Genomic DNA, 121,896 nt, shown 5'->3' with positions numbered 1-121,896 from the left:
GGTTCTCCTTTAGGATCTCCCGGGGTAGAAATACAGGCATCAGCTGGGCTGAGGGCCTCCTCTCAAGTTCGGGGGTTGTTGGCAGAATTCATTTCCTCCTCCAGCTGTCCACGCAGCCCCTCCCATCTTCAGGTCAGTAATGCCACCAGGTCGAGTCCTTCTCACGCTTCCAGTGTCTCCATCTTCTGTGCTGCCTCTGTCCTGCTTCCTCTTCTGCCCTCAGCCCACAGACAGTTCTGCTGCTGAGGGCTCCTGCGGTTACACTGGGTGCACCCGGACCATCCAGGACACTCTCCCCGTTTTAAAGTCAAACTTATGAATAACCTTCATTACATCCACAAAGGCCTTTATGCCATGTAAGGTAAGTCAGTCACCGATGTGACAACAGGGGCAAAGGTCTTGGGGACCAAAATTCTGCCAACCACACCTGATGTAAGGATACTAATTAGAAAGTTATTCTAACGGTTCCAGCAGGAGAGGTTGGTGACCTGGACTAGAGTGGGGCTGGTAGAGACGGAGAGAAGTGTGTTCATTAGAGGAATCTTGGGGAATGAGGGAAAGAACACTCATAAAGGGACACTGAGGTCTCTTGCTTGCACAGTTGGATGAATGTGAAGCTCACTATCTCATAATGCAACTTCTTCCGTTTTTGGACAGTTTTCATCGTGTGTTATTTTTCCCTGCACCTCCAGTATTGCCACCCCATTTCCAGCCTCTCTCTCCTGCATTCAAACTGTCTCTGCATTTCCTCATTTCCACATGGAATCGCATCCCTGAAGATGCTCCCGGCCTCCGACCATTATTGCAAACACACACCAGAGCAGATCTGTGCTATAGTCATATCCTTCTGATTATAAATACTATATATGTACGGACTATAGAAATCCACACAAAACCAATATCTAAATCTAAGAGAGCAAAAGTTCCAACCCTGGAACTAACCACTGTTTATAAGTTAGAGTTTACTCATTTTGAATTTTTAGATGTATGTAAGTATTTTTTACAAAAAAAGGATAAAAATATACACTTCTACAACAGGCGTATTTTCCTTAGTAATGTATCTGGGCAATCCTTACAGGTCCCATATCTGGAGTTTTCTGGTTCTTTTGGACAGTGGCATAGTATTCTTTAAGTGGATGCACCACAGTTGATTGACCCCGTTTCTCCTTAGTGGCTGTGTTTTCACTTTTTGCTATTCTAAGTGAGCCTTTAGTCAATATCCAGGTACAGATGTCTTTGGCTGCTTATGTGGTGTATCTCTGGGGTAGTTTTCTATAACTGGAATTGCTGCCTCGAAAATTATATATATCTGAAATTTTACTTGTTATTATGAAAGTGTCCTTCAAAAGAAACATAGCAGTATGTTTTTTCAACTAATCTGGGAGTGCCAGGGGGAGGGAGAGTATGACTTTGTTTAGGGCCAAAGGAACCCTCTCAGTGAAAAATCAGAGAGGAGATCAAGGTTATGTCTTCAAGGAGTCTAGAGAATATAAGATTTAACAAAGGTAACGTGTCCCAGTGTTGCTGGCGCTGTGTTATGTACTGAGAATAGTGTAACAGAATGGGGCATAATTCAAAGAAGAGGAATTGAGTCCTATCCTCAAAGATCCTCTGGCCTGGTTGGTAAGCGTGAGGCTGGTGCAAAGCATTCAGGGAGCATGGGGGAAAGAAGGCCGTGAGGAGTTGGGGAAAAGTTTCTCATTTGAGCTGAGTTGTTTTGAGGAGCAGGATTTTGGAGGGAAAGAGTTTGTGTGTCTTTCACTAAATAGCTCAGTGAGTTGGCAGAATGTGCATAGATTTTGTAACTTGAGGAAGAAGGTATAGGAAATGAGGCTGGAAAAGCAGGTGATTTCAGTCTGTTTAAGTTGGGAATGCCTTTCGCTGTAAGTGACAAGAAGGGAATAACAAGGCCTAAACAAATAGGTTTGTTTTTTCTCAAATAAAGTCTAAATGCAGGAGGCCGAGGGAATCGGTTCAGTGGCTAAATGGTGTGGGGGCCAGTGTCTCTGTGGTTCCCTCAGCCTTTCTCTCACGGTGGCAAGATGGCCGCTTCAGTTTCTGATCTCGCATCTGCATTCAAGCCACGAGGAAGGAGAAACGGGTGGTACCAACGCATCTGTTCCCTGCCTCAGGAAAGCAAAAGCTTGCCCAGAAACCCCCACCACAGATTTCTGTTCCTATTTGCCTGGCTATCACTCGCTGCAAGAGAAGCTGAAAGCGTGGAGAACAGAAGGTCCTAACTGGTTTAGTCCAACTATGACCATTGCTGGGAAATGGGCACACAGGTTCCCAAACAAAACCAAGGCTCTTGTAGCCAGGAAGAAGAGGGCACAGACATTAGGAGATGTCTAAAGCTTTCCTCGGGGCTTAGATTTCGAAGGGCCTGTGCACTCTACAGGAGCGTGTGTTTCTTCCTATGCCAAAGGCTGCCGACCCCTCGGGGTTTCATGTGGTTTATAAAGGTTGCTCGTACTGACTGTTCTTTCTCCAATAATTCCAAGATTCCAGACTTGGTGGAAAATTGTTTCAGAGTGACAGCCACTGATCAAATGAACAAGTCCCCTTATTTACTTTACAGCATGAAAGGACAAGATTGTGCCGTCGCTTTCATCTGCAGCACTTTCCTCGACTTCAAAAAGAATATTATAAACAAAGGCGCTTCACAGGATGTGGAGATGAAAATCAGTCATGAAACCAGTTTACATGGCACAGTTTGGGAAGAATCATAAGGGATAAACAAACCTCTTTTAAAAAAAATCCATATTTAGACATAAATGTATAATTACTCTCGAGTTATTATGGATTTTGAAACATCTGTAACTGGGTGATCATACAGTCAGCTCAAATGTGCCATAGTTTTAATGGTTCCACATGGTTTTTCTTAAATATAAAATAATTTATTTTCATCAAATCAAAATACCTGAAAACTGTTGCTAAACATCCCGTATTTAGTTTATCTATAAATTCATATTATTTCACTCTGATTGCTCATGTGTTTATATTTAGTAGAGAAACAAATGGCAGCTTAGGAGATCAGAATAGGAAGTCTGCTATGAATCCTTCATAAGTTAAATATTAAAGTAACCTGTTAAAAACTTAAAGAGAGTGTTTGGAAATTATTCAACTGGCCTTATATGTTATAATCACTATTCTCTTGTTAAACATTAAACATATTTTGGGATAGAGAGGAGGATCATTTTCTTAAACTATTGTTTTGTTTTTTTTTTTAACTAAACACTTCTATAAAGCTATGATTTCTTATGTGAAAATATTAGTAGAAAGATTGCCAGTCTAACTGTATTCTCTACAAACGCTCTTTAGGGTTTTGCTCCACAGCATGTGAATAAGCGGTTTTAGTACTTTTTACCTAGAAAATGTTGATCACATGAAATGTTATTTCATGTCATTATTGGTTTCAATAAAAGGGCATAAGTGTTTCGAACTTTCAATAACGAACACTTACTTGACCTGAGTTACTAGGTCCATCCCACACTAAATTGCTGTAAAACACAACTGCAGGGACACAAAAGGAAAAAAAAAAACCATAGGCAAAGACTTGGCAGTGACAAACCCACCAATATTTATCCATCTGCACCATAGATGAAAAATACACTGAGGATTGAGTGATTTCAGAGTAACAAGCATAAGCCCCCTCCCACAAGGATATTGCAGATGATCAAGCAAAACCCATTCTTTTTTTGTCATAAAAAGTGTTCCCTTCCCTTTCATTTCCCTTAAGACTCCCTCTTCTAGCCCGTTGGTACTGACCAGTCTGCTCTGGATATTACCCCTAAAATGGGCTGGGGTGGCTCATCCTTCTTCCTTCACTAGCTGTGTCAGTCTGAGTCCTCTGGGAAGCTGAGGGCAAGAGTGCAAGATGTTTATTCAGGGCATTGCCTGTGGAGAATCTAAGAAGAGGGAACAGGAATAGACAGAGGAGACCTCAGACTGCCCTACAGACCTGACGCCTATGAAAGGAGAAAGAGAAGGAAGGACTGGGTACACAGAGCCTCAGATCACAGGGCAATGTTGAGACAGTCTCAGCCAGACGGATAGGAAACACCCAAGAGAAAGTGCCCATTGAAGAGTTTCCCTCTTGGTCAGCAAGGGTGGCTTTACCATTGGCGTGAACCCAAAGGAGTGACTGCTAGAGAATGTCAATCACCTCTGCTCCTTAAGAGATTCTCTTGAAGGGAGAGCTGAGCGGGGCATTCCTGTGGCCACGACACCAGCATTAGCTTCCATATTCTAGATCAGCTTGTGATGCTCCCCTATGTGAGAGGCTGCAGTAGCTCCCTATTGGCTACAGAATAATGTCCAACAGGCACTGAAAGTTTCTGAAACCTTGACACTGGATTCATTTACACCGTCTCCTTTGAGTGTATCTCCTCCTGACTCCTATTCTCCAGCCAGCCAACTTCATGCCATCCCCCAGAGGTCCAGTGTCGTGGGGTGCCTCTGAGCTCTTGCTCCAGCTGGTCTTGCACCTTCATACTCTCCTTCTCAACCTCTCAAAATACTTCTCACCTTTCCATATCCATGCAGACTCCTTCTCCTCTGAGACATCTTTCTTGAACCATCTATTCAGGTGCATCACCTTTCCTTTGTGCTCAAACATCCTATTGTGCAGAGGTCAACTTGGCATGGATTGCATTTTACTTTGTTTTATGTCTTTTCTTCAAAGATCTAGAGGACAGGGACCATATCTCTAGGACCCTTCTGGGGTCTTGTACATAGCAGTCCTAATCTGATAAATATTTATTGAAGAGAAATTAACCCAAATGCTGGAAAGGATGTTTGTTTGTCAGGAGAGAGGATGCGGGAAAAAAGATGGAATTATCCAAGCAACCCCCAAAACATTTCTGCACACATCTCCCCGAATCCTCTTGGCCTCTCATGGAGAGATTCAAGATTCCCTCTCCTGGAACTTGAGCACACAGTGTCTAGAGAAGTTGAGAGATAAGGGACAAGGGAGCAAATGGAGCTTCCTTTTTCTGCAGCCCTTAGAGAGCTCAGCACTAAAGGAGAGAATCAAATCTGTGTTATCCTGTGTAATGCTTCCCTTTCTTTCTTACATGTATCTCCACGTGGTCCAGGCTTCTCCCACCTGGTTCTTATGTGAAGCCTAGACGACATTGCTCATGCCTCCTGATGTTTATCTTTGGGTCCCTATCACCCAGCAGAGGGCCTGGCAGAGAAATGGTGGCAGGGAGCTGCGTGAGTGTGGTGTGCAGTGAGCAAGGAAGTGGGCACGCTTACAGAAGCAGAGATCCTATCAGCACAGGGTGGTTGCCAAGAAATCACAGAGAGAACTACAGAGACCAAAAAAATCACACGAGGTGAAGGGACACACGGCAGCATGCAGAAAAACAAACGAACAGGAGAGACACTCTGCTTGGCAATGGTCAGTTGGATTAGACTATTTTTCACCCCGCAATAGAAGTAAAACTATTAACTGGATTCAAGTTAACTAGTCTTTATTGTGTGCTCATTTTTGCACAGGGTCATTCTTGTCTCTGTGGTTGAGACAAGAAAGAGTAGGATATAACCAATTTCTGGTTGCAAAGTACTTATAATCCAGGTGGGAACACATGTACAAGCACACATTAAAGAGTTTAAAAACAGCACCGTAGAACATGCATTTGAGTTTCTTTTCCCTCTTACATTTAGTTTACCTATAAGTCCTGATGGCTTAACCTGCAAAATATGTCCCAAATCAGTCAACTTTGTCCATCTTCACCATGCAACCTGGGTCCAAACCCCGCTCGTTTGCCCCTGGACCTGCAACACCACCGAACCGGTCTCCTTCGCTCTGATTTTGTACCCTCATGGTCCATTCTTTGCCCAGTAGCCAGAGAGCTCTTTCAAAAAACACAAATCATATCTCATGATTTCCTGCCTAAAACCCTCCCATGGCTTGCCGATGTAGTCGGAGTAAAGGCTGAAGCCCTTACGTGATCCAGCACTAGCCTGCCTCTCAGATCCATCTCCTCCAGGCTTCCCCTTGCTCACTATCCCAGCCATACCACGCTTCTTTCTGTTGCTGGAAACTGCCATGCTTGGTCCCTCCTTAGGACCTTTGTAGATGTTGTCCATTCTGCCTGGGACACTTTGCACCCCGTCTTTGCAGGACTGGTTCCTTTGATTCATTCATGCCTCAGCTCAGATGTCATTTCCTCAGTGGAGCTCTCCTTGACCCCCCAATCTAAGCTACCAATCTCCCCTTTAGCCATTTTCTCATAGCACCCCTTTATAGACCTTCACAGCACTTAGCAGCACCTAAAATAATCTTTTATTGTCTATGTGTTTATTGGCTGCCCTTCCCCCGGAGAATGTAATCTCCTTGAGAACAGAGATCTTGTTTTTCTTTGTCAGTACTGTATTTCTAGTGCCTAGCATCATGCCTTGTGTATAGTCGAGTCTCATTAAATGTTGAGTAAATGAATGAAAAATATGAACTATCAGAAAACAAAGAAAGGAGATTGTAGCTCAGAGTAGTTGGGGAAAGTTCTTGGAGGAAGAAACATGATTTTAGATGTGAAGAATGGTGTGGGGAGCAAAGACTTAGAGGCAGGGATGTGCACCTTTTTGTGAAAGGGAGGAGCCTGGCCTGGCTGCAGTAGAAGGTACACACAGGTAAAGATGGAGCAGGTGTTATGTTAGTGAGTGGAATGTGGACAGAATCAGAAGGCAAAGGAAAGTCATTATACCACCAACTGGTGTGTATGCGTTTTGCCCCAGGTGTCAAAGCTTTGAAATTCCACAGGGGACCTGAGAGCTAGGATGCCTGTTTATCATCTTTTTTCCAATTTCAACAAATATGGAACAAATTACAGTCCCTGAATCATGAACAGAATAAAAAAAATTTAGTAAGCCCCAGCTATTTCCTATTTATACTACTGATGGTGATTTGATTTGATTTTTTGGCCCCTCTGTTTCTCATGAAGCGGTTGACCATTTTGACAGAGCAGCTCCCTGAATTATTCAGTCTAGGAATAGTTTTCATTTCCTTGACATTTTATTTTCTCTCAGGAATGGCCCTTGTAGAATATGCATTTCTTTTCCTTGAATGAAATAATGTATGTGGAAGTACTTTGCAAACCATCAGTCACTACCAAATGGAAGGAGAGATGATTATTACCTCTAAAGGTCTTCAGGGACACACGCTACTGAAAGTATACAGTCTCACTGCTCCGGTTTTCTTGCTTTTTATTGCAATAAGATGGACTATTTTATTATATCTGCAGATTATTTTCTGCTACTGTCAGGAGGCAGACATGTCTGTCTGTACATTGCCTGGTTAAAATTAATGAAACCCACATATTTCCGAGAGAAATCTTGGATGAACAGTCCATCACATAGCGTATTGTTTGTTTAGAAGAAAGAAGAATTGAGATTCTGCCTATTTGAAAGACTTATTCCTCCCAGTCTCCACTTGGCTCTTTTCTCTTTAGCACAGGATGTCTACATGCAGAGTTAGGATGAACAGCATCTTCGGTGAGCGCCCCGGGTTGCAATGGTGGGCTGCAGAGGTGGTGAGACTTAGGTTTTGTGTTCTACTTAACAGTGAAACTGTTCTGGTAGAGAGTCTAAGGAACATACTCAAAATATGAAAATATTTTCCAAAATGGGATCCATCTATCTTAGTCCTGCCTAAATAGCTCAGTCATGGTTCCTGAGCATAATATTTATGGGGTCATGTGGATGCTTCCTGTGCAACTTTTTTTCAAAGTGATCATTCTTCCATTTTATAGATATCATAGGAGAAACAAATTCTAGGAGATACCAGGGCTCCTGGGTCCATCTCCAGTAAAAGGCAAGACTCAACATTCAGTTAGGAGGCAAAGGGCAGACAGAGATAACAAAGAGTGGGATGGTTTTGAGTTCTGGCTTGAATAGAATTCCAATGAAATGAGCTGCAGTGGAAGAGCAGAGGGTGGTTCAGGCAGCTCTATCTGAATAAATGTAAGAGACTAGGAACCCACAAGAGGTTTTCATCAAGGCAAAGGAAAACTCAGTGTTTCCGGCGGAGAAGTAAGTGGAATGTAAGAGCAAACACAAACTTCTAAGAGAACAAGGGAGACAAAGATGCTACCTGGTTTAAGAATGGACTGGGGTTAAAACTTGTCTCATATGCCAGATAAACCTGGACTTGGACTGCAATAATAATAATAACAATAATAATAATATCTGTTGAGCTTTCTATGCAAGAGTTGCCACACTAAGCATTTTCCTGAATTACCCTGCAGAATCTCATTAATCCTTACAACTTCACGACCTAAGAACTAAGCTGACCCTTATGTTATGGTTGAGGGAACGAAACTTCAAGAAATCTAAGATATTCAAGTGTTGGAGCCAGGACCCAAACAATGTCTGTCTGACTCCAACACACATAATATAACTATTTCTCAAGGACATCATATGGTTTTGGATTTGTATTCAATTGGAAAAAGAGAGAAGCAGCTACAAAGAAGCTAAAATTAACCTTAATTTTTTGCCTTCTGAAAATAATATACATAATTCTTTAGATAACCTCCACTCCTAAAGGTAACTGCTGTGAACGCTTCAGTTCCGCTATATATGCAGCTGTTTGTTTACTGTACATCTTTCTTTTCTTAGTGGAGATCATCTTATAAACAGTATTCTGCAACTTTTTGTATTAAAAATATAGCAATCCTTTAAGAAAGTGATACCTTTCCATATTTGTGCACCTTTTCCCCCTGAGAAAAACAGTGCTACAAAATGTCTATGTTTGTATGTGTACATATAAGCACATATGTGTATATACATATGACGTGTATATGTGTACACACACGCACACGCACAGTATATACATATACTTTAACAGATGCTGCCAATGGGGGTTCTACCAATTCGTATTTTCACCAGAGTATGATATAAGATCCTCCCTTTATTCACATCTTTGCAAAAACTAGTTGTTATTAACTTAAAAAATTTTTGTGATTCTGATAGTGGGGAAATATCTCATTTGTTTGCATTTTTTTGGTTATTAAAGATGAAGTTTTTCACATATTTAATGATCTTAACATAAATGTGTTTCTGAAATATGTTCATATAAATATATCTTTTTTCTCTTAACCACTATACTATTTCCTGTGTATCTGTAGTTTTAGACATGTGCATAACAGATGAAATGGGAAGTAGGGATGGGTAGCTTTAGGGAAAGAATGACTGTGGTGGAGGTAAGGGTTGGTACCGTGGGAAGGGGACATTGGGACAGTCCTTGACTGTTTTACATAGCTGTCCCAGAAATATTTCATGACCAAGGCCATTGGAAGGAAATGCTAATGTTTGAATGATAACAAAAGAATGTTTCAAAGCACTGTTTCTGGTCTTTGATCACTTATATTCTCTTATTATGAAGTTTTTTTCACATCTAGATATCTGATTTCTTCCAGTTTGTAAAGTGGGGTCAAATTTTTCTTTCTTTTTAAAAGGATATCTTGAATACAAGGAAAAAAAAAAGACTTGAAAACGCTTTGAAAACATCATTACTCCATAGCATGATAATTACTTTTATTTTCTTTTATCAGTGACATCCTCTTGGATCTGATCTAACCCATTTCAAATCCACCCACACACTCTTTTCCCATCTCTCTTCTAAAAACACTTACTTTTTTGAATAGTGAAAACAACAGTACATCTTTGCCATTCTCTTGGATTGCCTTTCATTCGTCTTTCAGGCTTGAGGAAAGACGCCTTCTTCTAAAGTCAAGATGGAGAGTTATCTGAGTTGTCTCTTCCTTAAGGACTGAAAGTGAGAGAGCTTTATAAAGAAATACAAGGTTCTGGAATTTTGCTTTCTTTGGATTAAGAAAAATCTTAACCTGTTGTCCTTCAGGGCTACACAAAACACATGTGTTAAATCAGGATTTTCCTGATAAAGGTGGACATGGGCTCTCTTGACAATTTGACCTATTTGAATTCCGTTGGGCTGCTATACGTATGCCTGGAAGGTCCATCAAAGAGTGGATATCATAAATCAAAACAAAAAAAATTCCACTAGGCTGTATTAGAACAATTATCCATGATCCATTAGAATTGATGCCCCAAATCTTCATCTAATCAAATGCAGTTTTATTAACCACTGTACATTTTTAATAGGCAGCTGGCTCTATTCATTGTAATTCAAGGTTGTGCTTCTGCCACCATCGTAAATCACTTGTTATGCTCTCCTGCTTTATAATACCGGCATAACCTTTTGCTGTATTGTGCTGTCAAAACATTCCAATCCAATTTGATGCAATTTGATCCTACGTGTGTGCATCCCTCTCTAACCTACAGAAGAGCAGAGATAATTGACCACATCTGAGAATTTTTTCTCCAAACACGTCTGATCATTAAAACTCTAAATAAATGAAAAATTCTTGACAATAGTGTTCATCATTAAGAACTTCTTTTCATAGGCTTAGCAAACAAGATGTGGACTGTGCGCAATGGCTAGTCAAAGATGGATGAATAATGGAAGCTTTATTTGCTGAGCATTCCAAAGGCTCCTATTTATGAGCAGCTAAAACATGATTCATTGGATCCATTAGTGGTTCCCACACCCGTGGCAGACTGGCAAGAAAGACCCACATTTCCAGGACTCGTGAAATGGTAGCCCTTATATTGCCTGAAACAAAAATGATTCCACACTATTTTCCATATAGATTGCATACTTGTATTGATTTTTCCCTGACTGTTTTGCAAGTCATAGATCTTCTCCAGATGCTCGGGTCACAGTTGCCAAACAGATGCTCAGTCCAAAGGATCTGTGGTCGTCCACCTCGACAGCTGTTAGGGAGAAACTCTGCCGGCCACAAAAACTGAACGTGGAGTAGAGAGTTGAACAAGGATGTAGTCGTTTTTTTCTCTTATCTGACACTTGAAACACAATATGATGTATTTTGGCTTAGAAGCGTTTTCTTCCCGCTTTCTATTTTTGTATACGTACTATCAGAGAGGAACACAGGAAACCTATGACAGCCCAACCTAGACTGTTCTGAGACGAGACTAGAAATTAAGTTTCTGGCAGGAAACCACATGTATTTTGAAATCCGGTACAATGTGCAACAAAATCATCTCTTCCTCTTCTCTATCCTGTAACAATAGTCATTATCTTCTCTTACTAGAGAAATAGGCCCTTTGTTTTCTCTCTTGTTCATGGGGCACAAGAGGTGTCTTTACAGTGAAATGAACTGCTCGGCTGGACCTGAAGTATTTGCTCTCTTGATGTGCTTTCCCTCTATTGACATTCTTTGAGAAAAACTTAATTTTCCTTTTCATATCCGTCACATGGATATAGAATCAGATTTCATTATGTTTTTTCTATCTGTGGTTTCCCTAGCCATATCCAAGATGCAACTTGGGAAGCAATTCTTTAAAAATAAAAAAGAGCTTACAGCCTTTTCTTGCTTCTGATATTGAAATACACCAGAAGCACTGAGAAAGAAAGACGTGTGCCTTCCCTTATCTAGAAAAGCAGTGAAATGTCACTGCAGAGAAGGACCTCAAATGTGTCACAGCATTTCTGGAGGAAAATTGGATTTATCCCTGATGCGTGGCTGGGGGCCAAGGACCCAGATTAGAAGTACGAAATACACAATTTCTGCTCTGTAACTGTTTTCTGTGTAACAAAGGAATCCAATTAGTGCATAGTATGTATTGTGTATCTCCTTTATGTACACAAATGTGTGTGTGCCATCTAAAGGGTAAATGAGCAGAACCCCCAGCCCTGTGGCCTGAAGGAAAGAGGGCAGACATCCCTCCCACCAGGTGCACAGAATGCTTTAACAAATTAAAAACACACAGCAGTTACGAGGTGTTCCTTCCTCATATTGATGCAGAGAGACAACAAGGGCGGCGCTGACTGGGTATTTGAAGGGTTAAGTGATAAATATCTTCTCTAGGTCTCCTAAGAATGCTCTTTCATGAAGTTTTACACAGAAGACATTCCAAAAGGTAAGAATAGAAAATATAAACGTTAATTAATTTATTCTCTTACTTAATTGCATTTATTGCGTCTTCCTATATGCCAGCCACAAAGAATGATACGCATAGCACCATCACTAACGTAGAACTCAGAGTCAAATGAGTTCACACGAAGAAAGTCATGTGAACACAGGACTATGATACATGAGATCAATGTGGGGAAAAAAAGCATATTTAAAGTGCTCTGGAAACAAGGGCAGGAGTAATTCACCCTGTTTATTTTTTTAGGGAGGGATGTCCCTGCTGACACCTCCTATTCCCCTTTCCTGCTTTATTATTTTTTAAGAGCACGTATTATCACTTGATATAGTATATATTTACTTGTTTATTAACAAGTTTTTTTGTTTTTTTTTTTTACAGTGTGCACCAGCCCTACCCCAAATGTAAAATAGACCCCCTGAGAACAGGAACTTTTCAGTTGTGTTCACAGCTATATCCTAGTGCCCGGGACAGAGGTTGACATGGAGTAGTTGCTAAATACGTATTTGTTGAATGAATGAAAGGAGTGCCAGCTGGGTGCGAGATTCTGTATCAGATGCTGGAGATGTGGTGGTGAGTAATTCTCATGGTGAGCTGGACCACAGGCAGCTTACATTCTAAGGGAGGAGAGAGAAACAATACACAAATAAGGGTGATGATTTCACACGCAAATGAGCACTAATGACGTAACAAAAGTGGATGCCCCTGCAGAGTGAATAGGGCTGTTGCTTCACTTGAGAGGCCTGGCCTCTCTGAGGTGACTTTTGGGTCGATCCCGAGACGGTGAGAAGCAGGGAGCCAGGTGAAGATACGGAGAAAGAAGACTTCAAGGGGAAGAAAGAGCAAGTCCAGGTCCTGAGAAGGGAGTGAGCTTGGTGTTTCTCGAGAGCGACACAGGCAGGTGCACCCAGAAAGAACCGACAGACAGAGCGAGAGGTGAAGGGGCGGAGGTGTCAGGTCACACAGGACCTTGTGGGCCAACGCAGGAAGTTTGAATTTTATCCTGGTCTCAAAAGGAAGCCACCAGAACGGTTTAAGTAGGGGAGTGACGGGATTTGATTTATGTTTTAGAAAGTACATTTGCAGAGCTGTTCACAGTCACTGTGCAGAGGTGGTCTAGGAGGAGGCTTGGGGAGGCCTCGCCGGGGAGTCTGGTAGGAAGTTCAGGAAAGACGTGACTAAGCTTGGACTAAGGGTGTAGCAGTGAGGTTGGCAAGAAGCGCTCGGAGCTGGGATGTATCATGGAGGTGGAAGGGACAGGAGTTGAAGGAGGTCTTAATGAGGAGATTGAACAACTGAGTTAGTGAGTGGATGACAGAGGGTGACAAACAGGTTGGTTTTCGTTAAGTGGAAAATATAACTAGAAGAATATAGGCGATGTGGACGGACGGTGAGGCTCCTAAAGTCTGTTCTTTGGAAGTTTGAGTCAATGAGCTCATGAAGAGCACGGATCTGGAGGTTACCTGTACATAAAGGATACTGGAATTTGACCCTTGTAGCTGAAATGGGCAGGGCAGAAAGGAGGAGGAGAAACTGGCGTCAGAAGGCAGTTTGAGGGAGGGTGATAAAAAACAGTGCTGGAAACAGTAGAGCTGAGAAATGTTACAGAAAATTGATAGCCCGTCCATTGTGCCAAGACACTGCCAGATAGTGTCCACTGTCTGATAAGTGCTCCACTTATCTAATGCAGAGAAAAATCAGTTAAACCAGTGGAGCATCATATAGACAAAACCGCCAACAGCTTGACTGCTTTTCCCACATTTTAGCTACTTGCTTTTGTACTACAGACAAAAAACTTTTTTCAAGGATTGGAGGTAATGGATGAAGCATGGAAAAAAAATCTGGATTTGATTTCAAACTTGGTTTCAAATTAGTGGGGACAGAAATGCAGTGCTGCCATATATGGCCCTGAGAAACCAGGGGGAGAGAAAGGAAAAGAGGCCAACATCATTATCTGAACCAGTGAAAGGATGTCATTTCACGTGATAAAACCTAATTGAAAACCTTTACCTTTGGCTAAGAACATGTTTTCGTGTTTACATTTAAATACAAGAGGGTGTGGTTTTCAGGAAGTTCGTTTAAATATAATGAATTAATAGAGTGCAAATCGGACTTACAGATGCTGGGAACCTACTTCATTTCCCAGCATCAATTCTGTACCCGGAATAGATCACTCTCAATTCTTCTGGAAAGATGCTCTCACTTGAGCATTCCCAGGAAGATTGTGGGAAGAAGCTACGTGTTTGTGTTTAATGTCATGAAAAATAAGGAGATGAGAGGTCCACAAAGCTATAATTAAGCTCATTCATTTATTCATCTGACACATATGAATTACACTCAAATCCAAAAGTATGTGATAAATATTCAAACCTCTCTGAGGTCAGGAACCATCCCCGTTGCGTCTTTCTATCCCTTAGAGCACTCAGCACCAGTTTGTGAATTAAATGAATGAGTCTGGCAAAGAGAAAGGAGCTGGACCGTTTAGAGAAGCCACAGGGACAAAGTAGAATTTTAGCTTGTCCTTTAGCAGAAGGATAGTTTATCTAGAAATTAAAAGAGGCAAGGAGTTACAGCTATTAATAAATTTGGAAGTAAGATTTGCCTCCTAATCCAAATGTGGACAAACTGACTTAAGATCATTCATTCATTCAACAATTCATTTAGTTCCTACTATGTTCTAGGCATTGTGCTGTATCCTAAGCATGCATTATAAAATAAAATATTCAGTCTCTGCCCTAAGGAATCTTGAAATCTAGTGGGGAAGATAGACAAGAAACAAATAAATAGACAAGTTACTGAATTGAAAAACAAAAACAAGCAAGCAAACAAACAAAATCCAATTTTTTTTCCTGTGATAAGAACTTTTAAGATCTACTCTCTCAGCAACTTTCAAATATACAGTTCAGTTTTCTTAACTATCATCACCACGCTGTACGTCATGTCTCTAGGACTTATTTATTTTGTAGCTGGAAGTTTGTACCTTTTGTTACAAAAACATTTGTAACTATGTGGGGTGATGGATGTTAACTAGATTTATGGTGAGTTCATTTCACAATATATACATATACTGAATCATTATGTTGCACACCTGAAACTAATACAATGTTATATGAACAAAGAACAAACAATCCAGACTATTCTGATAGAAACTAGCGGAAGATCGGTTGGTCACGGTGCGGTGATCGGGGAAGTCTTCTCTAAGGAATGATGTTGAATTTGGATGGGAAGCAGCCAGCCCTCCTGCCAGCAGAGAATCTGGTGGGGGAGGAGGGAGTTGAGGTGGCTGATGGTCCACACAGAGGGAACAACATACGAAGCCGTGAGATGGAAATGTCTTGGTTCTTTTGGGAGCTGAAAGGAGGATTGGTAGCTCAATTTTTGAAGCTTGGTTTGGAATAAAAATGGGATATCTGAGTGGAGAGTTTCTAGAATAAGGAGGAAATTAACAGCCCAAAAGGAAATGAGTTGTCACTGGTGACATTCACTCATCATAAACCTGATCTGAGTCATTCTGGGCGTCGGGGAAGTAGCAGTAAGAAGCTTGCACTCTAGAAATAGAAAAGAAATAACTCAATAAACAATTTGATTTCAGATCATGATAAGGTCCTATTAAGATGACACAATATCCTGGGAATGATAATGACTGCTTTAAATAGGGAAGTCAGAGAAGGCTCTTGAGGAGGAGACACCAGCTGCAGAGGCTGCAGTGAGGGCATTTCAACAGAGCATGTGCAAAAGTCCTGAGATCTGCTGGTTCTACTTTTTCTATTGTCGCAAATGCTCAGAGTATTCTCGTGGTCCCTCTGTCCCACAGCACACAAGGACACCTCACTTCATCGTGTCCAGAGGCAGCATATCATCTCTGGGAAGCCAGAGTCGCCCGTGCATGCTCCATCTCCTCTCTCTCTGTGACTTCTGCCTCTCTTTCTGTCACGCTGTGCAGCTTATCTTCCCACCCCAGCTACACTGCCAGCAACCCCTTCTCCCTCCTGAGGGAGGCACAGTGAAGTGCTCTGTGGACTACAACCTGGGAGGAGCCTCAAACAGCGGAGGAAGTTTCTGTGGCCCAGGAGGCTGGGTCAGGAAATGGGTGGCTGTAACTGTAGGGATGGGCACAGTTCACTGACGAGCCTGAGACTCAGTTCAACAAGCTGGCACTGAGCTCCTGCTGTGGGGGTTCTGGGCCACTCGCTTGCATCTTCCTAACACACGTCTGGGTGTTTGAGAATGTGAGCTCTGAATGTGGATGCAAATGCATGGCTATCTACGTCCAAAAGAAGAATGGAGTAGAGAATCATGCTCTCAAAGGCAAACTGAGACAAACTTCGCAAATTGCAATTAAAGACGAACTGAGATGTTACCAAGTTGCTACTTAGAAACTATACAAAATATGCAAATATATTTTCTTTATAGAATTAAGCTACCCAAGAACCAGACTCAAAAACATTAATTGAGCACCTATTATATGCCAAGTCCTCTGCTTGGAAAACGGATTTAATTCTTACAGTGGTCCTTTGCAGTATGTCTAATTTTCCCCATTTTACGGGTAACGGGCAAGAGAGCAGCCTGATGCACTGGTCACGTCCTACAGACCGGCAGAGCAGGGGCGGGCACGCAGGTCTTCTGACCATGGATCCTGGGTCATCTCCTGAGACACCAACCACCTGCTCAGCATCATGACAGCACATTGGGAGGCAGCCTGGGGAGAGTCGAGAGCAGCGATGGCTACGCCCGATTGAGTGTGAGTGAGAATCTCAGCGTTACTCTTTCTAGCTGGGTGAGCTTGGGCCAGTAACTTGACTTTCATAAGCCTCAGTCTTCTGATCTCTACAATTGGAATAATAAAACCCATGTTGCAGGGTTGTTTAAGGACTGAATGAGCTTCTTCCAACAAGCATCCCTCATCATGCCTGGTACACGGCACTCAATAGATGGGAGTTACGTATCCTGTCAAAGGAGAGAAGTTAGCCCTCAGGGTGCTCTTTTTAAGCTTGTTCACATCCACCAGCTCCTTGTATTCTCTAGCAAATGGAGCTAGCTGGTGGAGGGCAGGGCTCCAACCTAACGCTGTCTCCAAGATGGTGCTCCTCGCTCCCCAGCCCTCTCCACCCAGAGTGAGCAACCCAATCATCCTCATTAAAGCAGGGGCTTCCCACTGCCCAGCCTCACGTCTGCAGCCGGGAGCAGAAGAGTCAGAGGGACATGAGTGGCCATCAGCAGTTAACATTCAATGTCTCAGGACATATCCACCACCCGAAGTCTCTTGTCACATTCTCTCCCTGAGGTTTCCAACAACTGAAGAGACTCACATTGGAATCAAAATGCTGCCTTTTTAACATAATGACTGCCCCCTTGTACCTTCAGATGCCTGAGCGGGATGATTTACATAAATGCCCTGCGCACTGTGTCAGAACATTTAGATATGAGCGTCTGAATCGGGCTCTTATTAAGAAGAAATTCGTTCCTAATGTAATTTAATTTTTTTGTATACTTACCCCATCAAATACCCTGCCTAATAAATTATGTAAAAAAAGTTAAAAATAAGTGAGTCACATGACCCTTGAAGTTAGAAAATAAATCAGGAAAGAAAAAAAGGGAAGTGAATTGTTCTAAGTATACCAGAAAGGCCTTATGTATTCAGAGACTCATTTACTTTTCTCCAAATCAATATGCAGTGCTCAACACAGAGAATATCAAATATAAAGCCCAGAAGATAACAGCAGCAATTGCAACATGCAATTGTGCAGCTGTGGTATCATCCCGCACTGCCCCCTACCCCCCAGCCCAGGCCCCTCCATCAGATGCGTTGCTATGTTAATATTTTAGGCTTAAAAGACCAGAATTAATGCATTCAATTTTGTCTCTGATGTGTTGGTTTTCTGTCAAAAATTCCTGACAGAATTAACAGCCGATGAATCAGGATAATTAGAGATGCAGAGATGCGCCCGATCACATGGTCCTTGGGCACACCATCATCTCTTGCTTGGATGCAGGGCTTTGGCACGAGATGACCCGCCTCGCCATTCTTCTCCAGGACAATTTTCAGCTATAAATAGGCCACCAATGATTTTTCTCTCTGAATAATGAATATGGAGGGTGATCTTCCTCTGTTTTGATGAACAAGAATGATTACCAAAATCAGACGAAATCTAGGGAGGCAACTGGAGGAGGTGTTACAAAGCCCCTGAAAGGGACAAAGTTTAAATTAAGAAGAGTTTATAGCCTTATCATTTTACTGATTCTTTTTTTTTTCAAATCATGAAATGGTTTTCTGTTAATAGAGAGATCCTGCGAAATAGGCAAAGATCCTCTGGGGAATGTTCCAGTTCATTCAACCCTACAGTGAAAATAGGGAAGTGTTTAGAGGAGGACAACAGAAACACAGGAAGTGGACAGCTGAAAATGAGAATGTGAAATTTTAGCGTTTTCACACTCAGTGCCAGCCTCTGCCCCTTCCCTAGGCCAACGCCTCCTTTTCCGACAATGTCTTCACTCTGGAACAGGAACATGGCAGAAGGGAGAGAGGAAGGGAGGATACAAGTGTCTGGCTGCCGGTGAAGTAAGTACCTGCTTTATGGTCAGAAACGATGAAGCTTTATCACCTTTCTTTCCACCAGTTACTCAAGAACAGTGGAGAATTCAGGGTCCTGCTGCTGTCAGCCGCCAAAACCTTCCTAATCCGGGCCTGCTTCTGGCTTCTAGTCCCTGGTTGGTTACTCCCATCTGGATTTCTCTACCTGCCTCTGAGAAATTTACTTAAATCCCGAAAAGACTTTCAGAGGGAGAAAATGCTACCACATCTGGAAAGACGCTGCCACAGATCATCCTGGTATCTGACCTCAGGGGGGCGTTTTTGAAGCTCTGTAAGAGAAGGGCTCAGCGTGGGATGCCTCTGACCTGCCCCTCCAGGAGCCTGGGCTTTGCCACGGGCAGCTTTCTGTGGTCAGCTGAGGATGCCAGCAGTTAGATGTCAGCAACAAGTTGTCTTCAAAAAGGGGTGGAGGGGCCGGCCCTGTGGCCTAGTGGTTAAGTTCGGTGCACTCAACTTTGGCAGCCCAGTTCACAAGTTCGGATCTCAGGAGTGGACATACACTGCTCGTCAGCCATGCTGTGGCAGCAACCCATATGTAAAGTGGAGGGCGATTGGTATGGATGTTAGCTCAGGGCTAATCCTCCTCAAGCAAAAAAGGAGGAAGGTTGGCAATGGGTGTTAGCTCAGGGCCAGTCGTCCTCAGCAAAACAAAACAAAACAACCCCTCCACACACACACAAAAAGGGGGTGAGCTGGGGGCAGAGCAGGAAGGTGAGGAGCACGTGGGATGAAGAAGGGACATATCTTCCTTAATTATTTCTTCTTAAGTCAGCAGAGGTTGGTTAGCAACAAGGGAGGGAAATAGTTGGTATGTTAGGAACAAAGCTGGTGCAATAAATTATGAAACTGGCTGTAGCAAAAATCCTGTGAAATATACCACCCACCCTTAGAAAGATGGCTTCCCTTTGCCCTGGGAAAGCACAATAAAGATGTTGGGTAATACCTACGCTTTACAGTAACCCATTACAGATTTCCAAATGCCCCATCACTGTCACAGAGCACCAAGGCCTGTGGACTCTGATTTACAGCTCCAGGAGCAGTGACAGACATAAATAATTGAATAATTAAATATGCACATAAATCTTTTCTCCAATCCCTTGTCTAAAATTATCACTCTTCTAAAGAGTGGAGAAGATTAATTTTTAATGTTCCTAAATTAGTTGGAATAAAACCTAAGAATAGGCACACTTGAACATTTGATAGAATGCGCTTTCTTCCTCTCATGGTGAGAACAGCATCTCAGGCCCCCTCGTGATTCAGCTGTTACTAAAACTTGAAAGGAAAATAATCCATTAAATAAAAAGGGCTGAGCATTGGAAAGCATTGATTGAATTGTCCTCTAATATAACCAATTAAACTTAAATCAGAAATACGGTCAAAAATAGAAGACATCTCCACTCTTGGTTATCCTCAGAAAGGAAAGCGATGTGAGATGTGGATCACATTGTAATGAGTACATGATTCTAAAAGTTGTTTTTATTTGATTTTTAAAGACATTGTATACATTTTCACTGCAGGAAGAAAGAGAATGTTTTTGGACCATGTTTGGGGTTAAATCAGATGTGAATGGAAGATCTCATTCCAATCCTTTGCACATAACCAAGATAATTCTTAATTGTAGGACCACCAGCCTACTACAGGCTTTTAGGCTCTGGAAAAAAGTCATAGGCGTGTGTGCATGTGTGAGTGTGTATGAGATCATTCAGAATAATTTTGAAAATATAACCTTCCCATACTGTTTCCTATTGTGACGTATAACATCTAAATATTTAAACATTTTTGAGTGAACTTATTTATTTATTTATTTTTGGTAAGGAAGATTGGCCCTGAGCTAACATCTGTGCCAATCTTCATTTTGTATGTGGGATGCCCCCATAGCATGGCTTGATGAGCAGTGCGTAGGTCTGTGCCTGGGATCTGAACCTGTGAACCCTGGGCCACCAAAGTAGAGAGTGCAAACTTAACTACTATGCCACCGGGCCGGCCCCTGAGTGAACTTATTTTTTAAGCATGCTTTAAAGAGCAACAACAAAATAGATAATAGGTTTGCATGTGGATCCTCCTTAACCCTCATCTTAAAGAATATTTTGGGAACCACAGCACTAGTATCAATACAATGGTGAGTCCTCCGATCTTCTTGTTTATTTAGAAAATCTAAAAAAAAATCAAACTGGTATGAATGAAAATAGACATTCCCAAGTATCCTTACTAGAGCAATATTGTGACCCAAATTTCTGAATAAAGAAATTTAAGTGTGTCGTAATAAGCTGCTCATTTCATAAAATACTGAAGGCCACAAGATTTCAGTCAAGAGAATTTGATTAACCCACTAAATTTCATTCAAACTGAATTTGACTAGGTCCTAGGTGGAAAAACTGGTCTCTACTGAGACACAATGACCGCAAACTGCAGCAAACTGCAGCGTAATGTGTTCAAAGCACGAGGATCTCCCAAATGGGACTCAGGGTAGCAACCTAGCCATCAAGAAGCAATTTAAGGAGCAATGAAAGCCGAAGGGCACAGGAAGGGAAAAGAGAACAAGAAACAAGGTAAGGGCTGAGGAGTGTGTGCTGTTCTTAAGTGCATCAAAGGTAATTATAACAAATATCCTAGATAGGGGGTCATTTTCTCTTCTCGGGATGAACTACTTTTATCAAAACATCTGTAAAATATCTACTTCTATAAATGTTTCAATCTAGATCTAGTGGGGACACGCTCAAACTCTTTTTTGTTTTTAACTGATGAGAGAATTAAAAAGTTCAGACACTAATTTTTCTAAAGAATTTAATGTTAAAATTATTTCATCCAATGAGACAGCCAAAAGCGTGCCTTTTCTTTGCCCAGAGCAGCCAACTTTGAAGGAAAAAAAAAATTTCCTAAACAATGAAAAAGAAACTTAAAGCAAAGAAGAGCATTGACAATTTGGTTTACAATGTCGTTCACGGCAGTCTTATTGATATGACTCCTGGGGCTTAGTTTTTAAATGCATAAGCACTTATGTAATGTATTTTAAAATTTATATCAGCTTTCAAATCATTTTTACACTGTGAGGTCTGGAAAAAAAATTAAGTTTGCGGGGGAAAAAAATTATTTTGCAAGTTATTTAGGTTAACATAGCAGTCATTTCATTTTTTCACCCCAAACCTGACTGTAAGTCTGTGATTTCAAGGCCCAGGAATAGGATCCCAAGTGACCGGGTAGAACCTTAGCTGTAATTTTACCCACCTGTGTTCAAGAGTTTACACTGATTTTGATTTGCTTCCTTCTCACTCATTTTTTTCCTGTTCTGTGGTTTCCATGGTGAATTCCTTTCAGGCAGGTGGACTAACCCCATCCTCCCTGGACTCAACAGTTCCAGGCGATGCATCTCAGTGGTCTCTGAAACCCAATCACAGCAGGCCCAGGTCTAGTTTCAGAAAAGAAATCTACTAGCAGAAAATAGATAAGCTTGCCACAATCAAAAAGGAAAATCAGGTTGAAAGACTTAATGAGGTTTTATCCTTGTAATTAGCCACATCGTTTTGTTAAAATTAAAAAAAAAAAAGGACTCCAATGAGCCTTCTGTGCTGTAATAACTCAGATTTGCATGGTGTGCTGCAGTGTACAAAGCTTTCTCACAGATAATTTCATTTTAATTTATATGATGCCTGCTTATTTTTCTGGCAGATTTTAGAACTCTGCTGTGATCGCTCATGATCTCAAGTTCGTGGCTGGCTATAAACAAGACCAGGGCAATGGGGGGCGGTGTGGGGGGGTTGTCTAGGATGAAATGTAACAGAGACCCATAATGGAAGCCCCGGAAGGCACTTGTTCATACGCTATTCCATTTCTAGCACGATCTCAGAGCCAGGATGTCAGAGATAACGTCAGTACGCGACTATTGTATTCAATTTGATTTTTTGTTATTCAAAATCGTTTCCTGGGAGACAGTATTCTTATTTAAACTTAGTTTTTAAAACCATTTCATCTTCACCACTGTTTCTTTTAAGCTTTCCAGATTAAATTCTTACAGAAAAGCCTCTTTGAAGGCATCATCCACAGAAATGAAATAGGAACAATTGAGCTACATGGATTTGCTTTTGAAATATTGACAGATTAAGGTAAAATCAAATGCCTCACCCTGTAAAAATAGCTCACATTCTTATTTGTAAAATTCAAATCAGCATTTCCTAGATCCAGTTTCGCTTCGTAATTTCCAGACTGCCACCTGGATGCATTCAGGCTGTTCTGTGAGTGACACAGTTGAGCTAATTTTGAAGGTTCCTCCTTTGTCTCTGGGCTCCTTCTTTTTCATCGCCCCAGGACTCTCTACCTCAAATTATCTGAAGCTATGTCTGAACATGAATAGACAAATGGAGAGCTGAGGCAATTATACTCTTAATTCAAGCAGAAAAAAAAAAAATACACTTTGCCTGAGTTATCTGGAAATCTCTGGCAAACATCTTTTTCTGTTTCGATGGTGTGGAAGTTTGCCTCACCTCTTTTCTTTGGGGTATAGAGCTGGTCTGTGTCACGTGGCTCTGAATGCTCGGTATCTACACATGGTTGCCTCATTTCCTGTGCCTCAGACGGTATCTATTCTAGGAAGGCTCTGCCATGAAAGGAAGGTTCAGTGGTTCTGAAGCAATCCCTGTGAACTCTCAGATTGATATTTTAAGTTCTTAACTGATCTTGGGGCCTGTTACACCAGTCATGGTGCGCTGGACCAACTGACATTTTTATTCATTCGTTTACTTGTTCATCATTTATTCAGTGCTCTGTGCCAGGTCCTGAGGATATGAAAATGAAGATGTCTTGGCACCGTCACTTGAAGAGTTCAAAGACACATGAGAAAGTAGTTACAATACAATGCAATAACTTTGAACAATGAGTCCACTGTGGGCAAAAGCACACCCCCTCTAAAAGTTTCAAAGAGACAGAAGCAGAAGCAGCAAAAGCAATTTCCCACGAGGATACGTTTTATGCTTATCTTGTTTTATTTTTCTTCTACAATCCCTTTAGAATGAGGGATTTGTTCTCACTGGAGATTCATTTGCTCCCTCTCAAAGATATTCCATCTCTGTGAGTTCTGGGGTAGACATTTCCAACACAGGAGGGTTTGGCAGAGGTTGGTCAAGCATCTTTGCCAAGGGCTCTCCCTGGCAGATGGCAACAGCTGTTTGTGATGGAGCCTAAGAAAGTACAGGAGGAGCCTCTCAAAACATCCTTTTTATTACACTAATGACTTTTTCCCTGAGAGTGGTTTTTCATTGTATCAGTGCATAATTGTTTTTGCTAATACATTTGCTCTGATCACACAAAAATCTAATTACGCTATGTAATGAATCATTAACAATTTCCTTAAATTCATTTCAGTGTTTGCATGCTGGTAGGTATTCAGTTTATGCTAATAAACCTAAAATATTTATGCGTTTAAGTCTGAGATTGCAGACTCCGTTCAAAAAATTTGTTTTAGTAAATGTACATTTTAAATCCACATTTTGTAGAACACTGAAATGTAAACTCTACAAATCATTCTTGAATGCAATATTCTAATTTTCTATTCCCTTTTTGAGCAGAGGTTTTAAATTTCCTTCACACACCACGTTCACTTAGCTACAACAAGATGACACACAGTCATGTTTAACTCGAGAGCGTTAATTGGTGTTTGGTAATGGGAGAAGATCAAAAGTGATTGATGCCGACCTTTTTCACTTTGATTTATCCACATTGAGATTCAGCCTCTGATCCATTTGCTGAAACAGATATCAGCAATAAGTACCTTATTATTACTATTTTTAATCAAAGAAGGGAAGAATAAGCCTTGAATTCTAGCCATAAAAAACACCACTATAAAGTACAGAGATTTCCTACATTATTATTATTATTATCATTATTATTAAAGATATACTATGTGCCATGTACTCTGCTCGGGGCTTGCTGTTCACCGTCTCGTTTAATCCTCCCCGAAGCTCATGAGGTCGGTGCTATGTTATCCTCGTTTTACAGATAAGAAACTGAGATTTCGAGAGTGAAGCAACTTGCCCAAGTTTACACAGTGTTGCATAGTGGTTCTCAAGTGAAGATGATTTGGCCTCCCTCGGGGCATTCAGCAGCGTCTGCAATGAAAGGGGACATTCACTGTCACAATTGGGCAGGGGGCAACTGGCATCTAGTGAGCAAAGGCCAAGGATGCTGCTAAACATCCTGCAACACACAGGGCAGCCCCCATAACAAAGAATTCTCTGGTCCAAAATGTCAGTATTGCTATGGTTGAGAAACCCTGGTGTGACAGCTGTGCGATGCGCTTGTCGTGGCTCCTTGGGTGACCGATTTCAGAGCAGCTGTGGTGGACAGCTGTGGTGGACAGTGGGCTGCAATTGCAAGCATCTCACCATCACACGAGGTGGTGGCTGCCTGCTTTACTGTCTCAGGTCTTTCTCCGAAACATCTGTGCAGGTGCAGCCTGGGCTTGTGTGGGTGTTGACACCTGGAGGCAACCCTCCACCAGTGTGCAACCTCCCTGGTCACTGGTGGGACCATTCTGAGGGCCTTCAACACAATTCCTCTGCATGTACAGTGGTAACCAACGGCAGGCACTTACTGACCCAGTGCCATCTCCCACTGGTCGAGGGTCCCCCAGGGTTGTCACCACCTCTGCAATACCAGGCTGTGTCTGTTGCTGGGCTTCAGAGAAAGCTGTGGGGCAGAAAAACAGAGATGCCACCACCTGAGCTTGGGGTGGGATGCTGGTAACTACATTGAACTGTTTGTTGTTAGTCATTGAGTCCATCCTGACTCCTAGCGACCCTGTGCATAGCACAGTGGAACCCTGCCTGGTCTTTTTGTGCCACCGCTCACCTTCCAGTGCTGTACCAGGCAATGCTCCACCGCTATTCATAGGGTTTTCATGGCTAATTTTTATTTTATTTTATTTTTTTTGCAGAAGTGGGTGGCTAGGTCCTTCTTCCTAGTCCGGAAGTTCCGCTGAAACCTGTCCACCATGGGTGACTCTGCTGGTTTTGAAATACTGGTGGCATAGCTTTCAGCAACAAACAACTCGCAGCCACCATAGTATGACACCGGCAGACGGTGGTGTGGTTCCCTGACTGGGAAAGGAACCTGGGCCGTGGCATCGAATCTTAGCCACTCGACCACCAGGGCTGGTGCCACGTTGAACTATAGCTGGCTGCAATCAGTAATATACACTTTATGGGTTTTTATCACTTCCCTGTCTTACTTCCCTATACTCTCTCTTCTTCCTAGACTTCCCTCCCAAGTAAACCGCTTTACTTTACTTTAAGCTCTGCTTTCAAAGGAACTTGAACTAAGACACAAAGCTAGCAAGGCTGCTGTGTTATACTGCAAATCGAATTAAACAGAACCAAAAGCCGGCTGTGTCATCTATAAGGAGGACAATCAGTCTGTTAGCTCCCTTTGCCTTACGATTCCTTCTCCACTTTAAATTCCATAGTCAGCTGTTTAACATTGCTTTATCAGGTCTCTCAATTCTCTGCCTACTTTATCTTTTCCCAAACCGGTAACACATCCCCAGTGACGGAATCATTGTTTTTGCGTTGTTGTTGTTGTGTGTATGGAAGTCATATTGGCTTGTGAGAGGAACCCAGTGGACCTGATCTACTGCAGGTTTATGCTGATAACCTGAACTTGACCTTTGCTACTGTTTGGAAATCACTTTCGTAAATCTTTTAGTGACTTCTTCACATACTTCTCATTTCTTTTTAGCCCCAAACCTGGCTTTGTCAGCCCTCTTCCACACGATCTCTTTGTACCATTTGACACCTTCTTCCTAAAATTTTTTGTCTTTCAACTTCCATGATTATCCTACGTTTACTACTCCTTTGATCTCTCTGACAGCTCTTTTTTTTTAATCCACTAGCATCTCTTTTTCCTCCTTCCTCTGATCTGAGGACAAGACTTATCATCTGTCCTTTTTCTATACTCAGTCTTTGGATGAGCTCATTCACCTCTCTATGGATGACATGTAAATTTCTGTTTCCACCTCTAGCGTTTCCCCTAGGTCCCGCGGCCATTGCTCACTGTCCACTTGACTAACCTATCAGCTAATCTTCTCCTAGGCGGCCCATATGGCTCAAAAGAAGCCAAATCCCCTCCTAAGTCTAGGAATGCACCAGAATGGTGTAAGGAGAATTTTCTCCTCTTGCCCAATTGATTCAGCAACCGTCATACAAACCAGTTCAATTCCCTGAGATTCAAGGAAAGATTTGTTGAGGACTCTGGGGAACTTCTTCCTTACTCTTCTGGGGGAGATTTCAGAAGGAATTCTCTTTTTTTCTTGCCTTTTCTCAGGATTTATTCACGTGCAAATGTGACTTCTGGAAGGGAGGTCATTATGTTAATACCACCTTGTGGATAAAGGCAACAAATGGAGGAGTGTTGAGTCAAATGAATCTCAAGGAAATGGAGCTAGGGAAACTGAATTAAGTCTGTCCTAACAGGGGCACTACTTTTGGCCATGTCAAAGTGTTCACAGGACCCAAGGCAGAAAGGCCCGAGTAAGGACCTTGGTTTTAACTCTAATGGGAAGATAAGTCCTTAGAGTGCTTTGAGGAGGAAGTGATGTAATTTGATTTACATTGTCACTGGGTTCACTGTCACTACTGTGCTGAGAATGGACTGAACAAGGCAAAGGGGAAATCTAGCATTTGAAAGACAGGGGCCAGGGACGTAAACCGTCCTGCAATGCATGGGACAGTCCTGCACAACTAAAGAACTGTCCTGTTACAGATTCCAACACTGCTGTTAAGAACACTGGTGGAGTTGCTTTTATGTGCTTATTTCCTTTTTTAATCTGTTATTGCACTTGGAAGCAACAGAAAACAGACGATTTTACTGCCGATTATTTCGGGTCCGCTCCTCCCCCTCCCCTACTCAGCTAAGTTGTCCATGCCTTGAGGGCAAATGTCATCTCATCTATTTCTTTCATATCCTCCTAGAGAGAATAGCATAAAATGCCTCTATTTTGGTCTCTCTTTCTCTCCTCTCTCTCTCTCCGTATATGGCATGTACTCTCATTTTATCCCTTTCTTACTGGAGTGCAAGGAATGATATATGTCAAGGTGATGCTAACCATGGTTAAGGACTGATTTTTGCTTAAAGGATGTAGCACACAGAACATGATAAATAAATATTAGCTCTTATTAATGATAATAACAGGAGGCATATGAAATGTCTTGGCTGAGGCAAATGCCTGCCTTACTTAAAAGGTCTTCTTGCCCTCACTTTGCCCCTTCTCTTAAATGCCTATCTTAATAATACAATTTAAAAATTATTGTCAAATCAACGAAAAGTTTGCTTTCTTAATCTCAACATAATCCCAACTCTCTGATATTCATTTCTTCGTGTTCTCTTGCAAATTTTGTCTGCATCTAGTTGTTTTTTATTAGAAATAATACTAAATGTGTAGCCATTGTCATGTATTTTATTCACTTAGAATCATTTTGTAGATACATTTCAATGTTTCTACCTAATGATCAGAGTTATCATTTTAATGGCTACATAATAGCCCATCAAATTTACTGAAAGTTCCTTCCTTTTTTTGGGACAATTTGTTTCTCATCTTTCATGAATAATATATGATGTTTCTGCCTAGTCTTTCTGTCACTGATTTTTCTCATCCTTCTATTAAATACTGCCCCTCTCCCCTGGATTAGTGTCTGTTTGCTCGGTTGCTGACCATGTTGATTTCTCTATGTATGCTAGCATCAATTCACCTATCTGCCTTAGTTCTGATCAATGATAGCTGCTTGATCTTTCCAGCGTTTCTCCGATATTTACATTCCCAGCTCCCAGTAGCTTGTGCTTCTGAGCCCTGCTGCGCAAGAAGGATTTGGGGCAGCTTAAGGCACGTGTGGAAATCAGTAGGATGTTTCACAGTAAAGGAGAAGACATATCCCAAAATAATTGAAGGTTTTTAAAGATAAAAGCCACCTATATCCTCTTTTGATAAAGTTCTAAATTATAGTAAATATACTCGTGGGATACCTATGGATTACCTAATGATTATAAAAAATAACAGCTGAATAGTGTTTTCAATATTGAAGAAAAGCGAACAAACCAACAGCAATCACACTTCGTATGCCTCAATAGGGTGGAATCATGCTTTCAGAGAAGATGTGATCAGGGTTCAAAGATCATCATTTGTCAAACACAAAAGATTACTGTAGTCTTGACTTCAAGGCACTTTAAATCTATCAAAGTTAAGATTCAATGTAGACACGGGTCAGATTCCATGGCAAAAATTCGAAGAGACCAACCAAAACAAGATAACTTAGTGAGGTTGTGGGTGAACAGTCTTCAGAAATCAATTTTATGTATTTGATAAAAGAGAAGAAAAAACTCTATTCAACAAGAAAAATAAAATGTCTAGGAATAAGTATGAGAGCAATATAAAGATCTTTATAAAGAACATTTTAAAATACTACTGAAACACAAAAGAAGATGAATATATGGAAATATTCAGATATAGTCATCTATACAGAACATTAAGGAATCAAGCTTGCGTATCATTCTAGCTTGAATTTTTCTTGTGATCCAGTATCACGGGTCCTTGTTTCTCCCCAGCTTGGGGAAATAGGCAGGTATGGTATTTTTCGCAATGGGAGGTCTTGCTTTTCTTCCAAAGAAAATGGACTGCTTCCTGCAAATGTGGCTAGTGTGTGTGTTATTCCCATCTAATCTCACCTTCTCCGCCTCTTGGATCCACGGCAGGTCCCGGAACCTCGTGCTGCTATTTGGTTGCCGCTATTCTCATTACAGCAAAAGGTTTGGGTTTAGTGTCTCATGTGTTCCCCTCACCTTCAAGAAGTTTATTTTGCTGATTCCTTGTGAGACCTGCTACCACTGAATTCTTTCTGCACGGTATTCTAAATCTGCTTCTTCCTCTAATCTCTCCGGCTTTTGGTGGTGGTCTTCCCACCTCTATGGAGTCTGGAGTTTTAGCTTTCTCCTAGTTTCACTAAAAATGGCACCAAAAGTAGAGTTTGAGGTGTTTTGCTTTCCTTCCCATCATACTCCTTGTTGCTTTTTGCTTTTTGGAACAATTTCAAAAAGAGAAGAGGTAAATGCTGACAATGTCATTATATTTCAAAAGGAAATCCTAAGTTTCTCTATAAGCAGTGATGAATTCTCTCATTAATGCCATCAATAAATATTTGATTCTCCCAAACAGAAATAGGCTTTGTTCCAGTACCAAGAGAGCTTCCTTATCAAGATTCCTCTCTTTCATGCCCACATTCTTAGTACATGAGTACTGTGTGCGTGGATGGTATGACCCACTCGTGGCACACTAACGCAATTGATCCACTTGTGCACCACAACCTACCATCTTTCCTGCTCTTTCACCTCGCTCCTGGCTTAGTTTTCCTCTGTAATCAGCCTAGGCCCATGCATGATGTTTATTTTAACAACCTCTTGGTAGGACAAAATTTTCATAACCATCCACTCTATTTCCCCATAAAAGCTCGATCCCAGATCACTCCAAATGTCTATCTTCTTTCCTCCTATACTGAATACCAGCAGGAAACCAATATCACACAGCCCGTGAGACTTGGTACCACTACAGATGAATGGTCTCAATCTCGGCTGAGCGGTCGTGATGGTAATAATACTAACAATCACTGACGTGGATTGATCAGTTTATTTAAAGCTTCCCTAGGGGGAGGAAGAGAAGCTTTAGAGTAATTTTGCTCATATTTGAAATCCAGCTCCAATACTAATTGGCTGTATGAATTTGGATAAGTTATTTAACCAACTGGTCTCAGTTTTCTTGTCTATAAAATTAGAAAAATAAGAGTACCTACCCCTTAGTGCTGCTGGGAGCGTAGAAGGAGATAATGCGCTTAAGAAGGGCTCCCCACACTTAGTTTACACTCTCTAGGTGTTAGCTACTCTCAGTATAATGCTATGTTTTTTAAAGACACTTTTTTTCAGACAATACAACTGAGACACAGAATAAGTAATTTCCAAGAACTATAAATTCCATAAAGGTAGTGTCTTAGTCTGTTCGGGCTGCTGTAACAAAATACCACAGACTGGTGGCTCGTAAACAACAGAAACTTGTTTCTTACAGTTCTGGAAGCTGGAAGCCAAAGATTAGGGTGCCGGCATGGTTGAGTTCTGGTGAAGGCCCTCTTCTGGGTTGCAGACTGTGGACTTCTCTCTGTGTCCTCACGTGGTGGAAAGGGCTAGAGGGCTCTGTGGGGTCTCTTTCATAAGAGCACTAATCTCATTCATGGGGGCTCCACTCTCACAACCTAAGCACCCTCCCAAAGGCCCCACCTCCTAAAACCATCCTGCTGGGCATTAGGATTTCAACACATGAATTTTGAGGAGACACAAATATTCAGACCATAGCAGATAGTGACTATATTGCTACTTTTTGGTTCACTGCTGTATATCTCATATTTGCACACTATCTGACACATATGAGAGTCTGCTATTCAACAAATAGGTGCTGAATGAATGAATGAATGAAGAACAAACATGCTTTGCATAGGTCACGTAGCTAATAATTGGCAGAGCCAGTATTTGAACTCAGATCTCTTAGACTTGCAAGTTGTATTTATTTCAGCCACATTCTATTGGTCAAAGCAAGTTGTGAGACCAGCTGGATTTCAAGAGTTGGGGAAACAGACTCCAGTTCTTGCTAAGAAGAACTGCAAAGAATTTGTGACCATATTTAAACTACCACGGACACTGTCTGCCATTCCCTATTCAAATCTCTGCCACTTTCCTTAGGTTTCCTAGGTCTTCATATATCCCCCCTTGTGGAAGATAAATGATCTCTAACTTTACAGAGAGAATGGAGGATCTCAGGCAGAAATTACTTCTTTCCTGCTCCCACCTGGCAGTTAATTTACTGTAGACTGTATTTGTCCCGCCCCCCAGACCTTGGCCCCATTCCCAGGAGTCAGCTGTTCTGGTACTTTCATTCCAGGGTCAGTAAATGTTCAGCTCTTCTTCCTGAAAACAGCTGGTCTCTACCCCTGTACCTACTCCCTTCCCCTACTTTTTCCTCAGGGAACTTACATTGTCTTTGAAATCTTTGAATAATTTAAAAATCATTTTTAAGTTTTCTGCCATTTTATAAACATGCTGATATCTTTTCTATCTTTTGAAAAAAGCCACTCCAACTTCTACCCTATCTTTTGCTTGTAGTCATATGAAAATATTTCCACAGAGATAGCTCAACTGAGTGTCTCTTTTTGTTTACTTTCTACTGGTGACTCAACCCATCACCATCTGGCTTTTATACCAACTCTCCAAAAAATGCAAATTGTTTCTACCAAGGTCACTCATGACATTTTATTTGTTTAATCTAGTGGATTTGCTTGAGTTATTACTGACTGCTTCTTTACAATTTCCTTTATTAATTTCTTTTCTCTACTCGTGTCTTGTGTTGCTTTGAATTATCACCTTTGCCCGTGACTGAAACAATATGACCTCACGCTGGATGATCTCATGTAGTCCTTGGCATTGACCACCATCATGAAGGTCATATTATCTCCCTCATGTGCTCTTAGACTCATATCCAATCCCAAATGGACATTTTCCCCTGATATTCTACTGGCAAAATATCAGTTCTCTATTGCTCTCTATATGCTCTATTGCTGTGTAATAAACCATCCCAAAATATAATATCTTAAAAACTAATAATTTATTTTCTCTTGATTCTATAATTCAGGGCTTAGCTAGGTGGTTCTTCTGTAGGTCTGGCTTGGGGTCACTTGGGTGGCTGCAGTCAGGTGATGGGTTGGCTGGAGATTGGCTTGTCCTGAATGGCCTCATTCACGTATCTGGAACTTCAGCTCAGAATGCTGGAATGGCTGGACTTCTCTTTCTCCTTGTAGTCTCTTGTCCTCAGGAGGCTAGCTTGGGCTTCTTCACAAGGTGATGACGACATTCCAAGAGGGTGAGAATAGAAAATGTGAGACTGATTATGGCTGAGATCTGCCAGTCACATGTTAGTTCTGCCATATTCTGTTGGTCAAAGCAAATCATACAACCGGGTATACTTCAAGGAGTGGGGAAATAGATTCCAGGTCTTGCTAAGAAAAACTGTAAAGCATTTACAGCCATATTTAAACTACTGTATACACCTTATACTTAATGTGCCCCTAATTGATATTTATCATTTTCCCTAAATTTGCTGACACTCCTAAATTTTCCATTTTAATTCACATGGTCCCCCAGGGCAGAAATCTAAGAGCAGTAACTGACAACCCTCTTATCAAGTCCAGTTGGTCTCCAGGTTTTGTCAAATTTATCACCTCACTTTCTCTCAGATCCATTGTTTTCTCCCTGTCCCATTAGCTTCATAATATTTTACACGCATCTTCAAATTGAAACTCCAACTTTGCCTCTGTAGTTTGTTCTCAACATTCCTGTTGGGGTGATCTTTCTAAAGTGCAAGATGATCATAACACATCATAGTGAATGTATATCCTTTCTTTGAAAAGTTATTTTTGTTGTCTGGCCTCTGATCCTCATTCCTGTGTTTGGCCTGTTTGGCCTGTTTCTATCCGAGCTGGAAACACTTGTCACTGTTTTCCCAGACTCTTTCTGCTGGGGAGTGTAACTATAACCCAGGCTAGCCCAATCAGACATGCCTACTACAGAATTTGAATCCAGAGCAAAAAGGGACAGCAACATCGGGTCTCCCCAGTAGCAGAGCCAGGAGCGGCCTCCAGAGTCCAGCTGGAGGTGGCGGTGGTGGTACTTCCAGTGCCCAGTCATCAGATACAGGGCATCAGTGTTCTTGCCCAATCAGTTTTACGTCATGGTCCTGCTGCCTCTTGTTCCCGATTATTTTCTGAGCCTGGCTCTCCAGGCTTCTACATGATTCTGTGTGCCACCCAATGGCTCTTCAATATATTGTTTTCCTTTTCTCCTTAAATTGGCCAGCGTTGATTTTTGTTGCTTGCCGCTCAGAAATCTGCCTGCTTCATATGTTTTTGCTCCACATCTTTCAATGAATCATTCATGAACTAATGTTGAAAAAACATTGATTGAATGAAGTATTGAACCTGGTTTCTGACTTCCAGGGGCAAGTAATCTATGGAGAGAGAAGAGACTCATAAACATGAAAAAGCTCCAGGATATCGTTGTCAGTGTCCTGGGATTGGCTAAATCATGAGTGACCTCGTGATGTGCTCTTTGGGCTTTGGTAGATGTTGTATGTGAATGCTGCTAGAGAAATACCAATATGTGGGTTTGGTCCTTAGAGCTAGCATTTAAGAGATTTCAGCGACATATAAAATTATTTTAATTTAAGAGAAGGATAGCAGTGCTCGCTCTCATTAATAAAGTGTTGTATAGAAAGTATAATTTAATCAATTAAGCATTACACTATTGAACTATGGCAAGAGAAACAATTACAGGCAGTGCCACCATCTTTCTACTTTAAATGATAACAAATTTACTCTGACCCAGTCGTCTTGGCACGATCCAGTTAGAACCAGTTTATTAATGACCAACATGCATTTGTAATTCCAGATGGAGTTGTGGAATGTCCAGAGGTTCAGCTGATTCCTGCTGAGCTAGACCGTCATTGGTCAGAAGCACAAGAATATATGTTATTTACTGCTAAATGAATGCAACAGGTGGCAAGTAATACTAGTTCAGAGAACTTTTATAGATAGTATCATTTCCTTTTAATTCCAGACTAATATTGCCTTTCTATTCATTATGCCTTTGAATATATACTCTGGCACCATTTTGTGAGCCAGAGATCAGGGAAAATCTATTAGAAATCTGAGACTTGGGCTGCGTTCTGACATATGACAAGGATTTAGATATTATGAATATTCAGACAGGCTAAGGAGGTCATTAATGCGTGGGGAGTGGACTGGGCAAGGTGTATGGAGGAAGAAGTGTATTTGGCATGTTAGAGTGATCAGAAAATTCCAGATCAGTTGAGGAGTATTAAAATAATACAGTAACTGGAGAAGGGGTTGGGGAAGGTAAAATTAAGGATAAGAAATTACCATAAACAATTTGTGAGTAGAAGAGGAATGGAGGTGGTGTCTAGAAAGATTAATTTGACAGTCACGTGCACGACGGATGGAAGTGAAGAAATGTCAGAGTCAAGAAGAGCAGGTAAGGCAGTTACTGCAGTTATCACCTCATGGGGTGGTTGTAATTCTCAGCTCCAAAGGATGTGGCGGTGAGTCAGGTAACAGCAATGAAAAGAAGCAGGGAACTTTTTAGATATTATGAAGCATAAATTTACAGTATTTAAAGATAGGACACAGATGTCAAGAGAAAAATGAATGAAGAGTTAGAGAATTAACAGTTTGATGATTTATCAGTTGAGAGAAGAATGGCCCCACTAATAGAAGTGAAGTCAGAAGAGGACAATCAATTTTAAAGACAAGAAGACAAATCCAGTTGCAGTCATGTTGACTTTGAACAGCTAAGTGGAAATATTCAAATGCCAATTGTATACTGTAGCCTAAAAGAGGCATTCAAGGCTGTAGAAAAGATTTGAAAACCATCCTTGTAGAGAAAATGTCTGATATGGGATAAATGAACTGATGAGAATGAAGAGTAGATCTCTGGGAAATGGCCATGCATAAGAGGTAGGATGAGAAAGAAGAAAGCAAAGGAGACGGAGAAGGAGCTATCCAGAAAAATGGTGGAAAAGTGAAAATGGAACTTGGATTTGAGGACTAAGCAAAAATATATAGACTAATAGTGTCAAGTGCTTTTCCAGTATTATTCAAATATCCTTGGGATTATTGCATTTATATCTGTATTCATTATCTATTTCTATATAACGAAATATTCTAAAACAAAAATTAACATATGCTGTATCACACAATTTCTGTGGGTTAGGAATTCAGGAGTAGCTTAGCTGCAATGTTCTGGTTTGGGGTCCCTCATGAGGTTGCAAACAAGATGGCAGCTGAGATTGCAGTTAGCTGAAAGCTTGACTGGGGATGGAGGTTTTGCTTCCAAGATGGCTTATTCTCATGAGTAGAGAGTTGGCACTGGCTTTTGGCAGGAGGCCTCAGTTCTTCTCCACGGGGGTCTTTCCTTGGACTACTTAAGTGTTCCTGCAGCATGGCAGCGGGCCTGCTCCAGAGTCAGTGATCCAGGAGAGAAAACACCACAATGTCTTATATAACCCAGCTTCAGATGTCCCACTTCATCATTTTTTTTGCAATATCCTACTGGTTAGACATGTTAGCCCTATTCAGTATTGGAGGGGTCTAGACAAAGGTTTGAATACCAGGAGGTGAGGATTATTGGGGGTATCTTAGAGATTGACCACCACAACATGCCTCTTCCTGTCACCCATAGGGAACTTGGAAATATTTAGCCTTTCTTATGACTTCTAAGAAATCAAATTGATGGAAAATTTTCTGAAATAATGAGAATGACGTATCTTTTCATAATTAATTCTTTTCTTCTTTCTGGTCCATTAGATTTCATTGTGAATACACGATCTGAACCTGTAAGTTGGATTGCAATATTATGAAATAATTGGTGAAATCCACAGGGTCAGTAACCACATGCCAAAACTATCCTCCTTAATGAGACATTTAATGTAAAGCAGATGGATTGATGATATTTTCAGGCTCATTTGTTGAGTATTAATGCTTGATTTCCTTGTCTTCCTAACAGTGGGCATCTAATCTGCTTTAAAGCTGCATTGATTTTTAAAATTTTATTATAATTTTAGGTTTATCCTTTTATCATTTCTAAAGACTCTTCCAGTAGATAAATAGGCAAGGCCTTCATTAATTAATTAATCGATTTAATTAATAGTAAAACCACAGGTGGCATTTGCAAAATAGACCATGTTTCTCAAATTTGAATGTGGAGAAGAATCACCCAAGAAGTTTGTTTACAAATGCAGTTTTCAGGGCCCTACCAACACAACTGACTCATTAGGTCTGGAATAGGGCCCTGGAAAGAGAATTTTAAATGAGTAGTCAAGGTGATTCTGAAACAGGCGATGCATAGCATCTGGACCTGCATTCTCATGAAAAACTGTCATGAACTTATAATGTTAGTATTCAACAATTTGCAGAATAAATTGGAGAGAATGAAAGCCTTTGAGAAAAGTAGCTACCAAACATTCGTTCTTAAAGGAATGTACTTTAGGCAAATACATAAGAGAAGACTAGAACTTTCTGTGGTTGCTAGTCAAGGCCTAAAGAAAGAAGAGGTACTGTGCAGAGCAGCCAGATGTAGAGATAAGAGTAGTGTTTCTCTCCTAGTGTAATTGTGAGGATTGAATGATTTAACCTGAAGCGCTCAGAAGGGTAACAGTCACAGAGTAAAACCTCAATAAAATGTTGTTGTTGTTGATGATGATACCATAAATTTTATCATTCAGACTGGAGCAGAATGGATATTATTTTCTTGGAAACACTAGTTAAAGATTAGCACCCATTAACCAGTGAGTGGGAACTAAATATTGATACCAGACCCTACCGTGTATATATTCTTAATAGTTTGTTATACATAAAGACAAAGAGTGACATGTACACAATTCTTATCTCAATGAATTCAGACAGCCACAGAAAATACCTGGCTTCTGCAAGTTAAAAAATACAACAAAAACACAGGCAAAACAAACTTCTTTCTTAGTTTCCAAGGCTACCACAAAAAGGGTGGTTTAAACAGCGGAAGCGTATTGTCTCTCAGTGCTCCAGGCTAGAAGTCTGCAATCAAGGTGTCAGCAGGGTTTGTTCTTTTTCAGGGCGGTGATGGAAGGATGTGTTCCAGGCCTCTCTCCTGGGCTTGTGGATGCCATCTTCTCCCTGTGGATTCGCATCGTCTTCCTTCTGTATGGGTCTGTGTCCAAATTTCCCCTTCTTATCTGGACTCCAGGCGTGTTGGATAAGGGCCCACCCTAATGACCTCATTTTAACTTGATCACCTCTGTAAAGACCCCATCTCTGAATAAAGTCTGAGGTACTGGCGGTTAGGACCTCAACCTGTGAATTTTGGGAGGGACACAATTTAACCCATAACAACCTCTTTCCACTCTCCTTGCAAGGTCTTGTTTTATTTACAGGCTCTGAGATTGGGGTTGAGGGTCTCTAATGAGTAGATTTAGAATAGGACACACACACACACACACACGAAAATGACAAAGCCGGGCAAAGTCTGCTCTACCCACAGATTGCTTTTTTTTTTTCTTTTTTGAGTAGATTGGATGGTAGAATTGGCATTGCGAGCAACATAAAAGAGCAAAATATCTTGTCGTTGCCCTTGAAGGGCTGACACTCACAAGGCACACAAGAAATAAATGTGTGGGAAGAAATGAAATAACAGAACACAAATGTCTACCAGTTGAATTGAATTCAGCTTAGAGTGTGACCAAATGTAGTGAGTGGCGTTTTGGGTGTAGCACAGAGGAATTGCTCAATAAACAATACCCATCACTACGTTACTGCTACTATCCTGGTGTTCTTCCGGAAAGACTTCAGATGAAATAAGTCAGAGTGGGCTACACGCAGAGAGAAATGGGCTAGTGAAGCAAAACCAGTAGAGCCTACTTGGAGTGGATTCTTTTGTTTCTAAACTTAAGTAATGGGGACTAAGGGGTCAATCCCCTTCACATTTTAAGTAAGTCACATTATAAAGTTTTCTCTCTTGTTATTCTGATTTTCTTTGGCTCTGACCTTTTCTCTCTTTTAATATTGTCATATTACTATACACGGTTTTGTAAGTTCTCTCAAATATCCTTTGGAACAAGATGAGATATAAATAGAACAAAGTGCCCTGGGGGATTCTCTTGCTTTGTTTTGTTTGCCGTAAGGAAAATACTTTCATAAGTCAAGCCAGCTTTCACAAGCTCGGAACCATAAACAAGTACGTAAAGGTCAAATAACAGATGAAAGTAAATCATGTAATTTGGATAGCATGGCTTTTTCTTTTTATGAGAGAGTGGAATTGTGTCAATTTAGTCGATTGTAGGTTTAATAGGAGGAAAGGTCTCAGATCCGTAGCTGCATGCATTTCATGTAATAAACTATAAAACAGAAGGGAATAATAGGGATTTATTGGATTCCTCTTGATCCTGACATTTCATTAATTTTATACAGAAATAGCATTTCTAGTGCATGCTTTTAGCATTATGTTTCCTCATCTTGTTCTGAAATAATATATATACTGCAAGGAACCATCTTATTTTGTAGTTTTCTGACTTCCATCAGGAAAATAGTTGTACCTTAAGCAAGGTTCTTGATCTGTTTTGAACTGTATTTCTCTACAAATCTTTCTGAAGGTGTGGAAAAGAATGGCATGGAAATGAAATCTAGGACTCAAAACTTACTTCCTATGAACTACATACGCACACACACAAACCATTCCACTAACTGGTATATGCAGTTTTAAAAGAAATAACAAAGTTAAAACGATAAGGCCTTATTCTTCCCTTTTAGCTGAATGTTTTGTGTAAAAAATTTAATTATATTTTTGAGCCAACACAATCATTTAAGAACTAGAGAACAGAGTTTCATTTGTAGCAAGACATTATTATAGTTCTCTTCCTTGCCTATTAGTTTTTTGTTTAATACAGAACTTTGTCATAAGTGATACAAGCCATGAATTTTAAGAAGGATTGAGAAAGAGTTTGTTGTGTGTGGCAAAAATCTCTGGCTTGTGTATTATGCTGATTTGGTACAAACTCATCATATGATCGTGACTCGGACCCCTAGGTCATGACCACTACTTTAGGGTAGTGCTGGTGTAGTCAGATTGAACCTGGACGCTTAAATCTCTGCTTTGACACTGAGTTGGAAGAGGTACTTTGTCTTTCTAATCTTCAGTTTCTCCATCTGTACAATGGAAATGATGATACCCATTTTATAAGTACTTGAAGGGGATTAAATGAGATAATATATGTAATAAATGTTAGGCATTACCTCTTGCAGCCCTTACTTTCCAAGAGTAGTTCAGAGGTTAATTGGATGAGATTAGACTGATTAAAAATAAGAATAATAGAGAACTAGATTTGGTGGGAACAGTGGAAATTAGATTGGCCAATGCCCGCTCCAAGTAAACATCCTTGACTTTTGAGCCTCTGCTTGAATATTGTTGGTGAAGAGGTGTTCACCAGCTGCCAATGCAGTTGGCTCTATGATTAACTGTTTTAATTACTACTATATTTTCTATGTCACTCTGTGCATAAAATATTGACATGCTGCCTTAACACTAACATTGGAGAAGGAAATAACCCTATTGTGATACAAGGCTTGAGGACTTTACACTTGTGATGACTGTGGTGAATGAACACGGCAAGAAAAATACAGCAACACCATGATGTCTAAATGAAATATCGCATGCCCGGGAGCGCAGCCTTTGAAAAGCAGATGGTTCTTTGTTGAAAACAAAATATGATTATAGTGTTTGCAGGCAAGAAATCTTATACTGTCTAATTATAAGAATCAGACTGGTTGTAGCTTTTTGGAGAGCAAAACTTCAGATCAATAGAGAAATTCCTTACTTTTGACTTTATACAATTGAGAAAAATGAGATAAAGGTAAAATACCACTTTAATGAATACCACTATGATGCCCAGATCTCCATAATAAGACTATGTGCAGGTTCAGACACATGATCCATTGTTACTGTATTCTGTTGATCTGGCTTCAGTATATATTATGGCACCAAAAAATTGGCATAACTGATGCCATGTTCACCGGGCCCTGTCTGTTTATGAGTTCATGTCCAACAAAGGTTGCTTTGGCATTTATCATTGCATTGTAACTGGACTTCAGTGCAGTGGAACATTTCTTTAAACTTTGACAGACATGGGGAAAGAATGACTACCCTTTCTTTTGGAGAAAGCACAGAGATCAGATAGATTAGGAAAGTCATTGGGGAGAAAAGGGAAAATGGAGAAGGTTGAGTTAGTTACCTTCAGTGGATAAATGAAAATAAATATCCTCTATCTCGGTGACTCTAAACCGCGGCAATTTTGCCCAGGGGCATTTGGAAATGTCTAGAGATATTTTTGGTTGACACAACTCAGGGAGAGGTGCCGTTGACATTTAGTAGGTAGAGGCCAGGAATGCTGCTAAACATCCTAGAAAGCTTGGGACAGCCTCTCACAACAACTAATTATCCGGTCCCAAACAATGATAGTGCTGAGGTTGAGAACCTGCAATTTGAAAGTTGAATTACTTCCCCTATGTACATTTTATCAATAGATATATCTATATAAGTTGGACCTGTAATGAAGCAATTTTAAATTCCGTCAGCTTTATTCATATGGGATTCTTCTCAGATTCTGTAGTTTAAAAAATAGTTATTTTCTGAATATTACATGAAAATAAGATTTTCATAGTGATAAACCTATCCTGAACAAATAATGATGTCAAAATTGCCTTTCTCTAAATATAGCAGAAGAGCAAAAATATACAGACACCAAGTCTGTAAATGCCTTAAGCCCATTTATATTCCTGGGGATTCTATGGATTGCTCTGGGCAGTAGCAGAAAAAGCCAATCAATGTGGGACACCAAGGGCATGGTAATTTCAGTTGTAAATATTGGAGCAGTAGTGAAGACAACTAAACTGAGTGCAAAATTAGAGAAATGGCTGGGAGCTGGAGCAAATCAGGCTAGCCTGGGGGAATCAAGTCTCGTGAGTTAAAAATAGGAAAGCCAGCTCAGGAAACAAAGCAAAAATGAAATCAACCATCCTCAGACCCTGGACTATTGACCACATAATACTCATGTTTAGTCAGTTATTACTGTGCAACCATAAGATCTCAGTGCCATTCAACAATAAGTGCTTATTTTTCATGGGTCAGCGTGGTGGTGGGAGTTGGCCAATTTAGACTCAGTTGGATGGCTCTGCTTTGAGCTGCAGGCTTGGCTCCGGTTGGCTCCACTTATCTTTATTCTGGGGCAGACAGATACACGGAGGAATCTCTTTTTATGGCAATGACAGAGGCACAAGAAGACAATTGCACAAGCACTTTTCAAGCTCTTGCTGTTGGCATATCTACCAACAGCCCATTGGTCAAAGCAAGTTATATGGGCAAGCCCAAAGCTGAAACACAGGGAAGAATACACCTGTGGAGGTAGAGAGGAGGATGATATTTCTAAACAATAATGTAACCTACTACACCAACTATAATTGAGCCCACATTTTCTGAAGGAATATAACTTTTATGTATCCCCCTCAATATTACATTTTTAATTCTGAGAGAGAAAGGATAGTCCAGGTCATGAGGAATGCAGTTGGATTCCCAGGTTCTGCACATTATCCACTCTTCCTACCACTGAGGTGAGAAGCTAAGCATATCATGTTTTCTGCAGCCTCATCTCTACCATCTGCTAAATGTAGGTAACACTTGCTATTGACCTACTGTTCCACGTCTTCTAAGAAACAAGATAAAAACTCAAACTTGCTAGGAAATCCTCAGTGGGGGGCAGTAACAAAGGACTCATCCTTATTTAATTGTTTAGCCTCAATCGTTTTTCTGCAGTTCCTTTAACATTATTTAGAATATTTTCAGAATGGAGAAAAAATTTGTCCAGATAAGCATTTGATGCTTTTCCTGATCTCTCTCTCCAAGGGGTACCACTTTGACTTTGTTTAGCATTTTAGTAAATCCATTAACCTTTCACCCTAGACTTCGAAAATGGGTTTGATGGTTTAATTCTGTTCCCTGAGGAATCTATAACCACATCATAAGCTGTATTGTGTTAGACATTAATTGTAATGTATTTTCAGACCAAATTCAGAGTTGGGATAATGGAAGTATAGAAAATAGGTACTAGAGAAAGCCAAAGAAATTTGTCAGTCTTGGCTCTTGCTAATTTTGGCATACTTGTTGATGGAAATAGTATGTACTAGCAAAGGTGCTAAAACAATAACTGAACTTTTGGAAATATTCACTTAAAATAAGCTTGTTCTCTTTCCTGTATGAGATTGCCACCTATATCCTTTATTTTTTATTTTATTTTTTTAAAGATTTTATTTTTTCCTTTTTCTCCCCAAAGCCCCCCCCGGTACATAGTTGTATATTCTCCGCTGTGGGTGCTTCCAGTTGTGGCATGTGGGACGCCGCCCCAGCGTGGTTTGATGAGCAGTGTCACGTCTGCGCCCAGGACTCGAACCAACGAAACACTGGGCCGCCTGCAGCGGAGCACGCAAACTTAACCACTCGGCCACGGGGCCAGCCCCCACCTATATCCTTTATTTAATCTCTGACAAGTCTTTTAAGCACTCTTGCTTTCTCCAGCTGCTGCAATGTTCACAGTTTGGAATTAAAAGGAATATCTCTGAAGGAAGGATCTCAGTTACTGGAAAGAAGGGCTAGTTGTGAGAGTCAGTCTTTGCTTTTCTATTGCCTCGTTTTACTTCCTGAATCAATCCTGGAAAGAAGGAAATACGTTAATAGCCTCAGTAGTTTACTATGAGGGGAGAAAAAAAGAGTTATACCTTGTTTCCTTTCCTCCCCACACAGGTGTTATTATTGCTAGGAATGGGCATCACTGGAGAACAACACATAGCTACCTTGTGCCTGACCTGCTATCTACCACCTGGATAGCATGCCCTACCTCCACACCTCCCGCCGCACGTTGCAGGCAAGGACAGTGCCTACCTTGTGCCTGACCTCATCTTCTGCCTGCTATGTGGCACCTGGACATCAGGCCTCAACCCAAGAGATTCAATCATTGTGGGGGTCCATGTCTTATCTGAGATTTCTAGTCCATTTGCTCTGCTACCAAACTGACCTTAAAGAAAGAAACTAAGCTCTTTAAACGGAAAGAGCATGTATAATTTCCTCTTGCTGCTATAATAAATTAACGTGACCCTGGTGGCTGAAAACAGCACAAATTTAGGGGCCAGCCAGGTGGTGCAGCAGTTAAGTTCATGTGCTCTGCTTTGGCAGCCCGGGGTTCACCAGCCCAGATTCCGACATGGACCCATGCACCACTCACCAAACCATGCTGTGGCAGGCATCCCACACATAAAATAGCAGATGAGCACAGATGCTAGCTCAGGGCTAATCTTCAAAAAAAAAAAAAAAAAAAACACATGTAAATTTATTATCTTACGTTTCTGGAGGTCAGAAATGTGAAATGGGTTTTATGGACTAAAATCAAGGTTTGGCAAAGCTTCATTCCTCTTGGAGGTTCTAGAGGAGAGCTATCCCCTTGACTTCTCTAGCTTCTCAAGGCCACTATATTCCTTGGCTATGGCCCATTCCTCCATCTTCAAATCACCTCACTTCCAGCTTTGCTTCCATCATTACATCTCTTTTCTCCTTCTGATCCTTCTGTCTTCCTCTTACAAGGACCCTTGTAATTACATTGGACCATACCAGATAAACCAGGATAATCCCCCCATCTCACAATCCTTAATTTAATCTCATCTGGAAAGTCTCTTTTAACATTTAAGGTAGCATATCCCCAGGTTCTTGGGATTCTGACGTGGACATCTTTGGGTAGCCATTATTCAGCCTACCACAGAGCGTTAGATTAGGGGCTATTCATTCACGACAGTTCTATAATTGATTGATCTTAAGCAAGTCACTTAAATTCTCTGTGCCTCAGTTTCCAGACCTATAAAGGAAGGGACTTATGTCAATCACCTTTTAAAAACTTCCCAGGCCAAAATTTTTTTTTCTAGCTTACCGTGAATAACAGATAAAATAACACTAAATTGCCAGCATAATTTCAGAAGTGGTTATTTTTTTCTCGAGAATATTTTACTAATTTTAACTACCAGGTCTCTAAATTCAGGCAAGCATTTAAATGTTCCTTCTCATTTGACAAGAACAGTTTCTGCTTCCACTACATATAATTATTTTGTCCTTTCTTAATGACATTGTTCCTCGTTCTGATTCAATACTTCCTTTCCTCTCTAATGCGTCTGCTTATCCCTTCCTGCTCATACTACTCTACCTCCTAATTCTCCTGCTTAAACAAAGCTTGTAAGACCCACTGAAATATGGGGGCTTTTAAGGAAGCTTATTTTAAATGAACACTCCATGGTTTTTTCCATTCACTTTTCCAAAAATATAGAGGTAAAATATGAGCCTTCCATATTATTACTAGCCATTATCTATTTGCTTTTCACCCACGTCACCAAGGGGACATGAGTCATATAAAGACTTTTTTTATTTTTATTTTTCAAGTAATTAAAAAGGCATTGAATTAAAGCATGGATGGCAGTTGTTAAAATATAACATTAAAGAGATAGCATATTAGGTTATTATTAACAAGTGAAAGATTTTCTTGAAGCTGGCCTGGTGGCGCAGTGGTTAAGTGTACATATTCTGCTTTGGTGGCCCGGGGTTCGCCAGTTCGGATCCGGGGCGCGGATGTGGCACCGCTTGGCAAGCCATGCTGTGGTAGGCGTCCCACGTGTAAAGTGGAGGAAGATGGGCATGGATGTTAGCTCAGGACCAGTCTTCCTCAGCAAAAAGAGGAGGATTGGCAGCAGATGTTAGCTTAGGGCTAATCTTCCTCAAAAAAAGAATAAAAAGATTTTCTCATAATGAGTCTATTAGATTACCCACTCTACTCTCCAGTACAGAGGGAAAAGGAAGAGAAAGCAAGCATATTTTAGAGGAAGCAGTTCATAAAATATTCAAACAAGCACAATCTGGGAAAAGACATCACAGTGGAAAAATCTAAGCGATGGCCTTAGAATCAGCAGAGGGCCTGACCACCAACAGGCTGGCTGTGGTCTCTGAACAAGCCTGCTTCATCGCCCCATTTCGCTTACAGTTGTCAGGAATATCCACTGTCCCAGTTTCCTCTTCACGGTTTCCTGGGGAATACCTGTGAGGAAGGGCAGTCATTTAAGCTTCTGATTTTCCTACTTTAAACTTCAAGTGCAAACTACATAATCTCTAAGGCCCCTTCCAGCCCTGAAGTAAATTTTTAAAAAAAATTATTGGGTTCTGGTCCAAGATGGTGACATATGAGGCTCCTGAACTCATCTCCTGCCATGGACATACCAAATCTACAGCTACAGATGGAGCAATACCCTCTGAAAGAAACCCGGAAACTAGCTGAGTAACTGCTACACATCAGACTAATGAGAAAATACCCACATGAAAATGGGTAGGAAAGGCTGAGACACCATCTTGCCATAAATCCGCCACTGGCGCAATGACATACAATGGGGACAGAACTTACAACTCCCAGCTTCCTCCTGAGGAGCAAAGGGTTTGGACCTAACATTTAACACCCCAACTTTTATATATCCACCTGAGATATGGGCCCCCACACACCTAGCTCTGCAAACCAATGGGGCTTGTGTTCATGTGACCCACAAAAGCATAGCAAAAAAAGAAACAGTTCTTAACAGGTTCACAGAGACTCACTGTAGCTATCTCCCCAGGGCTCAGTGCAGACGGAGCAGAGAGGAACACTCATCGCCCAGTCTTCCCTGAGACAGATCTAATTGCATACTTTAAAATCTGCTGCCTGGGGATCTGGCTTCCAATCAGCTTGCGTTTACGTGCTGACTGAGATCTTCTCCTTGGAACACTGACAGGTCTTGGCACACCATGAACTATTGGGAGTCACTAAGAACAAAGAAAGCAGCCTGAATAATCGCAAAGGTTTGAGAGATAACCAAGAGCTCAGACCAGGCTGAATGACAAGGTTCATCTCCTACTTGAGACTATTCCACCAAGGTAGGAGAGATGGCTATTTCATCTAATGCACAGAAACCAATGCAGACATTCAAGAAAATTCTGCATTCTGCATTCAAGGAAAATGAAGAAACAAAGGAAAGTATTCTAAACAAAAAAAACAAGATAAAACTCCAGAAACGGGTCTTATTGAAATGGAGATGAGTGGTTTACCGGATAAAGAGTTCAAAACAATGGTTATAAAAGTTATCAATGAGGTCAGAAAAACAATGCATGAACAGAGTCAGAATTTCAATAAAGAGACAGAAAATATAAGAAAGTAACAACTAGAAATCACTGAGCTAAAGAACACAAAAACTGAACTAAAAAAATTCAATAGAAGGTTTCAACAGCAGACTGGATTAAGAAGAAAGATTCAACAAACTCGAAGACAGTGCAGTGGAATTTATCCAATCAGGGCAGCAAAAAAAAAAAAAAAAAGGAATTAAAAAAAGTGAAGATAGCTTAAGAGACTTATGGGACAGGATAAAAAGATCAATATTCACATTCACATTGTAGGGGTCCTAGAAGAGAGAGAGAAAGGAGAAGAAAGCTTATTCAAAGAAATGATCACTGAAAACTTCCCTAACCTGGGGAAACCCAGTTACAAGATCCAAGATCCAATTACAAGAAGAAAACTAGAATATTCACAAATATGTGGAGATTAAACATGTTACTGATGACCAATAGGTCAATGAAGAACTCAAAAGAGAAATCGAAAAATATCTTGAAACAAATGAAAATGGAATACAACATACCAAAACTTATGGGATGCAGCAAGAGAAGTTCTAAGGCGGAAGTTCACAATGATAAATGCTTACATTAAAAAATAAGAAAACTCTCAAATAAACAACCTACCTCTATACCTCAAGAAACTAGAAAAAGAGAAAACTAAGCCCAAGGATAGCAAAAGGGAGAAAATAACCAAGATCAGAGCATAAATAAATGATGTAGGGACTAAATAGACAATAGAAAAGATCAATGAAACTGAGCTCTTTTTTTGAAGAGATAAGTGAAATAGACAAACCTTTAGCGGGACTCACCAAGAAAAAAAAGGAGAGAGGACTTGAATAAATAAAATTAGAAGTGAAGTAGAAGATATTACAACTGATACTACAGAAATCCAAAGGATCATAAGAGACTACTATGAAAAATTATATACCAACAAATTAGATAACCTAGAAGAAATGGATAAATTTCTAGAAACACACACCTTACCAAGACAGAATCATGAAACAGAAAATCTGAACAGACCATTTACTAGTAAGGAGATTAAATCAGTAATCAAAAATCTACAACAAACTAGAGTCCAGAACCAAATAGTTTCACTGGTTAATTCTACCAAATACTTAAAGATGAATTCATACCAATCCTTCTCAAACTTCTCAAAAAAAATTGAGGAAGAGGGGACACTTCCAAACTCATTTTGCAAGGCCAGTATTACCCTGATACCAAAACCAAAGATGCCACAAGAAAAAAATATTATAGATCTATATCCCTGATGAACATAGAAGCAAAAGCTTTCAAGAAAATGTTAGCAAATCAAATTCAACAGTACATTAAAAGAATCACACACCATGATCAAATAGGATTTATTCCTGTATTGCAACAATGATTTAATACCCACAAATCAGTGCGATACACCACATTAACAAAATGAGGGATAAAAATCATATCATCTCAATAGATGGAAGAAAAGCACTTGACAAAATTCAACATCCATTCATAATAAAAACTCTCAACAAACTGTGTATAGAGCAAAAGTACCTCAACATAATAAAGTATATATATGACAAACCCGCAGCTAACATCGTACTCAACTTTGAAAGGCTGAAAGCTTTTCCTCTAAGATCAGAAACAAGACTAGGAAGCCCACTCTCATAACTTTTATTTAACATATTACTGGAAGTCCTAGCTAGAGCCATTAGGCAAGATAAAGAAATAAAATCATCCAAATAGGAAAGGAAGAAGTAAGACCCTCTCTATTCGCAGATGATAAAATCTAAAGACTCTGCCAAAAAACTGTTAGAACTAATAAACTAGTACTAATAAATTCAGTAAGATTACAGTATATAAAATCAACCTACAAAAATCAGTTGCATTTCTGTATGCTACAAATGACCTAACAGAAAGCAAAATTGAGAAAACAATCCCGTTTACAACTACACCAGAAAGAATAAAATATCTAGGAATAAATTTACCCAAGGAAGTAAAAATCTGTACACTGAAAACTATAAGACTTTAATGAAAGAAACTGAAGAAGACACAAATAAATGGAAAGGTATTCTGTACTCATGGATTGGAAGAATTGATCTTGTGAAAATGACCATACTGCTCAAAGCAATCTACAGACTCAATGTAATCCCTATCGTGGAGGGGCCAGCCCAATGGCATAGTGGTTAAGTTCACATGCTCTGCTTTGGCAGCCTGGAGTTTGCAGGTTTGGATCCTGGGTATGGACCTACACACAACTCATCAAGCCATGCTGTGGCATGGTGGCATCCCACACACAAATCAGAGGAACATTGGCACAGGTGTTAGCTCCGTGACGATCTTCCTTAAGCAAAAAGAGGAAGATTGGCAATAGATGTTAGCTGTTAGCTCAGGGCCAATCTTCCTCACTGAAAAAAAAAATTTCCAATAGTATTTTTCACAAGAATAGAACGAACAACTCTAAAATTTGTATGGAACAGCAAAAGATCTGAATAGCCAGAGCAATCTTGAGAAAGAAGAACAAAGCTGGAGGCAGGATGAGTTTTGATTTCAAACTATATTACAAAACTATAGCAATCAAAACAGTATGGTATTGGCATAAAACAGACACATAGATCAATGGAACAGAAGAGACAGTCCAGAAATAAACCCATACACATATGGTCAATTAATTTACAACAAAGCCAAGAATATATTCTTGGGAAAGATAGTCTCTATAATGAATGGTGCTGGGAAAACTGGACAGCCATGTGCAAAAGAATGAAACCAGACTCCTATCTTACACCATAAACAAAAATCAGCTCAAAATTGATTAAAGACCTGAATGTAAGACCTTAAACTGTAAAACTCCTAGAAGAAAACACAGAGGACAAGCTGTTTGACATTGGTCTTGGCAATAAATTTTTTGGATTTGATACCAAAAGTAAAGGCAATAAAAGCAAAATAAAAAATGGGACTACATCAAACTAAAAAGCTTCTGCATAGCAAAGAAAACCATCAACAAAAGGAAAAGGCAATTTATGGAGTGGGAGAAAATATTTGCAAACTACATATCTTATAAAAGGTTTATATTCAAAATATATAAAGAACTCATATAACTCAATAGCAAAACCCCAAACAAGCCAATTACAAAATGGCCAGAGGAACTGAATAAACATTTTCCCAAGGAAGACACATAAATGGTCAACAAGTACGTGAAAAGTTGCTCTGCATCACTAATAATCAGGGAAACGCAAATCAAAGCCACAGTGAGCTGTCACCTCACTCCTGTTAGAATGGCTCTCATCAAAAAAACAAGAGATAACAAGGGTTAGGGAGGATGTGGAGAAAAGGGAACGCTTGTCCACTGTTGGAAGAATGTAAATTGGTACAGCCGCTGTGGAAAACAATATGAAGGTTGCTCAAAAAATTAAAAGTAGAGCTACAATACGATCCAACAATTCCACTTCTGCATCTATATCGAAAGGAAATGAAAATAGGATATAGGACATTGAAGATAGCTGCACTCCTGTGTTCATTGCAGCATTATTTACAATAGCCAAGATATGGAAACAATCTAAGAGCCCTTTCAACTGATGACTGGATAAGAAGATGTGGGATATATACCCAATGGAATACTATTCAGCCATAAAAAATAAGGAAATCCTGCATTTGCAACAACTTGGATGAACCTTGAGGGCATTACGGTAAGTGGAATAAGCCAGACAGAGAAAGACAGGTATGATAAGTCAAACTTACAGAAATAAAGAGTCGAAGGCTGGTTTCCAGCGGCTGGGCTTGGGGGTGGAAATAGGGAGAGGTTGGTGAAAGGCTAGAAACTTTCAGCTATAAGATAAATAAAGTCTGAGAATCTGACATAAAACATGGTGACAATAGTTGATAACACTGTATTGCATAATTGAAATTTGATAAGAGACTAGAACTTGAATGTTCCCACCAAAAAAATTTAAAAAGATAAGTGTGTGAGGTGATGGGTGTGTTAGTTAACTTAATGGGGGGAATCATTTCACGATGAATGTGTATATCAAATCACCGCATGTACATTTTAAATATCTTACAATTTTGTATGTCGGTTATTTCTCAATAAAGCTGAAATAAGAAAAATCATTGAGCTTATAAGGATAATTTGAATATTTACATATTTACTATTTTGGCTTCAAAGTGGCAGTTTCCTGGCTAAGTCATAGTGACCGTCCATCAAAAGGTACTACTTGGTAGGCCAGTATGTCTGGATCAGTTACACGCCCCCCATCCTTCCTTTAGGAGAGTCTCTTCTCCTTACAAATCCTTATTGAAGGTGATTTTCTTCGGCTGCTTGAAAATTTTGCTATCATGAACATGTTAACCCAGAATGTATCATCTGGACTCTGAACCAGGAAAAATCCAGGCTATGTTTACTGTTGTGACTCAATATGGCTGTCCTGTTCAACTCTTACGAAAGAAGAGTGGTGAGAGTATTGGTTGTAAACATCAAGAATTTATGGTTCAATAACATTCTAAATGTAAGCTAAAACGGTTAGAGCAAAAAGGCATACATATTTCAGCTGCTATTTCTTCAGAAATGTGCCTTTCTCTGAGGAGAGGAATCTCTGTGGCCACTCAGAGACTGAAGTGTCGGAACCTCATTGTCCAACTGCAAGCGACTCACGCACGGACTTCCTTTTGAGGAGAAACTCAAGCAATTCTCCAGCATGAGGAAACTATTCCCACAGCGCTGTCAAGATGCTCCGTCACAGCGATAATGTCCACACTAAGTTTTTCAAGGAAATTATAATTTTATGGAGAGATTAAGGGAAAAATTTCTCTCCAGAAAATCCTGAAGAACTTGACAGAACTTCCGTAGCCAATTAATTCTAAAATGTAGTTGCCATCAGGTTCATTGTTTTCTCTTGACTACATTACGACCAATAGTTTCAACTGAGTCCCATTTTTCACCACGTGAATTACAGAAGCCTTCAGAATGCCAATAGTAGCATGCTGGGATTAATTATTGACTCAGAAGGGAGAATGTCAACTACTGAATCATCAGCACAGCTCTTGCCACACCTGTGGTTTTCTCTGGGTGACTTCCATCCAAGTGTTGACAAAACTTGACCTTGGACAGTTGCTATATTTGTTGGGACTATGGCCAAAGGTGCTTATGTGCCAGTAGGACAGGCTCCAAGTTCATTAACCAGGTTATTCTGCTCCACAGACGGCAAGAAGTGTACTTTTGAGTTTTCACATTAATGCTGATTGAAGTCTTCGAGACAAAAAGCCTCTCATTATTTTAATCCCATGCAGTGCCCTGGACTTGTTCCTGGTGTAAACCTCCCTGCTTAGCTAAGTCAGAAGACCAAGGTCCAGTGATGGGCCACCTAAGAGGATAAGCATGCTCATTTACTATACAGGCCCACAACCGGAATACTGCATTCTATCTTCTGAATGATCCTAGCAGCAATTCGAGCCAGGGGGGTGTGTTGTTTTCCAGTTGAACGAACCGGGAGCCAAAAGGACAGGAGTTCTGACCCCAGCCGTGCTCCTGACTTGTCTGGAGATGGGACACTTAAACTCCCGATTCTTCTTGACCGTAAAATCATTAAGTAACTGACCTTGAAGGTTATCGTGAGGAATGATGACATTTTAAGGAGGCTCATCTTTTGGGGAAAAGGTGTTTTTCAGTGGTCTCACAGGCCTCAATGCTTCAACAAGGGGTGGTAAATAGAGTAAAATAATAGTAACAAAAAAGGCATTACAGAAAAAGACTGAATAATGCTGTCTAGCTTGTTGAAACCTTTTCTTGCTGCTATTATCTATAATTTCTAGGTCAATTATGCTAATGTCAACCCAGGGCCTAACTGAGTTAAGGAAAGAATACAGGAAGATTTGTATTGACACGATGTCAAGAGAAGAGTGGCATGGAGTGTGGAAGTGCCTCATCGTGCCTCCGTTTGGATCTAATAGCCTGATTTGGTGCAAGCTTCTAATAGAGCCTGATGGCGGGTCACATCCCTGTGGAGCAAAACTTGAATCTTGCTGGATCACAAATCCCAGAGAAATCAGTCTCACACAATGTAAAGTTGATGCCAAACTTTTAACCATTAATCCTCGAGAAAGCAGCCTTTGAAAGAGTCTAGAAAATCAGTCAACAATATTTATAAAGTGTTTTCTGTGTACTAGTTCTGGGTTAGGCTCTTTAGGCTTAATCATAAGTTATTGTCAGATCATAAAGCAAATTCAATAAAATGAACAGAAACTTTCTAATATAAAAAATGAAGGGTCTTAATTTTAAAAATTAATATATGAATAAATTATCCTGCCCCTTTTTTCCTCTAGGAAGTCTTTGCAACCTGGGAAAGAAATTTTACTCCCAAACTCCCTCCCTCCCCACCTCCTTCCCCCCCCTTCCCCACAGGGTACAATGATGACATATAGTCTTAAACTCAGGTACCTGAGTCTCTCTCCCGAGGCAGGCTCCCCAGTACAATAAATCTCCCTCCACATAGAAAACTGTCTGGATATAGCACAGAATTGTTCCCCAGGAACTGGAAGGGTGATCCTGGGAACAGGGCAACTTGGTCATTCCTTTTGGAATAGTTCTGTCCTCCTCTCTATGGGGCCCAGCATCAGTGGAACTTTGTCTGATCATGCATAAGTTTTTGTTGAAACTTGTGTAACCTGGGCCCGGGAAAGCTTTCCTTGATATGTCAGCAGCATGTTGATTCAGTTTTGGTGTGTAGTGTAGTAGGTGTAGTCTGCATTCCTAACTGGAATTTCTAAGCACGGCCTCTGTGTCCAGAGTGAACACTCACTGACCAGTCTTGGGATGCTGTCGGTGGGGAAATCGCCCTTTGCTCACACTTCTTCACTTTAACAGGTAGAGCTGAGCAACAGTTGGGTGGCCAATTCCTAACATCCCTCAGCCACAACCACTTAGGTGTTCCAGCCTCTTCCTCTCTTCATTCCCTAGTACTCACTGACTGGCTACTGAGTAGATGTATTTGGATGAAGTCTAAGTTCCATCCTCTGACATCTCTCTGGATTCTCCAGACCTCCACGAGTGTTCTTTAGCTTCTTCACTATTAGTTGTAGATTTTCTTCTTGGAAGCAATTTACCATGAAATGTCCGTTTCCCACCCAAGCAAAGCAAAAAGATGTGCACTAGTACAAAATAGTAAAAGTTCTTGAAGTAGAAAAGGAACAGTATAGAACAATTAATTGTAAGAATAAGACTGGTCTAGAATCATATATTACAACTTCAAATATAAGGAGAGAGGAGCAGAGTAGGGGAAAAAAGGTAATGCATACTGCTCAATAGAAAATTTTATTCTTGGAATTGATATTGCAAAGAATTTGGTTAAATACGTTCTTAAAAGTTTTAAAGTAGCCAATGACATGATATAGAATTAGACCAAAAAAGTAATATAAAAGCTACTGGTTATAATTATCAATTTAAAACTTAAATGACCCTATGAAAGGAGATTTTCAGATTGAGCCAACTAACTTAAACTATTGTGTTTACAGGTAGAATTTTGGGAGTAAACAGACCTAAGACAAAACTATTCATTTAGAACAAAAGCACAAGATGTGTAAGAACGTAGCAGACAAATACGAACACGAAACCAAATCAGCACTAAAATGGCCAGAGGGTCTTTTTGATTTGCTGTAGAATATAATTGATTTACTAATTCAAACATTTATTAAGTGCACTCTATGTGCCGTCTACTCTTCTAGATGCTGAGGATACAGTGGTGAAGCAAACGGATGAGTGTGTAGAGGAAAATAAACCAGGGCTAGGGGACAGAGAGTGACGGGAGGCTGGGGTGGCGATGAGGATGTGATAACTGTAATAATTAATTTTCCTAAAATATAAAAAGAAAACCACTGATAGAAATATAAGGGGAAATAGACATAGGTACAGTCCTTCTGCATCTCTTTAATATATTTCACTCAGTTTTTGACAGATCAAACAGGCAGGTAAGAAAACGGATATAGAGAGTTTTAATAATGGGCAATTATGAGATTCAAGGAGGCAAGAGTATCATTTTATGCTAAGAATATGGCTGTTTACTTTGATGATGCAAGAAAGCAACAGCAAAGATTTATTAGATAGTAAAAGAGTTCATTAAGATGGTTGATTATAAAATAAATATACCAAATCATTTATTTTTCTGTTTACCTGTAATGATAAGTTTGAAAACAAGATGGGGAAAAAAATCTCAATTGCAATAGCAAACAATATTATAAATCATCTTGGCATAAATCTAACCAAATACAAGGGCTTATATTAATAGAATTACATATTTCTTTCCTTAAAGACATAAAAGAAGACCAAACAAATGAAGATATATCCCTTAATCCTGGATGAGAAGCCTCAAAATTTTATAGATTGTCAATTACAACAAATTATTGGTATAAATTTCATGCTAATCCAGTTAAAATATGGCTAATTCTTAGATGTATCTGGAGGAATAACATCAGTATAGATGAAATATTTAAAATAAAAAACCAATTAAAATTTGGGGAGAATGAGGAGAGGTCTTTTAAATCAGGTAGGAAATCTAGAAAAGCTATAAAGAAAGGATAAAATATTTTGACTACATAAAAGCATCTTAAATGTTTATAGCAAATTATATCTTAAAAACAAAAATGAGGGCCAGCCCGGTGGTGTAGCCGTTAAGTTCACACGTTCTACTTCTTGGCCCCCTGGGTTCGCCGGTTTGTATCCCGGGTGCGGACATGGCACCACTTGGCAAAAGCCATGCTGTGGCAGGTGTCCCACGTGTAAAGTAGAGGACTATGGGCATGGATGTTAGCTCAGGGCCAGTCTTCCTCAGCAAAAAGAGGAGGATTGGCAATAGTTAGCTCAGGGCTAATCTTCCTCAAGAAAAAAAACCCCAAAAATGAAAGTTTGAGAAAGAATATTTACAATACACATTATTGATACAGGGCTAATATTGATAATTTTCAAAAGGCTTCTATGCATATTTATATATATTTATAAGAAAAAATAACCAAACTATATACATAGGTAAAAGTTATAAGTAACAATATATAGAAAAGGAAATCCAAGTGACTCAAACAAGATACATGCGTAAAAATCCATTTTAGCTATGAAATATTAATTCTTATCCATTATACTAGCAAAATTTTAAAAGTGACAATATGCAGTGCTTGTGAGGATTTGGGAAAAATAATGTTGACATAGACTTCAGGTAGAAATGTCAATTGTAACACCCATTTTTGGAGGAAGCAATATGGTAGTATCTATTTCCAGATAATACCCCTCAACCTAGAAATTCTATTCTTGTGAATTTATCACATAGAAACAAAAGCTGTGATATCCTAGAACATATACTCAAAACAACCTTTTCCTGTAGGGTTGTTTGGAGAAGAAAAAGGTCAGCAAGTGACTGTCCGTCGATAGGAAAATAATTGAATATATTGTGGTGCATCCATATGTGGATTTTTATGCAACCACAAGAAAGAATAAAGTAAATCTATGCCCATCAAGCTACATTTACATTATTCAGTGAGAAAATTAAGATGCAGAGAAATGCTTACAGAATGGCTCCACTTCTGTAGATGAAGTTGATAAAAAGCCTTATATATGAAAGTGTTGAGTATATAGATATTTTCAATGATTGAGCATGGGGAAAGGGGAAGAAGGACATTTACAAGCTACTGGTGGTGATGTTCAAGGTGTAAGGAGACAAAAGGAGGGAGGATGAGAAGCAAGGTTTTAAAGACTCTATAGCACACTGGTAAAACAATAGGTATAATTTAGAGAATATAAAATTCAATCTACATTATTGCTTTACATTATAAAAGTGAAATACGTACATGAACCAGAAGATAACATGAATGGATTAAGACATTGATTTGCCTGGGACGGTTACATAAAAGAACCAAAGTTTTGAATAAAGAAAAGAAAAAATTCAGTGAAAAAAGCCAGGAAAACTTCAAAATGACAAGGAAGGAAAAATTGTTACAGCCGATTAATTAAAATATGTTTGTACTGTTTGGGCTTCTTCAGACTTTGAGTTATCTCAGCTGATAGAGAAATAAAGCTGAGGCAGAGCAGAGAAGGAAAGGGAACCATCTCTGAAGACCTCTCGGAGATTTGCAATGCTGCTTATTGCTGTTCAGGAGAGAAAGCGGCTTTGGCCGGCTGAGGACCCAGAATCTAGCATCCTCCATACTCAGCTACTTCTCTGCTTTTTTTTCTGTTTCAGGGGAGTACAACTGACGTCTCATTTTCAGTGGTGGTGGGATCCATCGTGTTTGCAGAGCGGGTGGGAGTCAGAGTGAGAACAAAATTTTTCCCATAGAAGTAGAGATGCCCACACTGAGGGTTCCAGGGACCAGTGCTGTGCCTCCAACTCTTGGAGCAACACATCATTCTGGATTCCCATTCATTTGGTAACACAGAAGTTCTTGTGCCCAGAGGAAGTCCACCATGGGACTGCCTCTACTGGAAGAATCCCTGGTCCCTTTCTATGCCCTGTATTCCTCCACCCAGATCCCCCTCAGAATGCCCATTCATTATACCATAGTAATAGGGCTGTGCCTCGCAATTGCTTGTAAGACATATTCCCTCACCTTGTTTACAGGTTGTAAGTTGTGTTTTTTTTAAATTGAGATCATAATAGTTTATAACATCATGAAATTTCAGTTGTACGTTATCTTTTATCAGTAACTATATATATATAAGCCCCTTCACCCCTTTCTCCCCCCAAAAACCCTCCCCTCTGGTAACCAATAAACTTCTCTTTGTCTGTGTGCCAGTTTATCTTCCATATATGAGTGAAATCATATGGTGTTTGTCTTTCTCTGTCTGACTTATTTCGCTGAACATAATACCCTCAATGTCCATCCATGTTGTCGCGAATGGGATGATTTTGTCTTTTTTTATAGCTGAGTAGTATTCCATTGTATAGCTATATACTATATCTCCCTTATCCAGTCATCAGTCGATGGACACTTGGGTTGTTTCCACTTCTTGGCTTTAGTGAATAACGCTGTAATGAACATAGGGGAGCATAAGTCACTTTAAATTGTTGATTGTAAGTTCTTTGGATAAATATCCAGTGGTGGGATAGCTGGATCCTACGATATTTCTATTTTTAATTTTTTGAGAAATCTCCATGCTGTTTTCCATAGTGGCTGCACCAGTTTGCATTCCTACCAGCAGTGTATGAGGGTTCCCTTTTCTCCATATCCTTTCCAACATTTGTTATTTTTTGTCTTGGTGAATATAGCCATTCTAATGGGTGTAAGGTGACATCTAAGTGTAGTTTTGATTCACATTTTCCTGATGATTAGCGATGTTGAATATTCTTTCGTATGCCTATTGGCCATCTCTATGTCTTCTGTGGAAAAATGTCTGTTCATATCCTCTGGCCATTTTTTGATCAAGTTGTTTGGTTTTCTGTTGTTGAGTTGTGTGAGTTCTTTATATATTTTGGAGATTAACCCCTTGTTGGATATATGACTTGCAAATATTTTCTCCCAGTTGGTGTATTGTCTTTTCATTTTGTCCCTGGTTTCCTTTGCCTTGCAGAAGCTCTTTAGTCTGATGAAGCCCCGTTTGTTTATTCTTTATTTTGTTTCCCTTGCCTGAGTAGACATGGTATTTGAAAAGATGCTTTTAAGACCGACATCAAAGTGTGTACTGCCTATATTTTCTTCTAGGAGTTTTATGGTTTCAGGTCTTACCTTCAAGTCTTTGATCCATTTTCACTTAATTTTTGTGTATGGCAAAAGATAATGCTGTACTTTCATTCTTTTGCATGTGGCTGTCCAGTTTTCCCAGCACCACTTATTGAAGAGACTTTCCTTTCTCTGCTGTGTGTTCTTAGCTCCTTTGTTGAAGATTAGCTGTCTGTAGATGGGTGGTTTTATTTCTGGGCTTTCAATTCTGTTCCATTGATCTGTGTGTCTACTTTTGTACCAGTACCATGCTGTTTTGATTACTATTGCTTTGTAGCATATTTTGAAGCCAGGGATTGCAGTGCCTCCAGCTTTGTTCTTTTTTCTCAGGATTGTTTTAGGTCTTTGGGATCTTTTGTTGCCCCATACGAATTTTAGGACTCTTTATTCTAGTTCTGTGAAGAATATCGTTGGGAGTCTGATTGGGATTGCATTGAACCTGTAGACTGCTTTAGGTAGTATGGACATTTTAACTATATTTATTCTTTCAATCCATGTGCATGGAATATCTTTCCATTTCTTTATGTCACCATCAATTTCTTTCAATACTGTCTTATAGTTTTCATTGTATAGGTCTTTCATCTTCTTGGTTAAATTTCTTCCTAGATATTTTATTCTTTGTTTTGTGATGGTAAACAGGATGGTATTCTTGAGTTCTCTTTCTGTTAGTTCATTATTAGAGTATAGAAATGCAACTGATTTTTGTAAGTTTATTTTGTACCATGCAACTTTGCTGTCATTATTGATTATTTCTAATAGTTTTCCAGTGGATTCTTTAGGGTTTTCTATATATAAAATCATGTCATCTGCAAACAGTGAGAATTTCACTTCTTCATTATCTATTTGGATTCCTTTCATTTCTTTTTCTTGCTTAATTGCTCTGGCCAAAACCTCCATTACTATGTTGAATTAGAGTGGCAAGAGTGGTCACCCTTGTTTTGTTCCTGTTCTCAGAGGGATGGTTTTCAGTTTTTCCCTGAAGAGTATGATGGTGGCTGTGAGTTTGTCATATACGGCCTTTGTTTTATTGAGGTACTTTCCTTCTATACCCATTTTATTGAGAGTTTTTATCATAAATGGATCTTGGATCTTATCAAATGCTTTCTCTGCATCTATTGAGATGACCATGTGGTTTTCATTCTTCATTTTATTAATATGGTGTATTGTGTTGACTGATCTGTGGATGTTGAACCATCCCTGTGTCCCTGTCTCCCACTTGATCATGGTATATGATATTTTTAATGTATTTCTATGTTCAGTTTGCCAATATTTTGTTGAGGATTTTTGCATCCTTGTTCATCAGTGATATTGACCTGTAATTTTTCTTCTTTGTGTTGTCTTTGTCTGGCTTTGGTATCAGGGTGATGTTGGCCTTGTAGAATGTGTTAGGAAGTGTTCCATTTTCCTCAATATTTTGGAATAGTTTGAGAAGGATAGGTATTAAATATTCTTTGAATGTTTGGTACAATTCTCCAGAGAAGACATCTGGTGCTGGACTTTTATTTTTTGGGAGGTTTTTGATTACTGTTTCAATCTCTTTACTTGTGATTAGTCTATTCAGATTCTCTATTTCCTCTTGATTTAGTTTTGGAAGGTTGTATGAGTTTAAGAAATTATCTATTTCTTCTAGATTGCCGAATTTGTTGGCATATAATTTTTCATAGTATTCTCTTATGATCCTTTGTATTTCTGTGGTATGTGTTGTAATTTCTCCTCTTTCATTTCTAATTTTATTTATTTGAGCCTTCTCTCTTTTTTTCGTAGTGAGCCTGGCTAAGAGTTTGTCAATTTTGTTTATCTTCTCAAAGAATCAGCTCTTTGTTTCATTGATCCTTTCTAGTGTTTTTGTTTGTGTCAATTTCATTTATTTCTGCTGTAATTTTTATTATTTCCCTCCTTCTGCTGACTCTGGGCTTTGTTCTTCTTTTTCTAATTCTGTTAGGTGTAGTTTAAGATTGTTTATTTGAGACTTTTCTTGTTTGTTAAAGTGGGCCTGTATTGTGATGAATTTCTCTCTTAGGACTGCTTTTGCTGCATCCCATATGAGTTGGTATGGTGCATTTTCATTTTCATTTGTCTCCAGATATTTTTTGATTTCTCCTTTAATTTCTTCAGTGATCCATTGGTTGTTCAGCAGCATGTTGTTAGTCTCCACATATTTATCCCTTTCCCAGCTTTTTTCTTGTAGTTGATTTCTAGTTTCATAGCATTATGGTTGGAAAAGATCCTTGATATGATTTTGATCTTCTTAGGTTTATTGAGGCTTGCGTTGCTTCCCAACATATGGTCTACCCTTGAGAATGTTCCATGTGCACTTGAGAAGAATGTATAACCTGCTTGTTTTGGATGGAGTGTTCTCTATATATCTATTAAGTCCATCTGGTCTAGTTTTCATTTAATTCCACTATTTCCTTGTTGATTTTCTGTCTGGATGATCTATCCATTGAAGTAAGTGGGGTGTTGAGCTCCCCTACTATTATTGTGTTGTCATTGATATCTCCTTTCACGTTTGTTAATAGTTGCTTTATGTACTTTTTTGCTCGTGTGTAGGTTGCATATATGTTTATAAGTGTTATGTCTTCTTGATTGGGTGTCCCTTTTATCATTATATACTGCCCCCTTTGTCTCTCATTACCCATTTTATCTTGAAGTCTACTTTGTCTGATGTAAGTATGGCAACACCTGCTTTCTTTTGTTTGCCATTAGCTTGGAGTATTGTCTTCCTTCCCTTCACTCGGAACCTGTGTTTGTCTTTAGAGCTGAGATCTGTTTACTGGAGGCAGCATATTGTTGGGTCTTGTTTTTTAATCCATCCCGCCACCGTGTGTCTTTTGATTGGAGAATTGATCCATTTACATTTAGGGGGATTATTGATGTATGAGGGCTTAATGCTGCAATTTTATCACTTGTTTTCTGTTTCTTCTGCATTTCCCTTGTTTCTTGTTCTGTGTATTTTGGACTACCAATTCAGTTTGGTAGTTCTCTATGATGGTTTTCTTAGTTTTCTCTTTATTTATCATTTGTGTCTCTGTTCTGATTATTTGTTTATTGGTTACCATGAGGTTTGTATAAAAAAATCTCATTGATGAGATAGTCCATTTTCTAATAGCCTCTTATTTCCTTAGACTAAGCTGATTCTTTCCCTCTCCTCTTCTCCTTCTAAGGTGTTATTGTTGCAACTTATTCTATATTGTGTTGTGACTTTGAGGTTAAAATGACAAGATTATATTTATTTTTTATGTTTTCCTTCACTTTATCTTTAATGTTGTAATTAAGTGTTTACTAACCTGTTCTGATAGAGAGCAGAAATTTTCTGATTTTGTCTACCTATTTGTCTCTTTGTCAAGGCTTTATAACCCCTTTCTTTTTTTTTTTTTCTAGGTATGAGGGCCTTCTTGAGCATTTCTTGTATTTGGGGAGGAGGGTGTCATGTGGTTATGAACTCCCTTAGCTTTTGTTTATCTTGGAAAGTTTTTATATCTCCATTATATCTGAAGGATATTTTTACTGTATAGAGTATATGTGGCTGGAAGTTTTTGTCTTTCAGAATTTTGGATATATCATTTCACTCTCTCTTAGCCTGTAAGGTTTCTGCTGAGGAATCCACTAAAAGCCTGATAGGGGTTCCTTTGTAAGTTATTTTCTTCTGTGTTGCTGCCCTTAATATTTTTTCTTTGTCATTGACTTTTGCCAGCTTTACTACTATATTCCTTGGAGAAATGTCTTTTCACGTTGATATAATTAGGAGTTATATTGGCTTCTTTCACTTATATTTCCAGCTTCTTCCTCAGGTTTGGGAAGTTCTCAGCTATTATTTCTTCGAACAAGCTTTCTGCTCCCTTCTCCTTCTCTTGTTCCCCTGGAATACCTATAATCCTTATATTGCATTTCCTAATTGAGTCGGATATTTCTCAGAGAATTTCTTCATTTCTTTTTAGTTTTAGTTCTCTCTCTTCCGTCTGAAGCATTTCCGTATTTCTGTCCCCAAGCCTACTAATTGTCTTCTCCATAATATCAGCTCCGTTTTTCAGGGAGTCCAGATTTTTCTTTCTCTCGTCCATTTTGTTTTTCATCTCCAACATCTGATTGGTTTTTCTTTATAGTTTCAATCTTGTTTGTGAAGATTTCCCTCTGTTCATTAATTTTATTCCTGATTCCATTGAATGGTCTATCCATGTTTTCTTGTAACTTGTTGAGTTTTCTATGACAGCTATTTTGAATTCTCTGTCATTTAGATTATAAATTTCTGTGTTCTCAGGATTGATTTCTTGGTGCTTGTCGCTTTCCTTCTGGTCTGGAGTATTAATATATTTCTTCATACTGTTTGATGGTGTGGATTTGTGCCTCCACATAGTGATAGTCTGTGGTTGCAGCTTCCACCTGCCACCGCTGGGTGGTGGTCAAGAGATGTGTATTCTGTGCCTGCCACATTCTGCGGCTCGCTCACTCAAAACTGCTACTTTTCTCTCATATGCGCAGGTGCTCTGGCCTACCAGCTGACTGCAGCACCAGGCAGGGGGAGGGGCACTTTCTTTCACCTGCATGATGCCGGGGGTGTTCTCACTCTGCCCTTGCTATCTGCTCTCCTGGGGTGCTGGCTTGATGAAGACACCACTAAAATAGCTTAGCCACCTCTGTGTGGGGCTTTCCCAGGGGCTGTGGGGGAAGTTGGAGAGTGAAAGAGTTCCCATGGAGTGATGCCCATCCCCCCTCCTCTCAGAGCCACAAGCAGTCCTATGCCTTGGGTCTTTGCCGTTGGGGGAGGGAGAGGAGAACCCCTTGCCTTCTCCCACTTCCTCTGGGGGATCCAGTACCTCTACCTTCAGACCTATGGCTGCGTGGGTCTCTCAGATGTCTTTTGTGTTGTGTGAATGTCCTCTGTTGGTATATGAATGTCCTTTTCATTGTCTCTTAGGGAGGAGAGTCTAAGGGAAGAGCCCACTCAACCATGATGCTCCAGGTTGTGAGTTTTCATGCTGCCCATATGATGCAGTGATAGACGCATATTCCCAAATCAGGTAGGTCTTGAACTTCGAGGGACTCTGTAGAGAATCAGAGGGTGCTGATCACTGATGGCTGTGTAGTTCTAATATAAGATGTTCAGCATTTGGAAAGAGGGAAAGGGGGTGATTCATGTGTTTCTTCAGCTTAAATTTGAACCCAACCAACAGAAATAAATGACTTGACAGATAGGCTGATAACATGTCTTCAGTATAACTATCCCTTCTCTAATTTGTTATGGTAAAATCTTCTCATAAGTAAAGCAATATCTCTCAAATTTATCTTCTTTCTAAAATTTGTTAAATGCTCTTACATATTTCATGCTTTTTGATATGCAGCTATATCTTACAGCCAAATTTTATTCATTCCAAGCTTTATATTCTTTGTAAATAGTTTAATTCAAATGAAGTAAATTTCTGGGTGCTGTTTTTCCCCCCAAGACCAAAAATATAACTATCCATCATTTATCACTTTATTAGTGTCCTCTAAATATCATAAACAAAATTAATATTATAAATCTTGATTCAAGTTGTTATTTCTTTAAATGGCTTTAATTTATGTTCAAAGAATTTTTAAATTTTTCTGAAAATATTTGGAAAAATGGTCCATTTTATCTGAAAATTGCATCTCCAATGGTGTATCTTTAACTATTCTGTTTTATCTACCTGATATTTTTTCCACATCCTAACTGCCTGCTTTATCATCTTTGGCTTGTCACAACTAATTACTTCAAATATCACTCTTTTGTTTCACCAATTAGAAATGGTTGTTTTGATTCTGAAGCCAGCTGTCCCCTCTAAGGAAAGTACAAATAAGAGAATCACAAAGTGAAAAAATGTTTTTTTCCTGTTTCCCACTTTGGCTGGGCAATATGTACACTTAATTAGGTTCATAAATTTTGGTTTCCCTCAGAAGGACCAAATCTAGAAAGGAACTTGAGTACTAATAAAATAACTCCGTGTGAAATACTCCAAATTTTGCAAGGTCATCCTAAATTTATTCTTGCTAGCAGGAAAATGAATAAGAAAATCCACCTACAGAAAATTTTAATTTCCCTGGAGAGTGTGTTGTTATTTTTTGTGTGTGATGAAGCAGTTGAAAAGATGCAATTGAAAAAAATAGAGGTACCACTGCTTGGACCCTGCCCTGCTTAATTCTCTCAGGGACTTTAGAAATAAATATAAAGCCTTCCTCTTTCTTTTACTTTCTCCCACCCAGTCATCTGGGACTTGCTTTTGAAAGGAAATATTAAGGGATTGTGCTGAATGCTAAAGTTACAATTATTTTCTGAGTTGTGCCTTATAAATTTTTCTAACCAAAAACCTATACTAGCATTGGTATGGTTTAGAAAAATTATAACAAATAAATTGAACCCTCTTGGATTGATTCTCAGATATTAGTTCATTAAGAAATATGTTTCCTAATCAAAGAAATATCTTCAAAACTCTGAATACTGTTGGATACTAAGCTGTGAAATACTTCAGTATATGTCACATTATTACATCCATTGGTACTTTAAAGGGGCTAATTGGCATTCTTAATTAGATGTCTTGTTTCTGACCAAAAGAATTAGCTTAGTTAAGGAGCAATCTTCTCAGGCCTGTCTATGTCTCAATATTAGTGGCTCTTGGATCCATGAGTTTATTTTGTATGCAGATGGAAATAATTTCTTTTTCTATTTCTCAACATTTCCCTCAAGATAAGGGCTTAGTGAGAGAGGAATGCACCCCAGTGACTCAACACATCCACCTTCTCTTCTTGTTTGAGTTATTCATTATCTTTTCCAACACGTGTTAATTGAGCGCCCACTGTTGGGTACCACTGTGTAGCGGATTCAAGATAGTTTTAACTATTCAAAGGTAACTTCTTCATGAATTTTTCCCAAGAAGAGTTAAAGACTAACAAAGTATATAAAAGTCATATTCGTAATAATATGCAAGTAAGAAAATGACAAGGACATGACAAAGTGACAGGTGAAACCTCAAGAGTCAGAGGGGGGAGTAATTGCCGACAGCAGACAGATTAGCGACAGTTTCCTGGAGAAGGTGAAGGCCAACTGTCTCCTGTGCTAAAACAAACTACCCATGCATGTGGATTCACACGCAAATCACGGTGCTGCGTTCCTTTCCAGTTACCACCCTAGTGCTCTCCTCCCCAGAACCAAGCTGACTGTCTCAAATCATGAACCCACTGCAGCCAGTGTAGATTGGTTTGCCCTTACCAGTGTATGAATGGCTCCTTCCAAGTGCCAACTGGTCTCCTACCCATTATTATTGATACTGACCCTGATATCAATTTCCCTACATTAAACCCAGCATATATGGGGTTAAAACCAAAACACTCATTCCCTGCTTGCTCCCTGGCTTCCTGGCTCCAGAATCCACTATGCTCCATGGAGACAGACACTGCCAAGGACAAGCACCTGGATTCATTATCTCCTCCTTGCAAAGAGATACAGGCTGGTGGGAAGGCTGCTGACCAGCAAGGTCATGGGCTCTCTCCACTCCGCAAGTAGTCTCAAGACCAAAGATAAGCTGGTGGGAAAGCTCTGACCAGCAAGGCCATATGCTCCCCCTCCCCTACCTAAAACCCCAAATAAAAACCCTTCCTTTTAGTTTTCGGGGAGTTTGGGATTTCAGCGTTAGCTGCCCTCTCTCCTTGCTCAGCGCTGTATAATAATAAAATTCCTACTTTCTTCCACTACACCCCGTGTCAGAGATTGGCTTGCTGCACAACGAGTGAGCAAACTCACTTCAGGTTCGATATCATTATCACTAGATTCTGTTCAAGTCTTGGTTTCATTTGATTTCTCTCTCTTGCATCTAACACTGTTGACCACTTCCTTCCTTCTTTGGCTTCTTGAATAACAGCCTCCCTTAATTCTATTACCCCTCTGAACATTGTTCCTCAGGTTTTTTTGTTAGCTTTTCTTATCCTAAAAACTTATTTAAATGTTGACGGACTTCAAGCTTCTGTGACCCTCCGAGTTACTCTGTGTGCCTTCTCTGAGTGAACTCATTCAGTCCAATGGCCTCAGTTAACATTTCCACCCAAACTCAGTCATCTGTTCCAGGCTTAAGTTCTATGGGACATTTCAACTTTAGTCAACCCAAAGCACTGTTTTAGGTTGGGATCCCTGAAAACCACACTAAGAATTTGCATGTAGGATGTTTGTCAGGGAGTGCTCTTGGGAACAACGTCTTTAGAAGGCAAAAGAAGGAAACATTTTGGATGGAAGGAGAAATTGAGTTGTCATGCATTCAGAAAGCCTCAGGTAACTTCACAAGGAGCTCTGAAGCTGGGATGGTCCTTCAGTATTGTCCCTAGTTGGGGTGAAGGGGCTGGGCCTTTATACCCCTGCATTGACCATCATTGGGTGTAGGCTGCCCTTAGAAAAGAGGCTTAAGTTGGGTGAGTGGTGCAGACTTACTTTCTGCATCACTCCCAGTGGTGCAGAGAGTAAGTCCTTCAACCCTCAAGGGGAATCTGGGCTGCCCAGCACGATGTTCACTGCAGACACCTAACACGTCCATAAAACTGTATCCATTATTATTTCCACAGATGTGTTACTTCTCTTGCATTTCCACATTTGTTGACTTGCTCTCCTATTCAGTAACCTGTATCAGATCCTAGGGGGTCATTGAGTCTCCTCACTTAGTCCTCATCAGCGTCTAATTCAAAACCCAAATCTCTTCATTCTTAATTTTTCACTTGTCTTTTTCCTCCTCTCCCACCTTGTTGTTAGAGGCCAAGTGCAGACATACCATCTCTCACCTAAACATCTGCAATAGTCTCTTAATTGCAGCCAGAGGCTCGTGTCTTGCATCCTTCCTATCTATCCTCCTCTCAGCCTCCAAAGTGATATTTCTACAACGTAAACCTAACCGCATCACTCTTCTGCTTAGTCAGTGACTCTGCATTGTCTTCTGTATAATGATCAAATTTCTTATCATGGCATGAAACTTCTCCAGCCTCATCTGAAGCCTGCAATTCACAATTCAGAAGTGCTTGCAGTCTTCCAAGTACATCAGGCTATTTCATAGCTCCCTGCCTTTGATCACGATGCTCCTTCTGCCTGGAATATTCTTTCATCCCACTCCCTTGCCACTTGAGAATGCTTATTCATCTTTCAAGTCTTTGTTCAAGCAGCAACCCTCTATGAAACCTTTCCTGGCTCGTTTCATCCCTATTGAATCATCCCATTCTTTATTTATGACCCCACTGTGCTCCAACATACTGCTATCTTTATATCTATAATTCTTAATTGCACTTTTTGTACCCATGACCAACTGTCCTACTGTTTGTATTCTCCTTCAAGGCAGAAATTATGTTTGATTTATTCCTGAAGAGTGTGGAAGAAAGCACATTAATTAATAATAAATGAAAAGATTGTTAAATAGAGGGGAGGGGCCAGGTGCTAACAGGATGAATTTGAAAAACAAAAAACAAAACAAATAAATTTGGTTTTGTGACTCCGTCCAGTTATGACCAACAGACTCATGATGGGAAGAGAGGAGATAATGTGAATACTCAGGTCTTGGTCCATTGGAAGGACATGATGCAAAAGAGATCAAGGCTTCTAGAGAGAGCTTTACTGAAATGGCTGCCTGTAGGTAGTCTGTGTCAGAGACAAATGAGCCTGCAGTCTGTTGGATGGGCTGTGAGAACAAAGGTGGGCCAGGAGCTGGAAGACAAAAGGCAGAATCAGCAACAGTGAGGCAGTGGGGAAGGAAGGAGGAAAGAAAAATTTTGGAGCCCAAAATTTTGGAGATGAAGCAGTTTTGGGTGATAACAAAGTCTAAGGTCCGTTCTTAAATTTAGGCAGCTTAAGGGAGGGTTAATGAAGATAAAGGTGGTTATCACTAAAGAAACTGGAAATCTTTGAGGTCGGGGGCTAGGTGGGTTATTATCAGAGTGACCGTATAGTATCCTGGTTTCCTTGGGCTCATCCTGGGTTGTGTGTGCCGTTCCAACATAATTATTAATAGTATTCCTCTCACGTTCAAGAGTGTCCTTGTTTGGAGGGCTGGCCTGGTAGCATAGTGGTTAAGTTCGTGCATTCTACTTTGGAGGCCTGGAGTTCATGGGTTCAGATCCCAGGTGTGGACCTATGTACCACTCATCAAGCCATGCTGTGGTGGCATCCCACATATAAAGTAGAGGAAGATTGGCATGAATGTTAGCTCACGACTAATCTCCCTCACCAAAAAAAAAGTGTCCTTGTTTGGATGATAATTTACATAGTTGCTCTAGTTTTTATTAGCTTCCAAAAATGGCATAGTATTACTTAGTGTAGCTAAGAAAGCTTTCTGGACTTTGGGAGAAAAATCGAGCTTTTGAAATTAGAGTTAAATAAAACATTGTAGAAGATTTAAAGAATAGTTACTGCAATTTACCATGGGAAGATAATAATAACGAATGCATTTTAAATTATAACATAGGTCACAAATAGAATTTTTAAATTTCACATTTATACACAAAATCTTAGGTTTTCTGTAGTTTGGGTCCTACTTTTTATGTTTTTTAGGATAGAATGCATTAAAACAAATTAGCAAAGCTTAACATGTGGTTAAATAGTTTACACTTAAGGGGGAGTCTGTCAACTTAGAGATGTTTCACATATAATTGCCAATTTCAACTATAATTGCCACATTGCTTAGAGGAAAGCACACAGGATGAAAATCAGAAGCTGCGGCTCTGTTTCTTCCCAGCTACCATGAAAATAACCAAGCTAATTATCCTCTCTAAGCACATTTCTTCAGCATAAAAGGGAATAATAGCAGTCATCTGACCTCTCCAAGGGGCTGTGGTGAGAAGCAAACGAAATAATGGGAAATTCTTTTAAAAACTGCACAAATGTAAGTATACTAAATCTTTCTGAAAACAAAATAAAAAGAAAAGGAAAAGGAAAAAGAAAAAGAGATTCCAGGTGAGTTATTAGTATTTCTGTTTTGAACGAGTTTGAATATTTTTACATAAATGTAGAGTTAAATAAATTTGTCACTGTTAATATATAAATAGATAAATTGTTCACGATTTAAAAACTCATTTCATAAAATAGAATGTAGGGAGAACACGGGAAATAACTGAAACCACAGTTACCTTGTTAGAAACCTGTCTTCTCATTTTATATGAAAGACAGAGTAATGAGGGAACCAAAGGCAGGATGAGAAAACAAGGTAATATTTGGAGACAGAAATATCCAATTCATTCTTTTCTAAGTGTTTTACCTATTAAACGCCCTCAACCCAGCTGTCAGAAGGTCAGCATTTTATAGATTAACTCACTCAGCCCCTGTCAGAGGTTAGGAACTCTCTGGTGAGAACAGCTGTTGGTCATTTGGTTTCCACATCAAAGACCCGGGAAGATTCTTTAGTAAATTAGGCAGTATTAAGGAGATGAAATTAGTTTCTGGCATCAAGAAAATGCATACCACAAACCTATTTTCTCTATAACGAAGGTAGGAAATAATAAAAATTAATTGGAGCAGTAAAACTTCCTAGAAAATCTGCTATTGATGGTTAAGCATGTGAGCCCATTTGATTTTTTAGATTGGGCCCAGGACACTTTATTCTGTTTTCAAATATGTCAAAAATGATGTGTAAAACACATGTAAATATAAATGTAAAAATTCGTTATTTTTGTGCAAAATATTCATTCTTCAGAGAGTAAACTCAACTTTAATTATTAAAAAACGGGAAAGTTTATTCTCGCACACAATTTGCACCAAGTTCTTAGAATAATAGGAAAAGAATGTAGACATTTGTGAAAATGAATACACTTTTGTAAGAAAATGAATATATTTTCAATTTCAGCTATGCTCTTGGCTCTGTGCTAGCTGTATTACACGTATTATGACATTTAATTCCCATAGAAATAAACAAGGTAGGGGTAATTCCCACTCTCACTGTTTATAAAGGGAAATAAGGTACAGCCACGGTAGGCAGAAATCTAAAGGTTCTCCCCACTCCACCCCAAGATTCCAGTTCCCTGGTTGTTTAATCAGACACTAATCTAGGTAGTGCTGTGAAGGGACTTCACAGTTGTAATTAAAGTCCCAAGTCAGTTGACCTTAAAACATGGAGATTATCCAAATGGGCCTGATCTAATCACAAGAGCCTTTAAAGGCAGATTCGGAAATCTATAGAGAGTTGAAGTATGGGAAGCAGTCAGACTTGCTCTTGCAGCTTTGAAGATGGAGGGGCCACGTGAGTGTGGGCAGCCCCTATGAGCAGACAGTGGATGCTGGCTGATAACCAGCAAGGAGACAGGATCTCCATCCAACAGCCACAAGGAAATGAATTCTCCCTAACCTCATCAGATCAGAGCTCAGCCTGGCCGACACCTGGATTTTGGCTTTGTGAGACATGAAGCAGAAGACCCAGTTGAGTGATGCCAGACTTCTGAACTGCAAAACTGTGAGATAACAAATGAGCATCCTTTCAAGTCGCTAAAGTTTGTGGTAATTTGTTACAGCTGCAATAGAAATCTAATACAGAAACTAAAAGTCGCTGAGCAGATAAGCAACAGATCTAAGATGTAACCCATTCAGCATAAAGAATTGTGGTGAAAATAGCTGTGAGCAAGACCAACAGGTTGATTTGGAGAAATTTCATTCATTTATTCATTCGTTCATCAACTACCAAATATTTTATGACTACCTTTTATATGGGAGGCCTATCTTTTTAGGGGCTACAGAGATAAGATATCCAGTCCTTTTCCTCAAAGAGCCCACAATTCAAGGTTTGAGGGCAGACAAGCAAAGGAATTGGTGCAGTGCACAGTGTCTCAAGTACTACACAAAGGCTAGAGGTTCTGGGAGCACAGATGCTTTCAGTCTGATTTCTTACCATGTTGCCTGTGGTAGGCAGGATAATGGGCCCCCAAAGATGTCCTTGTTCTAACCCCCAGAACCTGTGAATACATTGCATTAGATGGAGGGGAAATTAAGGATGTAAGTTGAATTAAGGTCATTAATCAGCTGACCTTAACACAGGGAGATAATTCAGGATTATCCAGGTGGGATCAACGTAATCACAAGAGTCTTTAAAATGGAAGAGAGAGGCGGAAGAGATCGTCAGAATGATTTGATGTGAAAAGGACTGGCTTTGAAGATGGAGGAAGGAGCCTCTAGAAGCTGGAAAAAACAGCAAAATAGGTTCTTTCTTAGAGTCTCCAGAAAGGAACACAGCCCTGCTGACACCTTGACTTTAGCTCAGTAAGAAGCTTTTTAGACTCTGACCTCCAAATTTATAAGATGATAAATTCGTGTTGTTATAAGCCAACAAATTCATGGGAATATGTTACAGCAGCAATAAGAAGCTAATCCATTGCCTGAATTTCCCTGATATGAGATAAATTAAAATAGGAATAGGGAAGGAGAATGCATTAGGGTTATTTTATTTTAGCTAATATTCAAGAGACAGTCTTTAAACATTGAGAGCATTTGAAAAAGAAAGTGCAGAAAGCATAAATCATGATGAAAAAGTTAAATTAATTAAATTTCATCAAATTAAAAGTTGCTGTTCTTCTAAAGAAGTATTCAGAAAATTTTTGTAAAAAGCCTTAGCCTGAGAGCAAATATCTACAAGCATACAACTGATAAAGGGCTTGTCTCCCAAATTATATAGAACTCTTACAAACCAATAAGAAGAAGACAAACAATACACTTAAAAGTGGGAAAATTATTTCAAGGGACATTTCAGCAAAGAAGATATCCAAATGACTAATAAGCTCATGAAAATATGCTTAACATCATTAGTCATTAAGGAAATGCAAATTAAAACCACAATAAGATATGTGCTATTATATACCTAGAACGGCTAAAATGAAAAGATTGATAATGTAAATGTGAGTGAGGATGTGGAGCAAGTGTGATTCTCACGCATTGCTGGTGCAAATACAGAATGATATAACCACTTTGGATGATGGTGTTTCAGTTTCTTGTAAGTTAAATATAGACTTACCACCTGACCCAGCAATTCCACTCCCAAGTATCCATCCAAGAATATTTCTCTTTGTATGCCCAAACTAAGATCTGGATATGAATGTTTATGGCAATTTTATTCATAATCTCCCAAACTGGAAACAACTTAGCAACTGGTGCATGGATAAACTGAGTGTGGTACATTTACACAGTGAAATACCATGCAGCGATAAAAAGCAATGAATTGATACATGCAACAACATGAGTGAATCTCAAAAACCTGATGCTAAGTGAAAGAAACTAGATTCAAATGGCCGCATACTGGATGATTCCATATGACAGTCTAGAATAGGCTAAACTATCATGACGGAAAACAGATCTGTGGTTGCCAGGGGCTGGGGAAGGAGCAGGTGCTGGCCAGAGGACACAAGGGAACTTTGGGGGGTGATAAAAATATTACATATCTTGTTTGTTGGTGGTAACATAACTATATATACATTTATAAAAATTCATTGATCTGTACACTTAAAGGAAAAATTTTGTTGTATATAAAGTATACTGAACAAACCTGATTTAAGTTCCTCCCTCCCCCCAAAAGAAAATAAGTACATAGCACATAGTTTAAACAAGGGACTGACCAACCTCCCAGATGTAATCTCTCAGGAAAATATAGATTCTCAGATACATAAGGGCAGAAAACCCAGATAGGTGCAAAGTTTTACAGTTACTGCTCATGTATTAAAATTCAACTGTAGAGTACTTCCTTGTCTGGTCTATTTAATCAATGTAAAACTTAAAAAAGGGTATTTTAATTAAACTTAAGAATCCAGAGATGAATTAAGATAGCCTGAAAGAAAACCGGAAAATGTCCTCACATATCTTCATTAAAAAAATGCACTCGGATAAACAGTTTGAAGCACAGTGAATAGAATACTGAGAATTACACAATAGTTTGCTGAAATGGGTGTAATTTATCTTGCTCAACATTCAGGAACAGACTTTTAAAGGACTCTTTTACTAAAAAGAGAAACATTTCCATGCTTGTAAAGCACACATAGCTCCTCAGAGAAAAATATTAAGTACTGGGTATTATTATTTCATGAGCATTGGGCTTACTTTGACAGTCATTATAGTCGTTCCATCTATAATTGCTGGGATTGCCTCCATAAAATGCATCTTTTGTATGTGCATTTGTAATTCATTAAGAGCACACACTCAGTTTGGGAAATGCCACTGTAGACATACTGACATTGAACTTGAGAGAAGGCAACTGTTTTGCCCAAATTACTCTGTGCCACCTGAGGCATAGAGAGGAACACCCACGGGGGCTCTTGTGTGGCACCTTCTGTACCACGCAGGACTCCGCAACCCCCATGGATTACTGACATGAGAGACATTTTTAAGAATTTTATATTGTGAACAGTTCTTTTGAGAATATAATTTGGCAAAGAACTGGGATCCTTGCCTCTTGTTCCACAAAGGGGACTGAAGATTGTAATAGGAAAACCATTAAGATCAGAAAAATGTAATTTTATTTTACTTATGAATTTATAACCTAAGGGGGAAAAAGCCCAATCGACTCTTTGTTAATATCCTTCAGTTGCAGCGTATTCCATTGGTAAATGTAGTGTGCTCCCACTGTTTTAATAAGCATTTCTGCTTCTCCCTTGGGGGCTTGTGGTCATCATCAATAGCCATAAAACTCTAAAAATGTGACAGAATGTTTCATCTCCTTAAGATGCCACGCCACCAGGATTCCTTCGTCCTCTCTCTTACATGTGATTTGTGCTCCTCAAAGATGACCTTTAAGGCCTTCACTGCTTTGCAAACACATTGCATGTCCCAAGGGCACCCCATTAAGAAGGTCACATGCTTTGTATTGCATATTAGTACTTGCCTTTCAACATGACTTCCTCTGCCTACTGTGGGAAAATTCTCCTTTTCATAAGACATAGTGGGAAAAGTTTTTGGTGCTTTCTACAGAAGAAATGTCCTTGATATATTGCGGGAACACTTAAGGTCATTTGGGATTTCATCAGTCATGAGAATAATCGGTCTCACGTGTTTTAAAGAGTAGAATCCACTCACACTAATTGTAGTATTGCCTTAGGCTTGTACATCTAGAGGTGTAAAAGAGCTCTCAAGGATAACAGTTTTGGTTGTACCCTTTGCCACTTAAAGTATGTCAATAATTGTTGAATAATGCTATCCATAAAACATCACAACAAAAATAAAAAATATTTAAAATATATTTTGATAATCTTTGACATTAATATATTGGTTTGCATAAATGCATATGTACCCAGTAGGGTTTCTATTAATTCCTCTTGAAACGGTATTTACTATGCATGCTGTAGGATTTTCCAATCAAATAAATAAATATGCATGCTGTAATCGCTTATAATTTTGCTTTCATAACTTTAATAACTGTGAATTTTTAGCAACAAGATAAAATGTCATTTTGCTGACTAGAACTATTAAATAGTAAAAGATTTTAAAATACTTAGTACTAGTAGATTTCGAAGAAAACCAAGATTACTGGCTCTGCCCCTTCACCCCACCATCCCCATCTTCTAACCTTTATAAATCAAGTATGTTTTCTCCACCCAAGAAATCAACTGGATTAATTCTAGATGAAGCATTGGCGTCCTAATTAATAGGCCTATTTAAATAAGTTGGATTACATGACTAGTGACTGCTCCTCTTAGGCTAATAAAGAGATGTCAACAAAACACAATTGAGTTTCACATGAAGATCATATTAAGAGATTGATTGGAGATGAAACAGTGGCAAAGACGCAGAACCCTACAGAACAGTGATTCTCAGATTTAATGTGCGTACAAATCAGCTGGTGAGCTGGTTAAAACACAGATTCTGATTCAGCCACTCTTGGGGCGGGGCCTGAGATTTCCCATTTCTAACAAGCTTTCAGGAGATGCCAATGCTGTTTGGTGTGAGGGACCACGTTTTGAAGGGCAAGCTTATAGACCGTCATTAAATCAGTTTACTATTCGTATAAGTACTTTGGCTTGGCACATAGTTCTGTGTCCAGGCTGAGCTGCCTCCTTCTGTTGTTCCCAAGGAAACTGCAGCAATGCACTGAGATGCACAATATACCTTCTGGATTAAAATGTACCAATTTCCCTTCTTTCTCTTTTATTCCCCTGCCAGAACTGCCCTGCACTGCAGCTATTGACTTTAGGAAGAATGAATGGACCAATTTTACTCTGAAATATATTGCTGGGTGATGGTGACAGTGGAATGTGTGGACCAAAGATGCCCTGACATAGTCAAAAAGGGTGACTTCCTTGGGGGTGAGGAGGTTTGGGGGGCTATGCCAGACTCTGTTTATGTTTGTTCCAGGCTGGTGTGTGCCCACCTATGGATTTCCACCATTGGTTGAGTGGAATCATACTGCAATGGGCTTCTTATTTTCATTTTTTCCTCCAGAACATGGACTGAAGCTTTCATTTTCAATCTTACTGAGTAAAAGATCTCCTTTTTTTTTTTTTCTTTTTTTACTGAGGAATATTTGCCCTGAGCTAACATCTATTGCCTATCTTCCTCTTTTCACTTGAGGAAGATTCGCCCTGAGCCAACATGTATGCCAATCTTTCTCTGTTTTGTATGTGGGTTGCTGTCACAGCATGGCCACTGATGAGTGGTGTAGGCCTGCACCTGGGAACTGAACCCAGACTGCCAAAGCAGAGTGTGCTGAACTTAATCACTAGGCCACAGGGCTGGCCCCAAGACCTCCTTTTTTTTTTTTCTTGGTGAGGAAGATTTGCCATGAGCTAACATCTGTTGCCAATCCTCCTCTTTTTTCACCTCAGGAAGATTCGCCCTGAGCTAACATCCATGCCAATCTTCCTCTACTTTGTATGTGGGATGCCTCCACATTATGGTTGATGAGTGGAGTAGGTCCACACCTGGGATCCGAACCACAAACCCCAGGCTGCCAAAGTGGAGTGTGGGGAACTTTAACCAGTGGGCCATGGGGCTGTCCCCAAGACCTCCTTTTTAATGCAAAAGAAATTAAAGAATTTTATTACCCAACTGAAAATTCATAATCAAAGCCTTTGAATTGAATTTGTCCTTAATCTTATCTACATGAATTGGAAAAAATCCAACAAAATAAAACCAGCACACTTAAGAGAGGCATGTTATTCAATCAACCTGGAGACAATGGTTTCTCTCTGCAGCCATGGTTTTGGAGACACTTAATTAAGACAATCTAGCTGATGAACCTCCCACTTCATTGTACCACATTGAGATCTCCTTCTGTTTTGTTCTCCAGGATGACTGATTTCCTATCAAGAGTAGACCAGGAATGACTGGAGATGATGAACTTACACAAAATCCAGAAGAACCAGAGGGCCCCAGAAAATTAATGTTTAAAAATCTGATATAAGAGATGCGTAACTCTTCCTTAACATAGCAAATCCTGAGAAACTAAGAAAATCATTCAAAGATTCCATTTCAAACATTCTTATGAATGCTTTAAGATATTTTTCTGTTTAATTTTTATTATGTTTGGCTGAGTGATGTTTTCTTATAAATAAATCAACAAAGCCAAACAGTAATACATAAAGGCTTACTGACAAGATTCTGCCAAAAACAGAGATTTCCATATTTTGAAAGAAATCGGTTTTCAATCTGTGATGTGTTCCCTGTAACTCATTTCCTTTTCCTCCTAGGCACATGACTCTCTTTCTTACCCTCCACTGTTAATTGTGGCCATGTGACTGAGTTCTAGATAATGGAATGTGGGAAGAAATGTGTTCCTTCTCTAAGATTGTCATAAAAAACTCTCCCACAAGTCTACATATGCTCTGTCCCCTCTTGTGACTGACGGGAGAAGACAAGAGCACCGAGAGAAGAGAGGAGCCAAAAATGGAAAGAGCCTTGGTCTGTGAATGACCAGAGAGAAGGTGATGTGAAAAGGAAAGTCAACATAGGACAGGAAAGTTAGAGAAAACGGCACCTCTGCTGTTTGGAGGCATCATACGTTTTGGATTGGTTTGTAATGCAGTAAGCCTATGCTAAACCACGCAGGTGGAAAATGGGAAATTAGTTTTGACGTCCTCTCTCTCCGTTGAGGAGAGGGCTGGGTCTTCACCTTTGAATATCTGGCAGATGGCTTTGTATTATTAGGTGCTGCATAAACATTTGCTGAAAGGTGTTGATTCGGTTCTACTCTCCAGATCCTGCTTCTTTTCCTGAGCCAGCGACCCAGAGGATGACGTTCCAAGAGCCCATGTCCTCCTCAGACCTGTATCCAGAAGCAATTGGGGCTATTTCATTTCAAAAAACTCTTTTCAAGTATACTTTGCCTATACCTGATGCAAAGGAACTTTGGCATGAACGAATTCACCCGTCAATATTTCTTTTTTGAGCGATTTTCTTCTGTTGCAATTTAAAAGAGACTTTTTTGAGAAGTAAGAAAAGGCTAACATCACTTATTTGGGGATAATGTCTGTTTACTGGCTAGGAAGCAGGAGAAAAGGATTCTTTGTATTGTAAAACATATAGTTTAGTTTTTATCTCCAAGGAATTTGAACTTTCTTGGAATAGAGGGGAAATTACTTTCTATGATTCTTTCTAGAATCTTCTCTTCATACTAAAGACATCATGATAACCTGCTGTTTCTTGGGGGACTACTGTCTGAGCTGAGTGGATTATCTATAGCAGGTCTTCTTCCTTGAAGACATTCTTTTACACATCAAAGTGGTGATATTCTCAGTTTTCAAAAAATATTTGTTCCTAATTAATTGTATTAGGTACCTCGGTAGATGGTACATAAATATTCAAACAGAAATGGCTCCTGCTTTTTGTAAACCGTTCTCCACACAGGCAGAAGCCACTAAGGTGGACTTAGAAATAACACAGTAAAACCACACAAGTGTCAAACGTAGAATAGATGGCAACATTTAAAAGGAAAAAAACCTCTAGTGTGGGAGGATGGAAGCACACAGAGAGCATTTCAAAGAAGAAAGGATATACACCTTCTTTAGCCCTATGATTGCTCTCTAAGGATTCTTAAGCCAGATGCTTCTTTGGCTCTGTAAAACCTGTGTCATCATTACTGTCAGGGTACGTGAGATATTAGCAGGATGGCTGCCTTTACGGAACAGAGTACATGGCAACTCCATCCTTCCAGTTGATCAGCCCGATAACCTTGGAGTCACCCTCATGTTCTTTCATCCTCTCATGCCCCATACCCAATCTTTCAGGAAATCCCGACGCTCTACGTTTAAAACATGCTGATCACCCATCCACTCCTCCCACCTTCACAGCTGCTGTCGTAGACCAAGCCGCCGTCAGCTCTTGTCTGATGGCTGTTGTGTCTGCCCAGCTGGACTCCCTGCTCCAGCACATGCTCCTCTTTACACTTTACTTTCCTTACGGCAGCCAGCATAATCCTTTCAGATTCGTGTGTCGCTCCTCAAATAAATTTGGCAATGGCTTCCCAATTTACAGGAGTCTATAGTGTACTGTTACTGTACGTGGTGTGGCCCCTGGGCCTTCTGACCTCGTCTGGTAACACTTTCCTCATTGCTCCTCCATCCCAGCCACACTGGCCATGCTCCTCCTCTTGGAACACACCCGGCACGCCCTTGCGAGGGGGCGCTCTGCCTGCCGCCTTTAATGCTCTTCCCCTCTGCATTCCTTAAGGCATGATAACTGCTATGAGAAGATCCAAAACTCTGTAACGCCTCCAACAGTGGACAGTTTCTTCCTCACCTACAGTGTTGGGCAGGTGAACGGCTCCGTGGGGAGCTGTTGTTCCATGCTGTCTTCTGGAACCCAGACTACAGAAGAGTCTGCTGTGCTCGGCAAGAGGCTTCCAATGAGGCTCTGGACGGCGCTCCTTCACACCAACCAGAAGAAGAGAGCACGGGGAAGTTCGAGTGGGAGCTCTCTGTTGGACAGGCTGGACAGCACAGTCATCACCTCCGCTCAAGTTGCATCGACTGGAACCAAGTCACACGGCTGAGCCTGATAGCAGGGGAGCTGGGAAATGTGGTTCAGTCTGGGCCAGGAGGGTAGAGAAGTTCTGGTAAGCAGTTGACCACCTCTGCCACAACCTAGGAGCCACTCAAATTTCTCTGGCACTTTCTTTAGGTGTCTTCTCAAATATCACCTTCTCATTGAGCCCTTTACTCATTATCCAATACAACACCGTAGCTCTGCACTTGCTCTTCTATTTTTTTCTATAGGATTTATTTATTTTTTTATGTTTTTCTGTTTCATTTTTTTCTATAGGATTTATTGTCACTATGTGTTTGCTCTTTATTTTTAAAAATTGTTTATTGGGGGGGGGCCAGCCCCGTGGCACAGCGGTTAAGTTCACACGTTCCACTTCCGTGTCCTGGGGTTTGCCAGTTCAGATCCCAGGCGCGGACCTATGTACCCTTTGGCAAGCCATGCTGTGGCAGGCGTTCCACATATAAAGCAGAAGAAGATGAGCATGGATGTTAGCTCAGGGCCAGTCTTCCTCAGCAAAAAGAGGAGGATTGCTGGCAGATGTTAGCTCAGGGCTAATCTTCCTCAAAAAAAACCCCGAACAAACAAAGAAACAAAAAATTGTTTATCGGTAGTGGGTTGAATTGTGGTCCCTCAAAAAGATATGGCCATGTCCTAATTCCTGGCACTTGTGAACGTGGCCCTATTTGGAAAAAGGATCTTTTCAGATGTAATTAAGGATCTCGAGATGAGTCGTCCTGGATCACCTGGGTGGGTCCTAACTCCAAGGACAGGTGCCCTCACAAGAGAAGAGAGAAGACACACCGGGAAAGGCCACGTGAAGAAGGAGGCAGAGATTGGAGACGCGCAGCCACAGCCAAGGGTCCTCCCCTAGGCCTTGAGAGGGAGCTTGGCCCTGCCCGCAACTTCATTTCAGACTTCTGCCCCCAGCACTGCGAGAAAATAAATTTCTGTTGGTGTAAGCCACCCAGTTTGGAGTAATCTATTATGACGGCCCTAGGAAAGGAATACGTCCCCCCGGCTCTAACGCAAACTCTGGAGAGCAGAGACTGTTCTGTTCATTGCTGTAGCTTTCCCTGCACAGAGCAGAGCCTGGCCGGTAGCGAGCGCTCTGCAAATACTCGTTGAATGAATGAGTGAGTAGAAACGGGGAAATGTCTCTCCAGCCGACTCCAGATGTCATCTCTTTTTCGAACAGTTTCATGGTCTGCCCCAGAGTTTTCTGGTGTGTCCTCATTCTGAGACAGTCGCGAGTAGAGGTCAGGAGCAGAGGATCTGAACTTTCACAGACTCAGACTGAAACTCTGACCATGGAACCACTGGCAACTGTGATCTCGGACAAGTTAGTTAATATTCCTAAAGCTCAATTTCTGCACAAGATTGTTGGGAGGATTAAATGAGCTTATATATGTATGTGTATTTTGTATATATGTGTATATATACTCCTACTGTAGTGCTTGACCATGTAAGTTTACAGGAAATCACTATTATAATAATTATAATTAGTTGGGATTAAACTGAAACTTTACAGACTCCATCTTTTCATTCCAAATTTCTTTGAAATGACATCCATCAACTATAACATTTCTTTACTAAGAATTTCAACCAAGCAAGCCGTTCTTGACCACAAAATTCCCTATTACAACATTTCAGTATTCATAGATTTACTTCTGTGAACCCCATATAAACCATGATATCCTTGTTTAAATATGTGAAATCTGCTGGAAATTCCAACTTGTAAGATGCAATCAGGCCATTGGACCAGCCTGCCTCCCCGGCTGTCTCAAAGAGATGGGACAAGCAATTGGCTTCTTGCTCCTCTGCCCTTTGGCTTACTGTGCTCGACTGATCTGTCCCACTTTTACTGTCTCTTGAAAATAAATGCTCTCCATGCTGTTTATGTTATGATTTAATGCTTAGATATCACATATTGATATTGTGTGTCACTCAGGGATACAACTTTTCAAAAACATTTATTTGCATAAATTAGCATAACATTGGAGTACAGACAAAAATTCATGAGCTACTCCATCACTGTTGTAAATAAAATAAAATAGAAAATAAAAATAAACTTGAAGGAAGATCTTTAAGAATATGAAGAAGTTGTTGGATAATCAAATCGTGGAGTCACGCCAAAGAAGAGAGCAAGGAAGGTGATGTCTTTAGAAGGCAAGACAAGTGTTCTTGATCTGTTTTATGATTTGGTTTATTGAACATAAACATTTTTATTAGACTTTCATAAATTCATTCTCTACCTTAATCTCTTTAGCTTTCTTCTAAGGTCTTGCATTTCTTGACTGAGCCGTAATAGAATCCTTGGGTTTGGAGACAGTGTAAGATCTCAACTCCTCACCTTGGCGGGAGGAGAGCTTGCCTGGCTGGCGCATGCACACTCTCCCCTTGTCCCCCCCCCCCGCCCCCGCTCCCAACCCCAATCCGCTCTGCCTCAGCTGCTTGCTTTCTGCCCCCAGGATTGTTCAACCCACAACCTTCGCGCTAGGGCCTTCTTTGGCCCGGCTATGCAATTTTCCTGATCTGTGTATAGCTGGCTTCTTCAGAAGGCTTCCCTAAGTCCCTCCTGCACATGATCCTGGGTTTGTGCTTTGCCAGGTATTGATATTTTTCTTGGTGTGTGTGTGTGTGAGTGTGTGTGTGTGTGTGTGTGTGCCCATTCATCGATGAACTGATCATCTCCTCATCCCATTGAAAAATAAGCTCCGTGAAAACAAGACCTTGTCTGTCTTGTTCACTGCTGTATACCCAGTGCCTAAAACGGATCTTAGTACCTAGGGGATACCAGTATATACATATTAAATATAGTCAAAGCAAAAGCTTCCTATATATCTGTTTTCTTGACAGTTTCTCTTCTCAGTCCTAGATACTCCAAATTCTGATTTCCAAGTTCTATATTCGGTCTGAGATCTTACAAATTCTGACTTCTGGAACTCCAGAATGATATACAACATTGGCATGTAATATTTAGGCTCCAAATACTACTATACACAGATGCTGGTTATTAAGGTCTGTGAAGCGTGCAATTGGAGCACATCTGGCTGGGGCATTCAGGAAGGTGAATGTTGTCTTGCTACTAGCATCTCTTCTACTTTGGCATTCCTGAGGGAGAAGCACATGCAGAGAAACACTGACAAGGAAAGCCAAGAACAGCTTTATTATTGGCGGTTCTGGCATCTCGGATCCCAGTGCAGAGTTGCTGGTAAAATGCACTAGAGCAAGAGGATTGGGCCTGTGGGCTAAGATGTGTGAAGGAGAGCCAGCGCCATTTGATAGCTTTATCTTCCCAGGGTCAGATAAAAATCTTGCAATGTTATCACTCTCTGGCCGACTAAAGATACAAATGATAGTAAATGTCTGAAAATCCAAAGACGGGGCATTGGCTCAGCTCCTTCTGCGTGAGAGATGCCCTTTGCTCTTTTACGATTCCAGACACAGATTTAGAAGAAGAGCCACACAGAGTAGATGGATCCCTATCTAAACTGTGGTGCAGATTCTTACAGAGTTAAACACACATTTCCAGACGACCTAGCAAGCTCACTCCTAGGAATTCACCCAAGATAAATGGAAACACGTGTTCACGCAACGGCTTGTGTTTGAATGTTCCTAGCAGCTTTATTCATGATAGCGAAAAACCAAAAACAAGAAAATATTTTGTGTTGGTGAATGGATACACAAATTATAGCATATCGATAGCGATTAAAAAACCCCAGTGATACATGCCCTATCATAGATGAATCTTAAAAACACTACATTGAGTGAAGGAAGCCAGGCAAAAAAGGCTGCATGCTGTGTGATTTCACTTATGTGATATTATAGAAAAAGGAAAACTACAGAGACAGAAAGCAGAGTACTTGTCAGGAGCTGAGGAGGTGGGAGATGGGGAGGCAGGAGGGGTATTGTTTGCACAACGGGATCTGCCACATTGGGAGTCACGAGAAATGTTCACGATAGTGGCAGTGCACACACAACAGTATGCATTTGTCAAAGCTCATCAAAATAGACGCTTAAAATGGGTGAATTTTATTTTATATTAATCATATCTGAATAAAGCTGATTACATACATTCCAATAAATACTCTGGAACGTGATGCAAAGATTAGTACGTCTTCCTCTTGAAGAAGAAGGGGAGAAGGAGAGAAAAGGTAGACTTCACAATAGCCTCTGGGAAATGTTCTAGCAAAATGACAATGGACGACATACTTTCTGTTTCACTCCACATGGCTCTGAATGGTTCTTCTCATTTCATTTTGGAATTACAAATTCTTCTTTGTGTTCTTCAGTGGCATGTTTTCTGGCTAGGATTTTTTTTTCCATTGAAACAGGGTTAGAGGATGGTCAGGGGGCATGAGGGGGAAGTGAGCTGCTGAGAGCTCATGCTCTTTCTATGAAAGAAGAAATGGAGAGTCAAGGTTTTTCATGGTTCGTGTGGTTAAGTTCTGATTGGAACTTGATGTGCCTTGATCTGATGTGCCCCTTACACATTTAGAGTGTCCCCATCACGAACTCATCATTTTCACAAAAGTCCCAGAGTATGGTGATTTGGGTAGAGCCTGTGTTTTAGCCCAAGGATTGTAGGAGTGTTCCTTTGGTCTATTCACACCTATAAGTTGGACAGGAAATCCTTCTAAGAGCGAATTTTCTTAGGGTCAGTGCTATTAACAGATTCAATGATTTTAGGTCTTTGGGTCAAGTTTGCTTGAGTTTTGGCAACCTGACTAAAGAACGGACTAACAGATGACAAATAACAGAATCAGACCCTGCCTCTTAAATTTGTTTTTTGGGTGATATTTCTCTTTAATTATCCCTGTTAAATATTTGTATCTATTTAACCTAAGTTAAATAGTTGGAGAGCTGACAAGGTGAAGGAAAATGGAGAAGTCAGTCCAGGGTAGACATGTGGTGCCTAAGGCAGGTCTTCTGTGGAGTCTTGACTTCCCCTCTCAGTCCTTGTGGGCATTTATTCCCTGAAACAAGGTCTACCACACTACAGTTATGGTAGCAGATAAAAGTACGGCCATGTAAAACCAGATATCTCGTCACCTAAATTAGCCAGGTTTGCAGTATCCCCCTCTCCTGTGAAGGAGGAAACGAGAAAAGTCATATCCTCTTTCGTCTTCGGTTGTAGCTTATACCTTTCCAACTACGTGGGAAACTATTTGGATTATGTTTGTGATTCTCATTTGAAAAATGAGAAATTTTCCTTTTGAGGCTTAAATACGTAGGGAAGAATATTATTTCAGTCCCAATCTGCTTAATTTGAAGGGAAACAGTTATCTCTAACCATGGCTAGATCCCCTAACTGGCTTCCAAGATGAGACCGCACCCAGTCTCAACTCCATCCAAGCTGGGCTGTTCTGCCACCTAGTGCCTGCCTTGCTGAACCGCACTGAGAGGGCCTTACCTTGTTTGGTCTGCTTGAGCCCAGAGAATTAATTTTAACTTAATGAGTCAAGCGATTAGTTTTGGCCTTCACGTCCTTTCATTCCTACCTACCATCCGTGTGACCTTGGTAAAATTATTTACTATTTCTGTAACTCAGTTTATCCATCTGTGGAATGGGGATAAAGCCCTTACCTCCCCTGGTTTTCACGAGGCTCATGTGAGATAACGTGTGGAAAATGCTTAGCAGAGTACCAGGCACAGGTAAATCTTGAATAAAGATTTGATGTTGTTGTTATATTTCTAATTATGACTATAATTATGCAAGTTCAGGACTGCCAACAAAAATAGGCCAAAGCATGGGAAATCAAGTAATGGATATCCGAGTATTTTGGAATAAATTAAGTGTTTAATATTAAAGCTTGGAAGAGGATTAAGTTCATGTAGGCTTTTCACGTACACTGCCAACAAATGCATTATTGCAATTATGCTTGCCTCCTTCCAAGACTTTCTCCACCTCGCGCTGAATGTTCCCATCACAGCAGACAGCTCATCACTGCGCATGCATTTTAATGCCTTTCTTCCTCTTTCTGGAGTATTCTCCCTCACATTTTTACACTTCACAATCCTTAATTCCCAACTCAAATGTCAGCTTCCCGTACACACTTCTCTAGCTCTGTCAAGCAGAGTTAAATATGGAACCCCTTGCTCTCATCTCTACCAGAACTTTTGACACAGACAGGCTGTACTGGAGAGAATGGGGGACCGGGTGTCTGTAGCCACATACCTGGAGTGCGAAGTGCCCACTGTGAGACAGTGTGTATTATCGTTGTATCTTTTCTCTCCCAACCCCGTGCCTAACACAAAGACTTCACACAATAGGTGCTCCGTTGAAGCCTGCTGAATGGAAACAAAAGCTTAGCTAATATGGTAGAGCAACTTTTTAAGAAGGCTGAGTGAGTCATCAAGACTTCTAATGTACATTGGATTAAATTGGCCTAATGGTTTGAGTTGGCAGGGTTAATCCATCAAAGTATGCTTTTAGGTTAAAAAAATTAAGTGATATTTTTAAAATAAAAATAGATTTCATTACAGAACATTTGAAAATTACTAAAAAAGTAAAAAAAAAAAAAACTTATGGGGGGCCAGCCCAGGGGCATAGTGGTTGAGATCGTGAGCTTCGCTTTGGCAGCCTGTGGTTCGCAAGTTCGTATCTTGGGTGCAGACCTACACACCGCTCGCCAAGCCATGCTGTGGTGGCAGCCCACATACAAAACAGGGGAAACTTGGCACAGATATTAGCTCAGGGACAATCTTTCTCACTGAAAAGAAAATTACGGCTCTACTACCCAAATATTATTAATATTTGATGTATTTTTTACAGTATTTTGTCTATACATTATTTTTATTACATGGTTGTGATCCTTGTCAATTTGCAGTTATATACCTTGATTTTAAAAATTAATATATTGTAAGTGTTTTCCCATTATACTACATGCACACTGACAACGTGATTCGAAAAAGCAGAATTCCACTGAATAAATGTGCCGTAGTGTACTTAACATCATTATATTTTAGACATTTAGCTTGTTTGTTATTTTTTGTTGTTGTTAAATGCAATAACGCAAAGTAAATCTTTGGGCATAAAGGTTTTCCTTTGTCTAGGATTATTTGCTTTTATGAGTCTCAGAAGTATAACGCCTATTGGCTTTCTTATTATAGTAAGCTCTGATGGACCAAGAATTGGACTATTGTAATAGACTGAATGTCTTTTCAATAGAAAGGTAACCAGAAAATGGGTTTTGACTTATAAGGGCTCCAGGTCACCATCATGAACTTTGACTGCCCAGAACTTACTGTAGATGTGAAGAAAGGCTTTAGAAGATGAGCTGAGCAAGCACAGAAAGCGCACTATTTTCTAAAACCATTCCCTGATATGAAATTGTCTCCTTTATTATTTACTGTTTATTTCTCTGTGCATTCAAGTGCATGTATATATTTTGTCATTTCATTTTATAAGTGAAATAGTTGGGCCCAAGGCATGGTAGCTGACTTCATATCTTTCTTCCACAAAGAATGATTCCTTTGGTTCCTGGATTTATTCATTTGTTAATTCATTTTGCAAATATTTATGCAAGTTTACTCTATGCCAGGCACTTCTACTAGTGTTATCTAACCAGACATTAATAAGCCACGTTCTTAGAAGAGGTTATAAATTAATGAGAAAAAGATAAACAATGGCAATGCCATACGAAACTTACTGTAACAGAAATAAGAATAGCATGCTTTGGGAGCAAAATGGGGGACTTAACTCTGTCTGGGGTGATAAGGAGACTTCACAAAGGAGCTTGTACTTGATTCTTGAAGGATGGAGGAGTTTAACAGGTGGGCTCAGGAGAATTTCAGTCAGAGAGACCAATATATTCATGGGTGTGAAAGCGAATGACACGGAACATTGAAAAATTCTTTATGGCTGAAGGGAGGGCTTACATAAAAGGAAGGAGCGGGAAATCATGCTGTAAGGATAGAACGAGGCTGGAAGAGGAAGGATTTTATATTTTTATATTCCAAGCCAAGACTCGGCTATTTTATATTGCAACCTATTAGAATCCACTTAAAGTTTTTTCTTCTTCTTCGTTTTTTAAAGCAAAGGAATGACATTAAAATGATAGCATTCAGTAGTCGAGACTTTATGCCAGGCATGCTACTTGAGCATTTTGCATGAGAAGTTTTCACAACAATGCTATGAGACAGTAGAGTTGTTTTCTTCAATACTGTGGAAGAGAAAAATGAGGCTTGGAGAAGTAATTTGTCCAAAGTCACAGAGCTAGTGGGTGGCCACAGAGAGACACAGACCTGAGTGTCATTGACTGCAGAGTCTGGCCTCTTAACCGCTATGGCCTCTTGCCTCTTCAGAGTGATATTTTAGAAATACCACGTTCTAGCGTGAAGGGAGGTGGTTGATAGTAGACAGTCAGTAGTCAGAGAGCCCAGCTGAGGAGTGATGCAAGAAAACAGGACAGAGGTGACGAATGCCAGAACTCGGAGGGCATGACGGAGGCTGAGAGGTTGGAAAAGCAACAGCTGTAGCAATAAGGCTTGGATAAACGGAAAATCACTGCCATTCTGAAAAAAATCAATACATTTTGCTAAAAAGACTGAAAATTTCCCCATTTGTGGCACCTGCTTTTCAGAAACTGTCTATCATAATGTTCCAGGAGAAAGTTATCCATCTCTGATTGGCCTTTGATAATGACGTTCTTTCTCACGATCTGGCATGATTTGGTTTTTCACCACAGGGTTAAAAACCAGGGTTCTGGATTTAATATACAGAAGAACTGTGTTCAAGGAAAATTACCTATTCAGCCATCTATTCAACCCATTGCTAGATCCTGGGGTACACAAAGATGGATGAACTAAAGGACTTCCCCCCAAAAGCTCCCAGGCAAGAAGGGTTGGTAAGACCAGTACAAAATGATCACAGTGCAGACAAAATGTACCCAATGTCCCGAGAGGTGTGGACGAGGCGTCCTGCACGTCCCCAGGGAGGGCAGAGCTTCTGGGTGTGGCGTATGGGCAGAGTCCTGAGACAGTTTTGTGGAGGAAGTTTGTGTTTAAGTTGGACAAGACGGATTTTGAGGTGAGAGGTGATTTGTTCCAGGCAGATGGAAGAGAATCATCAGAGAAGCCGAAGAAGGCAGGTGTTGGGCGTGTTGGGAGGAGCAGGATGTGCCCCAGTTTGAGGGGCGCAGAAGGCACATGTCCCTGAGGACGGAGGGCAAGGCCCGAGAGGGCACCAGAATGCCACAGCAAGCCATCGCAAACCGCAGAGCAGAGCACTATGATGGCACTGTTCTTGTTAAAATATTAACTTCGAAGGGGTGTGAAAGTGAATTCTCTAGAGGAGGAAAATTTTTTTATTGCGAATCACTGGGTTGTAAATCCTTCTGAGTCCTCACACCTCAAATATCCACTTGGTCTTGATGGCACCTGGCACATTGCAGACAGGCAGTAAATGTTTGTTGATTGAATGAATGACTTCTGTCCTTCCCTCTATATGTATAACAGAGAAGGGGACCTGCTCTTCAGCAAGTCCACATCTCCCGGAGAAGTAGCCTGAAGTCACGGCTATGCGTGAACACTGAGGTCAGGAATGGCTCTCCGCCTCACTGAGGACCATTGATCAAGCATCTCTCTTTGGGCCTCATTTCCTCATTTTAAATTGGGAACAAAACTAAAACCTACCCAGTAAGGTTGTGACATTTTAAAAGCCTGGCACATAAAGCACTACACAAAAGTCAGCTTTCACTGGGGACACGTTAGGCTCCTCCGTTAGCAACCAGAGCTGTTTTCTTGGGCTTCCGGCACCAGTAGACGTATCGAAAGATTATTCTACCTTATCCTCACACCTGTCCTCCTGCCATTTTATTTCACTCCAGAAATGCATAAAGCAGAGAATCATAAACATAAAAATCATCACTTTTCCTTGCCCTAACTGATGGAAAGCCTTTTCACATGGCAGGCTTCGGTGGGCACGCTCAGTGGCTGCCTGCTGGCTCCTGTCGGCTCTTAGAGCACGCTGCCCAGGCCATCTGCTCTGCACCCCGGCGAGCCATATGGAACGCAGGCCCCACTTCTTCGCAAATGCCTAGCTTTTTTCCTTCTGCGGGTTCTTTGCTTGGCTGTACTTCCCACGTCTGTGGAACGCAATGGCAGCAAGAAAAGTTCCCTCCTCTTCCAACCTTGAAGGGAGAGTGAATGACTTAAATTTTATTAGGAAAGCCTTTAGACTGTGCATCTTAACACTCACGTTAAGTAATGACCAAAAACGTCCCCAAAAGCCTTGTGACATCTGTGACACCAGATAAATAATTCAGAAAACACAGTTATCTAATTCTTTCCTTCAATGGTCCCTGTTCTCTACAAAGGGAATAATACTACATCTTCTCTCCTCTGGTACTTTAAGCTGCAGCTATCTTCTGCCAAGCTTCGAAAAGCAGGTACAGCCATGCCGCGATGATTAGTTCTTAACTGTTCCAGCTTATTAGCTGTGCAGAAAATTATATGCGAACCAAGATATGGTTTGGCTCCTACTGTGACAATCTCCCTGAGATTTACAAATATCAAGGAGGTTTCTAAGCTCTCCTTGAAACTCATGGCAAAAATGCTCGTCTCTTAAAAGTAGGAGCTTAAACCTTAATCGGTTTTCAAAAATAACTTTTGAGGATTTTGTCTGAATAAATAAAAGTGTAGGATTGCTTATTTAAAGATTATTTTTAAATGGAACAGATTTTTTAAAAAATGGAGTAAAGGTGAAAGGATGCAATCTTAGCTGATTTTCAGCAAAATCAGGAAGTGAGACAAGTAAGTGTGCAGCTGCCATAACATCCTTTCCACCATTCTCCGTTTTTGTTCCCACTATGGCTCCAAGCCACTTATAAAGCATATTTTTTTTCTATCATAAGAAAAAATATATTAAAACACTAGGATGTTAGTATAAATTAATTAAAACATGTCAGGGCCCTGAAGATAAAAGAATTACATGCTTTGCAAAGGCATCCCAGAGGAAGAAATAAGCAATTAACCTCCATTCTCACCATGGGATAATTTCTTCCTTCCATTCCTTTTCTCTTAGGCAGTGATTTGACTTCCATAAAAAACAAAAGCTCTTTTCCTTCCAGTTCTTTCCAGAACAGAGTCAGCGTAGTTAGATTCCTGTCAGCCTTGTCTTTCCCAAAGCACTTACCACATAGTGCACACAATACAGGTGCTCACCTCCTGCTTAATGAGCTCTGATAAAAAGCTCAAGTACCTGCCTGCTGTTCTTTACGTGCCCAGTGGGAGGCACCATGCCTGGACCCACAAGTTGTATGATGAGGGAATTTGTGTTGAAGGATCTCGTCAAGTCCATCATTTACTAGAGAACAGAGAACCTTGAGTGGACTGAAGGCTTCTCTGGGGTTAATTGTTCCAAAGTTAGAGTTTACATCTGAACTCAGAAGAGTTCCCTTATAGTTTTGTGGTTCTCAACCTTTTGTATTCATACGCACTTCAACATTCTTAAATGTTTGGTGGCCCGTTTTAAGAGATTGATGAAACAAAACAAGCTAAATAATTCCGCAGCAAATACAGCCTCTAGCTGATATTTTGCTGCAAGACGCCAAGGGGTCAGGGCAGACCCCCGTGACGGCATGGGCAAAGAGGTGCATTACCCACCCCATGGCCCACACAGTCTTCATTGGCATGCCCCTTGCTGCGAGCCACCCCAGGTAACATACAGTTTAAATAAAGGCTGGAGCTAGCTATGCAAACTCAGTTTATATGTCTCTTATCTTCACCTTTCACACAGATAACCAACCTACCTAGAAATTCTGCAGTTGCCTCTGGTTAATACCTATTTCCTAACACCTTGGCGTTACGTTATGCTGCCTCGTGCATGCTCTTTTATGTGTCAAGAGGCAATATCCTCACATTTGACTTTGGCACTGATCACTCTGCTTACCTTTTACCTGAAGCCACCTGTACAGCTATTTCATACTATAGAGCATCCTCGATTCAGTGTTGTGGCAGACAGCCATTGCTGTAACCACATGAATAGTGCTAGTAAATAAGGGAGAAAAGGTGGGGAACCTGTGAAAGGTCCACAGCACTCCACTGGTCTCTCAGGCTATGGAAGCCACATCAGCAGCTGTGAGGAGAAGTCAGCTGGCAACTGAGGCCCCTCAGAATGGAGACCCCTGAATTTCTTCCCTTTGATCCTTCATATCTCCCTTACCCAGGGACAGATCCAGATTTTGTGGGCTTGAAACTTGTACAATTTGGGAGTTCTTATTTTTAAACAATAATGAAAATTACAAATACAGAATTAGCTATAAAATGAATATTTATTTCAATTGAGGAAAGAAAATCACAACAAATTACACATTTTAAAAAGCTGACATAGGAGCTGGCCCAATGCCCTAGTGGTTAAGTTCAGAGCGCTCTGCTTCAGCAGTCCAGGTTCACAGCTTGGGATCCCTGGCGCAGACCTACACCACTCCTCAGCCATGCTGTGGTGGCAACCCACACATAAAATAGAGGAAGACTGGCATAGATGTTAGCTCAGGGCTGATCTTCCTCAAGCAAAAAAAGAGGAAGATTGACAACAGATGTTGGCTCAGGGCTAATCTTTCTCAGCAAAAGGAAAAAGAAAATAACCCCCAAAACCTGACATATTCCCCTGGCATCACAAAATCCACAAAATAATATAACTTTTCAAATTCGTTAACTGCCTGATGCAACTCTATAATAATACTTTCATACCATTTTTGGCTACATACACTTAATTACTTTTTTTAAAAAAATTGAGGTATAATTCACTTATCACATTATATTAGTTTTAGGTGTACAAAATAATTATTTGATATTTATATATATTGTGAAATGATCACCATAATAAGTCTAGTTAACATCAGCACCATACAGTTACTAAAATTCTTTTTCTTGTGTTGAAGACTTTTGAGATTTATTCTCTTAGCAACTTTCAAACCTGCAATACAGTATTATTAATTATAGTCACCATGCTGTACATTACAGGCCCATGACTTTTTATTTTATGATTGTAAGTTTGTACCTTTTGACTCCTTTCACTCATTTCACCCTTCAACCCCTGGCAACCACCAATCTGTTCTCTGTTTCTATGAGCTTGGTTTTTGTTTTGTTTTGTCTTTTAAGTTCCACATATAAGTGAGATCATACAGTGTTTGTTCTTTCTCTGTCTGACTTAGTTCACTTAGCATAACGCCCTCAAGGTCCATCCATATTGTTTCAAATGGCAAGATTTCACTCTTTTTTATGGCTGAATAATATTCCATTATATATATATATATACCACATCTTCTTTATCCATTCTTTATCCATTCATCCACCAATGGACAGTTAAGTTGCTTCCATATCTTGGCTACTGTAAATAATGCTGCAATGAACATGGGGGTGCATACAGTTTTTCAAGTTAGTGTTTTGTTTTCTTCAAATACCCAGAAGTGGAATTTCTAGATCATATGGTAGTTCTATTTTTAACTTTTTGAGAAGCCCCCATTATGTTTTCCATATTGACTGCACCAATTTATATTCCCATTAGCAGTGCACAAGGATTCCCTTTTCTCCACATCCTCCCAAAACTTGTTATTTTTCGTCTTTTTGATAATAGCCATTCTAACCAGTGTGAGGTGATATTTCACCGTGGTTTTGATTTTCATTTCCCTGATGATTAGTGATGTTGAGCATCTTTTCATGTACCTGTTGGCCACCTATATTTCTTCCTTGGAAAAATGTCTATTCAGATCCTCTGCCCATTTTTTAATTGGATTGTTTTTTTGCTATTGAGTTGTATGAGTTCTTTATATATTTTGAATATTAATCCCTTATGAGAGATTTGACTTGCCAATATTTTCTCCCATTCAGTAGATTACCTTTTTATTTTGTTGGTGATCTCCTCTGCTGTGTAGAAGATTTTTAGTTTGATGTATTCCTACTTTATTTTGCTTTTATTGCCTTTGCTTTTGGAGTCAGATCCCAAAAATCGTTGCCAAGACTGATGTCAAGGAGCCTATGTTTCCTTCTAGGAATTTTATGGTTTTAGGTCTTACATTCAAGTTTTAATCCATTTTGAGTTAATTTTTGTGTGTGGTGTAAGATAGTGGTCCAGTTTCATTCTTTTGCACATGGCTGTCCAGTTTTCCCAAGACGATATATTGAAGAGACTGTCCTTTCCCCATTGTATGTTCTTGGCTCTTTTGGTTACTTCTTTATATGACAAATGGTAAGATTTCTGGGCATTTCCATTTTACTCAAGCAGTGACGAATTTCAAATACTCTTGCATTTACAACCCTCACCCAGTTTGCTAACAATGCCCCGTCTGTAGTAGCATATTATGAATTTTATGTTATCTTAATCAATGTTGGTATTTCTTGTCAAGTCAGCAAGAAATTGATATCTTTTTTCAGTGTGTTGATATAATTTACTCCTCTTCGTTAATTTGATTATCAAATAATCCAAAAGCTTATTCATTATTTCTTTTCAAAAGTTCTCTCTTCATTTTAATTAATTTGGCTCTTGGTATGACCTGAAGTTTAAAAAAGTTATAGTTAGCTTTTAGATGTCAAAATACTTTCTCATCTTTATTGCCTTTGTTTCATATTCTATTAATTTTTTATCAGAATTGTCTCTATATTTATTAATAAATAAATGTAACATAATATAATATTCTTCATATTGATCCAATTGAGGAGCCTGTAATTTCTTACTATTTTATTGAAACACCTTTCCAAATTACAGTTAAAATGGCATATGTAAATGTTATCACCTTTATGAATAAGTTTATTATGTTGAAGTTTTTTTCATAGTCTTCGAAATGTACTTTTCTTAAACTATTATTATTCCCACATTCTAAGTCTTGAATAACTTTATAATGAGCATATTATCTCATCTCCAGACTTGTTAAAGAAATACACATGTTGTTAAAGAAAAATCTAGGTCACGTGTCTTTAAAGTGCTCCATCTGCAAAGGTATAAACACAATGAAACAATGTTGCAGAATTTGAAATAGTCAACAATTTCAGGCACTGCAAAGGCATTTTGTTTTTGACTACCAAGAAGATTCAGTGAACGAGTTGCAGTCTGCACACATTTTGCAATTTATTAATATTTTAAAGAGCACTTACGGCCACTTGTCTTCACCATTGTCATATGCTGATCTCAATGTTAAGTACTTTATGTGCATTACTTCTTATTTCCACAAGTATCTTATTAGTTGTTGTAGGGCCAGGGCCTTGCTTGCTAAGCAAAAGCCCACAAGCCCATTGCAACCATGAGTCCTCCTGGCTCCCTTCTGGGCAGGACGCCTGCTGCCATGATTTGTAACAAGCCAGGGCCTGGCCAGCCTGGATCCTAGCTTATCTCACTCAAAGAACATTGCATCTTAAAGGGATGCAGAGCCCCTCCGCATGAGCTCCTGTTCCTGGGAAGGCTGGTCGTCCCAGGGACAGCCCCTCCTGGCAGGCATATAGCCTTTGTGTCCCCCGCCTGTATAAGAAACCCCCTCCCCACCCGCAGCAGCAGGTGCACGTTGCCGTCCAGCCAGCCGCCACTGGACCTCCCTGTAAGTGGCTCCCAATAAACCCATGTGTCTCTTTCGCTGTCTCAGGTCTTCTCTGGTGTCTCTGCAACCGATCCCAGCTGGGCGTGTGGTGGACCAGATGTGGATTTTATGACTCTAATCATCTCCATTTCATAGATGAAACTGTGAGGCTTGAAAGCATCTGTAGCTAGCAAGTGACTGAGCCGAAAGTCAAACTCAGAAACTCTGAATCCAGGAGCCAGACTCTTGACTACGACAAGATACTGCTTTCTCTGGTTGCGCTATTAATATAAGTGAGAAGACGATTTGGAAGGAGGAAATACCTGAAATATTGGCATAGCCTTAGCTAGGGTCTATGTGTGACAAGAAAAACACATTTAGCAACGCTGAAAGGGTCCATATTTTTTTCCACTACTTGTTCTAAGGATTGATTAGATTGTGGCAGCCATTTTTAGCCTTGGGGACCAAAGAGGGAGCCCACAGCCTTCCAGGTCTTACACTGTTTTGCTGGCTACACTAGACACAACTGTAGCCTGTTGGAGGGACCGTGGCAACTTGGATCCTGCCCCTGGCTGACTGTGCCCTGTGTTGGACTCTATCACCAGCCTGGGCCACACGCTCCTCATCTATAAAATTAGGGAGCTACACTACATGGTCTCTGAGGTCTTTTCTGTAAAGTTCAACTGCAGTGCCAACTTAAGTAGGAACATGGGGTGTACCTAGTGCCAAAGACATATGTTCATCTTTAGTTGCTGAAGTCTTACTGTTTAGAAATAGAGTCATAGTTCCAAGCAGAACGTATAATAAAAGACAAACCAAACTATTCCCTCTTCTTAAATATTCTGATTTATTAATTATCCATAAAATTAAAATAAAGGGGTTTTGAGATTAATATGTTTTATTGTATATCAGTAAATATATTGTAGGAGATACTCAACATCACTGATGAAACAGTAATAATAATAATGTTCTCACTTTCATTCGTATTAGTTTTTGGCAACCAGATATATAAGTTTTGTAAATTCAATTTTAAAAGTCAGTCATTATTGAGGAATGGTTACAAATAAATATTCCTGACTAAGAATTATAAATGACCAATAAGCTCATGAACAGGTATCAATATCACTGAGAATCAAAGAACTGAAAATTAAAGCAAAGAAATACAATTTTCTACCCCTCAAACTGGTGAAGATTGAATGGAAGTGTAATTTGGCAAAACTTTCTAGGGGAAAATTTGATGATATATTTTGAATTTTGTATACTTTTAACACAAAATATTTTCTCTTCAGAAATTTACCCTAAACAAATAATCACACCGAAAACTACAAAGCACTATTAACATTTCTTTTTAAAGACCTAAATAAATGGAGCAACATCCTGTGTTCATGGATTGGAAAACTTAATATTGTTAAGACATCTATACTACCCAAAGAAATCTACAGATTTGATGTAATACTTATCAAAATTCCAATGGTAATTTTTGCAGAAATAGAAAAGCAGATTTTCAAATTCATATGGAATTACGAGGGTCTCCAAATAGCCAAAATAATCTTTAAGAAGAACAAATTTGGAAGATGCACACTTCCCAAATTCAAAACTTACTACAAAGCTTCAACAATCAAAACCCTGTGGTACTGGCATAAGGATAGACATATAGACCAGTAAAACAGAATTGAGAGTCCAGAAATAAATTCATACGTCTATGGCCAATTTCTTTTCAACAAGGATGCCAAGAACATTTAATGGGGGACGAACAGTCTCTTCAGAAATGGCGTTGGGACAACTGAATATTCACATGCTAATGAGTGAATTAAGACCCCTACCTGCCGCCATATATAAACATCAACTCAAAATGGATCAACAACCTAAATACGAGCTAAAACCATAAAACTCTTAGGAAAAAAAGTAGGAGTAGAGTCTCATGACCTTGGATGGGACAATGGATTCTTAGATATGATCCCCCAAAGCATAAGCAACAAGGAAAAAATAGACCCTTTGGACTTCATTAAAATTAAAGACTTTTACACGCTAAAGGACATTATCAAGAAAGCAAAAAGACAATCTACAGAATGTGAGAGAATATTTCCAAATTATATTTCTGATAAAGGTCTAGCATCCAGAACAAATAAAAAAATCTTCCATCTCAACAACAAAAAGACAATCCAATTAAAAAATAAGCAATGAATATGAGAAATGAAGAAACATTTCTCCAAAGAAGGTATACAAATGACTAACACACGGAGAGATGTTCGACATTATCAGTCACTAGGGAAATACAAATCAAAACCACAATTAAGTTCCACTTCACACCCACAAGGATGGCCATAATTTTAAAAAACGCAAGAAAATAAGTATTGGCGAGGATGTGGAGAAATTGGAACCCTTGTATATTGCTGGTGGAAATGCAAAATGGTTCAGCCACTGTGGAAAACAGTTGGGCAGTTCCTCAAAAAGTTAAGCATAGAATTGCCATATGACCCAGATATTTACCCCAAAGGATTGAAAACAGGCACTCAGACAAGTACCTGTACACGATGTTCATTGCAACATTATTCACTATAGCCAAAAGGTGGAAACAGCCAAATGTCAATCGATGAATAAATGGATAAACAAATGTGGAATATTTATACGATGGAATATTATTCAGTCATAAAAGTCAATTACGTAGTGGTGCATGCAATAACATGCATGAAGCTCAAAAACATGCTGCATGAAAGAAGCTAGACACGAAAGGTCACATATTGCATGATTCCATTTATACGAAATATCCAGAATAGATAAACCCAGAAAGAGCACAGATTAGTGGTTGTCAGGGGTTGTGGAGATGGGAATGAGGAGAATGCATAATGGGCAAGATGTTTCACTTTGGAGTGATGGAAATGTTCTAGAACCAAATAGAAGTGCTTGTTGCACAATATTGTGAATATACTGAATGCCATGGAATCATTCACTTTAAAATGGTTAATTTTATGTTATAGGAATTTCCCCTCAAATTATTTTTTTAAGTTAGTAGAGACTATCTTTGGGTAAGGGCATTATGTGTGATTTCTTGTTGTTTATCTGCATTTAAAAAATTTTAACAACGATCAGTACTGTTTTAATAATTAGGAAAGGATTATTTAAAAAAAAATTAACCCCCAAGGACCTTACAATTTCAAACTACACTTTAAGGCAGCTGGAAGGAATGGCTAAGAGAAATCTAGACATCTTTTTACACATATTGAGAAAAGCACATCTTTTAAAAATATATTAAAAACGTAATGTTTGTAATTTTCGCCTCTGTTCATTAACAATTAAATTTCTTTCCATGTGTTGCCTCCCAGAACTCTTTTATGCAAAGTAAGAAGAATGGCAGCAGAAAAGTTCATAGACTTATTATAGAGCGAGTGCTTCTGGGGGGAAAAACGGAGCTGGTGAGAAAGGATGATATTATTGGGACAAAAAATATCAACTCAAATCTACTTTTATAAAAGAAGCAACTAGACATTTAGAGAATGGGAACAAAGTCCACTTCACAGCTGTGTGTTTCCCCTCCCTTTCTCTGCTTGATATAGAATCGAGAGAAAGTAGATGCACAATACCTTTTTTTTGCTTTAGCCATAAAACTATTCCCTGAAGACTTTAGCTGGAGCGGATGAGTTTTGGTCTGAAAAAATAAGAGCAGAAATAAAGAAGGATCTGCACTTCCCATTGCTTCTAATTTTCTTCTGTAATGAGTTTCCTGCTTAAATGCGCATGCAGTGTGTCCTCTTTCCTTATGGGAAAATGTGTGCAGAAGCAACTGCTAAGGAGCCCAGTTTTCTTACGGTGTTTAGTGTGCTCTGTTGGGGAAAAATACATACAATTCGTACCAGCCTAACCCTAGTGTGGGCAACATTTGGGATAACGTGGAAGGTGTTGTTGAAAAGACGAATAGATGAGAGATTTTTTTTCTTTCTATGAGCTATTTAAAAGAAAACCATAAATACCTGATAAAATAATTCGATATCGCAAAGGAAAATCATGACTGAAAGTATTTCTCAAAGTACGATCTGCTGACCACCTCAATCAAAACTTCCTCAGATGCTTGTTGGAAATACAAATAGTAGGTCTAACCCTAGAAGACCGGCACAGAAACTCTGGGAAGTGAAACTACATTCAAAAACAAAACACAGCAAAACCCATAAACACACACATTCTAAGCCAGAGGTCAATGAACTATGACCAGTGGACCAAATCTGGCCCATTGCTTGTTTTTATAAGTAAAGTTTAATTGGCACACACCCACACTCAGTCTATGGCAGCTTGTGTGCTAAGATGGCAGAGTTGAGTAGATGTGGCAAAGACTCTATCTTCCTAAAGCTTAAAATATTTACTATCCAGCCGTTAACTGACAAAGTTTGCCACCCCTGCTCTAAGCCAATGCCTCTTAAACTTTAATGTGTAGATGAATCACTCAGGAGTCATTAGAGAAAGAAGATTCTGATTCAGTAGGTATGGGGTGGGCCTGAGATTCTGTGTGGCTCAAATCTCTCAGGCGATGCTGCTGCTGCCATCTTGTAGATCACATTTAGTAGCCACGGTCTAGAGTAGCGGTTCTTGGAATATGAGAAATGCAAATTCTCAGCTCCAACACAAAGCTACTGGATCGGAAATGTTGTGGGTTGAACCCAACAATCCATGTTTTATCAAGCCCTCCAGGTGATTTCGGTTGCATGCTGAAGCTTGGGAAGCACTTGTCCAGATTATCCTGATGCAAACTAAAACTTGATAAGCACTATCTTCAGAGAGCCTGAAGTGGTGTTTATGTTAGACTCATTATCATTGATTCTCCTAAACACAGTTTATGTTTGTTTAGCATAATGACCAACAGGGAAGGAGACGCTCTATGAAATTGCCTCTTAATATCATATTATTTATTTCCTTCTTCTGTTTTCAGAATGGTAGTCTCAAACAAGTAAAATTTCAAATGCGTCTTCAATGGCTTATTCCAGTTTAATGAATATTTTACTTTTGAGCAGGTCTTCTAATTTAGGGCTGTGTAAAGTAGCTTCAAATGCTATGCCATTTCTAAAATGATCAACAGAGGGAGCTGCTGTCATAATTCTAATCCTTAAAGATCAAGGGAATTTTTCCTTCTTATTGGCTGAATTGAAGAAGGAATGGCCTCTTGACTCATCCTTGAGGAAACGTTATTGTTCGGATGTACAGTTTCTACCGTCCATGTTATGGACAGCTATATACAAAGCCAAAACGGCTATATATGTTCAAAGTGAGTGTAACCTGTAAGCAATTCTATTCAATTACTCTCAACACACACGGACCCCCTAATATGTTCAAATAGTGTTGAAGGTACAAGAGATTACTAAAATACTGATCCTGTTCTCACTAAAAACAAAGTTCTGGGGAAAAAGGGGTGTTAACAGAAGCGTGTAAATAAATCGAATAATACAAAATATAATCCCTTACCAAGATCAGAGGGGAACTGAGACCAACGGGCAGGTGCTTTGGTGAATTTCCTAGAGGTGGCCATTTCGGTACATGACATGTGTGGTCACAGGAGGAACTGAGCCACCCAGCTCTGAGCTAAATGATGTCCTTTACCAGAGCACAAGAAGAAGTACAAATTGTTAACTGTAATTGTCTAGTTTGTCAGCAAGACAGAATATTTACAAAAGACAGTGGACCATATTCCCAGGGGTAAAGGACCAACACACAGATGGCAAGTGAACTATCTTAGACCCCTGCCTTTAGCACAAGATGCGAGTGGGTTTTGACTGGCATGGATTCAGGATGTGGCTTTGCTTACCCAGGCATACAAACTAATGTTAACAATACAGTCGAAGGATTGAAACAAAGATACTGTAGCAATTTGTCTTAGCAAGTGACACTTTTCCTGATCAAGGAAACCATTTCACAGCACTTCTGTACAATCCCAGCCAAGTACCTAGTACAGTGGGGACTCAAAAAATGTTTGCTGATGTACAAAGAGATGGATGGAGAACTGAATGGCTGATGGGACTGACAGAATAAAGAGATCGTCAAGGTCTGATGAGGACATTATCAGTGGGAATGAAAGAAAAAGACAAACTAGAGAAACACTGTCTAGGTAGACACTTGGCGTTTGAAAATTATTTAGATATTGGGATACAGAAGTCAGTGGGTACCAAAATGACTGGTGACAGAGGGATGATAATAACTTGAACAGAAATAAAAGAATTAGAAGGCTAATCGAGCTTGGGAGGTGAGTGTCCAGAGACAAGCTTAACTTTAGGCTGTTAGAGCTGGAGATGCTACACCATCCAGGATGAGATAAACAAAGAGGCTGTTGGTGTCGCAACTTTAAGGCTTGGAGAGAGGTTTGGAATAGAAATAGAGACTGGGGTTGTCTTCAGAGAGATCTTAGGATAGTTTAGCTATACGATAAAAAGAACATATTTAATCACGAATGTACTCATCCATTCACTAGCATTTATCAAAGACCTAAGTGTTCTGGGCACCGAGCTAAAGGTTGGGGAGAGTAATAGCCAACATTTTTGGAGCACGTATTATATGACAGGCTGTGCCTGGTGCTGGGCTTGGAGCAATGAACTTGCAGGAAATTGAGATCCTAGTGGGGAGGCACAGAAAACAAAAGTAATAAGTAAAATGTATACTGTTAGACAGTGAAAGGAGAAAAGTAATCCTGGAAAGGCAGCTAGAGGATGTGAGAGTTAGGGGTTTCGGTTTTAAGTAGGGTGATCAGGGAAGGCCTCATGGAGGAAATAACTTTTGTGCAAAGACCAGAGGCAAGTAATGGAGCAAGGGCAGACGGAGAACAAATGTTCCAGGTGGAGCAGCAAGTGGCAGCAGGAACACTAAGTGCAAAGGCCCTGGGGTGCGGGAACACGCCTGGGGCACTGGAAGAATGGCAAGAAGGCAGGGTTTCTGCAACAGAATAAGCAGAGGTAGAATAGAAGGTAATGAGGTCGGGGTAACAGGGACCAGCTTGTGCAGGCTGGTGACATGACTTGGCTTCTACTAGAGGGATTTCAGTGGAGGAGTGACACCATGTGACTTAAATTCTGATAGTGTCGCTCAGGCTTCCATTGGGAGGAATAACTAAAGTGGGCAGGATAGAAGCAGTGAGAAGGCTGGCTCCGATAAGAAATGAGGGTGGCCCAGGCCAGGTTAATAGCAGAGGAGGCAGAGAGCGGTTGTTGCCTTCTGGACACGCTTTGAACGTAGAGCCAAGAGGATCTGTTGATTGATTGATTGTGGGGCGTGAGAGAACAAGGGAAATCTTTTGACTCTCGTGTTTCTGCCCTGAGCCATTGGAAGCATGGCGTTGTCACTGGCTGGGATGGAGAAGATCCAGATGCACTTTGTGGGAAGGAGCGAGGCGTTTTCATTGGACAGGCTAACTGTGAGATACCCGTGGGGCAACCAAGTGAAGTCATGGAGGAGGCTGGTTTACATGGGAGTCTGGCGTTCAGGACCCAATTTGAAGCAGGAGATATAAATGTGGGAGTTGTCCCGTACAGACCATGTTTGCAGCCCGAAGCAGATGAAACCACCAAGAGAATGGGTGTAGATAGAGAGAAAAAGAGCTGAAAGCCTTTAAGCTTGGAACACTCAACATTTAGAGTCAGAGAAAACTATAGAAACTAGTAAAGGAGTGGCCGTCAAGAAGTTTATACTAAAAGGAGACACATATGGAAATAAACGTATGTTTGTACTCATTACAGAGGGGGTTCGAAGGAGACAGAGAGGGGTCAAGCCTATCAAAGCAGTGAAGGATCAAGAAGATTCCACAGAGAAGGAGCCATGAGAAGTGGGGTGAGGATGCTCCACACAGAGAGAGGTGAGATGAATGACTCCAGCTCACTGTGGTAGAGGGGTCAACAGCAATGACTCTGTAGCCAGATTGCCTGGATTTGAATCCTGGCTCTGCCACTTACTAGCTGTGTGACATTGGTCAAGTCACTTAACCTCTCTGAGCCTCAATCTCCTCATCCATGAAATGAGGATAATAACAGTACATATATTTTAGGGTTGTTATGAGGATTAAATAATTTAATATTTGTAAAATTCTTAGATTACATAGCCTGGTATATGCTATAAAGAAGTAAATTCATAGAGATTTGGAATTCTATGGAAGAAGTTGGAAATTATAATGTTAGAGCACACGGTGAGCAGGCAGAAGAAATGATGATTCATAAGGCTGGAGAGGCCGGCGGGGGCCAGTTCATGGAGGCCCTTCATATCATAGTAAGGAATTTGGGCTTTTTCTGTACACAATTGATCAGCTTCCTGTTTTTGAGATACCATTCTGGCAGAAGGGCAAGGGTTACAGCGTGAGGAGGTGAGGTTAGAGGCAAACACGAGTAAGGAGGGGGCACTGAGATGGTGGGAAGAGAAAGAGCAGCAGTGATTGGACCGGAGAGCATGGAGAAGGTAACACTGTCCAGGCTTGGTCACTAGTTGGATGTGAAGAGTAAACAAAAAGGCAAAGGGAAAGACTCGCAGGTTTTCCGTTGTGTTCCTGGTTAGCCAAGAAGGAATGCACGAGGAAGAACATGTGCCTTTAGGGAGCATAATGCTTCTGTTTCATGAGCGCAAGGATCAAGTACTTCTGACAGTTGGGTTAAGACGATCACGCACTCGGGGACGTGGAAGCCTGGAATGCAATCTGACATACGGCTGCGACCGAGGAGAAAAGTCCAGGCTGAACATACAGGTTCAGAAGTCAGCGTCATGTCTGCGGTTGTGGAAGTCAGAAAATTAGAAGAGATGGCTTAGGAATAGTGTGTAAAATGAGAAATCCAAAGCAGAGCCCTGCGAAGCATCAACACTGGGAGAAGAGACAACTGAAAAGGAGACAAAAATGGCACAGAGGCAGAAGAAGACAGAAAGAGTGGCTTCTTAGAAGCCAAGGAGGGGAAAGTATCCAGGAGGATAAGAACTGGGGCACACAGAAAGGTCAGGGGCATGGAGGACAAATGAAATCTCAGTAGGCGTTGCAATTATGAGATCATGGCTCCTCACCCTAAATGGGAAGTAAAAGCAGGAGTCTAATTACTGTGGGTGTAGCAGACACAGCTGGTGCTCCTCCCGTAACCCTTTAGCACTCGCCAGTCCCATCTCTACTGATGGCTTCCTACTGCCACCACTGCTACTTTCTACCTTTGAGGCTAGAAGGAGCCCAGCTTTGTCTTGGAGCGGGCTGGAAGTGCTAGAGAGTTCATGCCCCCAGGAGCAACCCTCAATGATCCAGGATGAGGGTTGATTGCTAAGTACCTCAGTATTCCCACCCCCAAGAAGGGAAAACTTTCAGACACATGCCACCTAGTTTCTCAAATGTCCCCAATGACATTCAAATCACGGTTTCCCACAGTAGTCCCCGAGGCACTGACACATCCTGTATTGGCTCTTTGCCTCCCCTGACTCACTTCCCCAATCCCCTAGCTGGGATTGTCTCCCAAATAGACTACGCCCATCAAATTCTTATCAGAATCACCTTCTGGAGGTGACAGACCTCAGACGTTAGGTTAGAAAAGTTATAGGAAATTAAGAAGAAAACAAATTAGAACATTTAAGCTTAATTTTGAATGAATGAAGGGAGACAGGGCAGTAGCGAGAGGGTGGCATAGGGTCAAGAGATTTTTCTTTCTATCATAGGAGAAAATCAAGCAAGTTTATATAGTGAAGGGAAAGAGCCTGTAAGAAGGTGTGAGGATGTAGGACAAGTGATGAGATCAGCGAGAAGTGTCCCCAGGATGGCTGAAGGCAGGTGATAGCACAAGTTGGGTTAATAGGAATAGGGACACCTCTCCACTGAGCAAGAGGAAAGGAGAGATGGCGGCCAGAGTAACAGGTAAGAGTGTAGTGGTGTGTATGTTCCCATGGCCAGAAAGCAGAAAGGGAGCTCGTTTGCCCAGGGTGAAGCAGATTAGGGTGAAAGTATAAATCTGTCGAGCAAGAAAAAGCTGGAGACTATCGGAACGGCTTCACTTAGGTGGTGAATGGAAAAGACAAAAATTTAGAGAGATAAGTCAAGAAACAAGTGATGCAGTGACACAGATATGAAAGAAGGAAGAATTTTAAAGGAGAGAGTGATCAAGTTGTCCAAGGCTGTAGAGAGGCTGAGGAGATCAGGGAAGGTTTTCGGATTTGGCCATTTCCTGATGATCGTCAGTGGTTTTGGAGAGAGGAGTTTCCATTGGGTCGATAGGAGAGAAGCCATCCACTCAAGGGATAAAGGAGTGCGTGGACAGGGAAAAGCTAGAGAGCAGAAAACAGGAGGGCCCTTGATCAGAGAATAGTTCCAAAACATATATTCACATCAATTCAATGGTGAAAGAACTCCATGATGTTTCCAGATACGCCAAGACGCCTGTATTCAAAACCCATCAGCTATTTGGTTGTATTATATGAAATTACCTGGATTTGACCATTTTTAACCTACAAATATGGCAATTTCATATGGTTCAACCCAATATTCAAAAATATCATGGGCTAGGTTTCCTACGGACCAGCAGTCAGATTCTCAGGTCCTCCGCGTCAGTTGTCACTTCTCCGTCTATGGAGAATCTCTGAAACATCAAACCTCCAGGAATACTCTGTGGTTCACGGGATACATGGATGCAGCATAATGAAAATTGACAGATTATTAATTTCATTTTTAGAGTTTGCTAATAACGTGTGCTTTATGTAAAGAATAAAAATTTCTATAATACAGTATTAGAAATAAGCTGCTTTCTCTTTGCTAGATTTTCACAAATATTCTGAAAATAAAAATCTTCCTCTAGATCCATCAGTTTTTACTCTAAATATTTTTTAGAATGAAATAGCTATAATAGAATGAAAGGGTGAATCGTAATTTATCTGCTGGAGACATCACTGAGTGAAAGCAGCTGTAGTGAACTTGATTATTTTGCACCTTACTCCCTGCTTCAATAATTTTTTCTCAAATTTAATTGCTTCGAGGCCAATGATGAAGGGCATGTAAAATGCAATTAACAGATGAAAAATACCTCTTGCAATTTGATATTAAACAGAAGTGATGGAGTGTGACATTAAGAAATGGTATGGAGCTACACACTTTGCATTTCACTTTAATTATATCAACTGCAGATTCTGGAACACTGCAGTTTCACACGTGCTTAATTAAATTATGTCAGTACCAATACTTTTAGGTCAAAAAAAATTGGGGGAGGAAGTTTCAGAGACAGGTAAGATGGAGACAATAATTTTTTGACTTTCTGGCTACGGGACCAGAATAAGCTCTTGAGGCCTCTTTTATCTATAAAGATCTGTGGTTGTAACAGGGAGTGATTCAAATGGAATTCACAAATGAATGACAAATGACATCATTTTTAATATACTTTGGGCTCATGGGAGGGAAAGTGGTCTGTATTAATTCCACAACTCTCCACTCCCCACAAGTAGTTTCAGACTGATGTATTTTTCGAAAATATAAAAAACAAACAAATAAACGGAGAAACTAATAAAATCTTTTTTTAAGAATTAAAGAATTAAATCATTTCTTTTTTTTAAAGAAAAATTTAAAAGCTCTAATTATATCCACTGTATAGATAAGAAACTCCAATTTTAAGATATTAATACTTAGGCTGTATACTGCTGGTTGTATAGTTGATGTCTAAGCTTACCTATAACACACTATGCACTAAGTTCCTATTCTATATGTTTCTTTTAATGGATTATATGAATATGTAGAAATTATGTATTTTCTTCCCTTGACCGTTTATGTTAACAGTAATGTTCTTTTTGCCTTTCCAGCGTTCATGTTCTAGCCTCGTCTCCAGTGTATTCTTTTCCTAGAAGCAGTCCATGATCAAAGTTCAAGTGAAAGTCATTGAAGAGATCTGAAGTCCCCATACGGGGGACATTAGTTATACTGCAGTACCAACTCAGCCTCAGGCGCATATAGGGCAGCTTAGATTCTGAAGAAAGTGTCTGGGACCACAGAGAAGACCAGCTTCAGACATTTTGGGATAGACTAGTTCTTTGCTGGGGCCTAAAGCTCTGCTTTTGGAACATTTAAAATGTAGCAAAAACCTTGAGAATAAAAGAAAACTTACGTTTTATATTGGTTCAGTTTACTTACTTTGTTAGCAAACAAGTTAAGTGATTCTATTCATAATAGTTACCATTCACAAAATCATATATGCCATTTGTAATATACATACATATGTATGTGATATAATCCCTATTTAATTGGATATTATGATCCTCCTTTAAAGATGAGGAAACAGAGAACATAAGTGACTTGCTCACGATCATACAGCTAGTATGTGGCAGAGCTAAAATTCAGACTCAGTTCCATCCGGCTCCAAATTCCACACTTTTTCCACCCCACCATGCAGCCTCCAAAGGAGGCTTCAGATATTTCTTGGTTACATATTACCCTTGCAGTTGTTAGTGTAACCTTGTAAAGTGGGAGATCAAAAGTTGTTATGCCGCTCCCTCAAAATCCACTTCCCTAATTGCTGAACTCCACCAGCTCTAGCTGCACTCAGCTGAGAGGTTAAAATCAACAAAAGAAAAACTTCTAAGTGGATATGCCCAAACTAATTAAAATAATTTAAGAGGACTCTTTTACAAGCTAGGATTAATAACGTATGTAGAATTTTATTGAACCATTTACTATTTTTTTTCTGAGACACAAGATATTTCATAGTTCTTTTACTAATGCTTATATTTTCTTTTAAAAAATAAGCATTCCTGACGAAAGCCCAATGCTAGATAAAGAAGATTGCACAAATATTATGTGCACAGCTTGGTGACGTATCACGTGAACCCATTTGTGTAATCATCTTCCACATGGAAAACTCTGCTGGCAATTCGGAAGCCCCCTCATTCCCTTCCCAATGGCTCCCCCTTCTCTCTTCCGCAAAGAGACCACTGTTGTGGCTTCCAACACCATAGAGTAGTTTTACGTATTTTTGAGTTTTTTATAAGTAGAATATTCAGGTTTCTAATCTGTGTGCGGATTCTTTCGCTCAACATTATGAAATTCTCTCACGTGGCGCACGTAGCTGTATTTCTTTCATTTTCCTTGCTGAATGCTATTCCATTGCATGAATACACCACGCTAAAAATCCGTTCTACTGTCAATGAACATGTGAGTTATTTCCATTTGGGACTTATTACAAATAACACTACTATAAACAGTTTTGTACACGTCTCTTGGTATACGTGTTCAACTTTAGTAGATAATTCCAAACAGATTTCCAAAGTGGTTGTACTTACTTACAAACTTACCTGCTGTAAATGAGTGTTCCCACTCTCCATTTCAGTCCTACCTTTTGATGTTTGTTGAAGAGGTTGGGAGCTCAGAGGAAGCGTTACCTCTGTCCTAGTGCAGCACAGGGACTTTATATATTCCACCCAGGATGACTCAGCTGTCTTCTTGGACTCTTGTCACTCTGACCTACTCCCTAACTGCAAGTGTTAGCACTCTAGCTGAAAGTGTTTTCTGGAATATGCTGTGAACGGGGACAATTTAATAACATACGGCGGGGCACCAGTGTGATGATCTCATGTGTGAGTAACCACTTTAAGATCATCTTAGTATTGTTCATTCATTAGTCCGAAAGAGCAATGGCAAAGTAAGCCACTCAGAAGTTGGAGGCACCTTAAGCCTGGCCTTAATGTAGTCACAGCGAAAATGAACGAGTTCTTCTTAATGAATCTGACGCTTATTATAGAATTTGGATGGAAGTTCTGAACATACCGGAACTCCTGCAAAGCACCACTCTGGAAGGTAGTGTTATTCAAACTGACAATAGGTGCCTACAAGTTCGGACCCATTTCTTTTAAGTAGGTCAAAGCCTTTTATAAAAGTTCCTTATAAGTCCTAATAATCTTATTTCAGAAATTCCTGTAAGCTATTCCCACTTTTTACTTAGTTAAGAGGAAAACTGTGAGAGATGGAGAGGCGATCATATACCTTAGATAATCCTGGGTACCAGGGACAATTCCAGAAATAAGTTTGCAAAATGGAATAGATTAACTTTTCTTTGAAAAGTTCAGTGAGAGTGTGGAGACGGTGTGGAGAAGAAAAGGGAATGACATTGAATTTATTTGTAAGTAATATACATGTCCCCACAATTTTTCTTCTTGCTGAAGTTAAGGGGAAACTAAACAAGCAAGTTAAACGTGTAGCCTTCAAAGAGAACCTCCCACCTCTGCCTCATGGATCTTAAGGAGGTGAAGAGAAAAGGTGATGTAATCTCTGAATAATAAATAGAAGATTAACAGAGGCTTAATCGCCATGGTTTTTCTAGTACCTAAGTTTCTTTGACCACAAAATCCATTCTCAGATTGTCTTTTTGTTTTTTAATTACATGAATGGTCACTAATTTCTAATAGAGCATTAATATTCTTAATTACCTTTTCTTCAGCCCATGGAATCATGCGCAGAATGGTACTGTCATCATTGAGTGTCTAGTGATAGCAAAAAATCTCCCAGGAACCTGAAAGTGAGGTTTTCATGTTCAGATTCCCTGATGCTGTCTTCTTGCCATTTGCTTTCAGTGGCATCAGTTGATTTGATTGATGTACATAATGCATTTGGCATAGACTCTGGCAATTTTTTCAAGAAACGGTAGAAATCCCTGGTAGGTAGGAAAAAAGGAGGAAAGCAAGAATGGGGCTAAGGAAGAAGGAGGAAGCGTAAGAGAGCAGGAGTGCCGTTGCGTATTTTCACAGGTGTTGAGTCAATAGGGCTGTGACCGGTAGGTTTAAAAGCGAGCCTCATTGTGCAAGCAGAAAGCACTTTCCTGCCCTCGCTCAGCTTCTGCAGAGTGGAAAACCTCCATCAAGGAAAGGTGGACACTCCTCCTTAGCTACCCTCCTGCCTCCACGAGGCAGCTCTAGTGTTGGGGAAGAGAGGAAAAAGAAAGGGTAGAAGAAGTCTCATTTGACTGGAATGGCTTGACCTCAAACTTATTTCCATCTGGATAATAAATTTAAATGTAGCTGAAATTTATTTTGTGCTTAGCGATATTTAAAGCTGACTATTCTTCTTCATGAGACGTTACTGTGGATGCTTTGGAGGACCCCATCCCCCGATCACTGAGAATTTCTCACTTGCGGTTTCCTTGACTCAGAAACTTTCCCACCTCGCTGCTTATAATGCCGCCTTCAGCGAGATCTTGCTGGGCAAAAGGGGGCTGGGCCACAACAATAAAGGTTATATTATGAAATTTGCCTAGGAGTCTGAGACTGAAAACAGTCCATGTCACATATTTGAGTTTTCTATTGTATTTCACCCTTAAATTAGATGACAAATGATTAAAGGACAAAATTAGGGTTTTGTGGTTGTTTTTGTCAATGCAGCTTTCTTTTTAGGTTGTTAAAGAGATGCTCTGTGAAATTAATATATATATCCTTGAAATTTTGATATACTCTGTTCTCATTTTACAAAGGAAAAACAAAAATCTAAGTTTATACAGTTATTTTGTAGCAAAGCCAAGTCTAGAAAGAGGGTCTCTTACATCCTAGGCCACTGTTCTCGCAACTATACCATTGTGCCTTTAGGGTGGACACTTAATAAAATTATTGTTTTATGAGCGATGCTGGCATTTCTTTGCCTGGCCTATCTTAAAATATGGAAGCATAGGGTTATGATAGAGACAAAAGCTGCTCTGTCTAATTTGATTTTTAAATAATCTTTTTAAGATAATCTTTTTGAATTCAAGTGAAGACAAAGGGGAATTGAGGCCACAAAGATTATGAGTATTTTTTTTTTTTTGCTGAGGAGGATTCACCTTGAGCTAACATCTGTTGCCGATCCTCCTCTTTGCTTGAGGAAGATTGTCTCTGAGTAATGTCTGTGCGAACCTCCCTCTATTTTGTACGTGGGTCGCTGCCACAGCATGGCTGATGAGTGGTGTAGGTCCACGTCCAGGATCTGAATCCATGAACCTGGGCCACTGAAGCAGAGTGTGCCGAACTTAACCACTATGCCACTGGGCCGGCCCCAAGATTATGACATTTTTTAAAGAAAGTTTCTCTAAGCAACCTAAAAGGCCCTGTTATGGCTCAAATAGTGAGCAAACTGTGTGTGTGTTTGTATAACACATATTTTCATTATGACATACACTTCCCTGAGAAACAGGAGTGGAGACCAAACAATTTCATGACTAATCATAGTGTTAAATTTCCCATCGCTATTGAAAATCCATACACTTGTACTGCCATAATCATCAATTATTAACTATTATTGTCATAGACCAAATATGAATGGATAGAAATAACTTAATTCTTATGCTAATCCTCCTCTTATTTTTCATTTTACTATCCCCCTAGAAAGTATGTTTTAAAACACTTAAATAATGACTGAATATATTTGGTATTCTTAGTGAACTCATAATTTGGGATTACATTATTGCTTACCCTGGAAAAGCTTCCTTCAGGGAACAACTGTCGTTGGATTGTGCAAATATTCCAATTATGTTAAGTAGAGTGGAAATGACTCTTCAGAATGTTTTCTAACAGTGAGATTAAACAAGTTAAAGTCATTATTATTTGGTCCTTTCTAGCCTCCATCTTATTCTAAATTGAAAATGGTACTGGAATTCTTTTTCTTTTTCATTATTATTTTTGCTATAATTGATACCTCTCCCTCTCACATGCACACATATACTCACAAATATACACATAATATATATTTTATAGAACTTTATTCATAGTTCTTTCTCTCAAGTATTTTATATACATTTGGGTCTCTAGGCAATTTTTCTTTTAAGATTTTATTTTTTCCTTTTTCTCCCCAAAGCCCCGTGGTACATAGTTGTATATTCTTCGTTGTGGGTCCTTCTAGTGTGGGACGCTGCCTCAGCATGGTTTGATGAGCAGTGCCATGTCCGCGCCCAGGATTCGAACCAATGAAACACTGGCAGCCTGCAGCGGAGCACGCCAACTTAACCACTCAGCCACGGGGCCAGCCCCTCTAGGCAATTTTTTATGTGGATGAAATAGCATCATCAAATACTTGTAGGCTTTATGGGACCACCATGAGAGAATAAGTGAGCAGACATTCTATGTTAATTCAGAGGATCAAACTAAACCAATAGCCAGAAATTACTGGAAGCAGATTTCCACACAATAGAGATAATGGTGTTCTCCCAATTAGATCTATTAAAACATGGAATGGGCTTCTTGGTGGGGAAGTCAGACCTCCATCACAGAAGCATTTAAATTGAGTTGGATTTATTTATATTGAGGGAATCTTCTTTTCTTTTTTGCAAGCCACAGTAATTATTTTAACAGCGATGAATCTACAATGTCCATTTGTTTTTGTTTTTCATTTTGTTTTTTAAAGAGGATCTTAGTGGGCTTTAGTTGAAGCAGAAGATATCTATAATTCCTCCAAACTCTAGAATTTTAAGATTCTCCTTTATTTCTGAATCCAAGTCACAAATCCATATACAGAAATGAAACTATGTAAGTTTAAAGAATGTACTAATAATATGTCTGCTAATTGGGCAGAGATCAAGTCCGAGCGGGAATTACTGCCCAAGTATGCAATTGAAAATTACATGACTTGGGTGTGGGCATGAAAGATCAAGTTTTACTTCTGAACGTACATTAGTGACTTGAACCAGTTGGGTTCCCTCCGAGCACCAAGGCCCTAGGCTTCAAGTTGAGAAAGATAATCGTGAGGAAGAACTCGAGCCTGGCCCCACAAAATGAGAGGCGCTGCCACCAGCTCAGCAAAGCTTAAAGCAAAAAGAAACCTGTTACATTTTTCATAAGATTTAGTGTCAACATTCATGTTTAATGGAAAGTCATAAATACAAGGTTTGCTGACTTCTGAAGTGATTTTTATTTTGTTACCCATTATGATTTATATCCCCTCTTGCTTTCAAGTGAGATACTAGGCAGTTAGGATTTTTTGTTCTATAATGGAGCCAAACTTTTGTTTTTGTAAATATATCTCGGAAATAATTATGTCAACCCGAATGCAAACATACAATACAATGGAAAGATACTCAATTGGAGAAAAAAAATCCTTTTTTTTTTTTTTCATTTAGTAAGTGACATAAAGTAAGTAACTTTCACATAGTAAGTAACATTCAAAGGGACACTGGTAAATGACATTCTTTCCTGTTTCCGGAAGCTGGTCCTACTCTAGAACAGTAGAAGAGAAGAGAGTTCTAGGATAGATTTCAGCATAAGTTGTTTGTTGCCAGACTGGTTTGGGTTTGTGGCTTCTCAGAAGATTCATCATAATGCCTCTATCTGTCTTTCTTGACTGACTAGAGTTTTTATTACTTTGTATGGTGTACTGATAACACAGCTGCAGAAGCGATAATATTTTATACCATGCAACAAAAAGAATAAAACTTCTCGTAACAGAGCCATAATCTTCCCCTAGGAACCACATATAGTTTCTACTGAATGTCAAGGGCATCAGAGTGTGTGCGGTAGAAATCTCTGAATCTCTTTTCTCAAAAGAGGATGTCAGTGACACGAGAAAGAGAACACAGCATGATTTTATGGCCCTTAACAAGCTAGCCCTGGTGGTCTAGTGGTTGTTTCCTGGTCAGGGAACCACATCACCTGTCTGTCGGTTGTCATACTGTGACAGCTGGGTGTTACTGTGATGCTGAAAGCTATACCACCAGGATTTCAAATAGCAGCATGGTCACCCATGGTGGAGAGGTTTCAGCAGAACTTCCAGACTAAGAGAGACTAGGAAGAAGGACCTGGCCACCCACTTTGAAAAACAGAATGGCTATGAAAACCCCATGAATAGGACCAAGCGCCAGAAGGTTCTACCGTGTTGTACACAGGGTCACTAGGAGTCGGAATTGACTCCAAGGCACTAACAACAAAACTGGGGTGATGGGGAATCCCCGTTTTAACTTGTGCCCTGGCAGATTTTATTATGCAAGTTGTGTATCTTAGCATATGTCACAACCTTAGGGCCTACCAGGTGTCAGTTTATTCCCAGGGTCACAGCGATGAACTAACTCTAAAACACAGAGAGAGCCAGGTAGTGATGCGGGTTGCTTCATGATCACTAACCCAGTATTTCTCAGACAAGATCTTTCTAATCTGAGCAAGGTTTACTTCGGGTGGTTTTGTGGCATTTAGCATGTTAATTTTAAACAGGATGTGTCCATTTAGTACAACCCCCTGGTTCCTGCCAAAGAGATGGCCTGTTCAAAGAAACAGACAAAAATCTAGAGTTCCAGACACAGTCAAAAGCAATAGGACTATGTACCTTTTTTCCCCTACTGCTGCCCCCGAAAAAAGACTGTGGTATCTTCTTGGAATATTCACTTATGGGGCCAGCCTGGTGGCATAGTGGTTGGGTTCACGTGCTCTGCTTCAGTGGCCCGGGGTTTGCCGGTTCGGATCCTGGGCATGGATCTACACACAGATCACCAAGCCATGCTGTGGCAACATCCCACATGAAAGAACTAGAAGGACCCACAACTAGGATATACAACTATATACTGGAGATTTGGGGAGGAAAAAAAAAAAGACTCGCAACAGACCTTAGCTCAGGGCCAATCTTCCTCACCAAAAAGCACACCTTTAAAAAAAAAAAGAAAAGAAAATTCATTTAATATTACAAAGATAAAATGTATTTATCTGACATTTTTCAAAGACATTTAATACTTGAGACTTTTTAGAATGTGCTAAAACAGAAAAATTTTTAATAAATATTGGTTAAATAAAAATAAATAAATGCAGTTCCTTAACTGGTACAAGCTTAGGTAACAAACTCCTTGAAGACAAGGACTAGATCCTATTCTACATAATTATCAGATGGTCTGAAAAAGTAGGCTGACTTGAATCAAAGGACTCTGTCACACGCGGACAGCTCTGCTTGCCCTCCATTTGTGGCTAAGCAGAACAGTCTGCATATGACATGTTTGTATAATGCCATGTGAGCAAGGAAAGACTGAACATGGCCCCACAGCATTTCTTGCCTGCTTCAGGCAATCTTCAGGTTGTACGTTAAATGGTACTGGGCGCCATAATACTGCCATCCTTGACATTTAGGCTCTGGAGCTGCCTGATAGGTGAGAATTAAATTTCACAACTCATCGTCCAACATCGCTCCGTTTGAGATACTTGGAGTGAAAGAGAGAGCACTGTCCATAATTAGACCAGGACAGCAAGTCTAACTCCGACCTGTCCCAGGCAAACTAGGACTCATGGTCACCATATTTTACGTTATGCAAAAAATGGCGGCCTCAGTCCTGCTGACCTCCCAGGGCAGAGAGGCATTAGGAACCCCAGCTTTGCCCTGATGGGTTAACTATGTATTTTGAGGCTGCAAAATAGATGACAAGATTTGAGATTCGTAGCACAAATATTCTTTATCTGACCTTCTAAAGTAGACCCAAAGCAAGATCATGGCTGCCCTCAGTGGTAACACACATCAGCCTCCCAGTTCCTGTATGAAGTCATAGCATTTAGCCAACCTAGAAAACAGAATGTGGCTCATTGGAAACACGTTAGTTTTTCATGATTAACAGTGAGTCACTTCACATAGAAACTATTGCTGTAAAAGGAGAAAGTCAGGAATACAAGAGGCAAGACAGCCTGGGGAAAGGCATGGGAAAGTAAAACAAATCTTTCACCAGGCGCGGTTGAATTCATGTATTGAAGGTTGATCAACGCAGAAGTGAGCAGATGAACGAAAAGTACCCTGTGGTGTGTTCGGTGGATGAACAAAGGGTCTCTATCCAGCCTCCTAGCTCCTTTGAGGAGCACACGGAACCACCTCAGTGCTGTTTTCGCAGCACTAGGGAGGCCTGAGGCATTACAGAGTAGCTTTTCCCACCACTACCTTCTGAGAGCCAATGATAGGATCAAGAAAGTGTCTGCAGTCAGATTCAGGTGGGTAATTAACTTCTGATGACTCCTCTTAAAAGCTAATTCAGGCAAACGGAAGCCATGGGACTGACCCGTCGGGATAAATGGCTCAGAAGTAAGCAACCCTGTGGTTTCGCAAGTTTGATTTAAAAAATCATCAATTCTTGTGGATAAATACGAATAAAGAGAAACGATCAAATGGTGTTTGAATCTAGAGAAAAAACAGTAAATCGTAGACTATCACATGGAAGGTGGGACTGAAAAATGGGAAAGTACGATCTGCAAGGAAGGAATTTGGCCTTTTCCACTGGAAAAATCTTAGTGGGAGGGTTTTTGTTTTTACAGTTTTTAAAGGGCAAAGGTGCCCTTTATGAATTCGCCTGTGTGTTTGGGGGTGGGCCAGCCCCAGACTTTGTATACAATGTAATGTATATCAGGAGCGGCAATTTGGTTGGAGGCGGGCTTGAGGAGGTCTGGGTTGCTAGGAGATCTATTTTGAGGCTGTGTTGCCTAGTAAGCAGTGTTCTTACTAAGATTTTGTGTTTACTAGGGTGTCCTTGCAAACATCCTCCTGCTCCATTTCAAGATGCCCCCTTAGGTGCTGTATTTTTAGACCTAGAACACTTTGAACACAGCCCACAGGAGGCATGAAAGGATTTGCCCAATCTACATATTCCTGCTATCTGTTCCCATGAGCTAAGGACAAATATAATACCCAATAATAGATAAGTTTGGACAATAGGGAGATCTATGTAAGTAAAGGAAACAAACTGATCTTACACTACAATGAGCCATTATGCCCCCTGCCTTATTTTGAAACCAATCACCTTTTATTACTGTAACTTTTGCAACATCTCATTTTCCCTCCAGCGATTCTCACACCCAGTTAATTTAGCAAGCACGGATTCATGATGGCTAGCCACTTGCAATCATGTTGTGTAAGAATCAAACCGCTTCAAAAAGAACAAAGTTTATAAATAACTCCATGTTTATAAGTGCTTTACTAAGAAATCATCTCATTTCCAAAAACCAAATAAAACAACCTTCCACTGATGGATGGCAGCTTGTCGTGGCTGGACACATTGAAGGGTCCAGAACTTAACATTCAGGGTGTGCCTTAAGTGGTATAGCTCCCTGACCTGATTCTCATTTGGGAATTTTTGCTGCTACAGACAACTCAGAGGATGCAGATCCATGCTCTATCCACTATAGATAGTTCTGACTTGGAACTGATATCAAATGAGATTTTCTTAAGGAAGATCTGGTCTTAAGCTGGGCAGGCAAAGCTTGTCTAGAGCAAGACAAGCCAGAAAGAGTCAAGATCAAAAAACTGGTTATAAAATTTAAGGGAGAAACTAGGTTTAAATACATATATTATCCGCCCCCCCTACCCCATTGGAAGCCTTGTATCTTGCTTCCTGGTAAGGAGACAGAATAGCTGCCTAGGCTAATTAGAAAAAATGTCCAGACATTGAGTAAGAAAATTTTTGGAGTGAGTTTGTCCAAATTCCTGTCTTTTCTATATATTTTTATGGAGATATAATCAGAAAATACTTACGCACTGAAGTATAAAGTCACCTCACCATGGCAAAGCCACATGCAGATTCTTTTATACTTTACAAGCTTGCTACTCAAAGCCTGGTCCCCAGACCAGTATCACTGACGTCACTCGGGAGTTTGTTAGAAATGCACGATCTTGTGCCCTACTCTGGACCTACCGACTCCGAATCTGCATTTTGACCAGATCACCAGGGGATCTGTTTGTGCACTAAAAGTTGAGAAGGACCACTTTATAGGGATCACTTTTCTTTCCCCTCCCCCTTTTTTGATTAATCTGGGCATGTCCTTAAAGAAGACTCATTTGTGTGAATATGGATTGCTTTGTGCCTCCTCAGGAATGATCCATTTAAAGTGTTGCTCTCTTTCTCCACCAGCTGCACCCTTCTAGGCTACCAAAGCTTGCTGTCCTCAGGAAATGATTATATACTATAATCAACTTTGTGGAAGGCACATTTATCCGTACAAACTGTAACTGGGAAGTTGTCTTTGAATAAAATTACACAATACACACCAAAGCTATGTGTGTGATTGTGGGATGTGAAGTTGACAAGGTAACGTTTATCGAAGAAAAACTAAGAGAAATATTGCATTTTACCACTAGGTGGAAATAGAGTCATTTTGAGTCTATTTTTCAGGGCCATGAACTACAGCAGGAGTGCTTCATAAGCTGAAAGGGACCCAAGAAATCATTTAGTCTAATTCTTACTTCCTTAGTTTCATAGATGAGAAGACTGAGGTCGAGAGAGATTAAATAAACTTGCATCTGTCTTACAAATGGTAGCATTCTAGAGCCACTGGGGGGCGGGGGGGGACTTGGTAGTAACTCTTGATTCTTCAACCATTTTCGTCCTTAAGAATGATGTGTTATTATCCTCCGGCATGAGGAAAGACACGGTGCGACACCTCGCTGCCTCTGTGCTGCTACTGAACCCAGGGACCAGCGCAGTCACTCACGTCTGTAAGGACAGGCTGGGATAAAGCTGGTCTTCCTGCTTCCCTGTGTTGTAATGCATCAGTCTTAATCGAGTAATAATTCTCCTCCCTTTTTCCAATGAAGAGATACTTCACCTGCCCCTAAAGTCATACAAGACTTTAATCAGATTTGTTTTCACAACATTTTTGATCTTTGCACCTCATCTTGGGTTCCAGTAGAGTAGCCTGGAACAAGACTTTAGTTAGCAAGTTAAGGAAGTATTTAACGTTTGTCAGAGCTTGAAATCTATTACTATTATTCTTAAATAAGAAAGCGGCGATAGGGCACATGTGTATGGTGACGGACGGTAGCTAGTCTTTGGGCGGGGAACACGATGTAGTCTATATAGAAATGGAAACATAATGACGTGCAGCTGAAAAAAAAAATTAGATCCTTTTGCAAGAAAAACGGAAGAAAGGGAATCTGAATTTAGGGCTTGAGGGACATGAGAAATAATCTACCCCAATCTCCCTTTCTCTCTATATTACAGATAGGAGGCATGAGAGAACGGGGGGCTCAGCCTGTGCCCACAGTAGCAGAGCAACCACTGTGACCTTCTTCTTGGTTCCATAGGAGACACTAACAGGTATTTTGGCCTATATGTTTCTATTTTGTTTGTTGATGTGTTGTAACCACAAAAGGGTTATTTCCACTCATCACATCCAAGAGTGTGTTTAAAAGCTACGTTTTAGGTAACGCCTCTGGTATAAAAACTTTCTGAAGTACCTAACTATTTAGTACTATGGTGCCATTCTCCTTTTGATATTGCTGTAATATGGTTGATTATGATAATCTAAAAATTAGGATTCCAGTACCGAATTCTGGCTATTGTTACCATAGTCTACACAAAAATGGATAAAACATGTTAAATCAGCACATTAAAAAGTCAAGCCCAGAGACACAGGAGCTACCTTCCCCGGAGGCGGGGGCTGCCTCAGGAATCTGGAAGACGGCACTTGCCTCACTGAGCAAATGACACACTCAGCTGCCCCGAGAACATCAACGTTTTCTGAGCAGTAGAGCCTGGGGCATGGGACAGGCTGGCCCTCCTTGGCACAATTATGCCGCCTGAGTCACTCAGTATCAAAATGGTACCACAAGGAAACTGGAGTGACCTTAAAATTGAGGTAGGACTTGAAATAAAAAGGGCACAGGGCAGGGAGTAAGTGTCTCGAGCCATGCTGGGAGATGACAAAGCGACCTCAGATGTCAGTTTGCTGCAGATGGTCCAAGCACTAGTGTCTTGGTATGGTTCAGGGGACTGGAGCCTCTACTCCAGGAGGAGTACAGTGAGCAACAGGCAGCCAAGTGTGCTCCTACATCACAAGGTCTTGGGTGACAAGGACCTGGACAGGGAAGCTGGTTCTGCCACTCTGTGAACTTTCTCTGCCTTATTTCCTCTTTCAAAAACTTGGGATAACGCTCTTTAGCAAAACTTTAGAGGATTTAGCAGAATTAATGGATACCGAGTGTCCAGGAAGCACAGCACCCAGCACAAATAGGCACTCAATAAATGGGCCTCAACTCCACTCAGGCGGCTGGCCTCTCTAAGCGGCAACTTCTTCACCTCAACCAAACTCACTCGCACCGGGACCGGGGAGCGCAAAGCAGGATAAGTGACAAAGACACCTTGAAAAGTATAACGTTCTACACACAAACGCACGGTATTATGATGATGAAAGGCGAGGAGGAAATGTGCCAGAGTCTAAAGACTCTGGGGTCTGAGAAGAAACTGTGAAGGGCTCACTCAGCTGGGAATATAAACTAATACTTATTCCTGAATGGCAACGTTTAATAGCAATGACAGTCTCTCAAGCTGAAACTTCCCCCGGAGTTTTAGTTTGGAAATCGAACTTGCTGGGACACGTCCACCCACCTTGCACCTTCGGATAACATCGTCTGATTCAACTTAGACTCACGCTGCGTCCACCAAACCACCGATTGATCAATTGCTGCCACCCAAGCCCAGCGAGGGCTCATTCATTCCTTGGGGTGTTCTGAATGCAAAAAGGGCGGCGGCTGGATGGCGAAACGGTGGGGCCCGGGTGAAGCGGGACGCCCTTCCGGCTTCCCGGCGTACGGAGGCGCCGAAAGGTGCTGGAGGCGTCGGCCGGGCCCGCGTGGGCGCGCCGGGTGAGGCCGGGCTCGCCGGCGGCCCCGGCGGAGCCTCGCGTCCTGCAGGCGGAGCCCCCGGGAGCCCAGCCCTGAGGGCGCGCGGGGGGCGGGGAGGGGCGGGGACCGGGCGGTGCGCGCCTCCCATTGGCTCCCCGGCTCCTTCCCGCCTCTCATTGGCTGCTCGGCCCGGCCCGCGCGTGCGCCGCCTTTATAAAGCAGCTGCGGCTGCCGGGAGATCGCACGCCACGCTCCTTGCCTGGGTCTCCGCTCTGCTGCATCTGCACCCCGGCGGCGCCCACCATGGCCACCATTGAGCAGCTGGTAGGAAGATGGCGCTTGGTGGAGAGCAAAGGCTTTGACGAATACATGAAGGAAGTAGGTGAGGGATCCGGCCCTGCGGCGCCTGTAACGTGGCGTGCATGTGTCTGCCCCTAGGTCACCTTCACCGTGCTGGGCGCAGGGTCCGGGCACGCTCGGTCGCCTCCCGCCCACCTCTTGGCCCCTCTGCCGCCCTCCATCCCTCGCCACGCGGCGCTGGTTGCCGCTCTGCGCTGCACGGCGCGGACACGCAGCCCGGCCCGGGATTCCAAGATGTGCCGGCTGGTGGTCCCCCCAGCGCACTGCTCCTGTCCCCCAACCCACGTGGCCGCCGCCGCCCTGCTTCCTGCCCTAGCGCCTTCACCCTTTCCTTCGAGCCCCTCCACGCAGCGCCTTTCGCTCTCCCGTTTGCTTTCCCACCACCCATCATCCCTCCTGCCACCATGCCGCCTCTCCCACTGGGCCCCTCGCGGCTGCACCCGCACTGCTGCATCTTTTGTTCCTGGATGGCGCGTGGGTCCCGCTCGCTCCCTTCCACAGGGACGCGGTGCCGGGGCGCGGTTTCCAGCAGAAACCCTAGAGGGTCCGAAGGGCTACAGCGTCCCCTTTCATTCCGCTCTCCGTCCCATCTCCTCCACCCCCAGGGCCTCCGCCCGCCATCACCGGGCGAGCCGGCCCCTTTGGGTTGGTGCAGATCCCCGGGGCGCCTCGGCGCATCCTCACCCTTGAGCCCCAGAGGGGTCTCAGACGCGTGGCGCCGGCAGCGCTGACCTGCTCCTGACATTGCCCCGCCGGGGACTGCAGTGGGCGGGTGGCCTGTGGGAGGAGCGCTAGGAGGCCACCTGTGCCTGGGGGTGGCAGTGCGCTGCTGTGTCTTGAGCGTGAGGGGCAAAGAGGTAGTGAGTGGACTTGTTTGGAAAACCGCCTTCAGAAACAGCTGGCCCTTCCGCGGCTGCCTTCTAACTGCATGCGAGATGGGCGTGGTCCTGCAGCGGGCGCCTGACTTCTGACCTTCCGGAGGAGAATGAGTCCCTAAGAGAAGATTCAAGATTTCTCTCTCACTCAAAACTGTGCTTTATTTTTCTGTTATTGTCCTTTCCTAAGCCGGTGACAACGATTGCATGCTGCTTGAGACAGTGGGCAGATTAGCAAACAAAAATGGACCTTTGTCACAGGCCCCTAGGAAGTGGGATGGCGTAGCATCGCATGGGTCCTGTCTGGAAGGGGCCTTCCAGCCCTAAACAGCTGGGACTATGAGGGTGCTTTAGAAACCAACATCCCACATCCCACACACCATCCCACATGGCTGTGCTCTGGTGCACAGATTACCACGAAGACTCTGTTGAAACCTGGTCTCTCAGGCACTTCAGAAACACTCCTTCATTAGCCTTTATGCGAGACAGTGACTGGTTAGGGCTGGTTCTCTGGTGAATTTTGAGTGTATTTAGGCTACTGTGAGGAAAACTGGAAGGCAGTGTTTCTCTTTTTTTCACTGTAAGCCTGGATCCAGACGACTCTGGAAAAAGCTGATGACTGCGCTCATATCCAAGAAATGTAGCAT

General features: G+C 40.5%; 1 protein-coding gene and 3 long non-coding RNA genes across 5 annotated transcripts in view; 2 read left to right on the top strand and 2 right to left on the bottom strand.

The window, feature by feature from the left end:
• Positions 1 to 223: 223 nt before the first annotated feature.
• Positions 224 to 102,365, top strand: LOC138915364 (uncharacterized). 2 transcript variants are annotated; one of them, XR_011421207.1, is made up of 3 exons: positions 224 to 361; positions 63,033 to 63,135; positions 102,250 to 102,365. It is a non-coding gene; the product is annotated as an uncharacterized lncRNA (long non-coding RNA). The 2 variants fall into 2 exon arrangements; XR_011421208.1 differs by lacking the exons at positions 63,033 to 63,135; positions 102,250 to 102,365 and adding exons at positions 11,913 to 11,964; positions 12,355 to 12,473 and having other exon boundaries at positions 228 to 361.
• On the bottom strand, positions 42,505 to 45,966 carry LOC138915363 (uncharacterized). The gene is made up of 4 exons (XR_011421206.1): positions 45,902 to 45,966; positions 45,298 to 45,353; positions 43,506 to 43,575; positions 42,505 to 42,935 (listed from the first exon to the last, which is right to left on the bottom strand). It is a non-coding gene; the product is annotated as an uncharacterized lncRNA (long non-coding RNA).
• LOC138915362 (uncharacterized) lies at positions 91,291 to 108,004 on the bottom strand. Its single transcript, XR_011421205.1, has 2 exons — positions 107,789 to 108,004; positions 91,291 to 93,529 (listed from the first exon to the last, which is right to left on the bottom strand). It is a non-coding gene; the product is annotated as an uncharacterized lncRNA (long non-coding RNA).
• A 12,184-nt stretch (positions 108,005 to 120,188) lies between these two features.
• Positions 120,189 to 121,896, top strand: part of FABP5 (fatty acid binding protein 5) — a 4,179-nt gene continuing 2,471 nt past the window's right edge. Inside the window, exon 1 of the mRNA XM_001489456.6 lies at positions 120,189 to 120,396. Coding sequence (XP_001489506.1) covers positions 120,318 to 120,396 — 79 coding nt within the window. The 5' untranslated portion in view covers positions 120,189 to 120,317. The remainder of the gene's footprint in view (positions 120,397 to 121,896) is intronic.

Source organism: Equus caballus, chromosome 9 (genome assembly GCF_041296265.1).
Source record: "Equus caballus isolate H_3958 breed thoroughbred chromosome 9, TB-T2T, whole genome shotgun sequence".
Lineage (NCBI taxonomy): Eukaryota > Metazoa > Chordata > Mammalia > Perissodactyla > Equidae > Equus > Equus caballus.
The sequence above is the reverse complement of the archived record's forward strand: the minus strand, read 5'-3'. Positions and strand labels throughout refer to the sequence as shown.